Consider the following 144,179-nt stretch of genomic DNA (forward strand, 5'->3'; position numbering starts at 1 on the left):
GGGAAAACATCCTCATTGTCATCCAAACATCTAAGAGATCAGAGTGCAGAGAGAGAATAGAGCAACAACAGTCAGCAGTGATGGCATTGGTTCACAGATTCGATCGGGTTCGCCAATTTTAGAGGCCAGCAGATGCAGGAGAGCCGGTGAGTACTGCCAAACCTCCTTATACTTTGTTGCAATAAATTTTGTCATTAATGCACTTTAGGTAATGTCAAACAATGTCAAAAAATGTCAAGGTGCGTCTGGGTAGGCTAGGCACATCTATGTTTGTGTCATGTGCGTCTATGAATGAAATAACATTTATTTCATAAAGGTGCATTTGTGTCTTCTAGGCTAAATCGACAGTTCTATGATGAACATACATTGTCGATTGGATAAGCTACTAAGAGGATACACTCAAACAGGTCCTCTAGGGAAGAGTAGGATAGCAGATAGGGCTAGGATTGATAATTTTGTGATAGAACATACGTTGCCAGTTAGGAAACTACTCAAGAGGATACACTCAAGTATAGCCCTAGGATAGGATAGATTGAGGTACTTTGTGATGAATAGTGAGTACCAAGACATAGTACTATAGACATCTAAAAATGGTCAACGCTTGTGGAGTCATACTTTAACATTTGCGCATTGCCTTATTTTAGGGTTCTTGCTTCGCATTAACATTTCTTCTATGTTGCGCACTTGGTTTTTATCATTTGCAAGAATCGAGTCCTTCTTCTGCATTCTTCATTTATCTCGCTTTCAAATTTGGTCTTGTCGACAACAATCTTCAGTTATGATTTTGGTCAATCTTATCCTGTCACATTAATGTGTGTGCTAATTTGTCATCATTTTGGACATCGTCAATCCTAATTAGGGTTTTGTCCTCTTATCAATCTTGTCATTTTGTATTATCATTTTCAATCTTGTCATTTTGCATTATCATTTTCAATCTTGTCATTTTGCGATCAATTTGTCATCGATCGTCATCCTTCTCAATCTTGTCATTTTGGATCAATTTGTCATTGTTCCTCGGTGCATTTATCAATCAAATCATTTATCAATTCAAAATCATGATTGAATCAACATCAAATCAATTTTATATCAAGACCTAATTGTCATCCTTGCATTTCTAATTTATCTTCTAGGGTTTTATGATTTATTCATTTAACCTTGTTTGTCATTCTCTCTCCATTCTCCCTCTAGGTTAAATAGTTTATTTATTTATCCTAAGTCTTCTTGTCACAATTAGATGTTTATTTAATTGGCTAATTAATTCCTCCTATTTTTGTAAATTAATTAATGAATGAGAAATTATTAATTAATTTACCTAATTTGCATCAATTTTCTAATTTCATCATTTCTAATTTTCTAAATTCCTAATTTTCTAATTTTCCTAATTCCTAATTTCCACCTATTTTCTAATTTGTCAAATTTAATTTCCACCTAATTAATTTCTGTCTAGTTCTCCCTATTTTTGTGCTTTGGTGGAAGCATGAATTTCTCATGCGTCATACTATTGGCATAGCAAGATGTCATAGGCTTTTAGTTCTCTAACCTTTGCATTGGCAATATGTCATAATTCATGACATAGAAGGTGTCATAACCTTCTTCCTTCAACTCAATTTTGCCATTTTGAAATCAATTGCCTCTAATATCAATTTCATGCTAATCTTGTCTTTTCTCCAATTTATCTATAAATTGGATGAATTTCTTCAATCAAGACTAATCACATTATCAAACTAATCACTTTTTCGAATCACTTTGTCAAATCAATCACGCTTAAAATATTCTTGTGCTACTATCTTGTCTACTTGCTTTCATCTCATGTGTATGCACTTGTAGGTGAGATCCACAAACAAAGCTATTTGAAGAAGAAAGAAGGAAAATGGAGCCACATGAAGGAGATATTCAGATCTGCATTTGGTTTGCTTAGTTTTTAATCTTGAATGTTTTGCTTTCATGTCTCTATTGGATGTAATTAGGATTGATCATTGCATTTGAGCTTTTGTGATTAAGCTATGGCTAATATTGATATTTGCTTTGATGATTTCCAATTTCCTAGCTACATTAATTGGTGAACCTGACCTGAACTAACTCCCTAACCATGCTTTTGAGTGCTTTTGAGATGATTTGCAGGTCAAAAACCCAAGAAACAGGGTAGTGCAGTGTTTTCTGGGAACTTTTGTGCCTGTGTCAAGCATTCTACGCCTGTGTCAGGCATTCTATGCCTATGTCAAGGACATTCTGTGCCTGTGTCAAGCATTTTGTGCCTGTGTCAAACATTCTGCGCCTGTGTAGGGCCAGAAATAGAGGTAAAAGACAGTGTTTTTCACTAGCAAATTGTTTTCTTTTGCATTTTGTTTCTGCTTTTTTTGGTTTTATGGTACTAGTTCTTTGTGCAGCATCTTGGCATACACATGGCAAAGACAACAAATGAAACTAATAACACATTTTTGTGCAGGTTCGATAGTCAAAGACTAAACATATCAAACTTCTGACTTGGGTTTTGTAGGTTACCTTGGACTACAACTAAACTTTGTGTTTGCAATTAATGTTTAGGCACCTAGTATGATTTCTAAATAGGATGGAATGAATATATGTTCGCTTTGATTTTTGAGTTTGACATTGGAGTAGGAGAGTATGCTCTCATCCTTCTTAGGGTGAACAGAAATCCAGATCTTCGATACCATGCTCATGTTTTTTATTGTGTGTCACCTTTAGAGGGCCTGCCTTCCCGACCATTTTGCTTTTGCAAGCAAGTGATGATCGGGAGAAGGGAATGACCCAAAGTGAGTATGGCTAGAATACCTTGGCATTCTAACTCACTATAAATAAATACCTGATGGGCGAAAGCTTTGAAGGAAGGGTTACGTGGGAATTGCAGTTACTTGGGAAGTGATGACCCTTGAACTCTTTCTCATATCAACATCTAAGTAGGGCCTCATAGTCTAAATCATGCTTGCGTGACTACATTTGTTTGGTATCTTGGTGGGCTTAATGTCTCAATCACACTTGCGTGACACCAATGAGTAACGCTTAACAGAAATCCTGACTAAACACCTTGTATTTAGAGGCCAAAAATCCTTCTAGTTGCTTGAGAAGGACAACTTCGGATACTTGGAAGAGATACTAAGTTCACCATGGGGATATTTCCATGGGGACTGATGCTTAGCTACCCTGAGAAGTGAGTGCCATGGAGGGGAGCCCATGGGGTCAAGCATCTATGTATTCTCCTTGAATCTCATAACGAGTCTACCTCTCAAGTACCTCCTGTCCTTACCTACCATAAGAAATGTGTGAATGAGCATGATTGTCTTGAGTCTAAGTTAAAATATCTCCTTGAATCTCATAATGAGTCTACCTCTCAAGTACCTACTATCCTTACCTACCATAAGAAATGTGTGAATGAGCATGATTGTCTTGAGTCTAAGTTGATTTGCATCTTATTTCAAAAACAAGACAAATTGATTCAAAAAAAGATTAAACACAAGAACATTTCATCCAACAAAGTTCAAAACACCTTCAAACATGGTTGTCAAACATTTTTCAAAATCTTTTCTCAACATTCATGTCACTTAGATTTAGGTTCATCCTAGGTTGGCATTTTGCAAAGTCATTGTCAAGTACCAAGGTTAGGTTTTCACCTAAGTCATACTCCTTTCGTACATCAATAAGGGTCATCCATTTTCATGTGTCCCCTTGCATTAGAGTAATACCATTTTCATACACTCATATTTGCATACCCTAGGTCTCTTCATTAAGTTTAGGTCATTATCATATCATATTAGGGTCATTTTCATAGTAATTGTCCCTTTGCATATAGTGTCAAAACTAGGTTTTCTCATACTTGAGTAATGCAAATCTTTGATAAAACCCTAAGTTATTGTTAGGAAGTCTAGACCTTATCAAACCTTTGTCTTTTTGTCATCATTGTCATTTGGTCAAACCTAGCTTAGTATCCAAGCATATAGGGGAGACATTGTCAGTTTGTCCTTTTGTCACTTGGTCCTTTTGTCCTTTGAGGTCTAGACATCATTTTAATTTCCTAAGGGTCTCATTCTTAGATTTGCATTCCAAAAGTTTGTCCAAAATCTTGAAAAACAACAAAAACATAGATTGCATTCTTGCCATAGATTGCATTTTCACCTATTTAGGTTGCATTTAGTTGCATATCATACATCATCCTTGAAAAATTCCAAACAAAATATTACATTTTGCATAGTGACATGTCTATTGAAATAAGGTTCCAAGCACCAATGATGCAACAAAGTTTGACATATCAACCGACAATGCAATCACAATTCTATCCAACCCAACAACAAAGCAACATTGATCAAACTTTTTATGATGAAACAAGTCTCCAAATACAAAAACTAGAGGAGAAACTAGCTCAAGAAAATGAGATTTTGGAACAAAGAGTGAAAAACATTGAGAAGAATAGATCACAAATGTCCAAAATGCTTAAAAAATTTCCAGTTCGAAATCCAAAGATTGAGCCAATTGATGTAAGATCTCTTCTTGAACGATCAGACATACCAGCTCTCCTCTCCCAAATAGAGATGATGAAACAATTTCAAGAAAAGAGACAACATCAATTTCAACATTATGTGCCTCCACAACAACAAGGTGTTTACTATCAATCAAATTTTCAACCAATACAACCAATGGTTCAACCAATTGTTCAACATATACAACCAATACAACCAATGGTCCAATTTCAACAATATGTCCAACCAACTATACAATGTCCACAAATGGCTCAACCAATGGTGGAATATCAATGTCAACCAAACATTCAAAAACAAAGGTTGCAGCACACACCAACCCAAGTTTCAAACATGTTAGAACAATTGAACCAAGTCCAATATCAAAACATGACATCAAATCAGAACCAACTCCTTGCCAAACAAGTTCAAATTCTAGATACAACCATGTCAAAACCTCGAAAGAAAGGTGGCTTTATTGCAATGATCTTAAGGAAATTACCAAGTGAGTTCTTTGAGGAAGATCAAAATAATACACTTATGTCTAGCAATGCCTCATCCCCTCGCAAGCAAATTGACTCTCCAGTGGCATCTATCCCTACACCTTTAGAAGTTTCACAAGAACCTTCCATATTGTCCTCATCAAACAATACACCCAAGGATGAAATTATCCAAGAACTATCCATAATTGATTTCCAAAATAATCCAATTCATGATGCACATCCTTGTCATGTTTCAGAAATACAAGACCCAATGCCACCATGCACTTTATTGCCATTACCTGTTTTAGAGGACCCCATTCGAAGTCCCTCTTCCTCATGTTCAAGCATTGATTCCTTGCCAGAATCCATCACAAATGTTCAAAGTGCATTTCCTTTATGCCAAACCATTGATCCCTTGTCAGAATCCCCCATTCATATCCAAAGTCTAACCCCATGTCAAGAGGATAAATTAGAGCATGAAGAAATGAGTCCTAAAGAAGATCAAGATGAAGATCCTGAAACCTTATCATCCCATCCAATTGTTGACCAGGATCCCATTTCCCTAGACACTCGCAATGATTCCCCTATTCTTGTCCATCCTATCCAAAGTCCTATTGACACTCCATTCCACGAGCAAGATCAAGATATCCTAGTCCATCCAATCCCAAATGATCCCCTTCCATTCCAAGAACACAATGTCCTTTCAAATCCCATTGACATTCCACTTTCTAAGAAAGATCAAGATATCCCTTCCATCCTTTCTGATGATCCCATTGAAAGTCAAGAGCAAAGCACCTTTGAAGAGGATTCCAATGATCTTCCTCCTTGTCAAGATCAAATTATTCCTTTAAATCCTCCACAAGATCCACTTGTTCCTCCATCTCCACGTCCTAATCCAACATATCCACTCCAAGATCTCATTCCTTTTGATGATCCCATTATTTCTCCCATTCCATCTCTTGAAGAGCCTATCATTGAACCATGTCCACTACATGATCCTAATCGCCCTCATGATCCTAATCCTCCTCATGATTCTAATGTGTCAGTGCAAGATGTTCATGAACCCTCGACATGCACAATGGGTTCTTCCACTTTGGTGCAATCCGATCCACTTCAAGATCTCATTATTTCTCTCATATCATATCCACCTCATAATGGACTCGCGTCTTCTTCCCAAAGAAAAGAGTATCCTACAAGTCAAGATATTCATAAAGGAAAAGGAGTAGATCTTCATAAGCAAGAATCCCTCCATATCAAAGAAGATCTTAAGGGTCATGTCTACACAACTCACTCTCAAAATGTTGGTATCCCTCCATCAAAATCGAAACATATCCCTTCCCCTTCATACCTTCCATCCATCTTAGGTCCTTATATTCCTTCATCCTCTATGCAAGGTCAGCAAAGGCACACATCCTTGAGTAAATTTCATCAATCCAAAAGAAGTCCATTTCATTCATATCCATCCATGCATTCCTTTCCCCCTCCAAGAAATTTGGATGCCAAGTGTAAACATCATAAGTCTAGCAATCCACATGTATTCAAGGATCAACATGTCCAATATAATCGACATGTCAAAACAAAGAACAATATGATCTATAAAGAAAAGGAAAAATCCAAAAGGTCACAAAGGCCCATTTCTCAAAAACAAAAGTTAAAATCTATATGGGTTCCTAAATCCCTTGTGCAAGCAATGCACTCTAATGAACCACAAAAGCATGAAAAATCAAAAACCATGTGGATCCCAAAGCAGCTTCTTGAAGCACAAAAAGAAAAATCCAAATTGGCATCCAAAATTGCTATTCCTCCATCCAAACCTTCCAAGTCTATTCCTCCATCACTTTCTTCATCCATTTTGGGCCCTTATGTCCCAAAATCCCAAGCTATTCCTCCATCCAAAATCTCACAATCTGAGATCCATTTTTCCTCCATCAGCCCATCACCCCTGAAGGTGTGTGCCAATGTCGATCTTGCCAACATTTCTGTCCACTGAAGCCCAATTCTTCCAATACCCTATCTATTATCCAATGCATATTTTCCATCCTTCCATCCCTTTGATCCAATCTTTGCATAAATCCTTGCCTTAGTTTCATCTCATTTTCCATGTCCTTATCCTACCAACGTCTTTGAGCATACTTTTAAAGGTCATGGTCCATTTTTTTTCAAGGCTACTATCCAAACAAAAAGATGCTTGAGTCCTTCTTCCATCCCCTATCATGTGTCCATCTTCTCTTGAAAAATTCAAAATCCAAAAACTACAAAAAAAAAATTGAAAAAAAAAAAAATTGAAAAAAAAGAAAAAAAAAGTAAAGAAAAATAATTCGTCCATTGGTGAAAACCTGGCAAATAGGCGCCTTGGGAAAGTACCATAATGAAAACTTGGTAAAAAAGCATTATGTGTAATTTATGAACTTCTTGCATACTGCACTTGGGGGCTAGTTTCCTCCTTCATATCCTATTGCCCTTCATTATCCTATCATACCTCTGTCATTACCCTTCATATCCTATCATCCCTCATTTCCATTTTCCCTTTCCACCTTTGATCTTGACAAGGCTGACGATCTTCATGAGCATCATGCATCTTGTTTGTAGCTTTCATTCTTTCATAGCTTTTGGCATTTATCCATTTGCTTATTATAACCTTTCATCCATATTCCCTAGCTTATTGCAACTTTCTGCCACTATCCCTTAGCCTACCCCGACCTTTAGTCCATGTCCCTTATCCAATCTTGGTCTTGCTTATCCTATCCATATCTTATCACTATCCATACACTCTATTTCATTCCTTGATCTTGATCTGACATAAGGACGCAAAATTTAAACATGGTTTCAAAAACCTCTTGACATGTCCCTCATGCCATATCACTACTTTACATTGTCATATCTAGTCTCTTGTCCCATCACGCAATAGCCCTTGAAAATTGCATCTGTATTGTCTCCATAATAAAAGGCCTTTATCTTCCCTCTATCCACCATCATTTCAGAAAGCCTATTTATTCACCTGTCATATTCCTTGCCTTGCTAGACACTGGGGGCAAAATCATAAAAATCAAATAATGTCCTGAAATTCTTTTTTTAAAAATCAAATAATGTCCTGAAATAATTCAAAAAAAAATGAAAAATGTCCTAAAATAATTCAAAAAAATTGAAAAATGTCCTGAACTTATTCAAAAAAATTGAAAAATGTCCTGAAATAATTCAAAAAATTTGAAAAATGTCTTGAAATAATTCCAAAAAAAAATTGAAAAATGTCCTGAAATAATTCAAAAAAAATTGAAAAATGTCTTGAAAAAATCCAAAAAAATCACATGTCCTGAAAAAAAAAATCATAAAAAATCAAATAAAGTCCTAAAAAAAATGAACAAAAAAAATAAAAAAATTTCAAAACATTAAAATCCAAAAACAAGCATTTTGCAATAAATATCCCCTTTGTGCTTAGACAGATCGCTAAGCATACATCCAACGACAATCAATCCAACATTGTGCTTTAATGAAATCATGCATAAACCGATGACCTTTTTCAATCAAACCAGACATTCAAACTGATCAAAATCGTCATATCAATCAATCTCAAAATCATTTGTCCTTGTCTCTACTATCATGGGTCTTATACAGGGTGTGGTATACTCGAAACCAGACTGTGTCCTGTCTTAGACGGGGTACCGCATATCCTAAAACCAGACAACATGATCGTCCTATCAGCACTTTCAACTTTTGACAATGAAGATCAAGATGTTTGTTTGATTTGTTGGAATTTGTGCATCTTATCTTTTTACTGATTTATCTTTGGCTTCGGTCATGTTCCTATGTTGCTCGATGATGTCACTGAGTGATTTAGAGTGACCGGGATGGTTCATGGTCATTTTCTTTTTTGTTGTGATTGCTGTTTGTTTGCGATATGTCTGTCTTTTGCAAAAATGGGTTACATTTCAGCTCTGGCCTTCAATGCCATGATGCTACACATCCGTTTTGCTACATTAAAATAAAGGTTCTCACCTACAAAGTGCATTACTGAAAGCAATTTTTCCTTCGTCTCTACCTGTCCGCTATTTCATTTCTTCTTACTAACATTTCTTTTCGTCAGTTCAGATAGTCAGTTTGGTCTAGTGCTCCGATTTCCCCAGACACATATGCTGCATCTGCATTCATTGGTTAGTACATTTGCATTACATCAAGCATCACATTAAGCATTTTATCCATTTCATATTATAAATGCATCAAAAACACATAAAAAAAAAATATATCCATACATGTTCCACAATCATACATCAACAGTGCATAAGTCATCCATACATGGAAAATAACATATGTCATAACACATTGCATTCCATCATATCGATGCATATCATATCATATATCAACATAATATCGAAGTACAAAATTGGACTGTCTGTCCTAAGTATGGCCCACAGGCTGACCACATAATGTCAAACTACATATGCCTCTGTCCTCCTCATCCCTACCATGTCTCATGGATGATGTCCCTCCTGGTCCTGGCTGTGGTGCTCTCATAGGTCCACTCACCCCCATGCTGCTCACCGACCTCCGAGAGTGTGCCCTGCTCTTTGTCCTCGATCATGCCCGATATGAAGCTACTCTCTACTCTGGTGGAACTACACTCTCATATAGTGTCCTCTAATGGCGTATCTCCTCTCCGGTCTCTACCAACATCTGTGCCATCTCTTGTGCACTAGCATCCCAAATCGACCTAATATACTCAGTGACTCTCTGTTCTTCTCGCTGTGCCTGAGCTATTGCTTCATCTCGAGCCACTGTCAGTCTGGCTATCTCTGCTCTAAACTGATCCTACTCTATCCTCAAGATGGCATTCTGTCTCTCTAATGTCACAATATGATCATGCTGACTCGCTATGGTAGCCCTGCACATCTCCATCTCCTCTATCCTAGCTGTCTCTGGCTCTATGGGTATATCCTGCAATGCCTCATGCTTGCCTGAATTTGGCTCATCCTCATCCTCCCCCTCCTCATCTTTGTCCTGGTCATCCCCCTCATCCTCATCACCACCCTCATCCTCCTCGTCCTCATCATCTCCTTCCTCCTCTCCTATGAGTGGGAAGTCCTCCTGTCTCCTCGGTACTGGAATATCAGGATCTGTCAATGGCACTGGTCGTCATCGTGCAAACCATCTCTCATACTCCTCTGTCATCCCAGCGTCCTCCACATCTGATCTCCAATCCCACTGTCTCTACTGTAGCTGTGTGAAGTCAGCATATGCTACGTGTGGCTAAATCATACTCCCCCACTGACTCGTCTCTCTGTGAGATCGAGCAAAGTGTGCAGTCCTCCTAGGTACATCTTGGCTCTCTCCAAACTGTTGTTTGACTCTCTCCGGTAGGTACATCTCAATCACTCTCTGGCGATTCACTGGTCGCCCAATCAGGTACCTCTCCTGTCTACAATACGGTAGCTCATCACTATCATCTGACCATCCAGGGCAATCACGATATGGCCTCCATGTGAACTCTCTTAGTCTGTCTAGCTCATATCGCCAATACAGTATGTATCCAAATAGACCCTGTCTCAATGCTCCCCCATAGCAATACACATATGGTCGGTGTGGTACTACTTGTCTCTCTGTAATCGGTCGACATATGGCTATGTGCTCAAATGCCCATACCTGTAACAGTGTGACTCCACAGCTCAAAGTCTGCACTCCCTGATATGCTATCTGATGCAACTGAAAATACAGCATAGCTAGTACACATGGTCCCCATGCGTACACCATCCCCTCTATCGCCATCTGCTCTAGCACTCTTCCCCATCCAATAGGGAATCCATGTCCTCGTCTATCTCCTACTAGTAGGCATGCTATAACCACGGCTATCACCACATATCGCCGATCATACTCTGATGCCATGGTCTCCCAGCCAATCTCCCTCTCTATGATATCCAGATCATCTATGTCGCACTCAAATAATCTGCACAACGTGTCTCTCCCTGTCACTGGGTCATACTCTACCATTTCTCCATGAATCAGAATGTGGAGGATACGCCATACATCCTCTAGTGTCATAGTCGCCTCTCTAGTCGCCAGATGGAAAGAGGAGGTCTCTGAATGCCATCGCTCTACCAATGTGGTAAGAAGTCCTATGTTTGCCCTAATCTTGGGCATGAATGTAATATAGTATAACCCAAGTCCTGCTAATGTATCTCTACCCGTGCTCCTGAGTCTATGTCGTAACATGAAGCAGTCTGGTCGGTTCTCTCACATGATCAATGGATGCTGTCGACTCTGCATCACAATTGGGGCACATTTTGTCAGTTTTAAGGTTTGCTCCTACGGGCTGCATTTCCTTGTTTCATGTCCACATCAGGGTGTTTTTACTCTATTTTGACCTATCTTCTTTTTATCTCCCTTTTGGGACCATTCGCATGCCAATTTTGACTAGATTAGGGTTGCCAGAGCACAACTGCACCTGTGTGATGAGTCTTGCGCCTGTCTCACATAACCTGTGCCTATATCCCCCTACACAAGCACAGAAGACCCTACACAAGCGTAGGATTTTCCCTACACAAGTGCAGGAGTCCCTTTCTGCATCCCCTGTGGGCCCCGCAATGTCCCGCAAGCCAGTCAAATTCATCAAATTGAAAATATGGGTTTTTGAGATACATATCGCTTCTCCTGCATCGTTCGATCATCTGTACATGCGTACACATTCTCCGAGGTGATCTGCCCTTGGAATGTTCACCATCTCGCTACAAGTATCCTTTTCCAGAGCAACAAATCTTCCTCTTTGACTAGTGCAAATGAGCAATTTTCACTCTCTTTGTCTCATTTATAGATCTTTGTCAGTGCATAGATGGACATGCACTCTCTCCATCTCATGTTGGTCACAATCTTTTGCATCTTCAATTGCTTTTCCTTTGTGCATCTGATCCCCGATTGTCAGTCTATTTGTTCCTATCATGTTCTATCATTCTTATCGATCAATTGGCCTCTTTTCTGCATGTTTCCGACCAATTCCTTGAGGGGGAATGCTTATGTCATTGTCATTGTCTGGGGCATTTTCATTATTGTTTTTTGAAACAACGCTTAAAATCGCATTGTCTCAAAGAGGGGCAAAATGTAGACATCTAAAAATGGTCAACGCTTGCGGAGTCATACTTTAACATTTGCGCATTGCGTTATTTTAGGGTTCTTGCATCGCATTAACATTTCTTCTATGTTGCGCACTTGGTTTTTATCATTTGCAAGCATCGACTCCTTCTTTTGCATTCTTCATTTATCTCGCTTTCAAATTTGGTCTTGTCGACAATAATCTTTAGTCATGATTTTGGTCAATCTTATCCTGTCGCATTAATGTGCGTGCTAATTTGTCATCATTTTGGACATCGTCAATCCTAATTAGGGTTTTGACCTCTTATCAATCTTGTTGTTTTGCATTATCATTTTCAATCTTGTCATTTTGCATTATCATTTTCAATCTTGTCATTTTGCGATCAATTTGTCATCGATCGTCATCCTTCTCAATCTTGTCATTTTGGATCAATTTGTCATTGTTCCTCGATGCATTTATCAATCAAATCATTTATCAATTCAAAATAATGATCGAATCAACATCAAATCAATTTTATATCCAGACCTAATTTTCGTCCTTGCATTTCTAATTTATCTTCTAGGGTTTTATGATTTATTCATTTAACCTTGTTTGTCATTCTCTCTCCATTCTCCCTCTAGGTTAAATAATTTATTTATTTATCCTAAGTCTTCTTGTCACAATTAAATGTTTATTCAATTGGCTAATTAATTCCTCCTATTTTTGTAAATTAATTAATGAATGAGAAATTATTAATTAATTTACCTAATTTGCATCAATTTTCTAATTTCATCATTTCTAATTTTCTAAATTCCTAATTTTCTAATTTTCCTAATTCCTAATTTCCACCTATTTTCTAATTTGTCAAATTTAATTTCCACCTAATTAATTTCTCTCTAGTTCTCCCTATTTTTGTGCTTTGGTGGAAGCATGAATTTCTCATGCGTCATACTATTGGCATAGCAAGATGTCATAGGCTTTTAGTTCTCTAACCTTTGCATTGGCAATATGTCATAATTCATGACATAGAAGGTGTCATAACCTTCTTCCTTCAACTCAATTTTGCCATTTTGAAATCAATTGCCTCTAATATCAATTTCATGCTAATCTTGTCTTTTCTCCAATTTATCTATAAATTGGATGAATTTCTTCAATCAAGACTAATCACATTATCAAACTAATCACTTTTTCGAATCACTTTGTCAAATCAATCACGCTTAAAATATTCTTGTGCTACTATCTTGTCTACTTGCTTTCATCTCATGTGTATGCACTTGTAGGTGAGATCCACAAACAAAGCTATTTGAAGAAGAAAGAAGGAAAATGGAGCCACATGAAGGAGATATTCAGATCTGCATTTGGTTTGCTTAGTTTTTAATCTTGAATGTTTTGCTTTCATGTCTCTATTAGATGTAATTAGGATTGATCATTGCATTTGAGCTTTTGTGATTAAGCTATGGCTAATATTGATATTTGCTTTGATGATTTCCAATTTCCTAGCTACAAGTACTTTGTGATGAATAGGGAGTACCAATAGGAGCAGCACTTTGTGATGAACAAGGAGTGCAAATATGAGTAGCACGTTGTGATGAATAGGGAGTGCTAAAACATAGTACTTTGTGATGAACAGTGAGTACCACTAGGATAGATAGCAACACTTTATGATGAATAGTGCATGTCACTTTAACTGACATGTTTGATTTGCTTGACTGCAAGAGTACTTACCTATGCTAGAGTCACGAGAGAGATTTCCATCGACTCGGAGGTTACGACCAAAGTTGATATTCGAGGACAGGGCTGCCATTAAGGTTATGGGTCTGAAATATATTCTGTATAGAGTCAGCGAACATGGGTTTGTTGACTGCTTTAGCCAAGAGATGGCATTCTGAGACATGCACTTTTCATTTATCAATGGGTGAGATGACAGTCACCTTGGAGGATGTTTATAGGATATTAAGGATACAGATCGACTGGGAGCTAATACCCTATGATCGAGATGGAGATAGGGAGGCCCAGAGACGAGTGTTCCAGGATCTGAGACTCGAGATGAGGGCTAGACATGTGGCATGGGACACGATGATAGTGACACGACTAGCACTACTGGCAGTGCTAGGAGGAGTGATCAGTGGGTTCTTGTGTCCAGACAGGGTGGCACGAGGGTTGGTTGTAGGCTGGGGGAGTACCTTGGAAACATTGTTTACACAACATACTAGATATGCCTGGGGACCATGCGTGTTGACACACTTATACTATGAGCTACATCAGTTTGTTTATCATAGATCCGTAGGATTGGGCTGTAGAGTTACATTTCTATAGGTGTGGGCATATGAGCACCTGCCAGTTACCCAACCGATACATTTCAGGGGCAGGGGTCATGGACACAACTTTGTTCACTTGTACGATATGATTACATCACAACCACGGATTGGCAGGTTAGAGCATTGGTGTCGAGTTCTAGATGAGATCGACACTGTGATATGGAGGTTGTACCAAGAGTGCGAGTAGTGGGAGGATGATGCAATGGAGCTACCCTATACTTTCAGGAGTAGATATCTGATTGGGCGGACGCCCTATGTACTGGAGAAGAAGTTAGTGGATAGGGTATGCTGGCAGTTTGGCAAGATCCAATGAATGCCATGGGGTTCTGGTATGTATGCACAGACAGTGCAAGACAAGACACGCTTTGGGCCACTATTGTCATATGATCAGGTCGTGATGCAGCTGGTAGAGATGGTGCCCATGTCATGGGATATGTGGCCTGAGATTGAGGATGCAGGTATGGATGCAGAGTACACTGCATATTGGGCTAAGCATCCATTTCCATGACTGACAGACCCAGGGGAGTAGATAGATGGAGATGGTGGGGGGGATGAGGATGATGATGATGATGGAGATGGTGGGGGGAGAGGTAGACAGAGGAGGTGGGGTACAGTAGGAGATAGGAGAGTGGCTCTGCGAAGAGAGGGTGGAGAGGAGAGACAAGCTCGGGTGGTGAGGGGCCGAGATGGATTGCCACTACAGGTGCCAGCAGCATAGGGTCCTAGATAAGTGCAGGGACAGGGGCAGAGGCAGGTACAGGTACAGGTAGAGGCACAGGCACAGGAACAGGCACCATTATAGGGGTATCCATAGGCACAGGCACAAGGAGTTGAGGAGGAGGATGAGCTATTTGAGCTGAGGGAGATCTGCCAGGGACAGGCAGATGAGATCCAAGATCTGGAGAGGGAGACAGCTAGGCTTAGGAGACAGCTGAGGGATACTGAGCTAGAGCTAGATCAAGCTATCCAGCGTTATACTAAGGCTGAGACAACACTGAGGGCTGGGAGGCAAGCAGTAGAGGACACATGGGTTGGATATTCCTATGTTTTGTGGGTAGGGCAGTAGATAGGTTATTGGAGAGACCTATACTTTGGGGCAGTGCCACTAGAGCAGTGAGCAAGGAGTTTTTGCAGACCATCATAGACAGCGAGGGCTATGGGAGGGAGTCAGAGGAGATAGGTGTCTAGCGGTGGGGTTATGGGTCCTACACCACCACTAGATAGAGAGGGTAGGAGAGATGATCTTGGGGTGGGTCCTTCTAGGGCTCAGACTCCATCGAGGCTAGGCGATTCCAAGGGAGGGAGTTCATCATAGCTATAGAGGGATCCCTATGTATTAGTTTTGTACTATTTTATATGATGATGTAGACACCTTCGGGTGATTGTAGCCATATGATTTTGACATCATTGTATCATGACACTTTTGATTATATATATATGAGATGATTCATCTTTGCGGCAGCTATATGCATATGTACCTATGTGATGCTTATGATATAGATGCAAATATGTACATGATGAAATGCAATATTTTTGTTCTTTTATGTTTTTAATATGTTATGCATATGAAAATGTGAATGTATGAAATGCAGATGAATATGATAATGCAAATGACTATTTACATGATGAAAATGTAAAATGTGCTAACATGTGTTGTGTGCAGGATGTGATGCAATTGTGATATCTATATGTATGTATGAAATGCTTATATGTGGTAATGCAGGTGCAAACTACATGAAATTCAAATATTTTTAGTGTGTCATTATACTCAGTCATGTGATAGTAGGCTACATGGACTCAAGAAGGATGATGGAGGTCAATCAAGAAATGGGGATGGAAGATAGAAGATATGAAAGTGAAAGAGCTTCTTGTGTGTTATCATCATTGAGCTTTATTATGGCAAGTAGCTTATGACAATCAAGGCATATGTTTGACCCAGAAAGTCATTGTACTTGTTTGCATGGAGATAAGACAGTTGCAAACAAGGAATGCCCTAGTTCATACTAGACTCTCATTGTCCTCATATCCTTGGACAAGTCATAGCATTACTAAGAGACAATCCACAGATAGCAAAGAAAAATAGGTGACAATACCCCATCCTCGCCTTTCTAGTCAAAGAAATCCTGGAGATAGAATCTCTAGTCAGAGACATCCTAGAAAAGCTAAAAGACATGTCACCAATAGATAAAATCAAAATAACACCAAGACTCAACACCAACATCCACTGTAGTCCTCAAGTTTAGTGTCTCTTGTCACTTGTATAAGTCTTATTTGATTGTGGTCACAATGTTTACTTTCACAAAAATGATAGATAGCACTAAACCATAATCTGAGTCTGTTGAAAGATTTGATTTGTTGAAAGTCCATTGTTGCTGCTGTGTCTCATCTGAAACTGACTGAATCCATGCAACTGATATTTTATTGCAGAGAAGACAAAACTTTATTGCGGATCTATGATGCAAGTGTTTTTTTATTGTGGATTGTGTGCGGATAGACTGAAGAAAATTTGGAAGAAACTATACTCCTTAGAATGTGTGATGTTCTTAGTTCCACACCCATCACTAGATGTAGGATTTGCCTTAGCCACAGATAGGAGCTGATTTATTATGGATGGAAAAGGGTGAAAAGGGAGGTTTATTATGAATGGATAACCAATCTTAGGTAGACCCATAACAAGCCATGATGGGAATGGGTAAGTTTGTTATGAATGAATAGGTCGTAAGTGTGTGCAAAGTGAAGTGATGAAAGAGAATCCTGAAGGAGGGAGGAGCAATGTCTCTACACATGGTGTTGGTGACCCAGTTTTCACCATGGTACTTGCCCAGGGCACCACCAAAGTCGTTTTCACCGTTGGACGAAAAAAAAAAAAATTTCAATTTTTTTTGTTGTCACAAGGCACCTGTTTGCCAGTTTTCACCAAGTAACGAGTTTGTATTTTTATGATTTTTTTTGTATTTTGAATTTTTTGATTTTTTTTGTATTTTTGAATTAGGATATTCTGAAAAACGATGTGTAAAACTTGCGAAGGTGCATGTTGTTGATAGGATCCTCCAAAGGTTTGCCCTCTGGAGTTGAGAGCTGAAGTGCACTGGATCCATAGGTTGTTGTAATGATGTAAGGACCAAGACAATTTGGTTCAAACTTTCCCTTCTTATCTCTATCTTGCTGATTTTAGGATTTTCTCTGAGAACCAAGGCACCCACCTCAAATGTGTGAGGCTTTATCTTATGGTTGTAGCTGCATTGTTCCTTAACTGAATGATGTGTATCTCGAGTGATTGTCTTCCTTGATGAAGAAACTGGGATAGAATTACTAGTGTGTGGACTACACAGGCCTGTATGCATTTCACCTGAAGAAGTTTGGGCATCCTTGATAACAAAGTCCTTCAAGGAAGCTCCATTAAAGGTCCATGATGTATTGCCAAAAGGGGATGGATGTGTGGAACAAGTGGATGAGTTATGAAGGCTTATGACTGTGAAAAGAAGTGAAAGTAGGATAGCATGATGGAGACTTAGGATCAACAAGAATTCTTTTTGACTTGAAATTTTAGAACTTTTGCCCCCAGTTATTTTGATATTAGGGAAGATCAACTCTTGTTCTTTTTCCTTCATAGGATTTTTATCCTTGACTTTGATTTTTGCAGAGTCCAATAGCTTTTGATTTTGATTTGGACTAAAGGAATTTTCTTTATTATTGACTTTTAGATTTTTCTTTTCAAAGCTTGATTTGTGATCCCCAATGAGTAAGGGCTTTTGTAATTCTTGTTGATCCAAGTCTGGGAGAGGAGTGAAAATAGAATGAGTGGATGATATGATAAATATATGTAAGTTCTCAAGAGGGCTGGCAATATACTCAATAGATTCTTTGCTGGAACCACTCTTAAGACTATTGATATCAAGAGTTGCTTGCACCAATAAAGGAGATTGGCATTCAAACTTAGTAGCCACAACACTAGGTGGTTCACACCCAATTCCTTGCAAATTGTTTATAGATTGTTCATGTTGACTGAATACCTTAGGAGATAGTGGGAGTTGATAACCATGAAAGATATACTCACCGCATCCTGGGTCTTTAATCTTGAACTTTTCTTTGATCTCTGCTTGTTTTGGTGTAGAAGCTTTCAATGATTCTGGATCCACATATGCTGATGAAGGAATAGCTTCTTGATTGATTGGGATTGTTATTTCTGATCTATGGCATAGGTTATTACAATATATAAACGGATTTGGGTTAGTTATGATCGTCACTTCAACTCCATTGTGTGGAAACTTGATACACCGATGATATGTAGATGGGACTGCGCTCATCTCATGAATCCATGGATGTCCCAAAAGTATGTTGTACATGAGATCGAGGTCTAAGACTTGACAAACCACATCTTTTGTAATCGGCCCAACTCTAAGAGGTAAGGTGACTATGCCTTTGGATGAATGCTCTTCATCATCATATGCTTTGATGGTAATTTTGTTTGTAGAATACACAACTTTGTCAGAATATCCCAATTGTTTAATAGTGCTCAATGTACAAATGTTCAGACTTGCTCCTCCATCTATCAAAACTCATTTTATTCGATGTTTGTATAGGAAGGCTTTAATGTGTAAAGGTGCATTATGTGGCTGACTTACGGAGACGTCGTCAACTTCTGTGAATGTAAGGGAGTGTGGAACGGAAAGGTATCCCACCATGGCTTGAAACTGGTCCACATTCAGATCAGTAGGGACAGAAGTGTCTCTCAATATTTTGTCAAAAATGGCTTTATGTGCAGGAGATATGCGTAAGAGCTCAAGGATGCAGATAAGCGTGGGTGTCTTCCCTAACTATTCTACAAGGTCATACTCAACTTTGGTTGATGAAGAAGCAGTGTTTTTAGCTGGAGCACCTTGCAAAGTGAATTTACCTCGACGAGTTGTAACATTACATTCAGGGGTAGTTCGGAAGAAGATCCAATGCCTTTTAGGATAATCTTGGGTCTTTGGGTAGAATTCTCAGGCATTTTGTCCTTGATGATAATGGTAGAGACATAATTGTCCATTGAAATGTGATTGGTAGTTGAATCATAGTTATAAGATGCTCTAGTATAGTTGGTCTGATCATCTGTGGCTTTAGCTTTTCCCTTGTAATGTTTTGGGAATGGTTCCTTAAACATCTCATGTTCTTGATTGGATGAGTGTCCTTCAATCTCAATGTCACCTCTATCAATGAGATCTTGTATGATGTTCTTCAGTTGATGGCAATTTCTTGTCTTATGACCCTTGCTCTTATGAAATTCACAATATTCATCATCATTCCACCAATTTTGTTTGACCTTTGGCTCATATGGAGGAAAATCTGGAATAGTGATTACTTTGTTTGCCACTAGCTTCTTGAAAATTGACTCAAGTGGTTCTCCCAATGGAGTGTACTTTCTTCATGACTTTGAAGTTGTTTGAGTATTCACTTGATTATTTGTAGAGCTTGATCCCGAAAAAATGATTTTGGGTCGCACTATATTGGCATCAACAACACCATCATTGACTGTGTTCTTGTTTTTGTTCCAAAATCTTGGCTTATCTTTTCCTTTAAAGTCATCTTTGTTTTCCTTGAATATCTTAATGACTCCTTGCTCAATTAGGACCTTCTCTGTTGGTAAGCCCTTTTCAATGATGTCTTTGAAAGTGGACAAACAATATTTTCTCAGGTCATAACCAATGTCTTTGTTAACATTCTGGGTGAACATTTCGACCATTTGTTTTTGTGGAATTTTCACAAGAGCATCTACTGGCTAGATTCCTCCATCTTTGTAAAAATGGTGAAAAAAACTCTCCATCTTTTTGCTTGGTGTTGTAAAAAGTATTGACTAATATGTATGTCTCTATGTTGTAGGAGAAATGTTGGATAAATGCCTATGCTAAGTCACCCCATGACTTAATTCCAAGTGGGAGTTGAGAGAACCATTCCATAGCTTGATCACCTAAGCTTTGTGAGAATAATCTTATCAAATATGTCTCTTCTACTGCTACCTCAATGCAAGCTATGAAAAACTATCTTATGTGTGCCTTAGGATTCCCTTTTCCTCTATACTTATCAAACTTAGGTGTCACAAAGTGTGTAGGAAAAGGAGGCATTGGAATGCTCTTGTCAAATGGATAAGGACATATGTCTCTCATTGTGTATGTTGGCTTGAGTGTATTTATGTCCTCCATTTTCTTTCATAAGTCCCTGATTTGTTGCTCCAAATTGCTCTTAGGTGGAGATCAACTTCTTGGACCATACCCCATGCTTGAGGCACCAATTGGAGGAGGAGCATGTTGCATATATGGATGATATTGATCATACACATGTTCATATGGAGGATATCTATAATGATGCTACATATATGGACCACTTGGTATAGAGTCATGTTGAGGAATGGAATATCTGCTTTGTCCATGTATACCATACTCTATAGGAATGCCATGAGTTTGTTCTAGTGTGTTACCCCCAAATTTGATGTGGGGTTTCCTTGTGTCCAAATTTTGAGCATGCCTTTGAATATCCAATTGCTTTGGTGGTTGATCCTTAGCATTGGTATGTGATTGAGCATATTTTTCTATATAAGACTTCCATAATGGTCTGTGAAGGTGAGTATCATAAGCTTGACCATGTGTGTATGGGACCTCAGGTTTTTGAGACAAAGATGATGGTTATTCAGGAACAAGATGTGGTCCTCTATTGCCTCCACTATTAGGCCTCCTTTGATCCATGTTGGAGTGAGTTTGTTGCAAAGGTCAATTTTCCATTATTTGAGACATGTCAAAATCATGAGGTATCTTGGCTCCACTTTGTGCCATCATTTGTAAGAATTATTGTCTTTCCCTCATTATTTCCTCAACCAATCGATTGAAATGGGGATCCATAATGGAGTCTTCCACCTCTGTTGAATGTATTGAAATGTTGTCCATATTGTTATTGTGTGTATCATTGTTGTTTGTAGTGTCCATGTTCTCAATATTTGGAATGTTTCTATAGGCATCCATGTCAGGTAATGTAGTATGATCAGAATTGAAAAAGACATCATTGTCATACTCATAGGCACTCATGTTTATGGACTCTTGAGCCTCTTTAGCTTCTCTCCTAGATTTTTGGAAATGAGTTTCAACCATGAACTAGGTATTGACCAAGATGTGTGAGACTAGATGAAAATGGAAAAAGTATAGAAGACCAAGAGTTGGATGGAATGTAAATGAATCTGAAGTGTACTTGCAATGTCCAAAGTGTAAGACCAAGTATGTATGTAGTAGAGTAGGTGTGGCTTCCAAAGAGATGATAGTTTCTCTTGATGAGGTAAGTTGACCTTGACTCTAAGTAAGACCAAATGAGACCCAAAGGTGATAGACCTTGATGAGGGACAACTTAGCAAAATGTTGTTGTATGTAGTGTGTTGACAAAGTAAGATGAGGATGAGCAAGTGACCTTTTGACTCAAGTTTAGACAAATATGAATGTAATGTAAGGTGTAAAGCAATGATGGACTTTGTGAGACCCAAAAATAGGCTGGATGCTAGATGAAAACCTGAAGAAATAACTTAGGAAGCTCAAGAATTTTGAAACTGATTGCTCTTGTTTGTTGGACTGTAATTTTTTCCAATTTGTGAAGTTGTTGTGACCAAATCTGAATGTTTGACTATTTTTCATGACAAGAGGAGACAATGTTGATGAGGACTCAATGTTTGCAGGTGTTTAGACTCAAAATGACTCAAAGAAAAGTGTGTTGTTTGATGTAAAATTGTTTGGCATACACTTGAAGACACAAAAGACACAATGTTTTGATGTTTGGTCTTGAAAGTTTGAATGTTTAAAATAAGTCAAGCACAATTCTTATGGCTGGCCAGGACAATATTTGTTGATTCCCACATGAGGCTACGCAATTCAGAGTAGATACTTAGATGCTTGACCCCACTCACTCCACCCTCGAGACTCGCTTCTTGGGATAGCCAAGCATCAGTCCCCATGAAAACTCCCTTGTGGCGAACTTTGTATCTCTACTAAGAATCGTATGTGTGTGGGCCGCTCCAGAGGTCCGACCTCCTACCCCAACAAGTAGAAGGATTTTGGCTTCTAAAACAAAAAGGTGCTAGTAAGGGCATCTGCTCGTGTGGCCATACATGTGGTACTTTCAGCTCTATAAATATGGAAGGCTCCCAGTCGGTAGGGGTTACGCCCTACAACTGATCAAATAAATTTGATCAAACGGGTTTATGGGGAGACATAGTGTCAGTATAAACTAATCAACACACGTTATCCATGGTTTTCACCATGAATATAGTTTTTTATAGTGGTTTGGAAGAGGTGAGTTTTCCTTGCTACCACTTTGGTCGTTCTCTCCTCACTATTATTCCTAATGACCACACAGGGAGACAGGCCCTCTAAAGATGAAACAAAAAGAGCCTATTGCCCAAGACACAAAGGACACTGGTTCAATTTTAGTGCACCAATTAAATTGTTTGCTAATCTATGAAAACAAGGCACACAATAAAGATCAAAAGAAAATCCTTGTCAAGGTCCTGCAACAAAGATTTGTTAGTAGTTTGGATTGTTTCAAATGATCACCCCTTCCTGCAAGCACACAAGTTAGGTAAATTTTAGATCCAAAAGACTTTGTGAAATAGGGGCCTTCAACAATGCATTTTGTTGACCAATTCAAATATCTGATTCATCATTAAAAAAAGACCACCTGTAAAATTTCAAGAGATTTCCATAAATGTAAGAAAATCAAAAAAATTTACTAATTTGCTCCAAAAATTAGTTTTTTATGAAAAATCATAAAAAATTCATATAAAATGAAAAATCGATCCAAAAAATTGAAATTTTTTACTGGAGTGTCCTAATGGTCTTCCAAACCTACATAAAAAAATTTCTTCAACAAATCCAAGCAGTTTGTGAGATATGAGTAAAATAATGCAAAACCCTAATTTTCAAAGATCCATTTTTTGAGGAATGATTTTGCATACCATTTAAAATAAAAAAGAATAGATCCTATGTATCATTCTAAGAAATTTCCAAAAATGTAAGAAAATCCAAAAAATTCGCTAATTTGCTCTCAAAATTAAGTTTCTATAAAAAATCATAAAAAATTCATATAAAATGAAACCTTGATCCAAAAAATCTGAAATTTTTACTGAACACTTCTGATAATTTTCCTGACTTGCAACACAATTTTGATACCAAAATACGAAGCCATTTGTGAGAACTGATCAAAATAAGGAAAAACCCTAATTTTTAAAGATCCAATTTTTAGGGAAACATTTTGCATCAAAATTAAAATTACAAAGAACAACTCATGTGTATAAATCAGTGATATTTTAAAAAATATAAGAAAATCTAAAAAAATTGCTAATTTTCTCTCAAAATTATTTTTTTATGAAAAATCATAAAAAAATCATGGAAAATGCAAATGTGCTCCAAATATTTTGAATTTTGGATTGAGAGTTGTTAAGACTGTCCTCAACCTGCAAACAAAATTTAGTTGAAAAATTCTTAGCCATTTGTGAGATCAGATTAAATCTCTCAAAGATCTTGATTTTGTGTCCAAAACCCTAGCTACACAAGGTTATTCTCCAAATGATTTTACAAAACAGCAATATAGGGTTAGAAAAACCTGCAAAAAACACAGATCTAACAAAAATCCATGTCCCACGGGGCATGCCAAAATGTATACGGTGAAAATGGATAACAACAATGATGAAAATACTGCTGGTAGTGCTAATCTTGTCTATCTCATGGTGTCCCACCGGGCATGCCAAAATGTTTATGGTGAAAATGGATAAGAACAATATTGAAAGACTAAATGAATTCAACCACAAAACCCTAGCCTAGCAACAACAAAGATCCACCATAACATATGAAGATTACCTAAGACCATGCAAATCAAATGAAATCACAAAGATTATACCATCACATGTCCAATAGGGTTTGGATCTCCCTTCTTCCTATCTCCATTGATCTTGCTTGATATATTTGCTCTCAGATTTTAGGTGCACAAGAGCTCAACAAAGAATGGAAATGTGGTTGCAAATAGGATCGCATATGAAAGTGCAAAAGGCGTAGTGTAGTCAAGTGCCCAATTGAGTTAGTTAGGGTTTAATAATGAAGGAAGTATCCTCTTATATAAAAGACACTATATGAAATGGAGGGACAAGATTGAAAGGTGTAAGAGATAAATGGTTGGCTATGATTAAAGGGTAGGTAGAGAAAATAAGAAAATAATGAGAGGGTAGGTAGTGTATGAATTAAAAGATGAATGACATGTGTCATAGCTAGAAAGGCTAATGAATTAATTAAATAAATAAAGATTCATTTAATTAATAGAAGAATAAGGATCAATTAAATAAATAAAAGTATCTATTTAATTTAGGAAAAGGATAATTTAAATAAATAAATGTATTTATTTAAATGAGAAATAAGGCTAGAAGAGGATAAATGAATTAATTAAATAAATAAACATTTATTTAATTAATAGAAGAATTAGGCAAAAATAATTAAATAAATAAAATATTTATTTAATTAGACATGACAATTTTAGGTGTCTACAGTTACAAGTGAGAAATTGACAAGGAAGATGTTTTTGATAGTTCTTATACTAAATGTAAGTACAGATTGTTAAATTCTGTGAGAAACAAGAATTGAGCCAGGATCTGATGTCGGTCATAGATCACATGCAACTCCAAGCAACGGATGATCGAAGATCAAAATAGCTGAATGAAGATAAATCTGATATGAGAGAAAAATAGAGATAAAGAAGAGAATTTAGAGAAGACTCTCACCGAGCTATCACTTCACTTGTGAAGGTGAGAGCATATTGCTTATTATATAGAAAAATAATAGCATATACAACCAAGAGGTGCATTAACTCCCACCTCCATAAAAAGTGGGAGGTTTTACCTACTACCCCATAAAAGGTGGGAGGTTTCTACCTACTTGGTAAATGTCAAAACATGTGGCATAACCTCCTTACATGAAAACAAAAAAGGAGTTATAAGAGGTGGCACATAAGGCCAAAAGAGGGTGAGAAACCCAACTACCCCATAACCCACTTAGGAAATGACAAAATAGTGGTTATGAGAGGTGACAAGCCAAAAGAGGGTGTGTAACTCAACTACCCATGTGAGGTGGAGAGTTACACATGTAGCTAATGTATTCCGCCACGTGTCCTCATATTAACCACACCTAATAACCTAAGCAAGCTTAATAATATATGTGTAGGAAAAATAAATACCCCCTAACATAAGGAAAATAAAAAAACCTACACTAACACCCCCCCTTAAGCGTAGTTTAGGTGGGTGAAAAGATGGGTCCCGGCAAATGAGGCCATGTTAGGTACCCATGTACATAAATATCCCCCCCAAAAGAAGAAGACCCCCCATAAGAGGAATAGGCCCCCCTAAATAGAGAGAGAAAGAATGAAGAACTAAGAAGCCCCTCCTAAAGTAGACACCTTTTGCATCCCAAGCAAAGATCGCAAATGAAGGAACTTGCTTTCAGTGAAAGGTTTGGTGAAGATGTCCGCAGCTTGCTCCGATGTAGAACAATACTTAAGATCAATGATGCCTTCCTGAATGAGCTCCCAAATATAGTGCATATGTATCTCAATGTGTTTCGTCCTCTGATGATGAACTGGATTTCTTGAGATCTATATAGCGCTCTGATTATCACAAAAGATGATGGTAGGCTTTCTAACTAGAATACCAAACTCAGTAAGAATATTTTGAAGCCAAATAGCCTCAGTGGTGGCATTGACTACCCCTCGATACTCGACCTCTGTCGATGAAAGAGAAATTGCAGACTCTTCTTGCTCGACCAACAAATTGGACTAGAACCAAGTGAGAAGCAATACCCAGAAGTAGACTTGCGATCCTGAGAATCAGCTGCCCAATCTGAATCCGTATATCCTACCAAGTCAATATCCACACCTACTACATACTGAATTCCATAATTGTGAGTACCCTGAATGTAGTGGAGGATCCGCTTAGCTACTTTCCAATGCAACTCATGTGGCTCCTGCATGAATCTAGAGACCATGCCCACAGCATAAGAAATGTCGGGTCTCGTATGAGTCAAATAAATGAGGCTTCCAACAAGCTATCGATATAAAGTGCCATCAACCAAGGGTGAAGAGCACTTAGCCTCAAGTTTGACCCCTGAAAAAAATGGAGTAGGTGCAGGCTTACAATCAGCCATGTGAAATCTGGAGAGCATATCAAGTGCATACTTGGGTTGTCCAAGGAAGATTCCTGAAGATGATTGAGTGATCTCAATTCCCAAGAAGTAATGCAGAAGACCCAAGTCTAACATCAAAAATCTATCATGTAGAGCAATTTTCACTGCTTTGATGGTGGATGAGTGACTCCATATGAGTAACAAGTCATCAACATAGAGAACTAGAAATGTGAGAGTTTCATCCTGTTGTAGAATGTATATGTTCAGATCAGAATGGCACCGAGTGAAACCAACTGTCAGAAGAAATGAGTCCATCTTGGCATACCAAGCTCGAGGAGCCTGTTTGAGGCCATAGAGAGACTTTCGAAGTTGACACACAAGTGAAGGATCCTGAACAAACCCCTGTGGTTGCTCCATGTAGATTTCCTCCTGAAGGTCACCATGAAGAAATGCACTCTTCACATCCATCTGATGAACTTCCCAATGATGGGCTACAGCTATAGCAAGAACAAGTCAGATGGAATTCATCTTAGCAACTGTAGCAAAAGTCTCAGAGTAATCAACCCCTGGAACTTGGGAAAAACCTTTTGCTACCAAGCGAGCCTTATACTTATCAATCGACCCATCCGCTACAAATTTTGTTCGATAGATCCACTTGCATCGAACAAGTTTCCTTCCCTTAGGAAGAGGAACTAAATCCCATGTGTGATTCCTTTCCAAGGAATTGAACTCTTCTTGCATTGCAGCATCCCACTCAGGAACACCTGAAGCTTCTCGAAAGGACTGTGGATCAGAAGCTGAAGCAATGAAGAGATGTGGAGCTTGCTGAAATTGTGACCTTGTTCTTCTAGTATCTAATGGATCACCAAGCCAATCTCCTGCTGACTCAAAATTTTGTCGAGCCCAAAGAGGCACTAAGGCTGGAGAGTCTGGGGGAGAATCATCAGCCTCTGAATGATGACTATGAGAGGAATGTGAATCCTCATCATCACTGTCACCATCCGAAGTAGAGGAAGAAGACTCCTCATCAAGATTAGGAGGATTAAGATCCTCTGAAGAACTGTCATCATAATGCAATTTCTCCAATGTGATAGTGGATGGAGAGGTGGTATGAGAAGAACTAGAAGAACTCTCCTAAAAAAGAACACTCCTCTCAATGAACAACTCATGAGTAGTGGGATGGAGAAGCCTATACCCTTTGACATCATCTGGATATCCAACAAATATGCAAGGCTTACTTTACGGATCCATAGCCTTGTGTTTTTCAGTTGGAATGTGGGCCCATGCAAGAGAACCAAACACTCTAAAGTGTTTAACTGTGGGTTTTCGACCAGTCCAAGCTTGAAAGGGAGTTACCCCCTTCACAGCTTTATGAGGAACTCGGTTCTGGATGTAACACGCATAGTTGATGGCCTCTGCCCAATACTGAGGTGCCAAAGACTTGGAGTGAATCATACAATTAGCCATCTCCTTCAAGGAACTATTCTTTCGTTCTGCTACACCATTTTGTTGAGGACTGTATGGAACTGTGTGCTGCATGTTGATACCTTCTAAAGCACAAAACTGTTCAAACTGATTATTAACATATTCACCCCCATTATCTGTACGCAGAATCTTGATGAATTTCCCAGATTGTTTCTCTGGAAAAGCTTTGAAATCTAGAAAATTTTCAAAGACTTCAGACTTTTGTTTGAGAAAGTAAACCCATGTATATCTGAAAAATTTGTCAATAAATGTCAAGACATATCTAGCCTTGCTGAAGGATGGTTGTGAAAATGGTCCTGCCAAGTCACTATGTACCAGCTCCAATAGTTGTGTAGCTCTCCAAGCTTTACCTTTATCATACTTCTCCTCTGGATGCTTACCAAGAATGCACCCCTGGCAAACTCCATCAGAAAATCGAATAGAAGGCAACCCTAAAACCATTTCTTGTTGACTGAGTTGTTGCAAGTAACAGTAGTTCAAGTGGCCAAACCGTTGATGCCACAAACAACTCACCTCATCTGCATGAGTGAGTAAAACTGTCGAAGGAGAGTCAGGAACAAAGTGAGAAAACTGATATAATCTAGAATGATGATTTGCTTTTCCTACAGCAACAGTAGACCCATTATGCATTTCGCTGATTACCACTGCATCTAGTGTGAACTCAACTCGCTTGCCAGAACCAGTGTGAGTGATCTGATAAACAGATAGGAGATTAGTTGATAAAGATGGAACACAAAGGACATCTTGAAATGTTCCTTCACCCACATCAATAGACCCTCTCCCATGCACTTCAACAGGAGTGTCATCACCCATTAGGATGGAAGGCATAGAACATGGCTCTAAAGATATGAAATCATCTTCTGGAGAAGCCATGTGGTGTGAAGCACCTGAGCCAATTATCCAAGAATTTGGTTGTGAAGCAATAGCAACTAGGGCCTTACCCTTTCCTTTCCCCTTACTCTTATCTATGTCCTTAGAAGATCCTTCTGATGAACTCTGTTTGACTGAATCAGGAACCTTGATATTATTCTTTTCAAGAAGATTTGAAAGGTGATCAATTTGTTTCTTTAAACACTTATGTTCATCATGACCAGGCCTCTTACAATAAGAACACTTGACCTTCTCCTTCTTAGGTTGTTCACCTTTTGATGAAGAGGTCTCATTGTCTGCTTTTGAAGTAGCAGATTTTTGATCTTTCTTCTTCTCTCCTTGGTTCTTTTGTTTCTTATCTTGCTTACTAGACCCTTTCTGTTCTTTTGTGCCTTGATTTACAACTAAGGCATGTGACTTAGAGGGCTTTATTGTACCCATTTGAACCAGTTTGTCCTGCTCCCTAGTGAGTTCTGCAGCAAAATCATCTAAAGAAGACATTTTGAATGTGGTACCTAGGGCACATTTGGTAGCATAGAATGTAGAAACAAACACTGAATAGTTAGGACCAAGCTTAGAAAGAATACTCAAGATCAGTTGCTTATCATCTTTCTTAGTTCCACACTGTTTCAACTGCAATTTTATAGACTTAAGTTTAGTGAAGAAGTCTTGTATAGTATCAAAATTGGTTGGATTCAACCCTATGAGTTCATTCTCCAATTGATGACCTCTTAGTTCATCCTGCTTACCAAAGAGGTTTCCCAAAGTAGTCCATACTACATTTGGTGTAGTAGCAGATTCAATGTGAAAAAGAAGGTCAAGAGAGACTGACATGCACAATGTACCAAAAGCTTCATCACATTTATTAAACCATTTAATCTTTTCTGCAACATCTTGAGGTTCAGTTTCAAGTCCCATAGTAACACGATGATATCCATGTCTTTTCAGATATATTATCATCTTAGATTTCCATTCAAAGTAATTATATGGTGTTAAAAGTGGAACTGTAGATGCATCCATGATAGAAGAAAAGAAGATTGCAAAGAGTCAAGAAGAGTGCAAGAAAGAAGACACAAGAGACACCCCCCCTTTTCACTAGTCTTTAAAATCACCCCCCCCCAAATATTACAAGGTTGGCACTTTATAATTAGTGCATTTACAAGGCTTTTATTAGATTACAATGCTTTCTAAGGCTTTAATGGCCAAAATAGAAAGTTTAAATACATATAAATTTAACACAAAATCTGAAAAAATTAGCCTTATAGCTGCTCAATGTATCTGAATACCTTTCCAACAACTATTCATTTTTGTAAAATAGAGTTGTGAGAAGAAAGATATGATCTATAGAAAGGAAAAAAAAAACATGCTGCTGATTCAACCTGCAATATCTAACAAAGAAGGGTAGAATATTTCAATAAGACTTGCAATTATGAAGAGTGCTCATTTCCAGCGTTCCATCAAGTACTCTGATTTTTTTTTACTGTGTTCTCCAAACTCTGAATTTGGTGAAATAAAAGTCACTTATGATTTTCACAAGCCTTCTGGACACTCTGGAAATGCTAAAGAAGCCTCCAATATTACCAAAAATGCTGCAATCACCCAGATCTCAAAGAACACATCTATAAAACCAGATTTAACTAGAAGCTTATTTTCCTTTAAACTGTTTTGATTCTCCAGATCACACGAAAATGCAGGAGAAGAGCATACTTGGTTTTTAAGAAAAATATTAGCTATCTGACAATCTCAAATCTCTCAAATAAATCAGAAAAGCAATGAGCTATACTAGACCACACGGCTCTGATACCATGTTAAATTCTGTGAGAAACAAGAATTGAGCATGGATCTGATGTCGGTCATAGATCACATGCAACTCCAAGCAACGGATGATCAAAGATCAAAATAGCTGAATGAAGATAAATCTGATATGAGAGAAAAAGAGAGATAAAGAAGAGAATTTAGAGAAGACTCTCACCGAGCTATCACTTCACTTGTGAAGGTGAGAGTATATTGATTATTATATAGAAAAATAATAGCATATACAACCAAGAGGTGCATTAACTCCCACCTCCATAAAAAGTGGGAGGTTTTACCTACTACCCCATAAAAGGTGGGAGGTTTTTATCTACTTGGTAAATGTCAAAACATGTTGCATAACCTCCTTACATGAAAACAAAAAAGGAGTTATAAGAGGTGGCACATAAGGCCAAAAGAGGGTGAGAAACCCAACTACCCCATAACCCACTTAGGAAATGACAAAATAGTGGTTATGAGAGGTGGCACAACAAGCCAAAAGAGGGTGTGTAACTCAACTACCCATGTGAGGTGGAGAGTTACACATGTAGCTAATGTATTCCGCCACGTGTCCTCATATTAACCACACCTAATAACCTAAGCAACCTTAATAATATATGTGTAGGAAAAATAAATACCCCCTAACATAAGGAAAATAAAAAAACCTACACTAACACAGATCCAATAGCCAACAAGATGAGAGGGGGGGGGTGAATCATACAAACTTAATCTTCCATAAAAACATCAGATTCAACCTCGGTAACATATACTTTAGTAATATAACCACAACTGTTAAACATGCAAACTCAAAAGAATATAAACATCATAAACCTCATAACACCAAATTTAATGTGGAAACCCAAATAGGGAAAAACCACTGTGGAATTTTGGACCCACTAAGAAATATACTCTTCTAGAGTATGCTCGGTTAGAAGCAAATCCTTTTAAAGATTACAAACACATTGCTAGATGACCGGTTAAGGGATTTCTCTCAGATCTGTTAGGATCTTCACCTTATTAGAAGTGACCTTGTTAAAGGATTTCAAACACTCAATTAGAATGTCACCTTGCTAGAGGGTTTTACAAATAAGACTGTTAAGTCCACTCGGTTAAGAGATTTTCTACCACTTTCACAAAATAACAGTAATAAAAATCTATATGCAACTTCACATCTAAAATGCTAAAGCAGATTCTTATTTGCTCAGTACAATCTAGACATAGAACTAATCTTGTCCATCTGCTGGGTTTCTATACTCTGTTATTCAAACAGGTCTTCAAGCTTCTGTGCTCGGTAATCACTATGTAGCTTCCCTATGCATACACTTGCCTACATATATTGTTTATCAACAGTTCCCTATTTATAAACAATTAGCTAACCGCTTAATCTCCTTGATCACATTTCCAATGATCAATCATAGCCATCAGATCTTCAATCTTGTCTAGGTTCAATGCATCTTTCAATCTGAAAATGTTTTACCCCACCTAGGAACTTGCACATATTTCTTGGAACATGTGTCAAGGTATTGCGTTTCAATCTGCATTGTAGATCTTCATGCCGACTTTCTTTTGCCATAGATTCATTAACAAACTATATTTTTGACATACCAATCATTTAATTAGTTCCATCTCATCAGCTTCCTTCATTAAATAACGCATGTAACCATTTAATGCATTTTGTTATAGCTTGGTTACAACTCGGTAAATACTAAAATTCATTCAGTAGACATTCCACCTTCATTAACCGATAGCGATAACCTTAGGGTTTACCAAGTAGGTTCCTTAGGGTTTACCTACTAGGTTCTTTGCTTGATAACATAGTATAGTATTTAACCTTACAATTTACTATATATGTATGATGTCAAAACAATATAAATATCATGATCTCATCATTGTCTGACTTGGTAATAGTTGCCCATTGAATACCTTATTCATCCCCTTATTCATCATATTCTTTCTTGTGTCTTTTACCGACATCTTTATATTCTTCAAATCATACTGAGTTAGAAAATCAATTTCTTGACATCAATGACAAAATAATAATATCAAGATAGTAAACATCCTTAATCAGTTATATCCATAATCATCAACAACCTTCTCAATATCCTTATTGAAATGTCAACAATCTCCCATTGTCTGTTATAATGCTATATTGCCAACAATCTCCCCCTTTGGCATTGATGGCAAAACCAATTGTTTTGACCTTAAAAGATTTGGATTTGTGTGATTCTGAAATGCTAAAATGCTCTCTTGTTATCAACAAACTTTCTCCCGCATACATTAGACTTCTCCTATTTTTTCAGTCTTCTTTCCAATCATCAGTCTTCTCCCCTTTCTCAGTTTTCTCCCCCTTTGACAACAATGCCAAAAAGTAAAGAACTAAAACATAATTTCTGCCTGTATGAAGGGATTTCCTGCTATAATGTGTCAATGCAGTCTTGGTCAGAGTATTTTGTCTTCAATTCTTGTTCCCTGTATTGTTTCTTGTAATATTTCGTGTACACCTTTAGAAAACATCCTAAAGTGTGTAATGCAGCATCAACTCCTAAAAGATATTCGATAGAGTCATCGGATTGATGCTTTCACCGAACTCGATTAGTGAGTAGAAGATATGGGTAGGACCCCTAACTTACTTCTGAGATATTCAAAGGTGTCCCTTGGTAGTGGCTTGGTGAAGATATCTGATATTTGTTCCTTTGTGCTAACATACTCCAACACCACTTTCTTCTCTTGAGCTTCTTCTCTAAGATAATTATATTTGATAGAGATGTGCTTTGTCTTAGAGTGCAGAACAGGATTTTTTGAAGTATTAATGGCACTAGAATTGTCATAGAATATAGTTACTGGCTCGGTAACTTTCTCATTTATACCTTCCAATAGTTGTTTGATCCATGCAATGTTGGTACAATTCAATGCTGCAACAACGTATTTAGCTTCTGCTGTTGACTGTGAAACACATCCTTGTTTCTTGCTAAGCCAACTCACTAGTCTTTCTCCTAAAAAGAAAGTTCCTCCACTTGTGCTTTTTCTATCATCAATGTTGCCTGCCCAATCAGCATCAGTATAAACTTTTAAATCAAAATCATTTCCATTTTTATATATTAAGCCATAATCCTCAGTGCCTTTCAAGTATCTAAAAATTCTTTTGATTGCTATCATGTGTGTTTCCTTAGCATCTGCAGAGACTCTTGCAATTATACCTACTGCATGTGCTATGCCTGGTCTACTGTGAACAACATATTGTAGCTTTCCAATCATGGATCGGTAAAGTGTCTCATCAACAGATGCAGATTCATCATTCTTTGATGGTTTACAGTTGGTAGTCATAGGAGTACTTACTAGTTTTGAATCCTCCATTGCAAATTTCTTCAAGATTTCCTTTATGTACTTGGATTGAGTAATAAAAATCTCATTTTTCATTTGTAGTATCTGTAAACCTATAAAATACTTTATCTCACTGATTAATGACATCTCAAATTCTTTGCTCATTTCATTTCCAAAGTTCTTGCATAAAGAGTCATTTCCACAAAATATAATATCATCAACAAATATGGCTGAGATCAGTATTCCATTTTCATCATTCTTCATGTACATATTGTTGTTCTCACTTGTCCTTATAAAACCAATCTTAATCAAATAAGAGTGCAATCTTTCATACCATGCTCTAGGTGCTTGTTTCAAACCATATAAATCTTTGTTCAATTTACATACCTGATCTTTATTCTTGTCTTCAACAAATCCTTCAAGTTGTTCAATAAAAAATTCTTCTTCTAATATTCCATTCAGAAATGCAGATTTGACATCCATTTGATATACCTTGAAAATTTTGAAAGCAGCATATGCCAACAATGTTCTTACTCCTTCAAGTCTAGCAACAGGTGCAAAAGTTTCACCATAATCAATTCCTTCTTCTTGAGCATAACCTTTGTAAACTAGTCTTGCTTTGTTTCGAATGACCTCTCCTTTTTCATTTAGCTTGTTTTTGAAAATCCACTTTGTACCAATTACATTTTTGTCCTTTGGTCTTGGGATTAGTGTCCATGTGTCATTCTTCTTGATTTGATCAATCTCTTCTGTCATAGCATTTATCCAATCTTCACTATTAAATGCCTCTTTCACTATTCTCGATTCAAATTCAGATATCAAACATGTGTTCTGTCTCAGTTTGTTCCTTGTCATCACTGGATCATCCTTATCTCCTATAATCTGACTTGTTGCATGATGTCTTCTAACATACTTGGCTAATACAGGCTCGGTAGGCTCTGTATGATGTTCTTCATCACTCGGCAACTAGATATTCTCTTCATTTTCTTCAATAGTCTTCTTCGTAAGACTTCTCGGTTGAACATAGACAAATTTATCATAGTCTTCTGGTTCCTTGGAATTTCCTTCATCATTTCTTTCTGCAAATTCATCAATTTTAACATTTGCACTTTCTACTATTTTGTTAGATGATTTGACCAGACATTTAAATGATTTGATTCTAGAAGAATAACCTAGAAATGTTCCTTCTTCACTCTTCTGATCAAACTTGCCATTTCTACCATCTTTGTGTACATAGCATCTACTTCCAAAGATTTTAAAATAACTTACATTAGGTTTCTTATCATACCAGATTTCATATGGTGTGTTCAAAGTACCTTTCTTCAATTGTACTCAGTTCAGGGTGTAAACTGCTGTACTTATTGCTTCTCTCCAAAATGTTTGTGGCACCTTCTTTTCAATCATCAGTGTTGTAGCACAATCCACAATAGATCTATTTCTTCTCTCAGCTATTCCATTTTGCTGTGGAGTTCTCAGTGTAGAGACTTGTCTTTTAATACCATGATCATTGCAGAATAAGTTGAATTCATCAGATATGAACTCTCCTCCTCTATTTGATCTAAGACATTTCAGTTGTCTTCATGTTTCATTTTGAACTCTTGCCTTGTACCATTTAAACATTTGAAAAACTTCTGATTTATCTTTTAAAAACATTACTGACATCATCCTTGAATAGTCATCCACAAATAATATGAAATATTTATCACCATAATAACTTTGAACTTTCATAGGACCACAAAGATTAGTGTGCACAAGATCTAAAATTCCCTTAAAAGTGTAAGACTTACTTGTAAAGCTTGATCTTGTCATCTTACCCATCAAGCATCCTCAGCACATAGCATTCTCAGGTTTTTCAAGACTCGGTAGACCTCTTACTCGGTGCTTCTTACTTATTTTGATCAGATTATCAAAATTTACATACAAAACCTTTTATGCCATAACCAGGTATCATCTATCTTTGCATACAAACACTTTTTATGAGTTGAGTCAAGGTGAAATGTGTTACCTTTTGTTTGTGTCCCGGTAGCAGCTAACTTTCCATTCTTGTCATGAACTTTGACAGTTCCTTTCTGAAATTCTATTCGGTAACCTGTGTTGTTTAGCTGTGCTACACTCAACAAATTGTATTTAAAACCTTCAACCCACTAAACATCATTACATTTAGCATTGTCAAGAAGTGTTATAGATCTTTTACCTTTCACCAGACATGGTGCATCATTACCAAATCTAACATAGCCTCCATCATAATCTTCTAATATAACAAACTTGTGTTTATCTCCTATCATATGATGTGAGCATCCACTATCTATGATCCAAGAATCATTAGTGTTTATGTGAGATATTAGGGCTTTTTCTTCATACCTTTCTTCATCTGATCCATCTTTGATAGCCACATAAACTACTTCCTCTGTATCAGTTTCATCTGATTTATCATCATTGGATTCCTCATCGGCTATTAAGCATGTCTTTCTATCTCTTCTTTTGAAGTCTTGTTGTCCTTTGTAATGATTATCTTTCTGTCTCTCATCTCGGTAATCTCCCTTTTCAGTAGAATCTTTGTCAGGATAGTTAGAAGCCATATGTCCTATCTTATTACAATTGAAACATTTCAAAGGTAGTTTTCCTTTGTACTTGCCTTTGCCTCTTGGTAACCTATAGAACTGTGATCTCCTTCAGAGTACTTATACTTTCTTTCATTGTAATCATTAGATTCATCAAGATGAAAAGAAATAAATGTAGATTCAACTTTATTTACCAAAGATCCACTGTTATCAAAGTTACTTAACTCAAATGCATGTAGCTTACTAGTAGTAGCATCTAAGGAAACTAGCATATTAGGTACAGACCTCAATTCATTGATTGTAGAGACTCGGATTACATAAGCCGGTAGAAGGGCTCTCAACAACTTACTTGTTATATCCTTTTCTTCAATAGTTCCACCTGCTCCTTTGATTTGATTGACAATCTCATTTAGTCTTGTACTATACTGAGTTATGTCCTCACCTTCATTCATCTTCATAGATTCAAGTTGTCCTCTTAAACTATCTACTTTTTCTCTTTGAACATGTTCATCTCCTCCATACACAGATATGAGCTTATCCCACATTACCTTTGCATCATTGCAGCCTTCTAGATCATTAAACTCTGAGTCGGTCAATGCAGATGTTATTTCAATCATTGCTTGAATATGCTCTTTCTTTGCCTTTATCTATTCCATAGTCAATGGATAGGTTCTTGGTGTAACAAAATCATTCTCTAGATAGTATACAACATATTCTCCAACTCCTGATAGATAAAGCTTCATCCTTTTCTACCATGTAGAGAAACTTGACTTGTTCAGCTTCAGTGCATCCCTCTTATACATCTTTGGATCTTTAACTCAAGTGCCTTTAAACTTTTCTTCTAGAGTTCAAGGCTCTAATACCAATTCGTAGTTCTAATCCTAAATGTAAGTACAGATCTAATAGCCAACAAGATGGGGGGGGGGGGTGAATCATACAAACTTAATCTTCCATAAAAACATCAGATTCAACCTCGGTAACATATACTTTAGTAATATAACCACAATTGTTAAACATGCAAACTCAAAAGCATATAAACATCCTAAACCTCATAACACCAGATTTAACATGGAAACCCAAATAGGGAAAAACCACTATGGGATTTTGGACCCACTAAGAAATATACTCTTCTAAAGTATGCTTAGTTAAAAGAAAATCCTATTAAAGATTACAAACACATTTCTAGATGTCACCCGGTTAAGGGATTTCCCTCAGATCTATAAGGATCTTCACCTTGTTAGAAGTGACCTTGTTAAAGGATTTCAAACACTCAATCAAAATGTCACCTTGCTAGAGGGCTTTACAAATAAGACTGTTAAGTCCACTCGGTTAAGAGATTTTCTATCACTTTCACAAAATAACAGTAATAAAAATCTATTTGCAACTTCACATCTAAAATGCTAAAGCAGATTCTTATTTGCTCAATACAATCTAGACATAGAACTAATCTTTTCCATCTATTGGGCTTCTATACTCTATTATTCAAATAGGTCTTCAAGCTTCTGTGCTCGGTAATCACAATGTAGCATCCCTATGTATACACTTGCCCGCATATATTGTTTATGAACAGTTCCCTATTTATAAACAATTAGCTAACTGCTTAATCTCCTTGATCACATTTCCCATGATCAATCATAGCCATCAAATCTTCAATCTTGTCCTAGTTCAATGCATCTTTTGATCTGAAAATGTTTTACCCTGCCTAGGAACTTGCACATATTTCTTGGAACTTGTGCTAGGGTATTGTGGTTCAATCTGCACTGTAGATCTTCATACCGACTTTCCTTTGCCATAGATTCATTAACAAACTATATTTTCGGCATACCAATCATTTAATCAGTTCCATCTCATTAGCTTCCTTCATTAAATAATGCATGTAACCATTTAATGCTTTCTGTTATAGCTCAGTTACAACTCGGTAAATACTAAACTTCACTCAGTAGACATTCCGCTTTCATTAACCGATAGCAATAACCTTAGGGTTTACCGACTAGGTTCTTTGCTTGATAACATAGTATAGTATTTAACCTTACAATTTACTACATATGTATGATGTCAAAACAATCTAAACATCATGATCTCATCATTGTCTAACTTGGTAATAGTTGCCCATTGAATACCTTATTCATCCCCTTATTCATCATATTCTTTCCTGTGTCTTTTACCGACACCTTTATATTCTTGAAATCATACTTCTCAAGATAAGAAACATCATATCGAGTTAGAAAATCAATTTCTTGACAACAATGACAAAATAATAATATCAAGACAGTAAACATCCTTAATCAGTTATATCCATAATCATCAACAACCTTCTCAATATCCTTATTGAAATGTCAACAATCTCTCATTGTTTGTTATAATGCTATATTGCCAACAGGTTTTGCACCGATAAATCCTACAAGATACAAATCTATGATTTGAGGTCTACTTTATTTGACTCAGACTAGGCTTGACATTATGAATTTTGTTTGTAATGTTTCAAGATTTCAAAGTGATCCTAGAGAAAATCATGAGATGGCAGTGAAAAGGATTTTTAGATACATGCAAGGTACATCAGAATATGGTTTGTGGTATCCTAAGGATGATAACTTTACTTTATGTGCATATACAGATGTTGATTAGGCTAGAGATGTTGATGATCGGAAAAGTACTTCCAGTGGATCTTTCTTTCTTGGAAAGAAGTTGGTTTCATGGATCAACAAGAAATAATCATGTACTTCTTTATCTACTACTGAAGCTAAGTATGTTGCTGCTGCTACTAATTGTACACAAGTTTAATGGATGAAGCAAATGTTGAAGGGTATAAAGGTGGATTGTGATGCATCGTTAGTTATTCACTGTGATAACTCTGCTACTATTGATATATCAAAGAATCTAGTATTTCACTCTAAGAAAAAGTACATATCTATCAAGTATAACTTTTTGAAGGAGAAGGTGGAAGCAAATGAAGTTAAACTGGTTTATGTGAACACTAAAGAGCAGATTGTAGATATTCTTACTAAACCTCTATGCAAGGAATCACTTGAGTACCTGAGAGACAGATTGGGGGTTTCTGCCCCTCCAACAGAGACTTGATTGATGTGATTTAGCATTAGTTTGGTATGCATTATCAGAGACACTTATGTGTGATGATACTGCTTAGGGGGAGTATTCAGCTTTGAGATTCAGAGGCTTATGTTTTTGCTTTGATATTTCTATCAGATTTCTAGCATTGATGTCAAAGGGGGAAAGATAGTGATGTGAAAAAGAAATTCATAACTTTATAGAGATATTATTTAAAGGGGGAGAGGCATTTATATTTAGAGCTATATGCAGGAGATTGTTGTCTATCTTCCACATGGGGAGACTTATTTGGCATTTATTAGTACTTAGATGTTTTTCACATCTAGTGTTGCCATCAATGCCAAAGGAGGAGATTGTTGGCCATTTGGTGGAATTGATTATGTGTTGCATTGATGTTTTGTCATTGATGTGAACACTAGTTGTTTGGATGCTTTAGCAACACCCTTATGGTCCTGGTAGGTTCAGTAGTTTTTAGTTAACTTGGATCTGGCATGATCTGGTTGACTCTAGTATAATCGGGTGATGGAATTGTCTTGTTAATGATACTCATACTCATATTTGGTCAATTGGTTTTGGTATGGTGATTGGATGCTATTCTACTTACTTAGAAGATTGGTTTCTAGTTCTGGCGAGGGTTTTTGAATGGCAGAGCTTTTGGTGGAGATATTTGATGCATTGCATAATTGGTCTTGGTGTAGCTTCTGATGGACTTTTAGAATTCTGTTCAGGATCATGTTCGAGACTTGGCATTTGGAGATTATTGATGAAGTGTGTGGAGCTATACTTGGTCTTGGTTGATCTAGGTTATGGACCGATATTTATGTAACATGTGGATAGGACCTATTGTCATATTTCTAGGATGTCTTATGTGTTGGATATTATTTGTTTTGGTCTAAGGCCGACATGATTTGTAATTATGTAATTGGTTTATTATCTAGTATCTGACCTGATTTTTTACTGTTGAGGGTTTATATAAATAAGATGTAAGATCTCATTATAGATCATCATGGTTATTGTAAGAGGTCATGATCAAGGAATGCAATGTGCGAATAATGTAATATCATTAAGAAAGAGGAGTTGGTCAATCATTGGAGATCAAATTGGGTCTAGAAGAGGATTTAGTCCTTCGGTATTGAGCTTAACCGAAACTATACTCAGGCATAGGAGATGCTATCTTTTGCAGTTCAACACTTCTCTGGATTGTAGTCTGGATTTGTATGTAGTCAGTGAGACTCCTTTTATGATGAGCAGTGTGTTGTAGGCTACTGGCCTTCCTGCAAGTACATGCCCCTTCATTGTAAATTCACATACTTACTACAAAAGTATTATATGACTATGGGTAGGCTTCCCATCATGGTTTTTCCCTTATAGGGTTTTGCACATACAGATCTTGGTGTTGTGTGGATGGCTTTTATTCTGTGATTAATGTTTATGATTAATTAGATTAACTGCTATTTTGATGATGTTGTTTTAAATTGCTAATGCTTCTGGTAATTTGTGACAATTGATTCACCCCCCTCCTCTCAGTTGTCTTCCGGTTATCTGAACTGTCTAACACCTACTCCTTTGATCTGATACCACTTTTATGCACAACATCCACCAAAATCAACCAATTAAGGAGATCTTTCTCCCAACTCACCTATCCAAATAGACGATAATGCCCCTCTAGTCTACAAGGTACTCACAAGGCCACTAGTTTCTCAATCTGCCCCAATACCCCAAAGACACACTGTTACTTCTCAACCTCCATCCAATTATGGAAACATGCCCAAATAGGACTCACCAATATGTTTAGATGTTTTACCAAGTATTTCAGCACCCAAACACAATAGATCTCCTTAATAGCCAACAATACTAGGTCTTTTTCACTTAGGAATCCCAAACTCCATTATTACCTAAACCTCAACATGTAATGGTTTTCCACAAAATTCATATCTTCCTTGAAACACCGTCAAATACTTCCAATATTCCTAGATAAGTATCACTCTCTACCCTCCCAACCACCCTACAAGGTCATTACCAATTCACTGTTTCGGGACAATAAAAACATGCTTTAGGAAAGTCATCATTGAATGGACCATTCTTTTCTCACAACCCTTCAAATGAAATAAATTATGATTGGAATCCACCCTACTACTCTAACATCCAAGCCAACCCCAAATCCACTCCTAAACATGTACAGTGTAGTGATTCAAGGCATTGTCAAAACTGGGATAGTCAATGTGATTTTGTGGACAGTCAAACATTTATTTGTTTGCTGTGATTCTTTAGGTTATTAGACACTTGTAATATGTTGGTAACACTCTTACACACCCCTCACATCCTCCACAAGAACACTGAAGTCCATCAAAACAAGTACACCTCCCAAAACTCCAAGAGATCACTGTATTTTTTAGACTGTGGCAATGTCAATCAACAATTTGATATCAATTTGCACGTGCAAAATTGAGCATAGGACCCCTACAAGAAAAAAAAGTGTATATGATATGGCCCTACATTCCACCCATTATTGGCCTAAGTTCATCATGGAATGGAGGTTTATTTCATTTTAATATGTCCCTCTTTACCCTAGTAGGGTTTTGACAGTGTTTTACAAAAAATAAGACAACTTTCTCAAAACATAATCAAATTGAGTGAGACAAAGACCAAATTATAGAGGATTCAATCCTCTTTCATATACAATGAGTCTCCAATATGAATGAATCATTTTTCATAAATAAAATTGATAGGGATCAGACTGTCACGTGGAAAAATACTCAAAAAATGTAGCAAACTCAAAACTTTTATTGATTTTCTTCCTTGGTACATGCCTTCTAAACTTGTAGTGAACGAAGATAGGTCTTTATAAAGGTTTATAAGCCTTCTTAACATCTATAACTACCTTTTGAACCAACATGACTAAAAAAACCCTAATTACTTTCTCAAACACAAAAAGTTGCTTTTGACAATATGAGCAACTTTTGTCTAGAACTTGATCCTAGACCAAACCATGACTCAAACTCACTTAGTTAAGTCCAAATAGATCCAAAAATCCCTTACATTCCATTAAAAATCAACTTTGACCCATCAAAACCTATTTCTCACAAAATGACAACTTTTGACAATTTGACAATTTTTTAACAATATTAACAATATGGCCCTAATAGGACTTGACCTAACATCCAATGGTCTCAATGACCTTATTATATCATATATGGTCTTTAAAGACCTTATTTACAACTTTTATCCTTCAAAACATAAAAACTTTATAATTTACGTCATAGAGGCTTGATGGTGCCTTGGGTGCTCTTGCACCATTAGGAGTTGCAAAAGTGATTTTCGTATAAGTATTCACCACATTCTATTAAGTTTAGGCTTTTAATTTATATTATCATTATGGCCATCGACGTGAAAAATAATATTATATGGGTTTTAAGTGATGTTTTCCATGATTACATGTTAAATAATGTAAATATCATTAATGGGGTTCCAAGTTATGTTATTCATGACTGTTCATGTTGTCCTGATTACATGTTAAATAACGTAAATATCATTAATGGGGTTCCAAGTTATATTATTCATGATTGTTCGCTTAGTAATGTAAATATCATTTATGGGGTTCTAATTTATGTTGTCCATGTATACCCATTTTATAATCTAAATTATATCATTCAAGTGCTCTAACCAGGCTCTATCCATATCAACATCTAGCTACTCTATCATGTAGGCAAACTAGGTGCATACGTAGATATTCCTTTCCATCCTTTCTCTATGCATGGTTTAACATTTGTGTGTCCACATCAGCATAAATTTACTCTATCAAGTAGGTAAACATAAATGTTGTATGAAGATTTAAGGTTTTGTTTAAATCATTTCCATTTCATGTCTGTATGTTGTAACATTCTTTTGAGTGGTATGAGTGTTGTTATTCTTAATTTCTTATGTAAATTATAATTACATTTGTAGCTGTAGACACCCAAAATTGTCCAGTCTAATTAAATAAATATTTTATTTATTTAATTATCTAAACTTAATTCTTCTATTAATTAAATAAATCTTTATTTATTTAATTAATTCATTTATCCTCTTCTAGCCTTATTTCTCATTTAAATAAATACATTTATTTATTTAAATTATCCTTTTCCTAAATTAAATAAATATCTTATTTATTTAATTGATCTCACTCCTTCTATTAATTAAATAAATCTTTATTTATTTAATTAATTCATTAACCTTTTCTACTCATGACACATGTCATTCATCTCTTAATTCATACACTACCTACCCCTTTCATTATTTTATTATTTCTTTTACCTACCCTCTAATCATAGCCGACCTCCTTTTACACCTCTCAATCTTATCCATCCATTTTATATTGTATCTTCTATATAAGGAGATGCTTCCTTCATTATGAAACCCTAACTACCTAACTACTTGATCAATTTGACTACTTGGCATATGCGATCCTACTTGCAACCACATTCCGTTCTTTTTTGAGCTCTTGTGCACATAAAATTTGAGAGCAAATATATCAAGCAAGATCAATGGAGATAGGAAGAATGGAGATCCAAACCCTATTGGACATGTGATGGTATAATCTTTGTGATTTCATTTGATTTGCATTGTCTTAGGTAATCTTCATATGTTATGGTGGATCTTTGTTGTTGTTAGGCTAGGGTTTTTGTGGCTGAATTCATTTAGCCTTTCAATATCATTATTATTGTTATCCATTTTCACCATATACATTTTGGAACGCCCGGTGGGACTCTTGTCCCTTTTGTATTTAACATTTTGTTGTAGATTTTGTATTTTGAAGTTGCAGATCTGATATTTTCGACAACATTTTGGTACTTTCGCGCCTGTGCACTTTCGGATCGCGTTTTTGGTTTTCTGTCATGTCTGTGACATCTAGAATCACATCTATGTCCTTGATAGTATTTTATTTTACAGATTCTAAAAACCGCATTTGTGTTCCTTAGTCGCATCTACAGTATTTTTAGACGCGTCTATGTCCAAAAGTCATGTCTGGGTTCTGGAGCCGCATTTGTGTCTCGCAGAAGTGCGTCTACATTAGAGAGTCACGTCTATGTGCATTGATTTCATTTTTGGGGTTTTATTGATTCAGTTTTTGGTCATTTAATGTTTCAAATCTTGTTTATTTTGAGCTAACATTTTCAGATCTAGCTAACGAAATTGGTGCAGCTTGTCTTGAAAGCAAAATCGTTTGGTTGAAGGCCCCTATTTTCACAAAGTCTTTTGGATTTAAAATTTACCTAACTTGTGTTCTTGCAGGAAGGGGTGATTATTTCAAACAATCCAAACTACTAATAAATCTTTGTTGCAAGTCCTTGGCAAGGGTTTTGGGATTTTTATTGTGTGCCTTGTTTTCATAGACTAGCAAACACTTCAATTGGTGCACTAAAATTGAATCATTGTCTTTTGTTTCTTGAGCAATAGGCTCTTTTTGTTTAATCTTTAGAGGGCTTGTCTTCCCGTGTGGTCATTAGGACTACTAGTGAGATGAGAATGACCCAAGTGGTAGCGAGGAAAACCTACCTCTTCCAAACCACTATAAACAACTATATTCATGGTGAAAACTATGGATAATGTGTGCTGATTAGTTCATACCGACACTATGTCTCCCCATAAAACCGTTTGATCAAATTTATTTGATCAATTGTAGGGTGTAACCCCTACCAGCTGGGAGCCTTATGTATTTACAGAGCTGAAAGTGTTGCATGTATGGCCACACAAGCAGATGCCCTTACTAGCACCTTTTTGTTTTATAAGCCCAAATCCTTCTAGTTGTTGAGGCAAGAGGTTGGACCTCTGGTAGCGTCCCACACACATATGGTTCTTAGTAGAGATACAAATTTCACCATGGGGTGTTTTCATGAGGACTGATGCTTGGCTGACCCAAGAAGTGAGTGCCGAGGGTGGAGCTAGTGAGGTCAAGCATCTAAGTATCCACTCTGAATAGCATAGCCTTGGGGGTAAAACCCCATGTGGGATCAACAACTATTGTCTTGGCCAGCCATAAGAATTGTGCTTGACTTATTTCAAAACCTTCAAAACATTAAAGACCAAACAGCAAAACATTGTGTCTTTTGTGTCTTCAAGTGTATGCAAAACATTTATACATCAAACAACACACTTTTCTTGGAGTCATTTTGAGTCTAGACACTTGCAAACATTGGGTTTTCATCAACACTATGTCCTCTTGTCATGAAAAACAGTCAAACAATCAGATTTGGTCACAACAAAAATGACTTCACAGATTGGAAAAAATTGCACAAATTTTGCAGAAACGCATATGTGTTGGACATAATAGTGTCTGTGTTGTATAACCGTGTCTGTGAAGGGAAGAAACATGTCTGTGTTTCCAAAATCAACATTGCAATTTACAAAAAATCTCTGAAACGCGTCTATGTTAAACAGAACCATGTCTGTGTTAGGAAATCACGTCTGTGAAGTATACAAGCACGTCTGTGTTCAGAATTGAAAAAATTTTACAGTCCAGCAAACAAACATAGTCAATTTCAGAATTCTTGAGCTTCCTAGGTTATTTCTCCAGGTTTTCATCAAACATTCAACCTATCTTTGGGTCTCACATAGTCCATCATTGCTTTACACCTTGCATTAAATTTACATTTGTCTAAATTTGAGTCAAAAGGTCACTTGCTTGTCCTCATCATACTTTGTCAACACACTACATACAACAACACTTTGCTAAGTGGTCCCTCATCAAGGTCTATCACCTTTTGGTCTCATTTGGTCTTACTTAGAGTCAAGGTCAACTTACCTCATCAAGAGAAACTATCCTCTCTTTGGAAGTCACACCTACTCTACTACATACATACTTGGTCTTACACTTTGGACATTGCAAGTACACCTCAGATTCATTTACATTCCATCGAACTCTTGGTCTTCCATACTTTTTTCATTTTCATCTAGTCTCACACATCTCGGTCAATACCTAGTTGATGGTTGAAACCCGTCTCCAAAAATCTAGGAGAGAAACTAAAGAGGCTCAAGAGTCCACAAACATGAGTTCTTATGAGTATGACAATGATATCTTTTCAATTCTGATCATACTACATTACTTGACATGGATGCCTATAGAAACATTCCAAATGTTGAGAACATGGACACTACAAACAACAATGATACACACAATGACAATATGGACAACTTTTTAGTACATTCAGCAGATGTGGAAGAATCCATTATGGATCCCCGTTTCAATCGATTTGTTGAAGAAATAATGAGGAGGGATAGACAATACTTCTTACAAATGATGGCACAAAGTGGAGCCAAGATAGCTCATGATTTTGACATGTCTCAAATAATGGAACATAGACCTTTGCAACAAACTCACTCCAACATGGATCAAAGGAGGCCTAATAGTGGAGGCAATAGAAGACCACATCTTGTGCCCAAATCACCATCATCTTTGTTTCAAAAACTAGAGGTCCCACATACACATGGTCAAGCATATGATACTCACCTTCGCAGACTATTAGGGAAGTCTTATGCAGAGAAATATGCTCAATCACATATCAATGCTACGGATCAACCACCAAAGTAATTGGATATTCAAAGGCATGCTCAAAATTTGGACACAAGGAGACCCTGTGTCAAATTTGGGGGCAACACATTAGAACATGACATGCCTGTAGAGTATGGTATACATGGACAAAACAGATATTTCATTCCTCAACATGAATCTATACCAAGTGGTCCATATATGTAGCATCACTATAGACCTCCTCCATATGAACATGTGTATGATCAATATCATCCATATATGCAACATGCTTCTCCTCCAATTGGTGCCTCAAGCATGGGGTATGTTCCAAGAATTCGATCTCCACCTAAGAACAATTTGGAGAAACAAATCAGGGACTTACAAAAGAAAATGGAGGACATAAATACACCAAAGCCAACATACACAATGAGAGACATATGTCCCTATCCATTTGACAAGAGCATTCCAATGCCTCCATTTCCTACACACTTTGTGACACCTATGTTTGATAAGTACAGAGGAAAAGGGGATCCTAAGGCACACATAAGATAGTTTTTCATAGCTTGCATTGAGATAGCAGTAGAAGAGACATATTTGATGAGATTATTCCCACAGAGCCTAGGCAATCAAGCTATGGAATGGTTCTCCCAACTTCCACCTGGAATTAAGTCATGGGGTGACTTAACAAAGGCATTTATTCAAAATTTCTCCTACAACATAGAGATAGACATATCACTCACTACTTTGTGCAACACCAAGCAAAAAGATGGAGAGTGTTTTTCATCATTTTTACAAAGATGGAGGAATCTAGCTAGTAGATGTTCTTGTGAAATTCCACAAAAATAAATGGTAGAAATGTTCACCCAAAATCTTAACAAAGACATTGGCTATGATCTAAGGAAATCTTGTTTGTCCACCTTCAAGGACGTCATTGAAAAAGGCTTAAAGACAAAAAAGGTCCTAATTGAACAAGGAGTCATTAAGATATTCAAGGAAAACAAAGATGACTTTAAAGGAAAAGACAAGCCAAGATTTTGGAATAAAAACAATAACACAGTCAATGATGGTGTTGTTGATGCCAATATAGTGCGACCCAAAATCATTTTTTTGGGATCAAGCTCTACAAACAATCAAGTGAATACTCAAACAACTTCCAAATCATGAAGGAAGTACACTCCATTGGGAGAACCACTTGAGTTAGTTTTCAAGAAGCTAGTGGCAAACAAAGTAATCACAATTCCAGATTTTCCTCCATATGAACCAAAGGTTAAACCAAATTAGTGGAATGATGATGAATATTGTGATTTCATAAGAGCAAGGGTCATAAGATAGGAAATTGCCATTGACTGAAGAACATCATACAAGATCTTATTGATAGAGGTGACATTGAGATTGAAGGACACTCATCCAATCAAGAACATGAGATGTTTAAGGAACCATTCCCAAAACATGACAAGGGAAAAGATAAAGCCACAGATGACCAAACCAACTATACCAGAGCAACCTATAACTATGATTCAACTATCAATCACATTTCGATGGACAATTATGTCTCTACCATTATCATCAAGGACAAAAACCCTGAGAATTCTACCCGGAGACCCAAGATTGTCCTAAAAGGTGTTGGATCTTCTTCCGAACCTACCTCTGAATGTAATGTTAAAACTCATTGAGGTAAATTCACTTTGCAAGGTGCTCCTGCCAAAAACACCACTTCTTCATCAACCAAGCCTGAGTACGACCTTGTAGAATAGTTAGGGAAGACACTCGCGCTCATCTCCATCCTTGAGCTCTTACGCATATCCCCTGCACATAAAGCTATTCTTGACAAAATCTTGAGAGACACTGTCATTCCTACTGATCTGAATGTGGACTAGTTTCAAGCCATGGTGGGGTACCTTTCCATTCCACATTCCCTTACATTCACAGAAGTCGACGACACATCCGTGAGCCAACCACATAATGCACCATTACACATTGAAGCCTTCATACACAAACATCGAATAAAATGAGTCCTAATAGATGGAGGAGCTGGTCTAAACATTTGTACATTAGGCACAATTAAACAATTGGGATATTCTAATAAAGCTATGAATTCTACAAACAAAATCACCATCAAGGCATATGACGATGAAGAGCATTCATCCAAGGGCACAGTCACCTTACCTCTCAGAGTTTGGCCAATTACAAAGGATGTGGTTTGTCAAGTCCTAGATCTAGATCTCACTTACAACATATTGCTAGGGCATCCTTGGATTCATGAAATGAGGGCAGTCCCATCTACATATCACCAATGCATTAAGTTTCCTCACAATGGAGTGGAGGTAATAGTTAACGGTGATCCTAATCCGTTCATATACTGCAATAACCTGAGATCAAAAACTGAGACAATCATTCCCAGTAATCACGAAGCTATTCCTTCTTCGACATACATTGATCCTGAGTCATTAAAACCTTCGACATCAAAACAAGGTGAGCTTAAAGGCAAATTTCAGGACAAGGGCATGGGGGAATACACTTTAAATCAGACCATGTACTTACAACAAGTCATGAGTTCGCCAAAAGAATATGGAAGACCACATCCTAACAAGCAGGTATCCATCATTGTACTCAAATGGGACCCTACTACCTTTCAAAGATGGGGTGAACTGGAAGAGGAAGACTTATACAAAATGCTTTACAAAGACCTTGAAGATGATAAACAAGATCATATTAGTCTACCATGTGAGAAATATGGCAAAGGTTTCAAGATTCTACAAAAATTCGGGTATGATGGAAAAAGCCCTCTTGGGTTACAAAAGGAAGGCATCATTGAACCTTTACAACCTGAATTGACATTCAAAAGGGAACGCTCAAAGGGACTTGGTTTCCTGACTTCCAAGGTCCACACTCAAAGGATAGAAGAAGCCTTACAAATCAAAGCTGCCAAAATTCAACAAGAGGATCACTATTCCATAGACTCCAATGAATGGGAATGGGGTTCAAATAAATCCTCCAATGACTACGAGCTCACCAAGACATTCAGAGAGCCAAATGAACCCACAGAAGAAGAGGAATTTTATAAAAGATTCAAAGTTGGTCAAGAAACAACCCATGAGGATTCCACACAGTCCTTGTCTCAAGGTCCTAGGTTGAAATCACATAGGATGAGAACACCTGTTCCAGAATGCGCTACTAGTGATGATAATTTCGATTCATTTGTGATCAAAACTGATGAGGAGAGTGCCATCGATGACCTCGATAATTACCTTGACATACCCGAATATAACTGCATCTTCACTCTTAGCCCCGCTAACTTCAAAGACATTACAGGCCTTCCCCTTGTTCACCACCAACTCATTGACTGGGATCATGAAGGACCTGCACAGTTTGACACATTCCAAAATGATGAAGCTTTTATTGACTATCTTGGCATATGAGATGATCTTTTCCCTGGGGACCATAAAGCGGGATACACTATAGAACTCAATAGCATGGCATATTTTGGTGAGGGCATCGGACCTTCCAATCGCAAAAATGTGAAAATAAGAACAAACCAAGGGTCTTATGGCGAAAACCACATTGTGGCGCTGTCTAACCCCAAAAAAGTAAAAAGAAAGGACGTATCTAAGGGAAAAAACCTCTCTGAGGCACCCGAAGATGGAAGGCTCGACATTCTCCCAGTATCATATGAGGAAAAGTCATCCATGTTGGTAGAGGAGACTATCAAAATAAACATTGGTACCGAAGAAGTTCCACACAACATATTCCTAGCCCAATCTTTGATGGACTCAGAAAGATCAAAATTCATAAGTTTCTTCAAAGAACGACAAATCAACTTTGCATGGTCATACGCTGATATGCCTGGATTGGATCCGGATTTGGTAATGCAACATTTGACAGTTAAACTAGGGGCAAAACCAGTGAAACAAAAATTAAGAAAGATGCATCCACAAGTGGCATTACTAGTCAAAGTAGAACTCGAGAAATTATTGGATGTTGGATTTATACGACCAATTGATTATCCTAAATGGATCTCCAATTTAGTGCCGGTCAATAAACCAAATCGGAGCATCAGAATATGTACAAATTTCAGAGACATCAACAAAGCTTGTCCTAAGGATGACTTCCCATTACCAAATATTGACTTGATTGTAGATCTCACAGCAGGTCATGAAATGTTATTGTTGATGGATGGATTCTCTGGTTATAATCAAATAAAGATCGCGTCTGAGGATCAACACAAAACATCATTCACTTGTCCTTGGGGAACTATTTGTTGGAATGTCATGCCCTTTGGGCTAAAAAATGCAGGCGCTACATATCAAAGGGCCATGACTACTATCTTTCACGATCTCATGCATGTAACTGTGGAAGATTATATTGATGACCTCTTGGGCAAGTCAATAGATAGAAATACACATTTGGACATACTTTCAGTCGTCTTTGATTGGTTGGAAAAATACAAAGTAAGATTAAACCCCAAGAAATGTGTCTTTGGAGTAACCTCTGGGAAGCTCCTAGGATTCATTGTATCAAAAAGAGGAATTGAAGCTGATCCAGCAAAAGTCAAGGCCATCCTAGAGATGCAACCACCAAGAAATATCAGTCAACTTTGGTCTTTACAAGGGAGACTCTAGTCCATATGAAGATTCATAACGCAACTTGCAGATAAGTGTAATCCTTTTCAGCACTTGCTGCATACAAACATCAAATTCAAATGGGATGATAACTGTCAACAGGCTTTCCAAACACTAAAATATTATCTTTTGAATCCACTAGTTTTGATGCCACCAATTCCAGATCAGCCTCTATTACTATACATATCAGCTACTCCAACAACACTGGGGGCACTCTTGGCACAACAAATTGCTGAGGGCAAAGAAAAAGCAGTATACTATATCAGTTGCACATTGGTGGGATATGAGCTAAACTACACACCAATTGAGCATGCATATCTCGCTGTGGTCTTTGCTTCATAGAAATTACGACATTACATGCTCACTCATAAGACTAAGTTGGTTGCAAGAATCAATTCATTGAAATACCTTCTCAATAAAGCAACACTTACTGGGCGACTAGCCAAATGGGTAATGATCCTGAGTGAATTCGACATCGAGTATGTAGATAGAAAAGCAATAAAAGGACAATCCATCGCAGATCAATTAGTAGATGCTTCCATGATAGATGATGTTCCTCTAAGTTTAGAATTTCTAGATGAATCCATTTTAACAATGTCACATGCAAAGCCATGGCAACTGTACCTCGATGGCTCATACACACAGCATGGGGCAGGAGCTGGCATCCTCTTTATAACTCCTCAAGGGGATTCTATAACAAAATCATACCGCTTATCATTTCATTGCACTAATAATATAGCGGAATATGAGGCATTCACAACTGGATTACGGATTGCAGTTCAGTGGAAGATCCGGGAACTTCATGTTTTTGGGGACTCTCAACTTGTAATCCGTCAAGCAACTAATGATTACCAAACAAAGGATGAAAAATTAATGCCTTACAAAAAAATGGTGGATGACCTAAAACAACATTTCACAAAGATAGACTTTGAGCAGATACCAAGAGAGCAGAATCGGGCCATAGATGCCACGGCTACAATTGCTTCACTGATCGATCTACCTCCGAATGAGACCCGCTATGAGTTTTTGGTGGATAACTTGTTGGTTCCTTCATATGAAATTACTCCTACTGAGATGATATGTGTTGTTGGTCTTGAGTCCTAGTTATATGGTTCCATTTTCACATACCTTCATGACAATACCCTACCTCCTGATCTATCCAATAACCAATGTCGCACTTTCATTCACCAATCTTCTCGATCCATCATTTTAGCTGATATCCTATACCAACGAGGTCTAGATGGCACTCTTCTTAGATTTTTAGAAAGCGATGAAGCTCAGATTGCGTTACATGAAGTACATGAAGGGATATGTGGTCCACATTCTAGTGGTCCTATCTTAGCAAAGAAACTCATCAGGACTGGATATTATTGGTCCAATATGGAAAAAGACTCATATCAGTTTGTCAAGAAATGTAAGTAATGTCAAATTCATGGAGACCTCATCCATGCGCCAGCGCAAGAACTTCAACCAATTGCGTCTCGTTGGCCCTTTTGTCAGTGGGGACTCAATCTCATAGGCAAGATTCACCCTCCTTCTTCTAATGGTCATAAATTCATTATCACTGCCACAAAGTATTTCACAAAATGGATTGAAGCCATGCCTCTCACACAAGTCACTAGAAAACAGATTGCTACGTTCATCCTCAACTATATCATTTGCCGATACGGTATTCCTATTTCCATTATCACTGATAACGGGAATCCCTTCAAAAATCAGGATATTCATGAACTCTGTGACTGCTTCCATATTTCCCATCATTTCTCCACGCCATATTACCCCCAAGGTAATGGTCAAGCTGAGGAGTCTAATAAGACAATCCTTAAAATCCTAAAAAAGACAGTCGACGATGCTGGCCGTAATTGGCATATCTAGCTTAATCCTGCACTTTGGGCATACCGCACAAGTATCCGCACACCTACAGGAGCTACACCCTATTCACTTGTCTACAGCACTGAAGCCATCTTGCCTATTGAGGTTGATCTACCCTCTTTACGAGTCTCTTTGCAAAACATTATTAGTGATGAAGACTATAGGGTCTCTCGCTTACAAGAACTTGAACTACTGGATGAACAAAGACAAACTGCTTTTAATCATCTCAAGGCTTACCAACAATGAATAAGTTGCAGCTACAATCACAAGGTCAAGCCTTGTACATTTGAGGTAGGTGACTTAGTTTTCAGAGAAAATCCTAAAAATCAGCAAGACAGAGAAAAGAAGGGCAAGTTTGAACCAAATTGGCTTGGTCCTTACATCATTACAGCAGCATATGGATCTGGGGCATATCAACTCTCAACTATAGAAGGTGAACCTTTGGAGGATCCTATCCATAGCATGCACCTTCGCAGGTTCTACACATAGCTCTTTGGAATATCCTAATTCAAAAAATACAAAAAAATCAAAAATTTCAAAAATACAAAAAAATTCAAAAATTTCAAAATACAAAAAAAAAAAAAAAAAAAAAATTTTGAAAATCGAAAAATGTTTCGTCCAATGGTGAAAACCACTTCGGTGGCACCCTAGGCAAGTACCATGGTGAAAACTAGGTCACCAGCGCCATGCATAGAGACATTGCTCCTCCCTCCTTCAGGATTCACTTTCATCCTTTCACTTTGCACACACTCACAACCTATTCGTCCATAATAAACTTACCCATTCCCATCATGGCTTGTTATTGATCTACCTAAGATTGGTTAGCCATTCATAATAATCCCTTTTCACCTCCCTTTCCATCCATAATAAATCAGATCCTATCTATGGCTAAGGCAAATCCTACGTCTAGTGATGGGTGTGGAACTGAGAACATCACATGTTTCGAGGAGTACAGTTTCTTCCAGCTTCCTTCAGTCTATCTACGCACAATCCACAATAAAGAAACATTTGTATCACAGATCCGCAATAAAGTTTCATCTTCTCTGCAATAAAGTATCAGTTTCATGGATTCAGTCAGGTTTAGATGAGACATAGTAGCAACAATGGGCTTCAACAAATCAAATCTTTCAACAGACTCAGACAACATATGGTTCAGTGCTATCTACCCTTTCTGTGAAAGTAAACATTGTGACCACAATCAAATAAGACTTATACAAGTGACGAGAGACACTAAATTTGAGGACTATAGTGGATGTTGGTGTTGAGTCTTGGTTTTCTTTTGATTTTATCTTTTGGTGACATGTCTTTTAGCTTTTCAAGGATGTCTCTGACTAGAGATTCTATCTCCAGGATGTCTTTGACTAGAAAGGCGAGGATGGGGTATCATCACCTATTTGTATTTGTTGTCTGTGGATTGTCTTTTAGTAATGCTATGACTTTTCCAAGGATATGAGGACATTGTGAGTCTAGTGTGAACCGAGGCATTCCTTGTTTGTGACTATCTTATCTCCATGCAAACAGGTACAATGACTTTTTGGGTCGAACATATGCCTCAATTGTCATAACCTACTTGCCATAATAAAGCTCAATGATGATAACACACAAGAAGTTGTTTCACTTTCATATCTTCTATCTTTCATTCTCCTTTCTTGATTGACTTCCATCGTCCTTCTCAAGTCTGCGTATCCTGCTATCACATGACTGAGTGTAATGACAAACCAAAAATATTTGCATTTCATGTAGTTGCACCTGCATTACCACATATAAGCATTTCATACATACATATAGATATCACAATTGCATCACATCCTACACACAACACCTGTTAGCACAATTTACATTTGCATTATCATATTCATCTGCATTACATACATTCACATTCGCATCATGCATACACATATATAACATAAAAGAACAAAAATATGACATTTCATCATGTACATATTTGCATCCATATCATAAGCATCACATAAGAACATCTCATCACATAGGTACACATGCATATAGCTGCCGCAAAAAATGAATCATCTCATATAAATCAAAAGTGTCATGATACAATGATGTCAAAATCATATGGCTACAATCACCCGCAGGTGTCTACATCATCATACAAAAATGGTACAATACTGATACATAGGGAGCCCTCTACGGCTATGATGAACTCCCTCCCTTGGAGCCACCTGGCCTTGACAGAGTCTGAGCCCTAGAAGGACCCGCCCCAGGATCATCCCTCCTTTCCCCTCTATCTGGTGGTGGTGGAGGACCCATAACCCCACCACTAGACACTTGTCTCCTCCAGCTCCCTCCCGTAGCTATCGCTATCCACGATGGTCTATGGAAGCTCCTCACCCGCTTATCAGTTGGCACTGCACCATAATAGAGATCCCGCCAGTAGGTAATCTCCTCCCTTGCCTGCAGGACATAGGCATATCCAGCCCCTGTGTCCTCTGTCGCCTGCCTCCCAGCCCTCAGTGCTGTCTCAGCCTTTGTGTAGCGCTAAATAGCCTGGTCCCGCTCCCGCTCAGTATCTCAGAGCCACCTCCTGAGTCTATCCCTCTCCCTCTCCAGGTCCTGAATCTCATCTGCTGTCCCTAGCAGATCTCTCTCAGCTCAACCAGCTCATCCTCCTCTGCCTCGGCCCCCTGTACCTCTTCTTGTGGCTCCCCCTGTATGGGTGCCTGTCCCTATACCTGTGCTTGTACTGGTGGTTATACCTATACCTGTACCTACCTTTGTCCCTGTCCTTGTGTTGCTGGCACCTGTAGCAGTAATCCACCATGACCTCTCACAATCCGCACCTGTCTATCCTCTCCACCCTCCCTCCATGGCACCACCTTCCTCTCTCCAACTGCACCCCACCTCCTCCATTGGCCTCTCCCCCCATCATCTCCATCATCATCACCATCACCACCACCATCTCCGTCTAGTGGCTCTCCTAGATCTGTCTGGCGTGGGAATGGATGCTCGGCCCAATACACTATGTACTCTGCATCCATGTCGGCATCCTCAATATCTAGCCATATATCCCAGGGTAGGGGCATCATCTCCACTAGCTATGTAATAGCCTGATCATATGATAAGAATAGCCCAAACTGTGCCTGATCCCTGACTGTCTATGCATACATGCCTGAACTCCGTGGCATCTGCTGGATCCTGCCAAACTGCCTGCCCACCTTGTCCACTAGCTGCCTCTCCAGTACATAGGGCGTCCGCCCAATCAGATACCTGCTCCAGAAGGTGTAGGGTAGCTCTACTGCATCATCCTCCCACTACTCGCATCCCAGGTATGGCCTCCATATAACTATATCAATCTCATCTATGGCCTGCTGCCAGTACTCCAACCTGCCAATCCATGGCTGCGAGGTGATCATGTCATACAAATGCACGAAACTGCATCCGTGACCTCTTCCCCTAAAATGTATTGGTCGTGTCACTAGTAGATGCTCATAGGCCCACACCTGTAACAATGTGACCCCACAGCCCAATCCTACTGACCCATGGTACACAAACTGATGAAGCTCATAATATAGGTGTGCCAGCACATACGGTCCCCAGGCATTTCTGGTGTGCTGTGTCACTAGTGTCTCCAAGGTACTCCCCCAGCCCATAGCCGTTACCCTCGTGTCGCTCTATCCAGACACAAGAACCCACTGATCACACCTCCTATCACTATCGGTAGTGCCAATCCTATCTATGTCATGGTATCCCATGCCACATGCCCTTCCCTCATCTCCAGTCCTGGGTCTCAAAACACTCGTCTCAAGGCCTCCCTGTCTCCATCTCGATCGTAGGGAATCAGCTCCCCATTGATTGGTATCCTTAGAATCCGGTATACATCCTCCAGGGTGACTGTCATCTCACCCATCGGCAAATGAAAAGTGTAAGTCTCAGAGTGCCGCCTCTTCACCAGTGTAGTCAGCAATACCATGTTCGCTTGAAACTCAGGCACATACAGAATATGTCTCAATCCCATAGCCTCAATAACAGCTTTGTCCTCGAAGGTCAGCTCAGGTCGCAACCTCTGAGTCGATGGGAATCTCTCTCGTGACTCCAGCATAGGCAAATACTCCTGCAGTCAAGCAAATCAATCATGTCAGTCATAGTGGCATTCAATGTTCATCGCAAAATGCTACTTTTTATCTAAGTGCATATGGTACTCTATCCTAGTGACACTCACTATTCATCACAAAGTATTGCTTCTATCCTGGTGGTACTCCCTATTCATCACAAAGCACTACATGTTTGGCACTCCCTATTCGTCACAAAGTGTTGCTCACATTTGCACTCCCTCTTCATCACAAAGTGCTACTCACATTTGCACTCACTGTTCATCATAAAGTGCTGCTCATATTTGTACTCCTTATTCATCACAAATTACTCTCTATGTCTTGGTACTCACTGTTCATCACAAAGTGTCTCAACCTATCCTAGTCTTCCCTAGAGGACCTTCTTGAGTGTATCCTCTCAGTAGCTTATCCAATCAACAGCGTCTGTTCATCACAGAACTGCCGATTTGACCTTGAAGACATAAACGTGCCTTCATGACATAAACGTGCTTAGAGACTCCATAAACGCGCCTGTTTTACACAGACGCGCCTGAAACACACAGACGTGCCTATGCTCTGCATAGACGCACTTGGAAGACATAAACATGCCTGCCTAGCATAGACGTGCCTGCACAGTGCAAACATGATAGCATTATGCACAGACGCCTTTTCCCGCATAGACACGCCTGGCTCAAACACAGACGTGCCTGGACGTTTTTGACATTTTTTGGACCCTAACCTAGAGTGCATTTATTATCCTATCTACCATACATTAATGACAACAATAAATGCAACAACGTACAAGGAGGTTTTGTGGTACTTACCGGCTCTCCTGCCTCTGTTGGCCTCTGATATCGGTGAATGTGGTCGAATCTGTGAATCAAAGCCATCGTTGCTGACTGCTGCTGCTCTGTTCTCTCTCTGCACTCTAATCTTGTGGATGTGTGGATGACAATGAGGATGTATTTTCCCTCGTGGTCTATCTTATAGACTACCCTAGCCCTAGCCCTCATCTCCCGAGTCAATCTTCGTTATCCCGTGACTTTGTCACTTTATCTGGTCAGTCCAGTCTAGCCTTTCTTTCTTATCGAGAGATTGTTTGTGATCTTTTCAGATATTTTTTCATCCAATCTCTCGAGGGGGCATATCATTCCCATCTTGGGGCAACTTTGTATCAGTTCATATTATCTTCTTTGAAACAACGCGACAAGTTGCATTGTCTCAAAGAGGGGCAAAATGTAGACACCCAAAATTGTCCAGTCTAATTAAATAAATATTTTATTTATTTAATTATCTAAGCTTAATTCTTCTATTAATTAAATAAATCTTTATTTATTTAATTAATTCATTTATCCTCTTCTAGCCTTATTTCTCATTTAAATAAATACATTTATTTATTTAAATTATCCTTTTCCTAAATTAAATAAATATCTTATTTATTTAATTGATCTCACTCCTTCTATTAATTAAATAAATCTTTATTTATTTAATTAATTCATTAACCTTTTCTACCCATGACACATGTCATTCATCTCTTAATTCATACACTACCTACCCCTTCCATTATTTTATTATTTCTTTTACCTACCCTCTAATCATAGTCGACCTCCTTTTACACCTCTCAATCTTATCCATCCATTTCATATTGTGTCTTCTATATAAGGAGATGCTTCCTTCATTATCAAACCCTAACTACCTAACTACTTGATCAATTTGACTACTTGGCATATGCGATCCTACTTGCAACCACATTCTGTTCTTTGTTGAGCTCTTGTGCACATAAAATCTAAGAGCAAATATATCAATCAAGATCAATGTAGATAGGAAGAATGGAGATTCAAACCCTATTGGACATGTGATGGTATAATCTTTGTGATTTCATTTGATTTGCATTGTCTTAGGTAATCTTCATATGTTATGGTGGATCTTTGTTGTTGTTAGGCTAGGGTTTTTGTGGTTGAATTCATTTAGCCTTTCAATATCGTTATTATTGTTATCCATTTTCACCATATACAGTAATAAATAATTAATATTCTACAATGTTTGTTGTAAGTGTCATTCAAGTCCAACAAGTTTTGTTTAATTATTGTATTTGTCATTTTCTATTTGCTATTAGTTTCTTTTATAGTTTAGACTTCTCTATGCATTTCAATGTAGTTCTAGGTTATAGTGTTTATGGTGTTGAGTTATACTATTTATGCCTCCATGCATTGCTATTTCTAAGTTATATTGTGCATTCCTCCATGCATTGATATTTCTAAGTTATACAATTGATGCCTCTAGACATGGCTATTTCTAAGTTATATTTTCTATGCATCAATGCATTATTATGATGGTTTGGGTTAAATATAGTTTATGTCATTTAATGTTTTAGGTTGTATGAATGCATGTTTATGTTGTTTACAAATATAATGTTTACATAACTCTCAAACACATATATTACACTGAAAATATATTACACATTACTAAAATAATGATTTAAACATTAGGGAATATGTTTTCAAATTTTATGTTCAATCATCAATGTTAAATTATCTACGGATGACAAAACCACCTGGAACTAGATCCCCATTTGTGAAAATGAGAGAAACTACAAGGTTTCCTATGAAAAAGAGAGGAGTTAGATTCCCACTAAATGAGGAATCTCTGCATCTTTTTGTGAGCATTCGAAAACCTGATGAAGTTGTGGAGCAAGTTTTTACAACTTTAACTTGGAGAAAAGAAACTCTCATAGGACATTTTTGGTCACCATCAAACATGGCAAGGGAAATTCATAATGTAGAAGATAATGATATGTCAACAAGGGTGGATACAAGAAAATAGAGTATCCCACATACCATGCTCACCAATTGGTTAGGTGGGATTGCATCTACCATCGAGAAAGAACCACCAACTATGTTGACAAAAGAAGGTGAGGCACTTACCATGAAGTGGTGCAAATAGATGGCTATAATTGGCCATGGACTTGAAATAGTTAATCTAAAAAAATATTTACCTATATTTGTCAAACTAGACCCAACCCTTTCAAAGATAGGCTACTCGAGAAATCATGGTTGAGTGGTTTCAAGAAGTGGAATCCAAAACTTAGCTTGCATACAACTAAAGGCCTTGACAAAGACAAAGTAGTAAACCTTAGACCTACCATTGTATTTGTATTCTACAAGATATTTTCAAAAGCGTATGATGCAAATTGATGCAATGCTCATCGCATATGGAAGTGTGATGAGATTGGAATTAAATTAAGTAGAAATTGTGTGATAAGATTGCTTTCTAGAAAAGGTAGAAAGAGTGTGCCATTTATAATTCCTAAGAGTTAATAATGGATAATAATTCTTTGTTGTGTTAACATTACTGGGAAAAACATACTAGGATTATACTTGTTCAAAGGTAAGAAGAAGCTAAAAGTTTTTTTTGCACACTAAAAACTAGGTTCTTGCATGTAAGCCCAACCACATGCTTGGAAGAAAAAAGAATTACTCATGAACTAATTGAACCACTTCGTCCCCTTATTTTCAGGAGGAGTCTATCCCACTAATAGTAAATTGCTAGTTTTTAATGGCCATGGCAACCATATATCATTCACAACCATCCAAAAAGAAATGATGTTGACTATTGACTTGTTGAAGTTGTGACCACAAACTTCGCACAAATTGCAGCCTCTAGGCCAACCGAATAGTAGGGGCCTCCAACAATCACCCCTTTTGTCATCCCCCTCACCCTGGGGGTCTCGCCACTTAACATAGAGTTTCTAAATTCTATACGTAACATGCCCACGACTAATATCTTCTCACTATATCTCCTCTACATAAGTGTGTTTTCACCTTTCAGAATATAATTCAAAATTGAGTGAGCATCATGATTATCTAATTTTCCAAACATAGAATTAAAGAGGGTTGAATTAGTATAACTAGGAAACAAGTTGCTACTAAATGCATTGATGACATCTAATATCACTACAGGGTTCAAAAGGGTAATATGGCCACTCAATGTAGATGCATTGGAAGAAGACATGCATCATAGTGATTCTTTGTATAGCAATGTATAAGATTATGCTTCTATAGTTTAAAACATCCTTAGTCTTTCTAGTGTTGATGTTTCATCAAATGAAGAGGCAAAAACACTCTTGTCCACTCTTCTATATGGTAATTTGCAAGATACAAAACAAATAGATGTATAGGGTTCTATAGGAGTTACAACTCAAAGTGATCCATATGTATCCCTCTTAAAAGTAGTACAAGAGGGGGATCATCTTGATGTGATACATATTCAGCAAGAGGATTTATAGGATAATCCTAGCCTTCCCTTATAGAAAAGCCAACCATTATGGTTGGTGAAGGGAGCTATGAAAATTTGTATTTATTTAAATGGCCAAGAAGAATAGGAAACTGTTACAAGCTAGGGTTGTCATTGCACCAAAAGATCGACCTGTCAATGCTCGATTCAACCACTAGACTTATAGAATCAATAGGAGGCTATTAAACCATGTCACGAATCCCCTCAAGGGACACTAGCCCACTACCAACAATCCCCCTCCCAGTGTCACTCATCATGGCCTGCATGATTTGAACCTATGACCAAGATCTGATACCACTTGTTACAAGCTAGGGTTGTCGTTACACCAAAAGATTGACTTGTCCAAGCTCGATACAACCACTAGACTTAGAGAATCCACAAGAGGCTATTAAACCATGTTGCGAATCCCCACAAGGAACGCTGGCCCACTGCCAACAGAAAATTTTTTTTCCATCTCCACCAATGACAACTATTGTGCATGGGGTTGTACATTACTGTGCTAATATTAGAGATGGCAATGTAGGTTTCAATTAAAAGATGAAAGAAGTTGTTGATGAAGTGAGCAACATGGATGAATCACAGTTGAATGAGACAAGACATTCTCAAATATTACCAACCATTACAAGATTTTTAAAGTTGCATGTGTACATTGTGAATGGAAGACCAAATAATCATGGAGATAATAGAATGTGTTTGATCAGACCATTCCAACTTTTAACTTTAGATGACTACATGAATTTGTTGGAGGAGAATGAGAAAAGGAAGAAATAAATGAGAGATGTTCGAAAAAGGTAGCACATGTTGTGGCACAATAATTGAAGGAGCAAAAGTAAATAAACAAGGAGATAGCATGTAAGGAAAAGTAGAAGTTGAAGATTACAAAATAGAAGGAAAAGGAGCACAAAAAGTAGTGCAAGAGAAGATCCAGTAGACACAAGGTAATAAGGAAAATGATTTGGAGATGGCACAACGATTACTATAGTGAGAGAGATGCTTAACGTCTCTAGTGAACACTTTACCTAAAACTAATGCCTTGTTTTGAGAACTTGTCAATGTAAATATTTTAGGTTTTTTTCTTGTATCTAAATCTTCACCAATCACGCCTAGTTATAAGTGCCTTGTAGTCAATTTTCAAATCAAAGTCCATTTACAATTCCAACTCCTACTCAAAAGGAGCATGTATGTCTCATTGTTTCCCTATGCACCGCTACAACATCATCTATGAACTCAATGATATAATCCTTTCTAATTTGGATGGATTGACCTTGGTTATCACAATTGCATACATTTTGTTGATGGTTATATAGGTCATATAAATTTATTTCATAGTTAGAAGATGTAGATGAATACAATGAAAATAAATGCTTAACTAAATTTTTAAAATAAAATTTAAATCTAAACACAAGAATTATACCTCATCACTCCTTGGATTCAGCCAAAGTAGAGGCAACCAACTCCACTTTATTTTCTCTTTGATAGGATTGTTGTTGGGAGGAATTTGGTTACTCAAACTAGCAATAGGGTGTTAGGGTGATGATAGATTGGATAGAAAACTAGACAACATAAGGATATGAAGAAGGTAGATGATAAAAATGAAACCAAGGGCCTCAATTTATATATTTTCCATGAAGAAAATCAATGGCCAAGATTCAATGATTAATGAATGGCTAGGATTTATTACGAGATATGGAATGAATTGAGGGATTAGACTTGTGACAAGTGTCACAAGGATGATGGAGGTGTAAGAGATAGATGTTCTCACATATGTATGAGAAAAAACTGGGAAAAACATGAAAAGGACATGTCTATGACATGTGTAAGAGATAGGTTGACTTGAAAAGTGACATGTCTATGAGATGTGTAAGACATGGGGTGGCTATGAGATGACTTGTCATGCTAACAAATGTGTGAGAAAGAGGAGAGTAGAGACACTTGTCACATGATAAAGTGTTTTGATAGTGATCCATGTAAATGGATTCAAGGGCAAGGATAGAGTGGTCAAGGATTGAGATTATTTGGAGTTATATAATAGAGAAAATGGTAATAGAGATTAATTAGTCTAAATCAATTAATTAAATGGGTATTAATTCAATGATTTATTCAGAGGATTTGTAGGATAAGGTTAAGCCTAATTAAATAAATTTATATTTATTTAGGTAATGGTGAAGGTTAAACATAATTAAATAAATATATTTATTTATTTAAGGGTGAGGGTTAAAGGTGAAATTTCAATTATTATTTTTTGGATCGATAAGGGTCGAAGCAGATAAAGCGTATATACCCTACCCCCTTTGGAGATTTGAACTTGTGACCTCTCTTTCAAGAGCACAAGTTCTCAACCACTAGGCCAACTCAGGTTGTACAAAGGTGGAAGTTTAATTAAATAAATAATTATTTTTTTTTTAATTTGCTAGAACTATATAAGGCCAAGAGTGGCTAGGTATGGATAAATTTATGTGTCTAGTAATATCTCAAATGATTATGAAGTTTGCTAGATATGTATGATAGAATATTTTGGGCTGCAAAGATGACTGCACTAAATGTATTTGTCAGATGTTTATTTTTTAATAGTTCACATTGGGCATACTATTGTAATTTCATTGTTGCTTGCTCTGGAGAAGTGATCTTCAGATTGTAAGCATTTTTTTTTTTTCTAGGGTAGTGCACCTTAGCTTGAACATCCTTTTAAGGAATAGTGAGATTCCTTGGTAGTGAGACTAAAACAAACATTGTAAAAATATGTTTGATATATTGTGAGTTGATCTTCACCAATTTTTTTTCCCTTCTTGGGTTTTATACATAAAAATCCTAGTGTTCTTGTGTTGTGGATGTTGTGATTCATTTCTACTTTTACTAATCTGAATTCATATTTTTAATAGTTAATCAATGAGTAAAAACTAATGTATACTAGCTCAACCCACCCCCTCTCAGCATCTAAGTGTGCTCAACAATTGGTATCAAAGAACGATTCATAAGGCAACAATCTAATACTTGAGTTAGATCTTGTATTTGAACACAAATTTTCATAATTATGTTATATGATAAGATTATTTTGGAGGTAGATCTTAAGGAATTGAAACCTGTTGGATCGGTTATTGATCCTGCTAATTGTGAAATAGATTTACAGGGTGAACTTCATACTTCTCTTGATGATTTGGAAAATATTAGAGTAGAAAGTGAAAAAATACAAAAAAAAATTTAGTAAGGTTGAAAGGATAATCATCAAGCTAAAGGCTTAAATTTCATAAAATAAGGAATGCAAGGACAAACTCAAGATTATAGAAAAATTACCAAGATGAAGGATGAAGTAATCAGATTCTATAATGATAATCTTAGAAAGGCATAAAATGAGATAGTAAATATGAAGATTTAGGTTGAAGAAGGAAGATATAAAATTGTCTAGAAATCAAATTGAATGATAAGACAACAAAGTGAAGAAAGCATGAAGAGGAAATTAGTAATCTAAAAAAGGAATGTAAGGATGCAAAAGAACAAGCAGAGAAAAGTTTGAAACTCAAATGAGGTAGTGTCATTCTTGATGTGATTCTTAGATGTCAAAAACCATACAAGAGTATCGATGACCTTCAGTTTAAAAAAGGAGATTGTTCAAAGGAAAAGAAAATTTTCAATACACATTGAAGGAGACAAAGGAAAAATAAAATAACTTTAATTATGTCTAGAACAAGATGAACAAGTTAAATAGATAAACTCCTAATAAATATGCTCAAAACATGTATCCTCAATCTTTTAATGATAATTATTTTTCTTGTAACATGATTGGACATAGGGTTATAGAATGTAGAATTAGGATGAATATAGACTCATTTAGGTCTTCTTGGCCTCAACCTTGTAGTGGTTAGTATTAAATGAATGCAACAAATATGGATATAAGGCAAGTGAATGTGGAAATAGAAATATGTGGAATCATTTCAGGAATATGAAGATTGTTTAATATACTCAATCATTCAATGACTACTACTATACATGCAATAAGTTTGTTTAGAAAGCAACTAGTTGTAGATCTAATGTAAAGTGTGGAAATTCTCTACAATAGGGTATTATATGTTATAACTATTGGCATTCTAAACTCTTATGAGAATAGTTGATGTTATCATTGATGGCAACCAACTGGCAACTCATCGGCAATTGGTTTCTACATGCTCGACATGACAAACTTCATACACCGGTAGACACTAGCACTGACGTGCACTTACACCGGCATTCATATTACATTGACAACAAAGCATACTAGCACTCTAGCTGACATGGGATAAAGTTTTATTTATATGAATTGTTTTGTAAATGTAATTATCTTTTGTAAGCCGACATGGTATAGTGTAAAAGACATATCTGTATCAGATCTTATAAGTCATTTTGGTGTGTAGTAGAAGACATGTATGGTTGATAATAACTGTATAGTTGACAATGAAGGTTTTGGATATAGACTGAGCTTAAACCGGTACCGAACCTGGCATTAGAGATGTTGTTTTGAGTAGTACATTGTATTGGATTTCATAATCCATTTTGTAGTCAGTGTGACTCTTCATTGAGTAGTGAGCTCTAGGTTGTTGGCCTCCCTGCATGTGCAGGCCCCTTATTGTAAGTAGTATTTATTCATTGGCCAATGAGTAAATATTATGGGTCACAAATCCCACCGAGGTTTTTCCCACACCGGGTTTCCTTGTTAAATATCTTGTGTTATGGTGTGTTTCTATGTTGTCTCTATTATTTTTGTTTACTGCAATAATTCTTATTTACCAGTACACTATTTTGGGTTGCAAAGTTATAAATAAGTTTAAATATTCTGCTAACCGATTAGACACTGATTCAGCCCCCCTCTCAGTGTCTTTGGGACTGTCATTGAATCTAACAATTGGTATTAGAGCTTGGTCCTCTATTTGCAAAAGCCTAACAACTTTAGGAAGATTCTCACACCGGTACAGATGGAGAACTTAAGAAAACAGTTGGAAGGAGCTGTTGAAGATTTTGATGTAGAAAAATTGAAGAATATCAAAATTGAAGATGATCTGAGTACTGCTAAGGAATTCATTAAAGGACTTCAATAAAATTTGGTTATAGCACAAAATATGAGAAAGGAACTTCATGAGAAGATGTAGAATGATGATGATGAAAAAGAGACTCTTAGAGACATTGCAAATAAGTTGAGATAAGAAAACAGTAATATGAGGAATGAAATGCAAGATATGACTATGATGTTATGCAAGGATATTGAAGACATGAAGAAGAATGAAGAAGACTTGACTAGGAGACTTAATGATGCGGGAAATGAAAATATGAGACTTGGTCATGAAAATGATATGCTAAAGACATATTTAATTCACATGCAACATGATAAAGCTGATCTTGTTAGACAAGTTGGAATTCTGGAAAATGAGTTGGCTACTGCAAATAAACACAAAGACAAATTCAAGAAAAGTTCAGAAGAACTTGATGACATGCTTAAAAGATAGAAACCTGATGGAGATATAAATGGAATTGGATTTGAACATCGAGAAAGTTTCGATACTACAAATAATTGAGATCAGAATAAACCGGTAAGACAACCTAATGCTTATAAATTTAATGGGAAATTTTTTAATTGCAACAAATATGGTCATAGAGAAAATTAGTGTAGACTTAGAAATAATCAGAATACAAACTTACCCACCGATCAATGTTCCAAATGCAACAAAGTTGGTCATAATTCAGAAAATTGCAGAATGAATGTGAAATGCTATGTCTGTGGAAGGTTTGGGCATTTATCTAATCAATGCAGATCACAAACCAATCAAGGATATGGAAAGTTTATTCAAAGGAATAATGTAACTTGTTATGCATGCAAGAAGATTGGACATATTGCAAAATTTTGTAGAAGTAAGAATGTACCGATGAACAATAAAGGATCTAGTTTGAAGGGCAAAGAAAAAGTAGATGAAGTAAAGAAAGAATTTTCAAAATAATGGATTAAGAAGAGTGATCAAAAAACTAATGAAACTATCTTTGCACTGGTAGAACAGAGTAATCCTCCACCGGTAAGATATTCTTCATCTAACTAAGGAATAATACTTAGGGGGTATTGTAGCAAGTTGAAAATTATGCATTCTACCCTTAGGTGATGGTGATAAGATACATTTCTTCTTCACCAATAGATGTGTTCAATTTTCACTTAACCAATGAGCATTTAATGCAGTTTTAAAGAATCTATTTGGCTATTAAAAATCAAGAAACCCTTATTTCAAACTCACCGACCATTCAAACAAATAAAGAGCGCAAAACTAAGCAAGGGCATCCTAAGGCAAAGCTATGAAGTATTTTTCAAGCATTTAGAATTTCGATTAAGAGGTATTTATCTTTGAAATGGCATCCTCATATTTTATTTTGGAGTTTATTGCAAAACATGTTATTGTGGAAAATGTCAAATGCCCCAGACCTGTATTTAAGATTATCCCCGAGATTGCAAAATAGAATGTTGGAGCTTTTTAAAAAATTGTGAAGGGTGTAGCATTTGCACAAGACCCTAGAATTTACATACATTGCAACATAGAAAACCTAGGTACTAAGGATCTAAAGATAATATTCTATGAGGTTATTACCGATGGAAATGGTGTGATCAAACCTGAACATAAAATTATGGAAGAATTAGGTTTTGTAGAGATTCTGAACATTCTCAAATTTTGAAAGGAAGTTGTTAGACTTGTATTGAGCAGAGTCCATGGAGAATTCATGTGGTTAGAGTCAGTTTTCAAGATAACCAAGGAAGCAATTAAGGCAATTATTGGTTTACCTTCACCTGGTAGTGGACCTGATAAAACCAAGAAAATACCTAATAAGGGAGTTATGGATTCAACCAGAGCCACATCTCATAGTAGGCCACTTAGAGTGAATGATGTTAAGGATATAAATGTGACATATGTGAGTATGGTACTAGGATACAAAGAAACTCATAAAAATAGACTAAATTTTGTTTATAGCCTATGTATTCACAGTGCATATGAAATGGTGAACAATAATGCTAAGATTGATGTGTGTGAATGGCTTAAAGATGAATTAATTGACAATCTAAAGAAGATTAAGGGAGACAAGAAAGGTACTTTCTATTTTGGAAATCTATTAGTATGTGTGATGCTATACTTTACTAAAGAGATACCCTACATAGGTCACAAGGATTCTGGTTATGACATCCTGGTAGGAAGACAGGTACAAGAATCTTTCACTAGTATGGGCACTGACAGTGTTAAGAACATCATAGAGTACTTCAAAACATTCCAAACTAAGATGAGAGCAAGAGAGAGACTACCACAGAGCATAATTGACAACTATGACAAGGAAATTTGTTTTGTGATTAAGAGAGATAAGACTTGGATGGAAGCAGTATGACCTAGAACTATTTGAGTTACTGAGATGGGTTATGAGGTTGACCTATCTATTCTAGAAATATATGTTGAAGCTCTACTTGATGCACCAAGAGAGCCTTCTCAAAAATTCTTTGGAAATGCAGAACTATTGAGAGCAATATATCTATGCAAAAAAGGACAAAAAGAAGAGAATAATTTATTAGAGATGTCCCCAAGAAGGTCAAGGAAATCAAAGAAAATGTCATGAATATTAGTGGTATATCAGCAAGTGAACTTGAAGGACTGCAAGCTGAAGCACATATTTCACCGGTTTTAACATCCTCTGATGCTGACAATGGTAAGGCTATTGAGTTTAAAAGAGTAGAAAGGAAGAGAAAACCCTCACCGGTACCCTCTCCTTCACCTAAGAAAACTAGAACACTAAGGAAGAAACAACAGGCAGATAGGGAATCGAAGAAGAAACTTACACCTAAGAAGAAATAAACACCAGTTACCCCCACACTGAATGATCTATTGAATGAGATTACAGAGGAAGGAAATCTATCTAATGTAAATAAATGGTATAATTCTTCCAATGATTCTCACAAAAGTACAATTGAAGAAAGCATTATTTTACACTTAGATATTTATAATAAAGTATTGATAGAAGTGATTGATGAGATACCAAACAATTTAGACATGAGATTGGAAGCCAAAAGGCTATCTGTAATGGAACTTGTTGTCTTCAAAATTTGATTCCTTTTAACATCCTTAAAATAATATGATTGAACTCGATGCAGAAGAGACATCAAAGATAAGGAAATTCTCAAGACAACATATGACAAGGTTTGATTAAACCTTCTACACTTCGGACTTACTCAGAGCCCAGGTGGGTATACCTTTGTGAATTGAATTCACACTTTCAAACATAAACCCACAGCAAACCAGTCCAGAAAACCAATGGATCTATTCACCTTGAAATTAACTAAAAACAAAAGAATGGAAATTATACTTAAATTCAGCATTTCGATCAACAAAATATGCAATAAACAACTTCAATCAATACCAGTGCCTTATCCAAGGTCACAGAGTCATCTAAACTCAGATAATACTCCTCAAACAAAATATCTTTCCGCATCTCGTTGGCTTGGTTTCTATTCATCCTTGTATATGCCTGACACCTATAAGAATTTATGCATTCCAAATTAAGCTATGATCATCAATATTCAAAGTCTCTTCCAAAGAGTTTACTGGTATGAGTGATCCCCACATCTTTAATTTCCCTCCTAGAGAGAAAAGCTAGTGAACACTTCTACTGAAAATTGCCTTGCAATCCCATTCAAATAAAATAATCCTGGATTATTTAGAATGTAAATAGTAAACAAATTGTAAACACACTTGAAGACGACACAAAGCTTCACTCAAAATTGATGGTCTGTATATTGATATTAAGTTCAAAAAATATTACAAGAAGTTTTTGAATATTCTCCATTAGACTTAGAAAAGCTCAGATAAATTTCTGCAACGTTTTCTTACAATTCTTTGCGATCTCCTTTCCTCTAGTCTTGGTATCCATTTATAACAACATGGATGCACAAAGCTTTAGAATTTTTGAGGAGAGTTTGTTACAATCATTTCTTTCAAAAAACAAAGAAGTTACAAAGCTTTTCACAAAAATAGTTACAAGTTCTTTTCGGCCTCTATAGCTTCTTCAACAAGCTGTTCAGTTGTAACTTCTTCTACCTTTTCAGGGGCACTCTCCAACTATTCCAGATCATGAGTGGCATATTTTGTTTTCCACTCATTGTACACATCATCGGTCGGCCATGAAAAATTAATCACTTTAGCCTTGGCTTTGGTCAACCTTTTCCAGGAGTTTCTCAATTTGTTGACTTCTGAATTGAGAAAACTATAATGTGCCTTAATTTTCTCTATCTCCTGTATTGTTATAACAAAGAAAGAAGCATCATCTAGATCAATCATTCCTTTAATTCTTGCTAACAATTTGGATTCTATCTCCTTAAGCCACATTTGTTTGTCCTTTAATTGATCCAGGCTAGCAAAAACTCCTGGGAGCAACTCAAAAACATGATCAGTATACTCCTTTTTGCACAAATTAACTTTCCTATCAACATTATCCACCCCTGCTGCTAATTGTACTAAATCTTTAGTGATGTCAGAAGTGGATCTAATGATAGGATTGGCCTTTGCTTCATCACAAGATACACACATAAACTCCAAATCTTTCTCCCTGGGCCTCCACTTGTCAAAAATAGGTGTCAGTATGGCCTTGTCTCCCCTGAGCTCATTCCATATAACCAAAATTTTACTTACATTATTGTATAGCAAGGAGGCATTCACGGTGTCTGCAAAACTAGTAATAGTGGCCTTCACTCTATCCTCATATTTCTTTGCATACATGGCTTGGGCCTATTTTAGATTCTCTAACTCTTGAGGAGTAATCTCAATCATTTGAGAGCTAGAAGGTGCTGGAGATGGTGGGAACTCAATGATAGTGCTAGTAGGTGGAGGTCTGGCAGGAGAAGAGGAGATCATCAGTGTTGAAGACTCACCTTGATGGTATTGTCCAGTCAACTAGCTTTGCAGCTTAGCAATGATGCTATCTCTGTTCCTTACCTCTTCTTGAGCATTAGTGTAGGCTTTCAAAATTGTCTCCAATTTAGCCTGAAGATTTGCCTTTTCCTTAGCTTCCTTTTCTACCACTGCAACACTAAATTTTGTAGTTTCTAATACAGTACTGGCAGCTTCCACTATCCCAGTAGTCTGCACCCTCTTCACCATCATCCCCCCAAGGTAACTTGACATTGAGGTGTCCCTTTTCTTCTTGTTTTCATCTTGTTTTAGAGACCACATAACTAATTCAACATTGTCTTTATTGAAAGTGACTCCCTCCATAGGTTTAGTCTCCTTTCTTACTACTTCCAAGACTAGAGCATCTGCTATATCCCATTTGGGGAGGATAAGTACCCCAGCCTTTGCCACCATGTCTCTTCCTTGTTGAGGAGTGATGGTCTTAAATTCTTCAACCATTTATTGCTTTATTTCTTCCTCAACTATAGCTGGGTCTTTATGAGGCTGCTCATCCTTCCTTTTCTCACACCTTTCATTATATCTATGAATGCTTTGCTTCCACACAAATTGCATGAATGCTTATGATGTGATGAACTTGTCATCAACCAAGAAATCTTCACTGGCTCGCTTGATCTCAGGGTCCCATTCTTGGCCTTTGAATTCATTAGTGGTGATATTCATTTCAGCAGCTAAGGGCTCTTTTGGTGTTCCTTCATCTACTTCATCATAGGTGTAGGCAATCTCCCCTAGACTACCTAATTGCAATAATTGCTCAGCTGCTGCCTGTTCATCTCCTATATGGATAGGTGATTGTGATGGGGAATACACAGGTTCTTCAAGTTGTATCTCTTTTCCCACTCTTTGTCTCTTTGGGCTACTAGGGATATCAATGACATCGTGTATCTTCCTTTTACCTTTAGAGGCAAAGGGATCGCCTGAAGTAGACATAAGTACACTATAATTAGACTTCTTATGCAGCATATAATTACCTGGAGGGATCGGCCTAGCAAATACAGACCTATTCAAGATCAACCTCCCTTTTTTCTTTTAGTGTTTGCATCACCTCCTCAAAACTAAGAATTAAAAACTTCATCTTCTCTACAAAGGGGTGAAAGCTTGACAAAGGGTCATAACTTATGTCAAGTTGATGCACCAAGTCTAAGGCCTTCTTATAGGCTATCCACTTTTCCTTTCTTAACTCTTGTTCATCCAAATCAAATTCATTCCTGATAAGGTCCTCAGGGAACTGAAATTGATGGGGTTTGGCCTTGCATACAGCCCTCTTCCTAAACATACCATTGAAGAAATCCTCGGGGTCAGCACATTAAGAGACTACAGTTGATAAATGATATGGCTAGAGGGAATCTCCAAAACATTTCCAACCTCCTTTGGTTATTACAAATTGGTGTGCCATGGTGATTGTAGGGAAAATTGTCCCTTTGCCTCTACCTGTCAACTCTACCTCTTGTATAGCACCAATCTGCCTGAGTATCTCTGCAATTCCCACTTTAAGAGGGACCTAATAAGGTAACAAAAATGGGGTACCTATGAAACCATATATTCTAAAAACTGTTGAAACAGGGTATAGATAGATATCACCCCAATTGTGGACAATTTTTATGTCCTCTACAAACTCTTGTGGCCTAATGAATTCCAAAAGTATCTTAGGGACTCTTGGGTTTTCCAAACAGATAAGGGTCCTGATGTTTGATGCAAAATATTTATCAAACCTTAGGAAGCTTGCATCCTCTCTGTCGCATGATAGAACAGTGCTCCATAGTTGCACTGGCATCTTTTCCCCATCCTTTTCTTTTATAAGGTCCATCCCACCTGCAAAATAGTCACCACCCTTGAATAAAAACAAATGCATAAGAAGGGAGTACCACCCGAAGGGCCTATCTACTTTCCTATTCCTGATCCCTATCAATCCATTATGGATAGCATCAGTTATAAAAGAAACGTAATCAAAAGTTATTGCCACAGAAGGATTCAAAATCTGAGCAACCATCAACATGTAGTGAGTGGGCATACTCACTTCAGCATCTTCCCCTAGGATTTGGTAGAGTGACTAGTATAATCATTTAGCCCTAAGGGTAAACAAATTTAGAGAGAAGGGCTCTTCAGTATTAGGTCTTACAACAGTTAACCCGCCTATCTTCAAAAGGAATTCTTTGAGAGGCCCATTTCTTAGGTGATTTCTTTGCACATTATACACCTGAGCTAATGATTTAAAATCAATAGGCTCCAGAAGATTAGTGTATTCACTCAACCCAAAGGCATTCCTAAATTCTTCATTGTTAATTTCAATGAGGGTCTTCCCGCTGATATCCTTTACACTTCTTGAAATTGGGTCGTAGCTATGTGCAATCTGAGTCAGAAGGTCTGCGTCAAAGAAAACCCTCGGAACCACCAACTTTCCAACATCTAATTCCCATATACTATTTTGAGGGGCTGGAGAATTTCTCATACTAAACCCAACCTTGAATAATCTAACCCAGACATCCCTACTTGAGGGTCTCTTAACCAATTCCCTTTATCATATAAACCCTCTCCTATTTTCAAGCGAGAAGCTTTTGGCACCAACTCTTTCATTTTGGAAGCCACATTAGTTGACAACGTTAATTGTTCAAGGAAATCATCACAAATTGCCCTCTCATGATAATTGACTTTTCCTGAGAATTCCCTTTTAGGTGCCATCTCTTTTAGAAACTTAAGCAAGTGATTCAATAATTTCTTTCAATTGTTCTATGACAAATTAGAATCTTAGTAAGACATACATAATTAAAAGAAAGATGGCTGAACAAGAGTATAGAGAAACCTCCTTGTACTCGAAGGAATTAGCTTTGCAATTGAAGAAGTCTGCTCTGCAACTGTTTCTTTGCAAGTGCTCTTTAGAATGATATCTTATTTCAATTGATATGAGATCATGTATGGCGGCTGGGCTCTTAATTCTGACATTGATTCCACATGCTTGGCCGTCCTTTCAGAATTGAATTCATGAAAGAATTCAAAGTTTTTGCTCCAACGGGTCACAATGCCCATGCATTTTTTCCTTTTCGCTATTTCACAGAAATTAATTTCTTGGCAACTCTACTTCGCGAAACAACACGGGTCGTCCAATCAGATGAGAATTTATCGTTCTTTACACTAGCTTAATACTTCCACCCTTTTCACTGAGCCTTATTTTGTTTTGCCATTTTGCGAGTGTTATTAAGTGAGCACTTTACTTTCACGAAACTACGCCGAGTGTTGGATGGGACCTGAACTACACGACCTTTAACCTATACCTGGACAATTGACCTTTTCACTAACTGCACCTTCACCTAACAACTAGCGGGTTTTCGCTATTTCTCACAGCTTAAATTGCATTCAACTTTAGGCTGCGAAACAACGCTAACCATTGGATCAAATCATACTTGATTGTCCCTTAAGTGAAGACTCTTATGGTGACTTGCTTACTCTGCTCCTCCTCCGGTTACCAGATACCACCTGGCACCCAACCATTGGCCCCGAGGAACTTACTAACTTTAAAATCTAAGTCAGCCTCATATTGTACCCCCCTTAAAAACTGCTGGTTCCACCTGGCACCTTCAATATCTATGGAAGACATGTGCTCATGTATATGTCACCGTTTAGCCCGGCATCGAAATAAATCTCCTTTACTTTTGCCATTTCGCTGAGCATATCCTTCAGGCATCTTACAAGCGCGAAATAGCACCAGCCATTAGATCAAACCATACTTGATCGCCCTTTATACTTCATGCTCACTTTGCCTTTAAGAATGAAAAACCTTTTCGCCATTTCACGAGGGTTAACATGTGAGCACTTCACCTTCACGAAACAACGTAGGCCATCCAATCAAATGAGAATTGATCGATTTTTATACTGTAAACATTCACCTACAAATGTGAGCCCTCTGACTCAACTTTGTACACCCGACATCCAGTCATCCTTCAAACTGATATGTCAATCTTTGATTTCCCGAGAGGAAATATCGAGTTCCTCTCTATTTTCGCCACCTGTATCTGTCAGGATGTCTTTATCTCGCGGTATCTATCTTCTATGGGACCCACGTTCTTTGAAACTATCAAACCAACTTCACTGACTATTGCACTTTTTGCCACATGCCATCAGCTTACTCGCCCTTAGGACTAGCCAGACCATCCGATTGGAATGCCACATCATTTCGTCGTTTCGCTGGTTTTAAACCACGAACCATTTTGTCTTGCGAAATAGCGCAAACCGTTTGATCAAATCAGAATTGATCGGCTGTTACACTAACAGCCTTGGCTCCGCACTGGGTCCAGCCTCTTTGTTGACTACGTGCTACCACATGGCACCCGACCACTGGTTTTGCAAGGCTTTTTGCATTTAACTCAATGGCGGCCGTGTGTCTTTCTTTTATGCCACTGGTTCCACCTTGGCGGGCCCACAGCTTCCTTTTAAGACCATGTGTTCATGAACATGTTACCATCTATCATGACACATGGACGGTCCTTGTTTACTTTTGCTATTTCATAGGGTATAAAGCACGAGCATCTTGTCCTTGCAAAAAATCACAAGCCATCAGATCATTTTCTAGTTGCTCAGTACTTAACCATCTGAGTAGACTCCATGAGGGGTGGGCCCTCTGACTCAACTTCGAACACCTGGCGTCCAATCACCTCTAGAGCTGACATGTTGTTTTTTCATTTGCCAAGAGAAATCACTAGGCTCCGATCAATTCATGACACCTGTATTTGCCAGATCACATACCCTTTTGCGATCTAACTCACCTCTACGACCCGCGTTTTAACCTTTAATCCTGACTTGCTGACTTGTTGTAAGTAGCACCGCGTGCCGCCATTTTACTTGCTCTCATCAACTAGGTAGACTGCCTAGGTGGCATGCCATGTCATTTTCGCAACTTCACTGGTTTTAAACTACACGCAACTTCGCCTAGCGAAATAGCGAAAGTCATAGATCCATCTGCGAGATGAACACTAGTTACTGGGCCCGACAACTTTAGGAGGAATACACATAAGGCATAAATTTTTTGCGATTAATTAACATGACCGCCTAGGCAAAAACAAGGGGGGACACTTCCTACGATCCCATGACCCATTACTTAAGTGGATAAAGTAACGAAAGAATAGAAACCAAAGGGTTTTAAACAAACATTAGGTGATCTAAAATCAAAAAACCCTAAACCCTTAAGGCCTAAAACAGAGCTGAAGCATTTGAAAAAGTGCCTCACTCAAAATTTCAACAAACCATAGCCAATTATGGGAAAAGAAAAGCCCATTTTTAATCAGTGATAATAGAACTGGACAAGAAGTTGCAAGTTGAAGCACTCTTAGCTGTACATCTGGTAAATTCTAGGAAAGAGATAGATGAGCTTATTTCTAAAGCTAACCGGTCAGTATTTGTTAGTGGACACCAGCAAGTGAGCCTGATGGCTGGAAGGGTTAAAGAAATATCAGGTGAGACTGTAGATGAATGGGACATATTCTTTGTAGAGAAGGAAAATAAAATGGAAAGAAGCAGACCTAAAAAGGAAAAGACATTCAAGGTATATCAAAAGGACAAAGGAAAAGGTAAAGTAGGTGGTGTACCTTCCATAAAAATAATAGATAACATTCCTTCACCAACCCAAGACACCCCTCCATTAGCACCTTCATCACCGGTTCATATAGCTAATTCACCGGATATAGCTACTGAAGATTTAACACATGATGACACTAATCTAGAGTCGGAGATACTCTTTACCATGAATGCAGATACTTAGGAGCTAAACATTGTTGTGGACACAGAAACTTCAAAGGTTAAGGCAAACAGTGTTGAGGACTGCAAGATTTTAGAGAAACCAACACAAACTATTGACTCTTAGGAAACTGAGATACCAGATCAAATAGAGCGACCAACGACTGAGAAAAAAATAGAGGATAAGATAGCTAGCACAGAGCCACCAGAATATGAGTAACCGACAATGGTATTAACAGAGAAACAATCTGAGGTAGAAGTTCATGTTGAGTCTGTGACACCGGTAGTTCCAGAGAAGCCTAATCAGAATGAGAAACCATTAAAGGTAGAAGTACAGACACATGCAGATCCACCAAATGAAAATACAAGGAAAGTGGATGCATCTATTGGAAACAAAGAGGACATAGTTAAGGTGATTGGTCAGACATCTGTTGAGAAGAAACCTATAGCAGAACCAAGCACATCTACAACTGAATTAAGACCCACTAATATTACAGAGGTACTTTTGGATTCAATTAAAAGGATTAGTGATTGCAATGCCTTAGCATTTAAGGAAATTGGTAACACATTACCCATTCTAAAGATGATTGCACCCAATTGTAAGATAGATCACATAAATGATTCTTTAGGAAAATTGAACACATTGTCCAAATTCATTGTTGATAATGTAATAACTATAGATAAGGTAAATGAGGATAGCATAAAGAAGAGAGTTGACAAAGAGAAAAACACATTCTTTGAAAACACCATAAAGAAATGTATCGATCATTTGGATACACTTTTATTGGTACTCAACTCTATAATTTTGGAATATAAGGAGTTATATAGGGAAGCATTTAAACCTCACCGTTTAACAGAGGAAAGTGATGAGGAGATAAAAAAGACACAAAAATAAATTGATGACATTGCAAACAATATAATAGGTTCATCTAGACTTGTATCAGTTTTTTACTAGGAAATGGAAGTTTTTGAGAAGTTGGAAAAACTTGGAAAAGAGAAGGCAAGAATAAGGTCTAATGCCCGGGAATTAAAGGATAAACTTTGTCCAAGGTTAGATAGTCTTATTACTCAAAGAGGTGAAATATCTAAGGAAATAGTTCAAGGAGAGTGATCACAAGAGCAGCTAATGCACTATCTCACCGGTATGATCCAACAGACAGAGGCAAATTTAACTGACAATAACAAGTTTATGCAGAGTTTGAATATGGTTTTGGCAAACATCTTTCAGATTGTAACCAGCTAGTTACAGACTCTGAGGTAGCATTTTTGTACTCTTTTGATTATTTATGACATCCTTTGTCATTGATGTCAAAGGGGGAGTAGTGGTTAGAAAAATGCATGTAGAGAGGAGATCACTTGCTCAGGGGGAGCACATCTTTTTGGATTTCAGTTTTGGATAACAATTTTGATTTTTCTCATGAGTTTTTCCATCAATGCCAAAGGGGGAGAATGTTGGCATTCTACACTCTTATGAGAATAGTTGATGTTGTCATTGATGGAAACCAACTGGCAACTCACTGACAATTGGTTTCTACATTCCCGACATCACAAACTTCATACATCAGCAAACACAAGCACCACCACGTACTTACACTGGCATTCAAATTACATCGGCAACAAAGCATACCGGCACTCCAACCGACGTGGGACAAATTTTTATTTATATGAATTGTTTTGTAAATGTAATTATCTTTTGTAAGCCGACATGGTATATTGTAAAATACTCATATATGCATGAGATCTTATAAGTCATTTTGGTGTGTAGTAGAAGACTTGTATGGTAGATAATAATTGTATAGTTGACAACGAAGGTTTTGAATATAGACTGAGCTTAAACCGGTTCTGAACCTGGCATTAGAGATGTTGTTTTGAGCAGTACATTGTATTGGATTTGATAATCCATTTTGTAGTCAGTGTGACTTTCCATTGAGCAGTGAGCTCGAGGTTGTTGGCCTCCCTGCATGTGCAGGCCCCTTATTGTAAGTAGTATTTATTCATTGGCCAGTGAGTAAATATTGTGGGTCACAAATCCCACTGAGGTTTTTCCCACACCGAGTTTCCTCGTTAAATATCTTGTGTTATGGTGTGTTTCTATGTTGTCTCTATTATTTCTGGTTACTGCAATAATTCTTATTTACCGGTCCACTGTTTTGGGTTGCAAAGTTATAAATAAGTTTAAATATTCTACTAACCAATTAGACACTGATTCACCCCCCCTCTCAGTGTCTTTGGGACTATCATTGAATCTAACAATAACTGCAACAAACAAGGATATGTTGCTAAATTTTTTAGAGGAATGAATGTCAGGACATCTAGTTCATAGAAGAAGGGTGATTAGATAAATTAGAAATAAATAGAAGAGATGTCCCATAAAGAAGATACAAGACAAGGAAGATGACAAGGTGAAGAATGTATTTTTACCTTAGGATGGTGTAGATGGTTCTTTCGAAAACTAAATTGAAAAGATATTAATTTAGGGGAGTTATAAATTTAAAACTTTAGAACTCATAAGAAGAAAAGATGATGAAATATTTAGCATAATGATCCAAGATGTAATGAAAATGATGTGATGATAGTAACAAGTCAAATGAGTCATTTTATAGAGCACATTTGACAAAAGGGAACTAAGAATTGATGGAATTATTTATCTAGGAGTCAAATATGTCATTATGGGCAATGAATATAAAGTTTACTTCACCAATAAAGTGGGATCTACATCTACAACAACCATATGTATAGAACATGAGATGGTGAAATAAGGAAATTATGTTGATCTCTACGAGCTCTTAAGACAACAACTAATGGAGAGTCTTAACAAAACCAAGTAAACAAAGTACCCATTCTAGCATGGTTCACTAATTATTTTCTTAATGCTTTACTCTCTAAGAGAACTTCCCTGTAAAAGGAATAAGTTGTATGGAGAATAGATGTTTCTATTGATTATGAGATTAGGGAACATATGCATAGTTTATCAAATACAAATGATAGTGATGTAGCCTATCTTGGCTATTTTAAATATTTACAAAATGAGGTGAATAGTACATACATAATACCAATAGAGGTTGTGGATATACACAAAGAAGTGATCACATTTATGTTGGATAAAGATAAGTAGTATATGGAGGTTTTTGAGCCTAGAATCTCTTGGATCTATAAGTTATCTTATGAGTTCTCTAAACTTGAGTTGATAGCATATGCAAATATATTGATCAAAACCCCAAAAGATCCAAATGCAAAAAGGATCAACACCTATGATGAAATAACCAACAATTGGATGAAAAAGAGAATAGATGAGAAAGTTGAGAAGATGAAGAGTGATCTACAAAATAATTTTGGCATTGATGAGGAATTTGAGGCTATTTTTGATGACACACAATCTTTGCCTATACCAAGAAGAAGTAGAAGGTCTTTCATTTCCTCTACAATATTAGCAACACCATCCACAACCATATAGACATCTACCAATAGAAAAGGGCCAACCACCACTATTATAGAGAAACATATGAATCCTAATGAAAATAAGAAATTAAGAAAGAAGCAACCATCCAAGAGGGAGAAGATAAAGGTGATTGATGTGGATGGAGAACAAGAAGAAGAAGTAGAAGAATTAATAAGAAAAGAGAAGAAGACCAAACTCTCTAAGCCAGAAGAAAAATCAAAGAGAAGGGATATGTTGGAAATAATGCAACAAAATGAGAGTGGGTGGGGGGGTAAATTAGTTTTCTCAAAAAATTTAACTAAACTCAACCACAAATTCTGATCTAATATTAAATAGTAAAACCATAAATCAACACCACATCAATAACACACACAACAACAATATTTTTTATGTAGAAAACTTGGTTAAGGGAAAAACCATGGTGGGAACCTACCCATAATGAGATAATGCCTTGTTAGGAGTAAATGAAATATTATAATTGGGAATGCACAAGCCTTTAGGTACACTGCCTAGAGCTCACTACTCAAAACAAGAAGGGCTACAACCATAGGGAAGGCTCACTACCTTATAGGAAGACTCATTGCCTTACAAAAACATTCACATTACATCTAGGGAATCATGAGCTAATAAAATAGCATCTCCTCATGCCTGAGTACTGTTTTGGTTAAGCACACAATCTAATCTTTCACACTTCTTCCCTGCTACTGAATGATCATAATATTATTTCGACATAGCATCACATCTCTCAATGATTATTACATTCATTTATAGAATTCATCAACCTATATTTCAAGGTCATCTCAACAAACAATACAAAATACAAAGATAAAACCACACACACTACAACAATGCATGCAAACCAAAACAATGTTAGCTAAGACATAGCCTGGACCTAAACAACCACCACGAATATGAAACACCTCCAAGAATTATGCCTTGATTATCCACAACATGCTACAATCATCATGTCGGCCAAGAACATTGGGTTCTTCATGTTCATAAAAAAATATTCAATAATACGCACAAAGATCAACGCAAAGCACCAATACGCATAGCACATGATCTAGAAACATCCACAAGTAGAGTGAATCATACCGCAACACCTCACATTACTATAATCACAACTATCTCTCTACTGGAGCTCAGGAACATCAGCGAAACTTACTGTGAAATTGAAAGATTTACTTGGGAACCTCCAAATCATGAACCACTTGAACTGAGGACACACATACACATCCAAAACTCATTCCACACATATGCAACCAAAGATATTAAAATTCTAGAGTAATACATATCAATTTACCAAACACTGTCAACACTGAACAATAAAAAAACCAACTACAATACCAGATCTCATAAGTCAATCAATACTTCATGCGGACCTCTAAAACTTCTACTGAATCAACTAGAGATAATTATCTCGAAACCCATTAATCCACATTATCTCATCTGTAACATACTGGTCAAACCAACTTACTTAATCTGGCTATAACACTAAATGAACAGAGGAATATGTTGACATCAATGACAACACATCACTCTATCAAACAGGATAAAGGAAAGGGAAAGTTGAAAAGTGAGCCAAATAAATCTAGGAAGACTCCTTTGGGGTCTCCTGAGGAAGAGAACTATGTAAAGGTAGTTCCAATTATGAATGTTATAGAATACCATGAGACACTATAATAAACTACTTTTTTACATTTAGATATGCCAATGTACAATCAAGAAATTATTGAGCAAGCATTTATAATGTATTTGATGAAATGAAATATAACCTTGAGTGAAATTATTGACAAATATTTGGAGACCATAGCTAATGCATTAATGGAAAAGACAAATGATGTAGCCAAGTTAGATGCCAAAATAAGAAAAGAAGCCATCAAACAGGTTGCCCGTACCTTGACCAAAGAAGAAATCACAACTATTACATGGAGGTGGGCATAGGAATTGAAAAAAAAAAAAGATAATAAATTATCTAATGAGAATAAGTGAGGAATATAAATAGAGAATCTAGAAGGAAACATGAAAATTTATTGCCAAGATCTTGAAATAAATGAAGGAAAGAGAAACACTTGTAGAAAAATTAATCTCGTCATAACGAAAATGACTTGGAGGAAATTCCAGACATACAAGATATATGTATTATATTTTTATCTTCCCATGGAAAAGATCAAAGATAATGATAGGTAGACCAAGGGGATTCATCCTCCAAAGATGTCCAATATTGATTCTCTTGTTGTGTAGAAAAGAAATGAGGAATGTGTCATCAAAATATAAAGAAAACTTCTCCAAAGACCACGAAAAATATAGAACAAACTAGTGTTGAAGAGAATCTTAGTGCTAAGGGGAACATGGGTGTTAGAGGAGAAGAGGAAATGAAGAAGGTTGATGTGTAAAATATTGGTGAAAAAAGGAAGAAAGTAATGTTGGAATCAATGAACACTGAGAGGGGGGGGGTGAATTAGTGTTATACAAATTTTAAACTCGTTATGCTGATTCTTTAACCACTAGATGCATAAGAAAGAAAGTAAAGTGCAGCAACACAAAACAAATAAACATGCAACCATAACACCAATATTTTACATGGAAACCCAAAAGGGAAAAACCACGATGAGATTAGAACCCATAATATTATTCCACTATGGCCAGTAGAAAAATAATATTACATAAGGGTAATGCACTTGCATTCAGGCACATTGCCTACAACTCGCCACTCAATTTAAAAAACAAGGCAACAACCTCGGATGAAGGCTCACTACCTTACAAAAGATTACAAACTGAATACAATAAGTAGTTAACTTGAAAGTAGCATTTGATTATGCCAAAAATTAGTTTTAGTTAAGTGCAAAATGATCCGATGTAACTGATCTTCTTATCTAATATGTTCTACTCTATAATTGCTTACCGGATCAACCAAGATCAAGATGTTCGTGTGAAACTGCACTTAATCACATCAAGTTAAAATTGACTGATAAGAACTCTGTGAATAAGATTGAATATCGGTCTAGTATGCAGGATTGTGTTGTATCAACCGATAAATATGACCAAAAATAAGCAAGCAAGGGACATGCATGAAGTAGGTGTTGCATCAATTGGTAACCATGCAATAGGTAATCTAGAAAGATTCCCACTAGATAAAGATGCTTTCACTGAATGAAGAGAAGGCATGATGGGCTGCTGAGATAGAAAAGGAAGGGTAAGAAGTGATGATTTTTCCTTTATGGAAAACTAGTTGAGATGAAGTCCAGGCTGATAGTTATCCTACTAACAAATTAGAGGAGAGCATGACTTGAAAAGTAATAGGTTAACAGATAACTGGTAGGGAAAGAAGATTGGTAGTATAAGGTGTATACCGATAGGGTGTTTTTGGTCGGTGAATGATTCTAAACCAACATAGCCAACTGAGGTGGATGCTGACAAAGATGACACGCAGGATCAAGGTGGCTAATATGCAGTAGTGAAGATTACATCGGTGAGGTGGTTTCTGACTAAGTTTTCATTAATTGTCAACTATGGAAATCATGGAGGAGTTGCAGAGGATTGCAGCTCAAAGAAGTTCAAAGGACAAAAATTTTATTCTTTGACATTTTGATCAAAGGAACACATTTGATCATCTTGTCCACCTGGAGAAGGAAACTACTAGACCATTTAATGTGATTGACAAAAGCAGGGTCGATGTTTTCTAAATATAGTAAACGTGTATTGGAAGAAACAACTATAGTAGTGTGCTTTTGTTTTGTTACAGGTGATCAATCTCATAGAAGAGATCTAATTTGATTTGATATGGATTGGGTTGGTGAAGAAAACCCTAGGACACAAGGTTTGATTTTCTGTTTTGGCAGGAAAGCCCAAGTATAAATATGCACATTGAAGATATGAGTTGATGATACCAGTAGCTGGAGAAGAGTGTGTTTGAGCGATCAGAGAAGTGAATAGATTGACTATGATAAAAATGATTCAAGTGAATAAGTATTTGAATCGAAATCAACAGGAGAGGTAGAACCGGTAAGAGGGGTTTAACTGGTGATATGTCACAGAGTTGACAGTCAAGTAAACCGACAATGGTTAAACTGGCAGGAAGGCATCAAAGAGTGAGTGAGTGTAGAGTGAGGATCAGAGAATGGCAAGAAAGGAAGAGGTTGATTGGTAAAGGATCAAAGAGAGTGAATAGACAACTAGTAGTAACAAAATAGGTGAGGTAGAGAAGAGATAAAATGGACAGAAGATATTGATTAAAGGAGTTACGAAATCCTTTGGTAACAAGGTGATTTCATTGTTTTTAAACTTCTCATTGTATTTCACTAAATAGGTGCTCAGTGCAGGGGTTGGTGCTCCTTGAGTTGGTGCTCAAAATAGTATTAGGGGTTGGTGCCCATAAATCATTAGGGGTTGGTTCTCCTTGGGTTGGTGCCCAAAACTTTGTAAAACTATTTTTTCATTGTGAGGCTGGATTGGAGCAGTAGACTCCAGTAGCATTTCTCACTGAGGTTTTTCCCACATTTGGTTTTCCTTGTATATTCGGTGTTGTGTGGTGCATTCTTTATGTGTGTTTGATTACTAGTGTTTTCATTACTTTACCGATTGCACACAAATAGTTTAATTTTTTTTTAAATCACTAATTCGCCCCCCGTCTCAGTGATATCTTGTGTTCTACATAATATTCTTCATATACTCAACCAACAAATAACTAATCATCAAAATTAAAATCTTCTTCACTGGAAAGGATAAATGCCCACAAAATTGTACACTGACCTACACTAATAGTCCTTAATCCAGAAATACTTTGTCCAATATATCTGGTTAGCCAAAACGTCATAGCTAATTAGATCAGAAGGCTGAGTTGCCATCAATGAAAACTCCTAAAAATCTACAAGCATTAGGAACCACCAATCTTCACCAGAGCATCATCGGATCATAAAATGTCAATAATTTATCACTTTGGCATTGATGGCAACATAGGTGAACAATGATAAGTATCCCAAAATCTACTAATCACAAAAAAAAAACTGAATTCTATACACTCAATCTGACTAACTCCCCCTGAACTTATTTCTCCATTTTTCACTTCTCTTACTCTCCCCCCTTTAACATCAATGGCGAATAGTGGGAATCTACAAAAATTTATGTACAAAAGAATGAATGAATACAATTGTTTACATGAACTTAAAGATGTCAGAGTAAGTCACCTTCAGGGATTTTAAATATTTGTTCCATCCTCTCTGGAAACACTCTGAAACACATATTAGGGCACTACACATGAATGCATGAACCTCAACACTCTGAAGATCAGATGGCATCCATTTACCTAAGGAACTTATTGTATCCTGTTGTTCTCCCAATAAGGTATCCATCTGGGGAGTTATCAAACTTCTCAATTCTCCTACTTTTCTCAACATTTTATCCTTGTCTTGGTTCGAGCCCTTTACTTTATTAGAGAGTTCCAAAAACATTTCTTCAAGGGTACTCAGGAAGACCGATCGAGGTGCAAAAGAGTGACTGATACTACCTGACTTACCCTCAAGATCTCTTATTTGCCGATCAATGTCTACCGTAAATTTGGACAAAAACATACATGATTTGAAAATTTTCCCACCTTCATCCAATCCCTCTTCTACACTCTTCTTAGTAGTCTTTAGGCTCACTCTATCTCTCTCAACTTCTATCAATTTATTCTGTAATCTCATCTCATTAAATATTTTCTATACAAATTCATCTGCAATCTTCTCTAATGATACAAAATTATAGTTAACAAAATTTAACAAGTTCTTAAGCTTTCTGGAGGGAGAAGCACCAAAATCCAGACTGAAACTAGGTAAAATATTGTCCAAAACCTTAGTTGTAAGAGAGATGATATATTTATCTTCAAGCTAAGATTTCAACAAGTCTTCACTTGCCTTGAACTAAACTTGGGTAGAAAGTTTCAATGATTGAAGAGGGGAAAGAGTTCTTAAATCCACAGACCATGAGAAAAATCATCATTTGTATCAATCTCCTTACCTTTGTTAGAGACATTGGCCGCAGTCATGGTTACCAGAGGTTTCTGTCTTTTCTCATCATCCTTCTCCTCTACACTCACACTCTTTTTAACTTTTTCAATCTCCTCAACTATCATTTCTGCAATTACTTCTATCTTAGGAGGGTCCTGAGTCACTTCCCTAGAGATATCTGGTGTTAGATTCTTAGTAGATGCATCTTGTGCTACTTCTTTCTCAATCAGATCAATAGATGCTTGATCTTCCTGACCACCAGATACTTCTGCATGTACTTCCGAAATGGAAGTATCTTCAAGATTTTTTGCTTCTGAATGGGTAGCATCCTAAGGTTTATTTACCTCATATCTCTTCTCTAGCAAAATACCTTTCATTATTTGTTCAGTCTCATTTGCAACTTCATCAATTTTACCAAGCATAATTATGTTAATTATCCTATTTCTTTTGAATTTCTCTTTGGCCAACTTCAATAATCTTTCAACTTCATCTGTGGATATAATTCATCAAGTATTAACCAATACATATTCCTACATTTTCTTCATCTTTCCATCAAGTAGTTTTTCTTCGAATATCAAGAATATCATACAACTCTATAGGTAACTCAGATGATAATTCAATCAGAGCCCTATTGAAGTTGTTCATATATTGAACAACTTCTTCTTCAATTTCTCTCCGCTCCTTATCATCCATATTCTCATAATACAGAGCAAGATTATTCAAATTTCCATCCTTAATGATTTCATTCTTTATATCTTCTAAGGACTTAGGAGGAATAATCTTAACCTTACTGGACTCCAAGGCTTCATCTACCTCAGATTTCTACTTCTTGGTTCCTCTAGATCTTTCAAAAGGCTCACCTTGAGTCTTTCTCTTATTGGAGGCTGGAGCATCATCGGATGGCTTTTTGACTACCCTAGCATAAGTAGCAGGCTTCATAACTTTCCATAATTCCTCATCCAACTTTGTCTCCTCCTCAGCTACAACATAATGTTTTGAAGGCTTCTCCTTTTTCCTTTTCTCAGCTCCATGAGTAGATACTATTGGTTTGGGCTTAGGTGGAGGTACTAGTTTCTTCACACCGGAGAGGGGGGTAGATCTGTTAGGATTTTCCTTGGATTTGTTAGGAGGTTCTATCTATCTAGGCTAATGCTTGATTACATCCTCTTCTCTTAATATATTCTAAGCCCTTGCCCTCTGTACAACCTTCGATTCCTTTTTGATCTTTCTCTTCCTACCGACATCAGTGAATTTTTTGTGCAAGGAGAGGTCCTTTTCCTTGAATGTACTAAATATTTCTTCCTTTTATCCACTGGCTGGCTCAAAATGTGTTGAGCATATACATCAAGGGTAACTACATCAACTTCATAGCCCATGGGAAGGATCCACATAGTCCTTAGCTCAACAACTTCCATTAAACATTGATCTTTGTTAACTAGGAACAAATTGTCTTCTCATACTTCTCTACAATCTCTTTCATGATTCTTTCTCGGGATTTCATAGAGGCCTGAAAGGTCTTGAAATAGCCCCATAATGTGGATATTCTCAGTTTAGTGTCACCAATTCCTATTAGCCCTTCCTCTATTTACATGGCTACCGGTTTGTCATAAGATCATTACACTTTGCCAACATCGGGAATCTCATTCATGAAGTATAAGGCCAAACACACAATAAGAGTACCAAACTTGAAGGTGTGATTTTTATCTTGGTTGATCTTGTTCAATTTACTTAGCAATTCATTCAAGAGAACTTCACATAGATCATACCTCTTATCTTCTTTCAGAATTTGATATGATGAATAAATTGCAGTCCTAGAGACCGAATTTTGTCTGCTTGATTGATAGAATTTATAACCAACCACCATTGATCAAAATCTAACATCATGCTCCAGGACATCACTGATAGTCATTTCTCTATTCTCAAATTTTGAACCTGTAGTGGCTATCATAGTGATATTTGATACCTTTCTCAGACCAGGTACTTCATCGGTCGCACTTAGGCATGTCACAACTTGAATTGCTTGCTTAGTGATCTTATAGGGCCTATCTAGCCACATTAACTCATCATAGAGTCAACTAAGGACATATCAGATCCATTCCACTTCATCAAATAATGGGAAATGGATGAACTATGCAAAACCCTTACTCTATAGATTTTGATATTCTAGTTTAAGGTTCCCCAAGCTATCCACAAAATGTATGTTATATAGGGACAACATATCAACATTTCCAATCTTCTCAAGCTCACAATGGATGTATGCCCTGATATCCTTATTGTGAAGAATGCCATAGGGTACCGAAGAAAATGCTCCTTCTTGATCATTTTCGACAGACTTGAAGGGGTGTTTCTTAAAAACAGGTCTAACCCTATCCTTAATCTCAACAACCAATGAGGTAGCAATTCTGGATGTTGATCCCATTTTGAATTTAGGGTTTTAAAATGGATAGCTTCGCGAAACAGATAAATACCTTTTGATTCAACCGGGCGCAAAAAATTGCTTTCGAATCACTACAAGCTCAATTTAGATCACCAAATCTCCTTTCTTTGCTACACTATTGTTTTCTCTTGATCAATTGTAAAAAATAAACCTTTGAAATTCTTTTTTAACCTCTAAAAAACCTAATTTTGTGTTGTAATAAATGCTTCAATAGGTTACCTTGATTTTCATGAAACTTCTTACTGAAGCCTCAAATCTCCATTATATCTTCTAGATAAAATTTTCATATATGATTTAAACCTTCTGCAACCTAATGGAATCGATTACAGATCATCAAAGAGAGGGTTCTATGAATCTGCATGTAAAACTCCCCCTAAGGACAAAAAGCCCATGCCAGATGAGGTTCCATCATTGGATTCATGTGTGGAGTCATTCTACACATTAGAATAATCCTTCTTGACCCACATCTTCTTATGTTGATCTTTGATTTCCTCAACCTTCACTTTTCCTTTCTCATTTTATTTGTTCTTCTTTATCAGACCATTATTCTTTCTTCTACAATATTTTACAATGTGACCTTGTTTATTGCATTCATGGCAAACAATATTTCTCTGCATAGACCTGAAATTCATCTAACTTGGTCTCATTCTACATTGGTTGGAAATATGTCCAAAAATCCCACAAGCATAACATCTCTTGTTCTAAAAATTATTCATTACTACTTTGCACATGTTTGACTCATGACCAAAATTATTTCATATGAAACGGTGATGGGTAAAGCTAGGACCTTTGTTCACATTATTCATCATTTTATTATTCATCATACTTCTTCGTTGATTTGCCATATGACCAAATTTATTGTAAGTAAAACATCTACCATTGAATTTATAAGCATTAGGATGTCTTGTCGGAGGATTCTTGTTGTCCTGATGATTAGGTTTTGCATTTCTCTGGACCCAGAACTAGAGGATTCTCCTTCCTCATATCCAAGTCCTCTTATGTCCTTTCCATGTCTCTAATTTTCTAGCATCTCATCAAGCCTTGCTGAGATAGCATTGATTTTTTCTTTGTATTCATTTGCAATAGAAAGTTCATCCCTTAAGGTAACAATATGTCTTTCAAGTTCTTGTCCATCATTCTTTGATTGTATCAACTAAAGATTCAACTGATCATTCTCATAGGTAAGTCTGTAGCATTCATCTGATCTTTCTTTCAATGATTGAGTCAAACTTTCTTCATTCTTCTTCTGGTCTTTAATCTCCTTAGTTAGCTTCATCACAATGTATTGCATCTCATTCTTCAATATAGCATTCTCTCGAGTAGGATTTTCACATTCATCAGTTTTTATTTGGTCTTCAATGATTTTCTCTTGTTTCTCTTATAGCTTGTCCATCCGCTCTTTCCTCTTGTCTCTTGAAGTGTTGACTTGTTCTTTCAAATCCTTAATGAAGCCTTTAGCTGCATTCAAGTTTCTCTTTAAAGAACGTATTTCATTTCTTGCTGCATCAAGATCCTCAAGTGCCACAAAAAGATGTCTTTGCAATCTGGAATCCATTGATTCAATCTTTTGGACCTTCCTCAAATGGTTAGGCTTCCTTGGAGGAACTAGGCTTTGATACCAATTGTTGGAAGCAATAAACACTAAGAGATGAGGGGTGAATCAGTGTTCTGCAAATTTTAAACTTGTTATGTTGATTCTTTAACCACCAAATACATAAGAAAGAAAGTAAAGTGCAACAACTGTATTTTGATAGAGGAGCATTGGAGTTATGCGGGAGCTGGAGAAGGGAGGAAATTTGAATTTGAACTCAGGATAGGGTAGGAAACCTTGCAATGGATAGGCAAACTAGGGATAGGGCAGAAAGGAGGAATCTCGGTACTGCCCTGATTCTTCTGAATCAAATGAAAAAGACCCAATGGATGGGGACCCACAAGGTGGTGACAAGCCTCTCGATTCTATTGGGAGGAAGGGAGAATAATGTGCTAGAGTCAGTTCAAGGTAGGGACCTATTAGAAGGGACATCATTTGGTCGTGGACATCTCTATTCAGTTTCAAACCAAGTGGAAAGTCCTCGCTCCCTCTAGTTAGTAATATCTTAGAACCAGAAAAGAGTAGATTTTATATTGAAGTTCCACATCCAGTGATTGAGCATAACATTAACCTTATGGCATTGACTCTGGTTGGAAAACATTTGGGCCCGAGGCTAAATATTGATGTTGTCAAGGCATTTGTTAAATGTAAATGGGTGCTTCAAGGTCAAGTGGAGATCACTACCATGTCCAAAGGTGCATTGTCGATGTCCTTTTCATGTGAGTAAGACATGTCGAGGGTTCTTTGTGATGGTCCTTGGTTGATTGGAAAATCTACGCTTTCTCTCCAAAATTGGTCGCCTACAATGGACCTAAATGAATCTTTTTTTGTACAAGCTCCTATTTGGGTCAAATTGTCAAGCCTTCCTCTGGAGTTCTGGGTTGAAGATGTTATTAAAGGAATCACTAGTTCCTTTGGGGAACTCTTATCTATGGATCCTATCATAGCAGCTAGAAGAAGACTCACCTTTGCAAGGATTTGTGTGGGAGTTATGCAAGGTACGAAAATGCCATAATCTATTGAGATTAACTCTAGATTGGGGAAGTGGGTCCAGCCTATGGAATATGAAAGTGTCCCTTTTGTATGTTTTCACTACAAAAAATTGGGACATACTCCTAGAAAATACCCACTACAAGTTGTCAAAGAGAAAGAGAAGAAAGACAAGACAATGCAATGGAGAGCCAAAAATCCTACTAAGAAACTGGTGATTACTGAAAAAGAAAAATGGTAGAAGAAGCCCAGAGTGTTATCATCCCTAATACTTTTGAGTAATAGGGGAACATTATTCTGGAAAACCCATAAAACTAGATGTTTGAAGAAGAGAAAGAGGATCAAATAGGCAAAGATGAGAGAGAATGACAAAACACCAATCAGGAGGAACAATGAAGTGATAACCTGGAAGATGGAGAAATACAGGCGGTTTTACAATCCAAGGAGGAAGCAGATTCAAATTGCATTATGGAAAACACTAACAAAGATGACCCTAGATCTGACTATGAGGAGGCCCAGAGGTGTTTGATCCTTGGAGGGATCTCATCATCAAAATCACAACAATCGGTGGATATGGTGAGATCTACGTTCTAGCAGTCCCCAATGATCTCACTACTTAATATAAGTGCTAAGTGGGATGAGGATGATGATGTCAAGCAGAAGAAAATCACCTAGAACATCCAAGAGGAAGATATCCAGAATAATGAAGTTGGAAAAAAGGGGCTGAAATCCATGCCTCTGGCTACTCCAATCAAGACAAGAAATAAGACTAAAGTTGATATGGATTTTATCCCCTCTCCCCCTGGAAGAAGATCAGCAAGCCATTTCAGAGATCAAGAGGCAAGAAAGAATATAGTGGATGGTACTCAGATGATCATCCTTGAGGTATGCTCCCTAAAAAGAAAAAGAAAATTGTTTCATGGAATATACATGGATTGAATAGTCCACATAAACAAGATGTTCTTAGAAATTTAGTTAGAGAGCATAAATCGTATATTGTTCTTATCCAAGAAACTAAAATGAATAACGAAAAATTTGAGAAGACTAAGCTTTTTAAGGATGGGGGAATTTTAGGAGGTAGCTCGGATGGTGCTTCTAGTGGCATTGCCATTTTCTGGATTCTTAGGCATGTTACTAGGGTCCCTATTAAATAGGATAGCAATTTGTCCTTTGTTAGGTTTCATCATTTAGGGGATGTTACCTCTTGTCTCTTGACTAATATTTATGCCCCTAATAATAGAGTCGGTAAATGTAAATTTTGGAAGAAGTTGGAGGCCATCTGATCTCTTTTCAAGGATGAAACATGGATGGTCATGGGGGACTTCAACACCCCTCTCCATGACAAAGAGAAGTTTGGGGGTGTCCCTTCTCAGTTAGAAAGTAGAATGGATCTGCTGAACTTTATTAATAACTAGGGTTTACATGATAATGATCTCCAAGGTGCCAGTTTTACTTGGACCAACCGAAGGGTGGGAGGAGATCTTATTCAAGTCAGACTAGATAGGGCCCTTATCTCTAATTATTGGTTTGAAATTATCTGTGCTCCTTGTCGGCTATTTATCGGATTGGTTCTGACCACTTCTTGTGGTTTTTGTGGTAGAGAATATAATTGTTAAAAGAAACTTCCCATTTAGATTTGAAAGGATGTGGTTGGACCATCCTAACCTTGAGAAGGCCTTTGAGAAGTGGTGGTCAATTGATGTCAAGGTACTGTGATGTATAGAATGGCAAAAAATTAAGGCATGTGAAAGATAATATAAAGAAATGGAAAAAGGAAGTTTTTGGAGATCTTTTTGTTTCCAAGTCCAAAACCCTGCTTGAGCTAAAGGAAATACATGATAAAATCCAAACCAATGGATATAATGAAGTGTTTGTTAAGTATCATAAGATCATCAAAAGAGAAGAATAATTTTGGAAACAACGGTCCATATCTCTTTGGATTAAAGCTGGGGAAAAAAATACTAGGTTTTTCCATATGACTGCTATGAAACTTAAGGCTGCTAATAGGATCTCTAAGTTGAGAATTGGTGGAATTGAAACAAGGAAGGATGTTGAGATTAGGAATGAAGCTAGGAATTATTTCAAATCTCTTCTCTCAATAGATAGTGGTCTGGATGATCTTTCTTAGAGGGCCCTCTTAGAGACCATTTCTTCCATCATTAATGATGTTCAAAACAAGACTTTGGTGGCTATTCCCTTTAAGGAGGAAGTTAAGAAAGCGGTTTTCTCCTTTGATGGCAATAAAACCCTAGGTTCAAATGGGTTCTTTCTATTCTTCTTTCAATCCTTTAGGAACAATCTCAAAGTTGATATGGTTAAAGGAGTGCAAGAATTTTTTGGGGATAGAATTATCTTAAAGGAAATCAATGCTACTTTTCTGGTTTTGATTCCCAAAAGTCGTGGGGCTGATTCGATGGATCAGTTCTGACCGACAAGTTTATGCAATTCTTTCTATAAAATTATCTCGAAGGTGGTTGACAACTCAATGATGAATGGATAGTACCAAACTGGTACTGAGAGGGGGGGGTGAATCAGTATAGACAAAAACACAACCTTAAACTGGTTTGTCACTAGACACTATGATTTGACAGACAAATAGTAACACCGGTCTTAAACATAGTACAACTGGCAAAACCTAGAATAACTGAGAGAAGCATAAACTAGTTGACACTTATCTTCTCATTCAATCTAATACTTCATTTACATTTCATCCTAGTGCATGAACAGGCAATCTATCATCAAAAGAAATATAAATAGCTAGATCAACATGATTTACCTTCAGACACACATTACTCAAACCATCAAAAGAATATCACCACATGACACACAGATTTTTCACGTGGAAACCCAACTAGGAAAAACCACGGTGGGGATGAATACCCACAAGCATGTTTTGAACTCTTTAGAAGTCCGCTCTGTTAGGAGCCTTGTCCAGTTAAAGACTGATACAATAGGTTCTGTTAGGAACCAATCCTGTTAAGGATCACCTGGTTAAGGGATGGCTAGAATACTCAGTTAAGGGTTAAACCCTGTTAAAGGTTACCTTGTTAGAGGATTTCAAGAACTCAATGGTTTTGAGTGACCCTGTTAAAGGATTTATAGCAAGCCGGTTAAAGCTACCCTATTAAGGGATTTTCCAACTGTTGAGGTGGTTAGAGATCATCAGGCATTACAATGATCTAGTAATAGCACCCAATGCCGATGCAGACCCACTTTAGCTCCTCTCCACCTTCTGCACTTAGACTCTACAGGTATCACTTCTCTCCTCTGGTCTAGAAAGAATCATGTATCTCTTCTCTTGGATACACACACACAATGTTTGCCAACAAAGTTAGAAAGAAACACAACATCGACTTTATAGGAAACAGATAGGTCAGTAGCATAAACCCTAAACCCTAAACCTGTTAGGTTAAGGAATTCAAATGGTTCAATCTTGACCGTTGAGAATACTGCATTAAATGCAACAGTCTTGATCCAATCTCAAGATGTTCTTCATCATTCATTTTCCACCGATTTCATGGCGGTTGATAACCCATCATGCGCTATAACCATTTACAAACTTTGCATATCCCTGAGGTAGATAGGAATAATCTCCTTCATGCAAGATCCTTCATGCACACAAGGCTTACGTGGCACCATGATCTGTTCTTTGTTACCATGCTAACTCATCACACAAAGTCACCGATTGAGCCACGTAGGCTTGAAGCACTTTAACTTGAAACCCTGAAGTTGAGACTACCAACCGGTAGTCATACAAAGCTTCCATGTGCCGGTTCCCATAACCATATGCCGGTTCACCTTGAAAAAACACACCACTTCACTTTGGCACATATACCAGTTCACGATGTTATACCGGTTCTCACATATACTAGTTCTTGGTAACATACCGATTCTCTCCTCTTCAACATATTGACATCAATGACAACATGCAATGTCATCATGTCCACATGTCAGTTCACATAATGCCAACAATCTCCCCCTTTGGCATTGATGGCAATATACAAAGATATCTCTCTGCTTCACATCTTCTCCCCCAATTTTTGTAGATATCTTCTCCACTTCACATCTTCTCCCCCTTTGACAATAATGCCAAAGTGGAGGCACAAGCTTCCCTTTATGTTGCTCCCCCTGAGGAGTAGCATCCTTCAACACATCAATCCAAAAGAAAAATTTGACTATGCAATATCGGATTGATGTGGAGCATATGCCTTTAGTTTACCTCCTGAAGGGGCAACACCCCTAATTCACCTCTTAAGTACATAAATGTAGCCTTTGGGAGAGGCTTGGTGAATATGTCTGCTAACTGCTCCTTATTGGAAACATGTTCCAGTGTAATCTCTTTGTTCTGAACCTTTTCCCTCAAGAAATGATACTTAAGCTCAAAGTGCTTGGTTCTAGAATGCAAAACCGGATTCTTGGAGATGTTAATTGCACTAGTATTGTCACAAAATATACTTACCGGTTTAGATATAGGAAATTTGAAGCCATTTAATACATGCTTCATCCTAATTGTCTGAGTGCAGTTCATGAAAGCTGTAACATACTTTGCTTTCACTGTAGACTGAGAGATACAACTCTACTTTTTACTCATCCATTAGACCAGTCTACCACGGAGAAAGATTGCACCACTGGTTGTTCGCTTCCGGTCATCTACATTACCAACCCAATCAACATCTGTGAACACTTTCAGGTTAAAATCATTATTGTATGGATACCATAATCCATAGTCAATAGTTCCTTTCAGATACCTAAGAATCCGCTTAACTGCAACCAAGTGGGATTCTCTTGGACTTTTCTGGAACCTTGCAGTAGTGCCAACTGCATGTGCAATATCTGGTCTGCTATGCACTACATAATGCAATTTACCAATCATTGATCGGTATTCCTTCTCATCAACCAATGTTGAGTCATCCTCTGTGGATAGTTTACAATTGGTTACCATCAGTGTACCAACCAGTTTTCTATCTTCCATGCCAAAGGTATTCAACACCTCTTTGACATACTTGGACTGAGTGATAAAGATTCCATCTTTCATCTACTGGATCTGCAGTCCAATGAAGAACTTAATCTCCCCTATGAGTGACATCTCAAACTCTTTCTTCATCTCATCTGCAAACTCATGACTCATCTTGTCATCTCCACCAAAGATAATGTCATCAACAAATACCTCATAGTTCAGGATCTAATCTCCTTCAGACTTCAAGTAGATATTGATATCTTTGCTTGTTCTCTCAAATACAATCTTCACAAGATGGGAATGCAGACGTTCATACCAAGCTCTACGTGCCTACTTTAGACCATATAAGGCTTTATGTAGCCTGCACACCATGTCATTGTCTTCAGATAGGGAAAACCCATCTGGTTTCTCTATATACACTTCCTCTTCAAGTACACCATTTAGGAATGCCGATTTTACATTAATTTGATATACTTTGAATCCTTTAAAAGCTGCATATGCAAGAAGCATACAAAATCCTTCCAATCTTGCTACAGGAGCAAAGGTTTCTCCATAGTCTTCTCCTTCTTCTTGTGCATATCCTTTGCACACCAGTCTAGCTTTGTTTCTAATCACTATGCCATCCTCATTCAGCTTATTTCTAAAAACCCATTTGGCACCAATTACATTTTTATGCTCTGGTCTGGGTACCAAAGACCATGTACCATTTTTCTCTATCTAGTCAAGTTCCTCTTCCATTGCCTTGATCCAGTCTTCATCTTTATGTGCCTCTTTGAATGATTTAGGCTCAAATTCAAAGATCATACATGAGTTTTCTCTGACCTTTCTTCTTGTAAGGATTCTTGCATCCTTATCTCCTATGATCTACTTAGGATCATGATTCAACTTGACATACCGAGGAATGGTCTTGATAGATTCCTCTTGCTTTTCTTCTTCATCTTCATCTCAATCAGTATCAGCATCTACATCTACCAGTGTAGGAACACTATTACTGGTACTTGGTTGACTGACAACTGGTTCCCAGAAGGTTACAACTAATTTATTTACAGCTTGCTCATTGTCGGTCTCCTTAGTTTTCTCAGAGGTTTCATCAACTCTTACATTGATGCTTTCCATAATTCTCTAAGTTCTATTATTGAAACACTTGAGAGCTTTTATCTTGGTGGAATACCCTAGGAATATTCCCTCATCACATTTCGCATCAAATTTTCTTTGGTGTTCGCTCCTCTTGATGTAACATTTGCTACCAAACACTCTAAAGTAGCTAACCACAGGTGTCTTACCGGTCTAATACTCATAAGGAGTTTAATCCTTACCTTTCTTCATGAGTACCCGGTTCATTGTGTAGACTGTAGTGCTCACCATTTCTTTCCAAATGGTGTGAACTACCTTTCCTTGAATCAACATGGTTCTAGCTGCTTCAACCACAGTCTAGTTATTCCTCTCTGCTAGGCCATTCTGCTGTGGAGTCCGGGGGGCAGACAGTTGCCTCTTGATGCCATGTTCTTCACAGTATTTGTTGAGTTCACCGAAAGTGAATTCCCCTCCTTGATCAGTTCTTAGGCACTTGATCGTTTTACTTCTTTCCTTCTCCACTAATGCTCTGAAAGATTTGAACTTTACAAAAGCTTTAGACTTATCTTTCAAGAATGTGACCCACATCATTCTTGAGTAGTCATCAGTGAGAATCATGAAGTACCTATCACCCTGCACACTCCTAGTTTTTATAGGACCAAACAAATCAGTATGCACAAGATCAAGCAAATTGTCAGCAGTGAAAGGTTTACCTTTAAAGGTTGAGGAAGACATTTTCCCCAATTGACACTCTCTGCACAAGGTATTATCCATTTTTCTTAGCACCGACAACCCTCTAACTGCTTTGATCTTACTAGACTTCACAATGTTATCAAAGTTTACATGGTACAATCTCCTATGCCATATCCAACTATCATCAAATTTAGCCATAAGACATGTACTTATATTTTCATTCAGCTAAAATAGGTTACCTTTGGTTTGCATGTCAGTGGCCACCAATTCATCATTCTTCCCTTTGATTCTGCATGCTCCATTCTTCAATTCTAGAGTGAGACCACTGTCGTTCAGCTAGGCAACACTCAGAAGGTTGTGTCTGAGACCATCAACCCAATACACATTGTCAGCACTACTCTTTCCATTTAGAGAGATGGACCCTCTACCTTTGACCTTACATGGTGCATCATTACCAAAGCGAACCACACCACCATCATACTCTTCCAAGGATAAAAACTTGCTCCGGTCACCAGTTATATGCTAAGAACAGACACTGTCAATGATCCACTCATTGTAATTATCAAACTGGGAGACAAGAGCCTTCTTGTCTGACACATCTTCCTTGATAGAAACAAACACAATATCTTCATTTTCTTCATCCTCTGATTCCTCATCTGTGACAACTTCATCAACCACCACAAAACAGTTTCTCCGATTACCTCCTTTGAATTTATTGAACCTTTTTGGTTTGTATTTGTTATCGCCATTACGATAGTTTACAACAATATGTCCTCTCCAATTAGATGAAAAGCATTTCAAAGGGAGCTTACCTCTATATTTGCAGGTCCCTTTAGGAAGTTTCCTGGCAAGAAGAGCTTCAAAAGCCATCAGAATCTCCTCATTATCCATTTCTCTACTCTGTCTTGGTTCACCACTAGTGCTACCTTCTTTTCCTTTTCTGGATGGTACAACAGAAGCTTTAAAAGTTGATTCAGTCTTTTGAACACTGACATCAAAACTATTTAGCTCATAGGCTGTCAACTTTGCAATGATGGAGTCTAGGGATACCTTAGTATTGTCTATTGATCTACGCTCCTGAATAGCAGCAACCCTTATTGCATAGACCAGTAATAAGGATCTCAGGACTTTGCTTACCACAATGGAATCTTCCATTTTACCACTTGCACTCTTGATATCTCCAATAACGGTTTTGATTCTTATTCCATACTGTTGAATGGTCTCACCTTCAACCATCCACATGTCTTCAAACTTCCCTCTAAGGCTTTCTTCCTTAGCTTATTTTACATGCTCATCACCACCATAGATATTTTCAAGAGTATCCCATACCTCTTTGGGATTTACCTTATCTTGGACATCAATAAACTCAATGCTAGATAAACTACTAATTAGGGATTCCATGACTTGCCCATTCTCCTGCATTTCTCTCTTTCGGTCATTGGTGAGAGTATCGGTAGGAGCAACATAGGCATTCTCAACATAACTCCAATGTTGGGCACCCATGCTTCTGATGTACATCTTCATTCTGTCTTTCCATATACTGAAATTTTCTCTGTTGAACTTTGGACCTTCCCTCTTCATCATTAGACTGGGATCTTTACCTCAAATGGTTAAGCTTATAACACAAAGGACCTGGAGGGTGCTCTGATACCAATTGATAACTCAATGATGAATGCATAGTACCAAACCAGTACTGAGAGGGTGGGGGATGAATCAGTATAGACAAAAACACAACCTTAAACTAGTTTGTTAGCAGACACTATGCTTTCACAGACAAACAGTAACACCGATCTTAAATAGAGTACAATCGGCAAAACCTAGAATAACTGAGACAAGTATAAACCGGTTGACACTCATCTTCTCATTCAATCTAATACTTCATTTCCATTTCATCCTAGTGCATGAACAGGTAATCTATCATCAAAAGATATATAAACAGCTAGATCAACATGATTTACCTTCAGACACACATTACTCAAACCATCACAAGGATATCACCACACATGACACACAGATTTTTCACATGGAAACCCAACTAGGAAAAACTATAGTGGAGATAAATACCCACAAGCTTGTTTTGAACTCTTTAGAAGTCCGCTCTGTTAGGAGCCTTGTTCGGTTAAAGACTGATAAAATAGGTTCTGTTAGGAACCGATCTTTTTGAGGATCACTCGGTTAAGGGATGGCTAGAATACCTAGTTAAGGGTTAAACCCTATTAAAGGTTACCTTGTTAGAGGATTTCAAGAACTCAATGGTTTTGACTCACTCTATTAAAGGATTTACAGCGAACCGGTTAAAGCTACCCTGTTAAGGGATTTTCCAACTATTGAGGTGGTTAGAGATCAACAGGTATTACAATGATCTGATAACAACACTCAATGCCAATGCAGATCCACTTTAGCTCCTCTTCACCTTCTACACTTACACTCTACAGGTATCACTTCTCTCCTCTGTTTTGGCAAGAATCATGTATCTCTTCTCTTGGATACACACACACAAATTTTGCCAACAAACTCAGAAAGAAACACAACATCGACCTTATAGGAAACAGATAGGTTGGTAGCATAAACCCTAAACCCTAAACCTGTTAGGTTAATGAACTCAAACGGTTCATTCTTGACCATTGAGCATACTGCATTAAATGCAACAATCTTGATCCAATCTCAAGACGTTCTCCATCATTTTTTTTCCACCGATTTCATGGCAAGTGATAACCCATCATGCGTTATCACCATTTACAGACTTTGCATATTCCCGAGGTAGATAGGAACAATCTCTTTCATCCAAGATCCTTCACGCACACAAGGCTTATGTGGAACCATGATCTGTTCTTTGTTACCATGCTAACTCATCACACAAAGTCACCGGTTGAGCCACATGGAGTTGAAGCACTTCAACTGGAAACCCTAAAGTTGAGACTACCAACCGGTAGTCATACAAAGCTTCCATGTGCCGGTTCCCATAACCATATTCCAGTTCACCTTGAATAAACACACCGCTTCACTTTGGCACATATACTGGTTCACGATGTTATACCGGTTCTCACATATAGCGGTTCTTGGTAGCATACCAGTTCTCTCCTCTTTAGCATATTGACATCAATGACAACATACAATGTCATCATGTCCACATGCCATTTCACATAATGCTAATAGTGGTTATTGGCAGACTACTTATAATTCTCCCTTCTATAGTATCGCCCCAACAGAGTGGCTTTGAACCTAGAAGACAAATTGTTGACTCTATCATTACTATTCATGAAAACATACACTCACTAGTGGAATTGAAGGAACAAGGTTCCTGATGAAGTTGGACTTATCTAAAGCCTATGATCATCTGGACTGGGGCTTCTTGGATAAGGTGCTTGGTGCTTTTGGTTTCTATGATAAGTTTTTTCAGTTGATTGACCAACTTTTCTCGACTCTTTTCTCTGTCATTGTGAATGATGTGTCTTCCCCCTTCTTTAAAACTTCTAGGGGCATCAGGTAGGGCGATCCCATCTCCCCTATTCTCTTCATTATTCTGGATGAATGTCTGGGTAGATTTATTAGCAAATTTGTTTCTTGGGGTCTTCTGTTGGGAGTCTCTCCCTCTTCTAGTTTCAAAGCCTATTCCCACCAGCAATTTATTGATGACGCCATCTTAATGGGCACTTATCAACCAAAGAAGCTTCTACTATGAAGAACCTTCTCAATAAATATATTTCTTCTTCGAGTCAAGTGATTAATTGGGAGAAAAGCTCTTCTTTTTTATTCAACACCCTAGAGGAAAGACATAATAAGATGGCCCAGATCCTTGGTTGCCAAATTTGAAAGCACCCATCTATTTACCTAGGTCTTCCTTTGGGCATGAAACCTACGAATTTTTTTTGGAACTGTCTTGTTGATAGATTTAGTAGGAAGCTGGCTGGTTGGAAATGGGCCCTTCTTAGTCAAGCTAGTAAAATCTAGATTTTAAAATCATCTCTCTATTGTCTTCCAATTTATGCTTTAAGCCTATTAAAAATTCCAAGAAAATTTGCACATGCTATTGAGAAAACTCAGAAAGCTTTCCTTTCATCCGGGGTTGAGGAAAAGAAGAGAGTTGCCCTCATTTCCTGGGAGAATATCTGCAAACCTAAAAAGGTGGGGGGTCTAGGATTGAGAAATATTAGAACCTTGAACATGACCCTTCTGGACAAACAAATTTGGAGAATCTATCAGGGAACTCGTGTTAGGAACCGAAAGGCAACTGAGAGGGTGGGGGGTTGAATCAGTTGTCTATGAATTACAACCCAATTATAACTTAATTAAACTTGATACTTAATATCGATTAATAGATTAACAACTATTATCAATATCAGTGAAACTTAATGTATGAAACAGAAAGAGAAACAACATCCACAACACATGACACAAATATTTTAATGTGGAAACCCTATAAGGGGAAAAACCATGGTGGGAAACCTTACCCACAATAAGATGATACTACTGCAGATAGTATGTGTATACAAATGGGGTATGCACATGTAGAAAGGTCAATTTCCTAGAGCACACTGCTCAAATGGGAATCGCAATGACTTTACAATAGGATGGTTAAATCCTAGAATAATGTACTAGTCAAAATAGCATCTCCAATGCTGGATTCAGTACCAATTAAGCTCTGATAATCACCTGCAAAAATTCCTTTAACCTTCTCTACGATTTGGTCATGTGATCTTCAATATTTGCACATACCATGTTACAATACCATACCATAACCTTACATACCCTATCCCATATATCATCTCACAAATGAGATCTTACATATATACAAAACCTAAGACCAAATGTATAGGTCGGCTCACTAAGAATATTACAATAAAATCAATTACAAACAAGTCTATATGCGATACATCATGTTGGCTCAATACATTTAAAACAATATCTAATCAATAAATCATCTCCATAACGTGTCGTGCTGATCTAGAATAGATAATTCATACCAATTCATAACCTTGACCAATTTGCCGATAACAACAAATATGTCAACCCAATTAGACCAATAACCAAAACACCAAAACCAAGTATCCAAACCATGTCTTCGACATAATCAAGTGATCTCCAGATGATAACAAGTCATCATCAATGTCAGTGAACCATATAATCTATCAGTGAATAATATATTGGTGACTATGCATAAGTCACTAACCTTGTCGGTGAACACAATGTGTCGGTCCAATAGTAAACCAATATAACCGTAGTGCCAAATCAACAATGTAGATCTCCAGAAGGATAAGTGTTGACATCAATAATAAAACTAATGCAACACATCCATAATACCAACAATCTCCCCCTTTGGCATTGATGGCAACACTAGATGGAAAAACATCTAAGTGCCAAAATAGAATGCCAATAACCAAAAACCAACAATATCCAAAATAGATCAATACCAGAAATCAAAATCAAAATGCAGAGAGTATATATGTCTCCCTTAATGAATAGTGTCTCTAAAGAATAATCTCTCCCCCTAGGATAATGTTTTTCCATATATCTCTCTCCCCCTTTGACATCAAATGCCAAAGCAAATAAATACCAGGAATATAACCAACTAATATGACCAATTAGTATAACTAACTACTCCCCCTATGAAGTATCTTTCCTCCATCAAAGCTGGAAAAAGGTTTCTCTGTTAGTCTCTGTCAGTTTGATGCCAATCATCAATTATCTAAGTCTCTACCAGTGGGGGTATTATCCCAAGCTACTCTCTAAGATATTCAAAAGTTTCCTTAGATAAAGGCTTAGTAAAGATATCTACAATCTTCTCTTTAGTATTCATATAAACCAATCTTACTTCTTTTGCTTTAACATTCTCTTTTAGAAAGTTATATTTGATAGAAACATGCTTAGTCTTAGAGTGAAATACTAGATTCTTTGATATATCAATTGCTATTGAATTATCAAAATAAATGATTATAGGTTCTTTGCATTTTGCCTTTATGTCCTTCAACATTTGATTAATCCATAATACCTGAGTATAATTAGTTGCTGCTACAACATATTCTGATTCTGCTGTTGATAATGATGTACAACTCTACTTCTTTCTCAACCATGAAATTGATCTGCTACAAAGAAATAATGCACTGCCAGTGGTACTCTTTCTGTCATCTACATCTCCTACCCAATTTGCATCGATGTATGCACATAAATCAAAATTTTCATCTTTAGGATGCCATAAACCAAGATTTGTAGTGCCTTGTAGATATCAGAAAATCCTTTTTACTGTTGATTCATGATTTTCTTTAGGATTACTCTAAAATCTTGAAACAACACATACTCCATTCATTATATTAGGTCTTGTTTGTGTTAAATATAGTAAACCTGTAATCATAGATTTGTATCTTGTCGAATTAACAAGAGCTGAATCATCCTTCAATGTCAATTTATCAGTTGTAGTCATAGGACTACTTACCGATTTAGAGTTTTCCATACCAAATTTCTTCAATAGTTCCTTCAAGTATTTTGTTTAACATATGAATATACCTCTATCAGTCTATAAAATTTGTAATCCTAAAAATAATTTTATCTCCCTAATCATAGACATTTCAAATTCTTCCTGCATCTTGTTAGCAACGTCTTTACACAATCCATCTTCTCCTCCAAAAATGATGTCATCAACAAAAACTTCAATAACCAAGATGTCATCATTAGTAAATTTGAAATATAAGTTGTTGTTAGCATTACCTTTAGTGTAACCAAGCTTCAAAATATATTTGTCCAATCTACCATACCAAGCTCTAGGAGCTTGCTTCAATCCATACAAAGCTTTCCTTAATCTACAAACCATATCGTTAACCTTTGTCAATGAAAATCCATCAGGTCGTTCAATGTAAACTTCCTCTTCAATATCACCATTCCAAAATGCACATTTTACATCTATCTGATATACTTTATAGCCTTATGAGCTGCAAATGCACGAAATAATCTGACTGCCTCAGTTATAGATACCGGTGCAAAGGTTTCATTGTAATGAATTCCCTCTTTTTGTGAATATCCTTTACACACTAATCATGCTTTGTTCCCAATTACCTTACCATCTTCATTAAGTTTATTTCTGAATACCCATTTAGTTCCAATTACATTTTTGTCTTTAGGTCAGGGAACTAATATCCATGTATTGTTCTTTTCAATTTGTTCTAGTTCATCTTCCATTGCTTTAATCTAATGTTCATTTTGACAAGCTTCAATAATAGATGCTAGTTCAATTTGAGAAATTAAGCACACCTCTTCATTTGCATGTCTTCCTCTTGTCATAACACCTTGATACTTATTCCCAATTAACTGATTTTCTGAGTGATTCAGTCTTACATACCTAGGTTTATTCACATGTTGTTTTTCTTCAGTCACTGTGGAATTTTATGATGATGCCAGTGTGATTGGATCCACATTCTGTACTGGTGCACTCTATATAGGTTCATTTATGATCATCTCAACTGTCGGTTCAGAATCTACAGACCTTGAATTTCTTCTAAAGTGTTCATCTATCTTCACATTAGCACTCTCAATGATTTTTTGCAATGTTTTATTAAAATATCTATATGCCTTTCTCTTGGATGAATAATCAAGAAATATTCCTTCATCACTTCTAGGATCAAATTTACCAATATACTCATCTCTCCTAATATAGCATTTGCTTCCAAAAATTTTGAAGTATTTAAGAGTAGAAGTATTACCAAACCATAGTTCATAAGGGGTCTTACCAGTTTCACCTTTGATGTGAACTTTGTAGAAAGTGTAAACCATTGTATTCACTACTTCTCTCCAATACATATGAGGTAGATTTGCTTCCAATATCATTCTTCTAGCTACTTCAAGAATAGTTCTGTTCTTCCTTTCCACAATTCCATTTTGCTGAGGTGTCGAGGGTGTTGATAGTTGTCTTCTAATTCCATTTACTTCACAAAATGTATTAAATTCCCTATATGTAAATTCACCTCCTTGATCAGATCTTAAACATTTGATTCTCTTACCAGTTTCATTCTCTACCATTTCCTTGAATAGTTTGAATTTGCCAAAAGCTTTTGATTTCTCCCTGAGAAAAGTAACCCAACACATTCTAGAATAATCATCAATAATTAGCATAAAGTATATATCTCCCTGTAGACTTCTTGTTCTTTCCAGACCACACAAGTCAGTATGGATTAAATCAAGAACATTATTGGATTTCTCAAAAATACTCTTAAAAGTTGTTCTAACTTGCTTTCCCATTTGACATTCCTTACATACCGGATTATGAGGTTTCACAATCTTAGGTAAATCCCTTACTGCCTTAGTTGAACTGATCTTTACAATGTAATCAAAATTTACATGACAAAGTCGTTTATGCCATATGACCAAATTTATTGCAATTAAAACATTTAAACAATTCTTTACCTTCAAACTTACTTCCAACTGGACCTTAAGGCATTTTCCTTGCAAATAGTGCTTCAAGTTCATCCAGTTCTTCATTTTCCCTTCTCATATCTTCAAGTTCTCTTGCATATAGTGCTTTCTAATCAGATTTGTCAGCTAATGATGATGATGATGATGCAGATGATGATGCTCTAAAGGCTAAATTTGTCTTGATTGTAGCAACAGGACAAAATTCCTCAAGCTCAAATGCTGAAAGTTTTCCAACCAAGGTATCCCTAGATACTGATGTATTAGGCATTGTTCTCAACTCATTAATAGCAGTTACATTCATTTTGTATGCTAGTGGCAATACTCTTAAAAACTTTAGAAACAATTTCATCTTCACTTAAGGATCCTCCACAACATTGTATTCCTAAAACAATTTCATTAACTCTTTCCATAAAAGCATAAATTCTTTCATCTTCTTCCATTTTCAAATTTTCATACCTGACTCAGAAACATTCTAGTTTTGCAATTTTGATAGTGGTATCTCCTTCATTCAATGTCTCCAATTTATCCCAAATAGCTTTAACAGTAGATCGGTCTGATAATCCCTGATTTGTTGATCTGATAATGCGCTCAAAAGTGCTTCTCTTGGTTTGCAATCATTTTCTTGATCTTTACCCAATGTTGGTGGGTTAGGTTGATTCGGTGTAGGACCAACATAGCCATTCTTTGTAACTTCCCATGTGTCTCTTCCAATGCAATTTAGATGTGTCTCCATTCTAATCTTTCATATAGCATAGTTAGTTCCATCAAGTTTCAAATTGTCCTTCCTGAAAATGTTTGTTGCCATAGGATCTCCTCAAGCTATTAGGCTTCTGCAAAAAGAAGACTAATCTCTGATACCAATTGTTAGGAACTGGAAGGAAATTGAGAGGGTGGGGGTGAATCAGTTGTCTATAAATTACAACACAATTATAACTTAATCAAACTTGATACTTAATACCGGTAAACTAGACTTAATGCCGATTAAACAAATTAACAGTTAATATCAATACCGGTGAAACTTAATGTATGAAACATAAAGATAAACAACATCCACAAGACATAACACAAATATTTTAAGGTGGAAACCCTATGAGGGGAAAAACTATGGTGGGAAATGTTACCCACAATCAGATGATACTACTGTAGATAGTATGTCTATACAAATGGGGTCTGCACATACAGAAAGGCCAACTGCCTAGAGCACACTGCTCAAATGGGAGTTGCAATGACTAAGTAGGATGGTTAAATCCTAGAATAATGAACTGCTCAAAATAGCATCTCCAATGATAGATTCAGTACCGGTTAAGGTCTGATAATCAACTTCAAACCTTCCTTGAACCTTCTCTATGGTATGCTCATATGATCTTCAATATTCACACATACCATGTTACAATACTATACCATAACCTGACATACCCTATCCCATCTATCATCTCACAAATGAGATCTTACATATATACAAAACTTAAGACTAAATGTATAGGTCAGCTCACTAAGAATATTACAATAAAATCAATTACAAACAAGTCTAGATGCGATGCATCATGTCGGCTCAATACATTTACAACAATATCCAATCAATAAATCATCTCCATAACGTGTCATGCTGATCTGGAATAGATAATGCATACCAGTCCATAACCTTGACCAATCTATCGATAACAACAAATCTGTCAACTTGATTAGACCAATAACTAAAACACCAAAACCAAGTATCCAAACCATGTCTTCGACATAATCAAGTGATCTCTAGATGATAACAAGTTATCATCAGTTCTGGTGAACCATATAACCTGCCGATGGACAAGATACCGATGACTGTGCATAAGTCACTGACCTTGCCGATGAACACAATGTGTCAGTCCAAAAGTAAACCAATATAACCATAGTGCCAAATCAACAATGTAGATCTCTAGAAGGATAAGTGTTGACATCAATGACAAAACTAATTCAACATATTCATAATACCAACAACTAGTGAGTGGAATGAAATTTGGAAGGCTAAAAATCTTACGTGTGGTCCCTACCATGGAAGATTTCCTTGCCTCTGATCAGATACCGAGTGGCTCTACTATTTGGAACAATGTTATCCATGCTAAAGGTATTGTCAGTTTCCACAAAGTTTGGGCCATTGGTAATGGCAGGAAGGTGGATTTTTGGGATGATGCCTGGATTGGAGGAGCTCCTCTCAATGATAATTATGTTTCTCAGATGATCATCCAGACCTGTAAGGATAAGTTTGGTGTTAAAGTTGCTGACTACTAGAGAGATAAAAAATGGGTGGACCTCAGCTCTATTGATCCTAACCTAAAGTAGGTTAACTTAGTGATCAACCATGAAATTATTAATCCTAGAAGGGAGGACCAACTGGTGTGGAGTAGTACTTCTTCAGGGATTTATTCTATGGCACCTGTTATCCTTATGCTGGATTAGTCTCAAAACCCTATCCCCTACTAGGCTAAGGCCTGGTGTTCAGGTTTGACTCCTAAAATTAATATTTTTTTTATGGAGTCTTTTTTAAAATAAAATACTAACCACAGATAAGTTGAGAAAGAGGGGATTTCGCATCCCCAATAGATGCTATCTTTGTCTCAATGATGAGGAATTTGTGAACCATATTTTTATACACTGTCCTTTTGTCCAACCTATCTAGGCTATATTTTTCTAGTATTGGGGTTTGAATTAGGTGTTCCTAGAGGAGATTCAAGATTGTTTCAGGAGTTGGTATTGCAATACAAACAATCCAACCATAAGAAATTTATGGAATTTTTCCTTTCCACATATCCTTTGGGGTATCTGGAAAGAAAGGAATAACAAAATATTCAAGAATGAAATTAACCGCTCTGAGTTGGTTTGGGCTAAAATAAAATACAATTTTGTTGAGAATGTGATGGCTAGGGGAGATCATTACTACAATAGTAAGGAGGATTTTGATGTTCTAAAAATATGGAACATACTAGCCTACATGGACATCAATGCCAACCAACTGAAAAGAAGGATGTGCAGCTAGTCTTTTCCTCCCAATGACTGGTTTAAGGCTAGCTTTGATGGGGCTGCTAAAGGAAACCCAGGGTCAGCTAGTTGTGGTGGAGTTATTCAGAATTGTGCTGGATTTTGCATTGGGGTGGTGGCCTTCCCCTTGGGGAACTGGACTAATGATCTAGCTAAAGCTATGGGTGCCCTCCAAGCTATCAAATTAGTACACAATCTGGAAGTCAAACTGTTATGTCTGGAGGGGGATTCTAAAAACATTATCAATTCCCTCCTTGGTAAGAACCAACCCTCATGGATGATTAAAAATATCATTGACTTGACCAGGGAGATGCTTGAGGGTTTCGATCAGTGCTACATTTCTCATGATTATAGAGAGGCCAATAGTAGTGCTAAATGAGCTACCAATGAGGTAGTGTGGAGCGGGCAAATCAAGATTTTGAATAGCGAGGGGGAGTTCCCTCGAGTGGCGTGTGACATTTTAAATTATGAAAGATATCATGGTAAACAAGGCATGATTTGATATCATTTCCCGAGATGATAGGGGTCATCATGGCATCATTAAATAGTTTCATATGCAACCAAGAAGGAGGTACATTAGTAATTGCTAGATCATCTCAAATTCTTTGTGGGTGCTTTTTCCCTTTCAGAGTGGAAGCTTAAGAAATACCCATTGGCATCTAGTGGCTTCTTCCCTGCTAATTTAAAAGCCCATAGTGAAGAGTGGTATTTCTATGAAATTATAGTTGAAAGAAATCAATAAAAGAATGGGAGAAAATCACAAGTGAAAGGAGGCAACTAAAATTGATAAATGGTGGGACCATCCCCAGGTTTGGGTTGTGCTGCAAGCAGCAAAAAAGACTGATTATATAGAGAGAATGCAAGAAAGATAGCCAAAAATCACAAGGTTTTTTAAAAAGGGGTGGAATAAGGGAATCTTGACCATTGGCAGTAGGAAGGTAAAGGTGAATGAGACCATAATCACTAAGGCTACAGGTCTACCAATGGACATTATCAAACTCTACAGGGATAGGAAGTTGTCAGATGCTGCAGTGAAGAAATTCCATAAGGATGAGGAGGAGAAAGCTAGGCTGGTGAAGGGAAGTCACACTTACTACTCCCCTAAGGAAATTAAGATGATCTGGCGACAGGTTTTGTTTGCAATTATGGAATTTATTACTTTATATGGTAGATTTACAAGGGTCTACAACTATCATTTTTTTATTCTCAACCATTTCCAATACAAGGAGAAAATTTCCATCCCCTATTACTTGTTATGTGCCCTAAATGCTAGGATACAAGATGTTATCTCCAATCCCAAAACCAATCCTACTATGCATGAGGGCCTTATGGTGGTTTTTTACAACTACATCAAGAATACCATGGTTCAATTAAATATTGTAGAGAATTCTAAGTTGAATGAGGAATTGGATGGTTCAGATGATGATGATGGTGAAGGTTACGATACTGAGGTTGATGTTGAGGACAACCCCCATATTACTGGGTCAAGCAAGCGAAGAAGAAAAATAGGGCAAGAGGATCAAGGCAAAGGGTTGGCCATAAGGAAGCAAAAGGGGGAGGATGATGAAAGTTGGTATGAGGAAGAAAATAAGACTGAAGATGATATGGAGACTGACAGCGAGGAGGTCCAAATCCTCTCTAGCAAGAAGCATAAGGGGAAAAGTCTGAGAAGTGAGGATGTGGGAACTAAGAGCCATTCGCCCTTCCCTACTGGTTCTAAGGATAAGGGCATGGTTGGGAAGAAAACCCCCGTGAAGGAAGATAAGAGTGCAAAATTGAAGGAGGTGGGTCTGGAGGTGAACTTGGATCCTACGGGAGACAAGGCCCAGGATGGCTCCCATCTAAATATTGGCCTATGTTTCAAAAATGATACAGACTGCTTGAACAAGGTTTTCCTTTGGGTATAGAAGGAAATAACAAGTATAAAAAAAAAATAACCCAGGAAGCTAGCAAAATTAAAACTTTAGAAGCTATTGGCACTAGTAAATTCAGTTCCCTCCCTGATTGTTTAAGTGAGCTTACCAAGGCAATCAGTAAAGATGAGAAAATCATTAATGCCCAATGTAATAGCTTCCAAATCTTGGAAAATAGAGCTAGGGCTACTGAAAAAAGGCTAGAAGGGGTGAGAATATTCTCAAAAAGATTGGGGAGCAGAGTCATAAGATCTTAAAGGCCACCTCTGAAAGCATTAAGGTTCTTATCAATAAGCTTGAAAGTGATAAAGGGGAAAAGGCCTTTGGGGACATCACTGAGGTGAAGGAAGAAACCCCTAAAGATAAGGAGACCGATCATGGTAGAAGAATTCATGCAAGCACCAAAAAAAAGAAAAGCCAAAGTAGGGAGATTGAGGAAATTAAGCAGACTTTTGAGAAAATGGAGCAACTGGAGCTGGAAGTTGCCGAGTTGCTAAATAACTTTACCTAGCCTTGTCTTTTTATCTGTAGGTCATGTTTGTTGTGTCTTTTTGCTGTTGGATTTTTGTTTGCTGGTCAACTGTCTTTTCTATGTTTGTTGTCTCTTTCTTTTTTGTTGTGCTTTAATGGCTATCTTTTTATCTAATGTTGTAAAGCATTTCAAAGGCCCTTCAAAACCCGTTTTCCCTTAATCAAAAACACAAAACAAGTAACCACAGAACCATGACACCAATATTTTACATGGAAACCCAAAAGGGAAAAACCACAGTGGGATTAGAACCCATAATATTATTCCACTATGGCCAATACCAAAAGAATGTTACAGAAGGGGAATGCACTTGCATTCAGGCACACTGTTTAGATCTCAATGCTCAATTACAAAAATAGGGTAACAACCCAAGAGGAAGGCTCACTTCCTTAGACGAGATTACAAACTGAGGAAAATAGCATATGATTATGTCAAAAATCAGTTTCGGTTAAGTTGAAAATAATCTATTGTAACTAATCTACTTATTTGCTTTGTTGTGCTCTACAATTGCTTACCAAATCAACCAAGATCGAGATGCGCATATGAAATTGCACTTAATCGCTCCAAAACAATCTAGCACATCACATATCACCCAAAATGCATAATCCAAAATCAATCTTATATATCCACACATACAAAAATTACTCTTCCACAAGTCGACTTCACCAATTATCAAAATGTGAAACATGTAGTTGCAAGTAGGCTTAGATCTATTACCGAACCATATTCCAGACCCAAAATATAAGATCACATGCTTCCTATAGGTCTCACATATCTCTCCAAACACATTTCCAATCACCGAAATCAACTTAAAGAATCCGGACACACGATACACAACCAAACATAAAGAATACTCTTCTTTACTGCTCTACCGTATACTAGATCTTCAAACAGGCATAAAAATTAACATCAAAGGGTGGATTGTCATGATAATTTGCTTCATATACCCAACCAACTAATCATTGATCATTGAAACCAAAATTAACTTCACTAAAAATGATAAATGCCTACAAAACTATCCACTGAGTTGTATTGCTAGTCATTAATCTAGGAACACTTTGTCCAAGACATCCAGTTAGCTAGAACTTCATACCGGATCAGATGAGAAGGCTGAGTTGCCATCAATGACAACTCCTAAGAATTTACAAGCATCAAGAACAACCATTATCTAATGGTAGATCACCGAATCATCAAATGCCAACAAGTAATTTTGAGAATGCAATAATAGAGAATATTTAAAGTGCGATTGCTAAGAAAAATAAAAGAAATATACTTGGGTATGTGCATGATAATGGTGGTCAAAACAGGTCCTTAAGTGGCAATGAAAATTTAAAAAAAACAAAGTTAGACAACTTGACATTAAAATTTGAATAAGTTACCAACATTATTTAAAAAACATGTAAGAATAGAATATGTCACAAATTGAATGTATTTTCTAAGCAACTAGTTGTTTAAAAATAAAAAAATCTATTTGACAAAAAATATAAATTTCAATGTTGTCGTACTAAAATTTCAGGAAAAAGATAAGGATGTATTTGTCTGACCACCCTAACCACAACCAAATCGTAATATTTTTATAAGATTTTAGATATAAGTAGAAGAATCATGTCCAAATGTGACACATATTTTTTTGTATTTGTTTTGGAAATAAATAATTAATTGTGATTTTCTTATTACAACTTTTAAAAATATAAAAACTTGTATGTTTGACCACCATAACTTGGTAAACAGTTTATGAAATTCATTTTTTTTGTTAATCCTATAGTATAATAAGTATTGTATGTGACACATGTTTTGGATTGAATAAATGTGATACTATTTGAAATTTATAGATATATTTCAATCGTCCTTTCAATTAGGACTTTAGTCAAAATATCACCACTTTCTGCCCCCCATGATCCTGCATATACCCACTTCATTTTTTGGAGTAAATGATGGAAAGGGATTATTAGATTCCTTTAAAGACTTGTTGGATATCCAGATGTAGTTTGAGCCTATGGTAACCCCACAATTGTTACAAAAGATAACTCACAAGGGGCAAATTGATTTGTTAAACATTTCCCCTCACTATAAGTTTCAATTAGGAGATATACTACATGTATATGTTGTTGGCAAGAGACACTATACCGATAGAGATAAGTGCTTGAAAAATATTTGGGAGTTGTCATTGATGGAAACTCAGATTAGATTCCTTATCTGGATTATTTAGAAATATTCTACCAGAAGTTTGATATCCATTTTTCTTTAGTCTAGAAGGTGGAATACAAAGTATGAGGACATTGAGTTGAACTCATTTAAGAGTACATAGTTCTTGTTGGCATTCTACACTCTTATGAGAATAGATGATGTTTTCATTGATGGCAACCAACTGGAAACCCACCGGCAGTTACAAGCACCGGCAATAGACTTCTAAATACATTGGCAGGCACTTCATCAACAACGACAATAATGCATACTGACACTCAAGCCAACATGGAATAAACTTTGTTTATTGTTTTATATTGTAATTATCTTTTGTAAAAGCCGACATGGCATATTATAAAAGACTCATATATATGTGTGAGATCTTATAAGTCATTTTGATAGATAAAAGGATATGATATAGATGAGATTTTTGTATAAGGTGATATAGTTGACAGTGAAGGTTTTGGTAATAGACTGAGGTTAAACCAGTACTGAACCTGGCATAGTTAATGCTGATCTGAAGAAGTACATTGTATTGGATTTTGATAATCCATTTTGTAAGTCAGTGACACTTATGTTTGGTAATTGAGCAGTGAGCTCTAGGCTGCTAGCCTTCCTGCATGTGCAGGCCCCCTGTAATATTTATTCATTGACTAGTGAGTGAATATTGTGGGTCACAAATATCATCAAGGTTTTTACCACATTGGGTTTCCTCATTAAATATCTTGTGTTATGGTGTGTTCTCTATGTTGTCTCTGTTATTCTTATTTACTGCATTAATTCGCATTTACTGGTACACTATTTTGGGATACAAAGTTCTTAATAAGTTTAAATATTTTGCTAACCGGTTAGACACTAATTCACCCCCCCTCTTAGTGTCTTTGGGACTATTATTGATTCTAACAATTGGTATCAGAGCTTGGTCCTCTATTTTCAAAAGCATAACAACTTGAAGAAGATTCTGACACTGATACAAATCGAGAACTTAAGAGAACAATTGGAAGGAGCTCTTGTAGATTATGATGTAGAGAAACTGAAGAATATCAAACTTGAAGATGATCTAAGGACTGCACAAGAATTTATTAAACGACTTCACGAAAACCTTGCTATAGCACAAAATAAAAGAAAAGAACTTCATGAGACGATGTAGAAAGATGATGGGGAAAAAAAACTCTTAATGAACTTGCAAACAAGTTGAGACAGGAAAATAGTAATATGAAGAATGAAATGGAAGATATGACTATGAGGTTATGTAAAGACATTGAAGCAAACAAAGAAAAGCGAAAAATTTATTAGAGATGCTTCTAAGCAAATGAAGGAAATCAAGGAACATGTAATGAACATTAGTGGCATATCGGCTAGTGAACTTGAAGGATTGTAACTGGAGGCACACATTTCACCAGTTGGCACATCTTCTGGAACTTACAGTGACAAGGTAGCTGAGTTTAAAAGAGTTGAAAGGAGGAAGAAAAAACCTTCACCGGTACCCTCTCCTTCACCTAAGAGAACAAGGACTTTGAGGTAAAATTTTTGCACTCATTTGATGATATTTGACAACCTTTGTCATTGATGTCAAAGGGGGAGTAGTGGAGAGAAAAATGCTTATTCAAAGGAGATCACTTGCTCAAGGGGAGCACATCTTTTTGGAAACTTTTTGGACTTCAGTTTTTGGAACAGTTTTTGGATTTTTCTCATGAGTGTTGCCGTCAATGCCAAAGGGGGAGATTGTTGGCATTATACACTCTTATGAGAATAGTTGATGTTGTCATTGATGGCAACCAACTAGCAACCCACCAGTAGTTACCAACACCAACAATAGACTTCTAAATACATAGGCTGGCAGTTCACCGCCAGCGGCAATAATGCATACCGACACTCAAGCCGACATAGAATAAGCTTTGTTTAATGTTTTATATTTTAATTATCTTTTGTAAAAGCTGACATGGCATATTATAAAAGACTCATATATATGTGTGAGATCTTATAAGTCATTTTGATAGATAAAAGGATATGATATAGATGAGATTTTTGTATATGGTGATATAGTTGACAGTGAAGGTTTTGGTAATAGACTGAGCTTAAACCGATACTGAACCTGGCATAGTTGATGCTGATCTGAAGAAGTACATTGTATTGGATTTTGATAATCCATTTTGTAAGTCACCCCCCCCCTCTTAATGTCTTTGGGACTATTATTGATTCTAACAATTGGTATCAGAGCTTGGTCCTCTATTTTCAAAAGCATAACAACTTGAAGAAGATTCTGACACCGATAGAAATGGAGAACTTAAGAGAACAATTGGAAGGAGCTCTTGTAGATTATGATGTAGAGAAACTGAAGAATATCAAACTTGAAGATGATCTAAGGACTGCACAAGAATTCACTAAACGACTTCATGAAAACCTTGCTATAGGACAAAATAAAAGAAAAGAACTTCATGAGATGATGCAGAAAGATGATGGGGAAAAAAAACTCTTAATGAACTTGCAAACAAGTTGAGATAGGAAAATAGTAATATGAAGAATGAAATGGAAGATATGACTATGAGGTTATGTAAAGACATTGAAGCAAACAAAGAAAAGCGAAAAATTTATTAGAGATGCTTCTAAGCAAATGAAGGAAATCAAGGAACATGTAATGAACATTAGTGGCATATCGGCTAGTGAACTTGAAGGATTGTAACTGGAGGCACACATTTCACCAGTTGGCACATCTTCTGGAACTTATAGTGACAAGGTAGCTGAGTTTAAAAGAGTTGAAAGGAGGAAGAAAAAACCTTCATCAGTACCCTCTCCTTCACCTAAGAGAACAAGGACTTTGAGGTAAAATTTTTGCACTCATTTGATGATATTTGACAACCTTTGTCATTGATGTCAAAGGGGGAGTAGTGGAGAGAAAAATGCTTATTCAAAGGAGATCACTTGCTCAAGGGGAGCACATCTTTTTGGAAACTTTTTGGACTTCAGTTTTTGGAACAGTTTTTGGATTTTTCTCATGAGTGTTGCCATCAATGCCAAAGGGGGAGATTGTTGGCATTATACACTCTTATGAGAATAGTTGATGTTGTCATTGATGGCAACCAACTAGCAACCCACCAGCAGTTACCAACACCAACAATAGACTTCTAAATACATAGGCTGGCAGTTCACCGCCAGCGGCAATAATGCATACCGACACTCAAGCTGACATAGAATAAGCTTTGTTTAATGTTTTATATTTTAATTATCTTTTGTAAAAGCTGACATGGCATATTGTAAAAGACTCATATATATGTGTGAGGTCTTATAAGTCATTTTGATAGATAAAAGGATATGATATAGATGAGATTTTTATATAATGTGATATAGTTGACAAGAAAGGTTTTGGTAATAGATTGATCTTAAACCCATACTGAACCTAGCATAGTTGATGCTGATCTGAAGTAGTACATTGTATTGGATTTTGATAATCCATTTTGTAAGTCAATGAGACTTTTGTTTTATAATTGAGTAGTGAGCTGTAGGCTACTAGCCTTCCGGCATGTGCAGGCCCCTCATTGTACGTAATATTTATTCATTGGCCAGTGAGTGAATATTGTGGGTCACAAATCCCACCAAGTTTTTTACCACATCGGGTTTCCTCATTAAATATCTTATGTTATGGTGTGTTCTCTATGCTTTCTCTGTTATTCTTATTTAGTGCATTAATTCTTATTTACCGGTACACTATTTTGGGATACAAAGTTCTTAATAAGTTTAAATATTCTCCTAATCGGTTAGACACCGATTCACCCCCCCCGTTAGTGTCTTTGGGACTATCATTGATTCTAATAGTTCTCTTTGTAATAGAAGAGTTAGTTGATTGGATATTTGAAATATCTTAATTAGTAATCCTAGCCTCCATTATTGATCCTCATGCAAGATTGAAAATATGGTGTCTGGTATTTCTAGAAGAATGATGTTATTTTAGTGTTTTGTGATGTAGCATGTTATGCAGAATCTTTGGGATGATTTCAGAGATTGGTTTCAAGTTCGAGGTGGTTGAGCCAACATATGTGAAGTATTTAATCAACTTTCTTAGGTTAGCATATGGATTTGTAATTGGATTGAGCAGACTTCCTGTTACACATTTCATGTTCTTTGAGCTAACATATTGGTAACTTAATCAAGAAGTGCAGATATATAAGAATGATTTATTTTATCATTTTGGTGTTCAATGTGATTGTGCAAAGAGTGTATGAGCATCGGTGCACAGTTTCACATGTGCTATCCTTGATTTTGTGCTCCGGTATATGAATGAATAGTAGAACAGAGCAGTTTGTCAGAACAAAGGAAGACAGTCACTTTCCCTTAACTGAAACTCTATTTTGGCATTTGTATATGCTATTCATCAATTCAGATATTCATGTTATCATTGTAAGAATTTGTAGGCAGTGAGTCTTCTAGGGTTGTAGCCATCTCTTTTGTAATTGATTAGTGAGCTCTAGGAAGTGTGCCTGAATGCATATGTATTCCCCTCTTGTAATATTATTATACTCCTAATCATAGTATTTTAATATTGTGGGTCTCAATCCCACTATGGTTTTTCCCTTTCCAAGTTTCCACGTAAAAATTTTGGTGTTATGGTTTTTTGGTTGTTTGCATTAGGTTTCTGCACTTTACTTTTATGCATTTGTATTCGATGGTTGAAGAATCAATTTAAGGAAGTTAATAATTGGAGAACACTAATTCACCCCCCCCTCTCAGCATTCATTGATTCCAGCATATGCAAGGAAAGAATTTTTGAATGAACATGTAAAAAAATCTAGTCTCATTGATGATGAAGTTAAGACTATCTATGAGGGTCTTCTAAAGGTTGACATTAATACATATATAGCTATAGAACAATAACTAAAGGTATTAATAGATTAATTAAAAGAACATTAAGCTCATATAGACAAGAAAGTAGAAGAAGATTCCCTGAGGAGATTCAGTTATAAAAGAATGGTTGAGGTTTTTGACCGATGAGACATTTGCACACATCACACTATAGAAGAGCCTAAAAATATTTAAGAATAATATTGATGATGCTACTACAATATAATTTTTTTTGTCTAAGGTGGCGAGGCCACACAAAAATTATATAGAGAAAAATTGACTCAATTTAGTCATAGATTTTTCAACTAGCATGACCATAGGATTTGAAAATATAAGATAAAGATGGCTCTATAAGAGAAAAATTAGATGAGTCTCATGTGCAACAATATTTGGTGTAGAAACAAAGGGACCAAACTTAAAAAAAAATGAATGCTAAAGGAAGTTGTAGAGCCAAGGATGGGTTCTTTGGTCAGCACTTTCTAGATGATACATAGATGATTGAATAAAAGATGAAGACTTTAGACAATGCAAATTTTGTTGATGATCTACACTTAAAGTTTGTATGTCTAACCCAAATCCTCTCATCCGCAACATCTAGATGGATACCACCCTCATAGACCTTCAGGTAAAATATAAGAGAATTCTACCTTTAAATAAGGCTTATATTAGATAAGTATGGGTTTTTGTAGTTGTGGATGTACAATTTTTACACTTAGTATTAGTTTTCATGAGGGATTTCCATCTACGGGTATAATTTTGAGTTGTTGCAATTTGATAGGGGGAATATGTACAATATTATTTTTAAAGTAGTCTTTAATTTTTTTGTTTGTCCTAGGTGTAAAAAGGGGAGAGAATGTATAATTTGGAGATGTGATAAAGATACTAGTGAAAGCGGGAGAGTTTGTATATACAAACATGGTGTTGAGCCATCAATGAAAAAGTGGTAGATTACTGACAATATGTGTTGTGATTGATGTCTACTTTATGTTTGATCTTATTATTATCACAAAGGAGTTAACTAGACTATGTGTGAAGGTCATTGATGTTTTTGATGATGCATATATGTGTTAAAGGTATTGGAGAGCTATTGTGCCAATGAATAAAGATGTAGAAGATCGTCTAGAGAATCACCTAATGACAATATAGTGATCCCTGTTGCATTTGCATGAAGATTGAATTAATGATATGTTATATTGTCAATGATGTCAATTGAACTAGTAATGATATTGCTGGTATTGTTGTAATATTGTTACTATAACCGGTAGGAAAAATTTATGAGAATCGGTAACCAGTGTAACGGTATAAACATTATCTATTGATGTAACCGATAAACACTACCTATTGTTTTTGATAAACCTTAACTGATCAAGATTATTGGTTATATTGGTTTATGATCCGATGATGAGTGTTAATGATTATGACACGCATGATTATTGTATGAAGACAATTCCAAGAGATTTTGGTGAGTTGTTGTAACAATTTTTGTCTAGGGAATGAGCTAATGTATTGCATCTAATGCAAACCACGTGATGATTTTAAAAGTTCAATGAAATGGTGGTCAAGGAGCGATCAAGGTTTTATTGATTGATGTCCATAGATTGCTATGTAATCCAATGGTCATACTTGAACCGAATTTGTTTGTAATATTGATGAGAATTAGGTTTTTGTTATGTTACCGACCTGATTAATTTGTATTTAAGGTCGATGAAGTTGTTGAGTTTTAAAAAAAGATAAGATTTCGCAAAGAGATAGACACACTTTAGTTGAGTGTGTGGTTGCCTAACTAGATGATGTATCTGCAGTTTGAGTAAAGGAAGATAGGAGCATGAAATGGATCTGATCAAGAAAGTGTAGTGTTATTCAGACAGATAAAAAAACTCTTGTTGTTTTCTAACAATTACAACATAATTCAAATCCCCTAACTGGGTAAGCTCTAACCATCTTGGTGCTATTCAAATCCTCTAACAAGGTAGTCCATTAGATTGGATTTTCAAATCCTCTACCAAGGTTACTCCTTAAAGGGTATTTGGTGCAGGAGCACCTAGCTGAGTAAAACTCTCCTTTTTGAGTATTTTATGATTTCATGTTTATAATGTCTTGTGTTAGGTTTATAATGTTGTTTTAGGTTGTTATGTGTCTTGTTTAGTGGTTTTGATCTCATTTGGGCTCAAGAGGTCAATTTTTGCCTTTCAGGCTTTGAGTTGACAAGTTTTGGCAAAAACGTGCAAAATTGCCTTAGAGGTCTCCAAATGCTTTCCAAAGAATTGAAACATGTTTAGATGAGTTCATGAGGTTGGGTTGTCAAAAATGTCTTTTGGAGCAAGAAATGTTGTCATTTGGGCTTGTAAAAGTTGTCATTTTTTTTACTTTTCTTGCAAAATGAAGTTGTAGAAGCCTCATGTTCATACAGGGGCTTGATAACCAGCTAGAAAAACTATAAAAGGCCTCCCTTTTCATTGAGAAAGGTTGGTGATTGTATGAACAAGAGAATCCTAATAGAAATCATGAAATTTTGGCTTTTCTCACTATTTTTTCCTTCCTTGGAGTAACAGTCCGTACTGTAGCACTCATTGTCTATATTGTACCTTTTGGGAAGTGTACATATTGGGTTCCTAATGCTATTCAATTTATTATTGCACTGGTTTTCTTTTTGCAAGTTGGAGAAATAAAAATATCTTTCATTCTGTGTGCTCACTGCCTTGTCAAGGGTTTGAGGTTTCAAAATGCCACCACTTGACTAATCCAGGTCTGGGATCCCACAAAATGGATTGGGTCAAGTTTTTTTATGCATTTACATTGTGTATATATTTATTTTTGAGTCAAAGCTATGGTTGGAGGACAAATTTGAGTGAAGATTAGACAAGTTTTGGAACTTGACTAATATCCTTCTTGAAAACTCAAATTCTTGTAATCAAATGCATTGGAGTGTTAAAGATGCCAAGAAAGGAGTCTGAGAAGTGTTACAAGTTATCTTGGTTCAACTTTAATAGTTTACAAGTTTGTAATTTGCAAAGTTTATTAATTTTTGTAACTAGCAGCAAGTTCACTGTTTTGTGATTTACATTGTCAAATACCTCAAGGAATGCTTCAAGAGCATTAACCAAGCCTTGTAACTGTGAAGGAAATGTAATAGGAAAATTTATTAATGTTTTGTAGACCTCATTGAGGTGTATTTCCAGTTCAAAATCCTTTTTATGTAGGTCCAAAGGTGTGGCAGTAGTTGACTGGTAAAGGGCAGCGTTTTGACAATGACAGTGGCATTTTTCACTTCTTTTCTCAAATGTTTGCCAAGTGTTTGGCATAATGTTTGTATGGCAGAGGCAGTGGACACATGTTGAAGACATGAAAGAGGTCCTATGAATATCTAGGCACTTGTAGTGGTGAATAAGGATACAAACACAATGGTTACACTCTAAACCCTACCAAACCCTACAAAAGTGCCACAAATAGTGGACAGTCCTCATTTTGCATTAGTAGTGGCCTACACCAAGAAAGTACATTAGGATATACCTCCAAAATACCATCCAAATCAAGTTTGTTGGAAGAATTTCCCATCATTGGGTTGGGTGAGCAAAAAGGTGCCAATTAGGCCTCCACGGGCTACAAGCCTTTTGACTACATAACACACACTTTTCAAGAGCTCGATTGGTTTGGGGTTGGTAGAACTTGAAGAAACTAAGGATAGAAATCTAGGAAATTTGAAGGACAACCATCCACCTTCTTAAAAGTATGACAAAGACATTTTTGGTTTGAAGTCTAGCAAAGGGCTTGAGTAAGAAGACTAAAAATGCTTCATTACCCCAAATTACACAAGGTCAAAGACAATACTTTTGCTTAGGTTCCTAAACCATTTGGAGGAGTTTGTAATGACAAAGAAAAATCAAAATAATCCCCAAAGGACAGAGGAATGTGTAGGAAAGTTGTAATGGTTGGATATAGCCAAAAGTGGATGAGCAAGGGGATGAGTTCGCTCAAGAAGGGAGTTTGTTTGGAAAGTGATGCATGAGTTGCTTGGAATTGAAACCATGAGAATGATTTTTCAAACATACACAATAGCCTCAAACAAGTCTTTGGGAAACAAATTGAGCCACTAGTCTTAAAACATCCTTGTTGAGCACTTACCTAGCAATCTCCCTATCAATATTGCTTCTAACAAGGCATTTGTAGTCAATCCCTTAACTGGGTGATTCATAATAGGATCAGTTCTTAATAGGACTTTTCGTAAAGCTATAAAAGGCTAGGCTCCTAACAGGGTGAACTTCAGAAGAGTTCAGATATTATCTTTTGATTCTCATCTCACCGTGGTTTTTACCTATTTGGGTTTCCATGTCCAAAATATTTGTGTCAAGTGGTGAATGTTTTTGTGGTTATGTTTTCATGGTTTATTTACTTAACTACTTAACTATTCTCGATAAGTCATGACAACCGGAAGCATTGAGAAATGAAGAAGTTGTTTACTTTTAAATTGTTGTAATAGACAACCGTTTTATCTTATGAGCTTTTATCTTGACAAAGATTATTTCATTGTTAGTTCTAAGTTTACTTTGAGAGATTGATTGGTGAAGTTATTATCAGTTTTTCTATCTACTGATTCACCCCCCCCTCTTAGTAGTTGATCGGATACTTATTCTTTCATCATACCATCAATTGGTATCAAAGCATTATAGGTCCTCTAAGTTCTAAGCCTAATAGCTTGAGGTAAAGATCTGTAGATCATGATGAAGAAGGAAGGTCCGAAGTTTAATAGAGAGAAGTAAAGGATATGGAGTGACATAATGAAAATTTATATAGAGTTTGGGAAGCCAGTATTGGGATCATGTAGATAGTAAGTATATTGCACCTAATGGGATGTTGACTGATGATCAAAAGAAAGAGAAACAAGAAAATCATCAAGCATTGGAGGCTATTATCAGTTCTTTGTCTAATGTAGAATATGTAGATGTTCAAGTTCTTGAAACTTCATATGAGGTATGGAAAAAACTTGAAGAGATTTATAGTAGTTTTGAACATGTTAAGATTGCTAAAGAGGAGATTCTACAAGGAAAATTTGATGACATGTAGATGGTTGAAGGTGAGAATATCCAGCAGTATGGTCAAAGGATAAAAGAGATGGTGAAATTAAGAGTGCAAGAGGTAAAGTGAAATATTTTATAGTGATCAGTAAGGCGCTAAGAACCCTACTACCGATCTATGATATTCAAGTTGCATCTATTCAGGAGGTGAAGTCCATTGACAAAACTAAGGTAACTCTTGACTCCATCATTGGCAAGTTTACTACTTTTGAATTAAGTAGTTATGATGGTAGTGTACAAAAATCTGATTCTACATTTAGAGCTTCTATTTCTAACCCATTTGTGAGAAAAAGTAGAGATGCCAGTCACAGTTATGAATCTAGATCTAGTAGAGAAGTTGATGAAAATAGTTTAGTTGAGCTTGAAGCATTGTTGGCCAAGCGGTTGCCTAGAGGTACCCATTGGAATTTTAAAAGTGTATGTGCAAAATCTATGACAACAAAGGTGAACTAATTACAACTGGAAATCAAACTAGAGGTAACTTATTTCATCTCAATCCTAAACTCAACAACTATTTAATTGCAAAGATAGATGATAGTTGGCTTTGACATAGGAGATCTTGTCATATAACCTTTGATAAGATTGTTAAAGTGAGTAAGTCCAAGACAATGAGAGGTTTACCTCAGTTAGACAAACCGGTTAATGCTTTGTGCAAAGAATGTCAGTTGGGAAAGATGACATCCTCAACTTTCAAGAGAAAATACTTTTCAGTGGAACATTTGTTAGATTTATAGATCTGTGTGGACCAATACGAACAAAAAGTATTCAAGGTGACATATATTTTATGATCTTCACTGATGATTGTTCAAGGGTGATGTGGGTCACATTCTTGAAGGATAAGACTGAAGCTTTTGGTAAGTTCAAGGAATTCAAGGCCTTAGCTAAGAAAGAGAGTGGTTAGAAGATAAAGTGTCTGATGATAGATGAAAGCGGTGAATTTACTTCTAAGGAATTCACTAGGTATTGTGAAGAAAATGGTATCAAGCTACATCTTTCTACACCGAGGACACCATAGCGGAATGGCATTGTAGAGAGAAACAACTGGTCAGTTGTTGAAGTTGCTAGGATGATGTTGATCCAAGGAGGTGTAGCAAAAACTATCTATAGAGAAGATGTCAGCACAACTGTCTACACTATGAACCGGATTTTGGTAAAGAGAGGTAAGGACAAGACTCCTTATGAATATTGGTATGGTAGATCATCTGATGTTGGTTATTTCATAATATTTGGAAGCAAATGTTTTATTAAGAGAGGTGATTATATTATAAAATTTGAGGCTAACAGTGATGAAGGTATATTTCTTAGCTATTCCACCAAGAGTAAGGCCCACAAGTGTTTTAACAACCGGACACAGAGAATTGTTGATAGTGCTGATGTTAGAGTGGATTAATTTATTGAATTCTCAGAAGGAACCAGTTCAGAGAAAAAGGATGAAGATCCTTGCATTTTGATTTTGGAACTAGAAAGTGTTAAATCTGAAACCGGCAAAGAAAATACTAATGTACCAATCCAACCAAAACAAATAAATTTAGAAGAAGATGATGATAATGAAGAAGATGAACCTAAAGATAATGATCGTATTATTCCAAGATATGTGAGATTGAATTATCGTGAACAGATTATTGGGGACAAGGATGTTGGAGTACTAACCAAAAGAAGAATCAGAGAATTATTGCATGATCTCCACTATTGAACCAAGAATTGCTAAGGAGGCATTTGGTGATGATCATTGGGTTAAAGATATGGAGGAGGAATTAGATCAAATTGAGAAGAACAACACATTGACCCTAGTACCCCAACCAGTAAATAAAAATGTGATAGGGACTAAGTGGTTTTTCAGGAACAAGTTGAATGAAGATGGTGTTGTGGTTCACAACAAAGCTAGGTTGGTATGAGGAGGTTATGCACAAGAGGAAGGAGAAGACTATGGTGAAACTTTTGCACTAGTGGCAAGATTGGAAGGTGTCATAACTTTACTTGCATTTGCTGCACACAAGAAATTTAAGGTATACCAGATGGATGTTAAGTCAACGTTTTTGAATGGGATACTTGAAGAAGAAGTATACATTGAGCAACGAAATGGTTATGCTTTGACTGGTAAGAAAGATATGGTATGCAAATTGCATAAAGATTTATATTGATTAAATTAGGCACCGAGAGAATGGTATGAAAGGCTTCATACACATCTGATGAAGATAGGCTTTTTGAGAACCAGTGATGATAGTAACATTTATCTCAAATCTGAAGGAGATCAAATACTAGTCAGTGAAGTATTTGTTGATGATATCATATTTGGAGGTAATTATGACACGAGCAATAATTTTGCAGATGAAATGAAAAATGAGTTTGAAATGTCTTTAGTGGGGGAAATAAAAAATTTCATATGCTTGCAAATATACAAAATGAAGAATGGTATTTTCATCACACAGTCTAAGTATGTGAAAGAAGTCTTGAAGGCATTTGGAATGAGTGACTGTAAACCAGTTGGTACACCTATGGTTATAGGTTGTAAGCTGTCTAAGGAAGATGAGTCCAAATCTGTTGATGAGAAGGAATACAGGTCAATGATTGGAAAATTGCACTATGTTGTTCATAGTAGATTGGACATAGCTCATGTAGTTGGCATAGTTGCTAGATTCTAGAAGAATCCTAAGGAAACACATCTGATAGCAACCAAGAGAAGTTTTAGATACTTGAAAGGTAATGTTGATTATGGGTTACAGTATCCATATGGAGGAAGTTTTGACTTGAAGGTGTACACAGATGCAGATTGGGCAGGAAATGTTGATGACCGAAAAAGCACAACCAGTGGAGCATTTTTTCTTGGAGGAAGACTTGTTTCATGGAGTATTAAGAAGTAGAGTTGTACTTCACAATCTACTATTGAAGCTAAGTATGTTGCAACTTACATGAATTGCACATAGGCTATTTGGATGAGGCACATTTTGGAAAGGTTTTAAGATGAAGATTTCAGAACCTATAAAGATTTTATGTGGTAATACAAGTGCCATAAATATTTCCAAGAACCCTGTTTTGCATGCACAAACCAACCATATTGAATTGTAAGTATCATTTCTTGAGGGAAAAAGTTCAAAGTAAAGATGTGATCTTAGAGCATGTTTCTACCAAGGAGTAGCTTGCAGTTATTTTTACTAAAACTTTGACTAAGTCTACTTTTGAGTATCTTAGAAGTCAGTTAGGGGTTGTCCCTCTTCATGAATCTAGTTAATTATGATATAGATTACATCAGTCCTGAAGCTACTTGCAAAATTTTATAGAAGGATGGGTGTAGAAGGGGATGTATTCCACAAGGGGAGCATCAAGTTGTAGTATGTTGATGATGCACAATGAAAATTTTACATTACATGTTTTACTTTCAATTTGGCATTGTTGTCAAAGGGGGAGAAGAATTATGTGATTATAGGAAGGAGAACTAGTGACAGGCTAAAGAGAGAGAGAGAGAGCATGTGAATACTTGGTAATGTAAACTAGGATTCCTATTCACAATCACACAACAATCAATGGTATTGATACTTATATTGCCATCAATGCCAAAGGGGGAGATTGTTGGCATTTGCATGAAGATTGAGTTAATTATATGTTATGTTGTCATTGATGTCAATTGAACCGGTAATGATATTGTTGGTATTGTTGTAATATTGTTACTGTAACCGGTAGGAAGAATTTGTGAGGAGAACTGGTAACTGGTGTAACAATATAAACCTTATCTATTGATGTAACTAGTAAACCCTACCTATTATTGTTGATAAACCCTAACCGATCAAGATTATTGGTTATATTGGTTTATGATCTGATGATGAGTGGTGATGATTATGAGACACATGATTATTGTATGAAGACAATTACAAAAGATTTTGGTGAGTTGTTGTAAATTTTTTTGTCTAGGGAATGAGAAAATATATTTCATGTAATGCAAAGCACAAGATGAGTTTCAAAGATCGATGAAGCGATGGTCAAGGAGCGATCAAGGTTTTCTTGATTGATGTGCAGAGATTGCTATGTAATCCAACGATCATACTTGGACTAAATTAGTTTGTAATCTTGATGAGAATTATGTTTTTGTTGAGTTACCGACCTGATTGATATGTATTTAAGATTGATGAAGTTGTTTAGTAAGAAAAGAAAGACAAGAGTTGGCAAAGAGATAAACACAGTTCAGTTGAGTGTGTGGTTGCCTAACTAGATGATGTATCTGCAGTTTGAGTAAAGGCGGATAGGAGCATGAAATGGATCTGATCAAGCAAGTGTATTTCTATTTAGATAGATCAACAAACTCCTATTGTTTTCTAACAGTTACAACATAATTAAAATCCCCTAACCGGGTAAGCTCTAACAAGCTTGATGCTATTCAAATCCTCTAATAAGGTAGTCCATTAGATTGGATTTTCAAATCCTCTATTGAGGTTACTCCTTATAGGGTATTTCTTCTAACAAACATTTGTAGTCAATCCCTTAACTGGGTGGTTCCTAATGGGATCAGTTCTTAACATGACTTTTTGTAAAGCTTTAACAGGCTAGGCTCCTAACAGGGAGAACTTCAAAAGAGTTCAGATATTATCTTATGAGTCTCATCTCACCGTGGGTTTTACCTATTTGGGTTTCCACATCAACAATATTTGTGTCAAGTGGTGAATGTTTTTGTGGTTATGTTTTCATGGTTGATTTACTTAACTACTTAACTACTTAACTATTCCTGATAAGTCATGATAACCAGAAGCATTGATAAATGAAGAAGTTGTTTACTGTTAAATTGTTGTAACAGACAACCAGTTTATCTTATGAATTTTTATCTTGACAGAGATTATTTCATTGTTAGTTATAAGTTTACATAGAGAGATTGATTGGTGAAGTTATTATTAGTTTTTCTATCTACTGGTTCACCACCCCTCTCAGTAGTTGTCCAGATACTTATTCTTTCATCATACCATCAGTCCCAAGAAAATGATACAGAGTCGATGGTAGGCATTTGCTTATTTGATTTTCTTATATGTTGTAATTTTTATAGTCATTTTCCATGTGCTTTGGGTGACAATACTATGATGTTTATGTTCAATACATTGATTGGGTGCCTAAGGGAGCTCGTCCAAACATAAAACTATCTAGTTCCCTATATATGTAATTTAGTTTTTTATGCTACATTCTTGTACCTTACATGATTTTGATGTGTTATTTAAGAGTCATTCTCTAAAGTATACATAAAATACCATTATGTGATTTTCTAGGTTGAAATTATATGTATATATAAAAATTTATAAGTGTTGGATATCTAGTCCTCACTTGTTAGTGTAAGATGTTTTAGTTGGGTCACTATAATACTTTACATTATAATGTAGCAATTGATATGATCTTGTAATTTTGGGAGGATATTGAGGGTAGTGTATTTTATTAGTGACAAGTATTTCAAGGTTTTTGGGTACTTTTGTGCTTGGTATTCTTGACAATGAAATCATGAGGATGATCTTCTCTATAGAGTGTTTACAATTTTAGTGTTGATGTTTGTTTGCACTAACCTGCAATGATTGGTCTCTTTAGGAGATGTAAGAATGTTGTTAATGATCTTCAATGTCTTATTATTTTTTGACATGATTTTTTTGTTTTCTCTCCAATGGTAAAAAAAGTTAACAATAAGAAATATTTGAAGTGGTGTTGAAAATCGGTTGACATGATGTGCTCCTTCATTTCTAGTTGATCTAGACCTATTTTAGTGGTGTTAAATGATGTGATGATATTTTTAGGGTTTATTTATCTTTTTGGTTGACCCACAACTAAATTTTATGGTTAAACATTTTTGGAGCTAACCTATTCTGGATCACATGTTACATTTGATTAGTCTTGTTTAGGCTGACCTAATTGATGTTTTTGGATGGTGCTAAGGATATATAAGGAAGAATAAATCACTAATCTAGAAAAGTCAGAGTTGATGTGAAGTATTGTGATGTGCAAAATATATTAGTAATATCTAAAATGAGTATGAAGTATGTTGAATCTATATGATAGAATAGTTCGGGCAAAAAAGAGGACCACACTATAGGCATTTGTAAGATGGTTCTTCTTTAATAGTTCACATTGTGCATACTATTATTATTTCATTGTTCCTTTCTTTAAAAAAGTGATCTTGATATTGCAAGCATTGTATCTTTCCCTAGGGAAATGCACCTTTGCTTGTGATTCCATTTGGGGAGTAGTGATCTTCCTTGGAAATGAGCTTAAAAAAACTTTGTAAAAACATGTTTCATATATTGTGAGTTAATCCTAACCATGATTTTTTTCTTCTTGGGTTTTCCATGTAAAAATCTTAGCATTTTTACTTTTGGTGGTATGAAATAATGTTAGGGTTCCCATAGATACTGAGAGGGGGGGGGGGTGAATCAGTATCTAACCGGTATTCAAATTTTCTTAAGATAAAACATGCAGAACATAAAGTAGCAGTGTACCGGTATGCAAGAATTAATGTAATAAATAGAATAAAAAACATCCACATGAAACGAAAACCATAACACAAGATGTTTAACAAGGAAACCCGGTGTGGGAAAAACCTCAGTGGGATTTGTGACCCACAATATTCACTTACTGGCCAATAAGAGAATATTACTTACAATAGGGGCTTGCACATGCAGGAAGGCCAATTGCTTAGAGCTCACTACTCAATGAGAAGTCACATTGACTTACAATAAGGATTATACTAATCCAATGACTTGTAGTGCTTTACAATAGCATCTCCAATGCCAGATTCAGTACCAGTTCTTGCTCTGTTCTTTACATATACCCTTAACCTATATTTCGCACATCAGGTTTGCTTAATAATTTTCCTTTTGTTCACTTACTTACCTTTTCAAATGTCTACAATGATCTCTTTTATATACAAGAGTCATTTTACAAATTTCCAAGTCGGCTTGCAATAATAATCAAAATATTACATATCAAAAATCTTGTCGGCCTTTGTGCCGGTATACATCTTTTCTTCTGTGTCGGTGCCAGTGCTGGTGTAGAGTGATCTTGTTGATGCTGGTGCACTGTCTTGCTTGAATAATGCTTTGTCGGTATGATGTCTTGCCGATGCCATAGGATTGCAAGGTTGCCATCAATGACAAAACCTTCAATCACAAACAATGTCTCATTGGAGTGTCCATATGCCAACAAATAATAGTTCTAAAAGTTAATGAATCAATAAAAATTGATGTATGTTGATTCACCCCCTCCCCCTCTTAGCATCTAAGTATGTTCAATAATGGATCTATTTCCTTTATTATTCATACCCTCCATAGTTATAGTGATGGAATCAATAAAATCTCAAACTACATGCTTCAATTTATGGCACTTGTCAGTACCGTTGTCAATGTAGAAATGGTATTGACAAAAGTATTTAGCATCAAAGAAAACTAGAAAAGGTTTGCGGGTACCTATGGTTTTGATGGCATGAAGATTCATCACATTAGAATTAATTAATCTAAGCATGATATTATGCAATGATTTAGAAAGAAGAATAAAATTACATGTAAATATTGATGATAAAGAGGTCACACTTGATGTTCTTGCCACTTGTGTACCAATATGATTCAAACAAATGTTATTTATCTTGATGAAATTCTTGTTTATTTTTAAAACTTTTAAAATTATTGACGTTGAACCATTTCATTCTTATCAACTAGAGCCATTGAAGAAGAGGATTCAAATTTACTTACTTGATGTTGATAATTATGAGGCATTGTGCATAAATGTGTAAAAGAAGCATAATTAGAAAACAAAATTATATCTCTAATATCCTTTTGCAAATTGTTGATTAAAATTATTTGAAAATTACCATAAAAAATTAAATTATTTAAAGTAAGTTGAGGACCAATATTATTTTGAAAATGTTGCACAAATGCATTAAAAAATTTATGAAAAGAACCAATTGATTGAGGTAGCAAGGAACAAAACTATTGCAAAGTTCTATCTTTTCATGTATGGGTGACTAGTTTTTATATAAGTCTATGATCATGATAAAAGTCACTACACAGTGCCTAAAATATTTTCACATGAGTTTTGGGGTCACCTTTTATATCATATAACTCCAAATGGGGAACCTCCTTTTATTGTGGGACAAGAGTACGAACAATGTCATGAAAAAGTGGGCTAGTGGTATCTATTGTAGGGAGATTAAATTTGGATTGGTTTAAAGAATCGAATTATTGTTGTAAGGATGACATAGTTTGAGCTAAATTGCTTATAATGGATTCGGTGAATTAGTTGGAATTGGGCAATGTTGCATTCTGATTGAGGTGTAACATTATGATAGGTAGGTGGAGCTTGAAAATAAGAAGATTGAACGTTATGATATGTGGGTATAGGAGATGGTTGGGAAAAAAATGGAAGGCTAATAGAAGGAGGTGTATAGGAGTATTGATTGATCAAATTTCCCCCATGACTAACATGTGTAGTATTAACATATTGAGTGTAAGTAGTCATGATGGAAGATGTATATGTAGGCACATTACATGATGATACAAGAATATAATGCTCATCATGATTTGTAGGTTGAAAAACAAAGAGCTTTACCAAAAAATTCATTGCCATAATAATATTGTTTACAATAAGAGAAACAACATATTCATACCATGTTCATCAGTTTGAATCATTATTTTCAAACCCTCAATTAGGGGGAGTGCCTCACTATTCTTGTTTTTTTGACGCATCCATTGTTGAAGCTTATCCAAGTCCCAATTGATCTTTCTCAATTGGTTAATAGTTACTAAAATTGAAGAGTCATCCTTGTCATGAGAATTGTGAATAGTTCTTTATAATTGTTGGCATATGGACACTCCAATGAGACATTGTGTGTGATTGAAGGTTTTGTCATTGATGGCAACCTTACAATCCTATGGCACCGGCAAGACATTATACTGGCAAAGCATTACACAGGCAACCTTGCAATCCTTTGGCACTGGCAAGACACCCTACCGGCAAAGCATTACTCAAACAGAACAATGCTCTGGCATCAACAAAATCAATCTACACTGGCACCGACACAGAAGATGTACACCGACACAGAAGATGTACACTGGCATAGAAGGAAATATGTATATCGACACAGAGGCCGACAGGATTTTTGATATGTAATATTTTGTTTATCATTGTAAGCCGACTTGGCAAATTGTAAAATGACTCTTGTATATAAAAGAGATCATTGTAGGCATTTGTAGGATATGGATAGAATGTAATAAAAAATTATAAGGCAGACCTAATGTGCGAATTGTAGGTCAAGGGTATATGTAAAGAATAGAGCAAGAACCGGTACTGAATCTGGCATTGAAGATGCTATTGTAAAGCAGTACAGAATATTGGATTTGTGTAAATCCTCATTGTAAGTTAGTGTGACTTCTTATTAAGCAGTGAGCTCTAGGTAGTTGGCCTTCCTGCATGTGCAGGCCCCTATTGTAAGTAATATTCTCTTATTGGCCAGTAAGTGAATATTGTGGGTCACAAATCCCACCGAGGTTTTTCCCACACTGGGTTTCCTCATTAAACATCTTGTGTTATGGTGTTCTTTTCATGTGGATGCTTTTGATTCTGTTATTTGCATTAATTCTTGCATACCGGTATACTGTTACTTTATATTATGTATATTTAGTTTTAAGAAAATTTCATTACCGGTCAGATACTGATTCACCCCCCCCTCTTAGTATCTGTGGGAACCCTAACAATAATGTCATGTATGAATTATGTAGGAGTAGATGTGTAGTGTCCTAAAATTGGACCCTTTTAAATTTTGACCATATATGGGGCCTGTACTTTAGTTTTCTCATCCTTATGCTTGACGTGGACCTATTTATGCTTCCCCCATGCAATAAATATCATATTATCATATTTTATCCTACTGGGACCCTTTAACCCTAGCTCAATTTGGGGTAGCACTAGGGCATGGCGCCTTGGTCCTCACTAGGACCATGGCACCACAACATAGTCCCTAATTGAGGCCTAATTTGATCCCTAGGCCCTATCTCAAATTTAAGTAGGAATTGCCTCTCCATGTCATTCTATGTCGGAAAATTAATAAGTCTGATGATGTTAGGTCTCGGAGACAACTGAGAGGGGGGGCAGTGAATCAGTTGTCTAATAAATTCAAACCAAAAACTAATTAAACCAACTTAATGCTTAATACCGGTAAACCAATTAAGTATGTCAGTAGACAGTGTTAACAGTAAATTGCTATACCGGTAAGGATTAATGCATGAAACATAAACATAAAGTCATCCACAACACATAACTCCAATATTTGTATATGGAAACCCTGTAAGGGGAAAAACCACGATGGGAAACCTTACCCACAATCAGATGATACTACTGCAGATAGTAAGTGTACACAAATGGGGTCTGCACATGCAGAAAGACCAATATCCTAGAGCTCACTGCTCAATCACAAAATGGGAGTCACACTAACTACAATTGGATGGTTAAATCTAGTAAGAATGTACTGCACAAAATAGCATCTTCATATGCCAGATTCAGTACTGGTGTAATGCTGATATGCTTCTACAAAACCTAACTTCACCTTCAAATGATGTCTTCATGTATATCCCTACTTGATCTTGCATATACCTTCACTCAATTCTTTTTCGCATTCCACATTTGATCTTATAAATAAGATCTTACATTTATACCATACCCTAAGACCAATTTTAGTAGGTCGGCTCTACAAGATATTACAATAAAACATTTTTCATACAATATAATATCCGATGCAATAACCAATTAAACATGTTGACTAAATGCATTTACAACAATAATAAATCATCTCTATAGTGTGCCATGCTGATCTGGAAAAGATAAACCTGTTGGTGTAACCCTAGATAACCTGGACCTATTTGCCAGTAAAAGCAAATATGCAAATATGAATATACCAATGATTAATTCTTCAAAACAAAGTGTCCACGTGATGTCTTCGACATTACCAAGTGTCTTCCATATCATTCTAGGTACCGATGAACAATATATCCTGCCGGTGAACCATATACCAGTAAGTGTTGCCCAGTTTACTTGCTTGTCGGTGAATGTTGCTAAATCTTCAAAGTGCTTGTATTTAGTAGGTGTTGACATCAATGACAAAACCATGCCAAAATACCAACAATCTCCCCCTTTGGCATTGATGGCAACACAAGATGGAAAAATCATCAAAGTTGTAAAACAGAAATGCCAAATACCAAAAACAAACAATCTCCATTTCTCCCCGTGGGAGCAACATGTTGTTGCCATCAATGCCAAAGGGGGAGATTGTTGGCATTATGTGAATCGACATGAAGACATAATGATATTGTATGTTGTCATTGATGTCAATATGAGATATGGTGTGAACCAGCACATGTGATAGGTGAAGAGAGAGGAACTGGCATATGTATGAACCGGTTTATATGCCAAAGTGAAGCGGCATATTTGTTCAAGGTGAACCGGCATGTAGCTATGGGAACTGGCATGTAGTTATGGGAATCGGCACATGGAAGCATTGTATTACTACCAGTTGGTAGGTAGCTTCCACTTCGGGGTTTCCGGTTGGAGTACCTCAAGTCTGTGTGACTCAATCGGTGATCTTTGTGTGATGAGTTAGCAGTATGATGGATGACAGATCATGTTGCCACATAAGCTCTGTGCACGTGAAGGATCTTGCATGAAGAAGACTATTCCTATCTACCTCAGGAAGGTGTGAAGTCTGTCAAATGGTAATAACATGTGATGGGTTATTAGCCGCCAAGAAATCAGTGGATAATGGATGATGGAGAATGTCTTGAGATCGATTCAAGATTGTTGCATTTAATGCAGTATGATTCAGCGGTCAGGATCGAACTGTTTGAATTGCTTAACCTAATAGGTTTAGGGTTTAGGGTTTTTGCTATCGACCTATATGTTTCCTATAAGGTCAATGTTGTGTTTCTTTCTGGGGTAGTTGGAAAAAGTTGTGAGTGTATCCAAGGGAAGTGATACGTGATTCTTGCTAGACCAAAGGAGAGAAGAGATACATGCAAAGTAAATGTGCAGAAGGAAAAGAGGAGCCTAAATGGATCTGCATTAACATTGAGTGTTGTTAATAGATCATTGTAATACCTGTTGATCTCTAACCACTTCAACAATTGTAAAATCCTCTAACAAGGTAGCCTTAACTGGCTTGATTCAAAATCCCTTAAATCGGGTGGTCTTAACCGGCTTGATTCAAATCCCTTAATCGGGTAACTCGAGGCTAATGAGTTCTAAGAAGCTAGAGAGCTTAGGAGGTCCTTTCAGCTATTGAGTTCTTGAAATACTCTAACAAGGTGACCCTATCAAGTTTAACCGTTAACCAGCTATCCCTTAACCGGGTGATCCCTAATAGGATCGGTTCCTACCAGAACCTATTGTAATGTCCTTAACCGGACAAGGCTCCTAGCAGAGCGGACTTCTAAAGAGTTCAAAAAGTAGCTTGTGGGTATTCATCCCCACCATGGTTTTTCCTAGTTGGGTTTCCACGTGAAAAATATGTGTGTCATGTGAAATGCTTTTGTCTTGTGATGCTTTGTTTGACCTATTAAGCACATGAAGGTTCTATGTTTTATGCCTGTCTATAAAACATATTGAACTCATTGTTGTGAAGATCTGATGGTTAAGTTTACTTGTTTATGCATGAGAATATAATGATACTGCAGTATTGAGCTAAGAGGAAAGCTTATTGAGTGACCGGTTCATGATTGAGTGAGCTGTACTGGATGTTACCGGTTGCACTTTATTTTACCGGTATCCTTGTTTGTCAGTCATTTGGAGTATTTGTTGTCAAACCGGTTTTAGACTAGTTTTGTGTTTGTACTAATTCACCCCCCCTCTCAGTACCGGTTTGGTACTAGTGGTTCATCATTGAGTTATCAATTGGTATCAGAGCACTCTAGGTCCTCTATGTTATAGGCTTAACCACTTGAGGAAAAGATCTTAGTCAAATGATGAAGAGGGAAGGTCCAAAGTTTAACAGGGAAAATTTTGGTATATGGAAAGACAGGATGAAGATATTCATCAAGAGCATGGGTGTTAAACACTAGAGTTATGTTGAAAATGTATATGTTGTTCCTACCGGTACTCTCACCGATGACCAAAAGAGAGAGATACAAGAAAATGGGCAAGTCATGGAAGCCCTCATCAGTAGTCTATTTGGCATTGAGTTTATTGATGTTTAGGACAAGGCAAATCCCAAAGAGGTATGGGATTCTCTTGAAAACATCTATGGTGGTGATGAGCATGTAAAAAAGACTAAGAGAGCCTGAGAGGGAAGTTTGAAGACATGCGGATAGTTGAAGGAGAGACCATTCAGCAGTATGGAATAAGAATCAAAATAGTTGTTGGAGAAATAAAGAGTGCAGGTGGCAAAATAGAAGATTCCATTGTGGTAAGCAAAGTCCAGAGATCCCTGTTGTCGGTCTATGCAATAAGGGTTGCTGCTATTTAGGAGTTGAGATCAATAGACAAGTCTAAGGTGTCCTTGGACTCCATCATAGCCAAGTTGACAGCCTATGAGCTGAATAGTTTTGATGGTAGTGTTGAAAAGATAGAATCAGCTTTTAGAGCCTCTGCTATACCTTCCAGAAAAGGAAATGAGGCTAGCACTAGTGGAAAACCTAATCAGAGCAGAGAAATGAAGGATGAAGAGTTTCTGATGGAATTTGAAGCATGTCTTGCTAGGAAATTCTCAAAAGGAACTAGTAAATACAAAGGTAAGCTACCTTTGAAATGTTTCTCTTGTAACTGGATAGGACATATTACTATGAACTATCCTAATAGTGACAACAAAGATAAACCGGAAAGGTTCAAGAAATTCAAAGGAGGAAACCAAAGAAATTGTTTTATGGCAGTTGTTGAAGATGAGGATTCAGAAGATGAAGAGAATGAAGACATTATGTTTGTTGCTGTAAAGGAAGATGTGGTCGACAAGAAGGCTCTTGTCTCCCGGTTTGATGATTCCAATGAGTGGATCATTGACAGTGGCTATTCTCACCATATGACTGGTGACCAGAGCAAGTTTCTATCCTTAGAGGAGTATGATGGTGGTGTGGTTCGCTTTGGCAATGATGCACCATGCATGGTCAAAGGCAGAGGGTCCATCTCTTTGAATGGAAAGAGTAGTGTTGACAATGTGTACTGGGTTGATGGTCTCAGACACAACCTTCTATGTGTTTCCCAGCTAAATGACAGTGGCCTCACTCTGCAATTCAAGAATGGAGTTTGCAGAATAAAAGGTAAAGATGGTAAATTGGTAGCCACCGGCATGCAGACTAAAGGTAACCTATTTCATCTGAATGCAAATATAAGTACATGTCTTATGGCTAAGCTTGATGATAGCTGGATATGGCATAGGAGATTCTGCCATGTGAACTTTGATAACATTGCGAAGGCTAGTAAGATCAAGGTAGTTAGAGGGTTGCCGGTGGTGAGCAAACCAGATAATACCTTGTGTAGAGAATGTCAATTCGGGAAAATGTCTTCCTCAACCTTTAAAGGCAAATCTTTCACTACTGACAACTTGCTTGATCTTGTGCATACTGATTTATGTGGTCCTATGAAAACTAGAAGTGTGCAGGGTGATAGGTACTTCATGATTCTCACTGATGACTGCTCAAGAATGATGTGGGTCACATTCTTGAAAGACAAGTCCGAAGCTTTTGGGAAATTCAAAGCTTTCATAGCATTAGTGTAGAAGGATTTAGTAAAAGGTTCAAATGTCTTAGAACTGATCAAGGAGGGGAATTCACTTCCAGTGAATTCAACAAGTATTATGAAGAATTTGGCATTAAGAGATAGTTGTCTGCCCCCCGGACTCCATAGCAGAATGGTCTAGCAGAGAGGAATAACCAGATGGTGGTTGAAGCAGCTAGAACCATGTTGATTCAAGGAAAGGTTGCTCACACCTTTTGGAGAGAAGCGGTGAGCATTGCAGTCTACACTATGAATCGGGTACTCATCAAGAAGGGTAAGGACAAAACTCCTTATGAGTATTGGACTGGTAAGACACCTATGGTTAACTACTTTAAGGTATTTGGTAGCAACTGTTACATCAAGAGGAGTGAACATTAGGGCAAATTTGAAGCTAAATGTGATGAGGGAATATTTCTAAGATATTCCACCAAGAGTAAAGCTTTCAAGTGCTACAACAATAGGACTCAGAGAATTATGGAAAGCATCAATGTAAGAGTTGATGAATCCTCTGAGAAAACTAAGGAAACCGGCAGTGAGCAAGCTGTAAATGAACCAGTTGCAACCTTCTGGGAATTGGTTTTCAGTCAACCGAGTACCAGTAACAGTGTTCTTGAACTGGTGAATGCTGATACTAATGAAGATAAGGATGAAGAAGAGAAGCAAGAATAACTAGTTAAGACCATTCCTCGATATGTCAAGTTGAATCATGATCCCAAGCAGATCATAGGTGATAAGGATGCAGGAATCCTTACCAGAAGAAAGATCAGAGAAAACTCATGTATGATCTCTGAATTTGAGCCTAAGTCATTCAAAGAGGCTCATAAAGATGAAGATTGGATCAAGGAAATGGAAGAAGAACTTGACCAAATAGAGAAAAATGGTACATGGCCCCTGGTACCTAGACTAGAGCATAAAAATGTCATTGGCACCAAATGGGTGTTTAGAAATAAGTTGAATGAGGATGGCACAATGATTAGGAATAAAGCCAGACTAGTATGCAAAGGATATGCTCAAGAAGAAGGTGAAGACTATGGGGAAACTTTTTCTCCTATAGCCAGATTGGAAGGAGTTCGTATGCTTCTTGCATATGCAGCTTTTAAGAGGTTCAAAGTGTTGTTCACCAAAAGTGATAACCCAAGACACCTATAAATCTATCTATGAGATAGCCAATCTCAATCAATGAAACACCTCAGGGCTGGGACAACATAACATAGGATCCTAATGATCCTCCTGCACTTCAGGTTCTGCTAGACCTAGGGGGGGACACCCTTTTGATGCATTGAATGCAATAATCACAAACATAAGACTGCATCAACAATGAGTAGACAAACCATTCCACATGCTCACCAAATTAGGTAACAGGTATAGATGGGTTGGATCTTATACAAATAATAGGTGAAATAGAGCTTTGGAAGGATAGAACATTAACCCCTAAACATAAAGGGAAATAGATTTATCTTTTAAAATGTATATCTAAGACCATTCCCAAATCTGTCATAGACTAGTGCCTTGTTCATTGGGCAGCAGAGTCACTCACAGAACTACAAATACAAATCATAGATGCAAGTTTGTTTTCCTTAAACAAGATATTCATGCATCAATACCTTATATTATTGCACTATTTGATTCAATCACAAATTCATCAGATCTGGATACATATTTCATTATTTATGACTGACTATAGAATTTAAACTCTTCATTGAAGAATGCCTACAAACAATCATACAATTTCCTTGAGATGACAAATTTCATCCTCCTTGAGGATTGAATTCATAATAATAAAAAAAAAACATATCACAGAGACAATCTTGTGGGAAATTACTCATGCCTGAAACCAAACAGAAGCATTTACAAACTTGGGTCAAGATCTTTAGAAAATGGAAGCCATCAAATCTAGAGCATTTTCCAAATTTCTGGAACCCTTACAACTGAGAAGAATTCAGAATAAAAAGAGGAGGGAAGAAAATCAAATCTGCAACTGAATTGCCAAGTGTTTCCTCTCTAACTGAATTTTGTTCCCGTGGAAACTACCTCCAAAATATCCCACATTTGTCAAAATTAACCTCATAATTAGATTCCTCACTCTGAGAGATTTCCGGCGATATATAATACTTTATATTTGGCCAAAATTTAGACCCTAGGCGAATTAATTCCCATTTGTGCTCAGTCATTTAAATATTTTGAATTTTAATATAGTCAGAACTATATCATTTATTCATTTTAATTTTGATTTTTGCCTCCATTTGGTCCTGACGCTTTTGCCACGTGGCGGTCTCTGATTGGTCGATGGGGTTGACCGGATGCCACCTGGGATGACACCTCATCACTACCACATCATCTGCTTTGTTACTACCACTTGGCTGCCATGTCATCGCCACTGGACTGCCACCTGTGCGCCAACTATGTGCCACCTCACCGAGACCTGCCTGTTGGACTGCCACCTATCACGACACGTGGATGGCTCTTGTTCACTTTCACTATTTCGTAGGGTGTAACTCGCGTGCATCTTCCCTTCACGAAATAGCGTGCACTGTCGATCCATCTCGAACTTGCTCACTCGTTAACCCGACCTTTCTCAGCAAAATTTTGCCTATTTGCCTCGAGAAGCATGCCTATGTGGGGTCCACCTGGTCGCCATCCAGTCAACTCTTCCATCGCCTCGAGATTTGTGCTCACGCATGGGCCCACCTTGGGCGCCCATAGGCACCATCTGTCAAAAGCCTTTATGACTTAGACATTACATTACTGTGCGTTCTTGCTTATAAACATCAAAATAGTGCACTTCCCAGCCAATGTGGGATAATGCATTATGCCTGGGACTGCGATTTTGAAGCAATTTCTGAGTGTTTTCATGGCAATTTATTTGCATTTGTTTGGAATTCGATGGCCTTTGCTTCATACCAAACACAAAGAGACTGCTACCAGGGTCGAATTTGTATTTTCCATATACATTAATTTGCATTAAAATTCTTTTCCCATCCACCATGTCATGGAGAAGGTTGCCCTGTGCATTTGTTTAAAAGTTTTTCATGCTGCTGTAGCTGCTACCTAAAGGAGACTACACGAGGAGCTGCATTCAGTTTAGAGTTATCTAAAGCTTCCTTCAATAACCACATTGCTTACTGTTCCTTATTCACCACGCAGGGGAAGACTTGGGATGAACATGGATTTGACTTACACCTACCAATGTGTATTTTCTGTTTCAAATTCTACTTTGCTGCTTCAAACTTTCCAACACACCATGTGAGCACTGGAGATGTGCCTTCAACCTGCCAATGTGCATTGATTGGAGTTTGTTGTTGCTGCTGTAGATGCTACCTCCCAACCAGCACTCTTCTACACTCCACGTTGTTTGTTTCATTTCATTTTTTGCTCAAATGGTAACCCACAGGGAGGGCTGCCATTATATTTGCTTTTAAAGGCACAAAATTGCATAGTTTAAACTCTTATTCTCTTTCAATTATCACTCCATCTGCCACTAGGAGGAATGGTGCAATACACATATCAATTGGCATTTGCATGAGGGTTTCTAAATGCATTATTAACAACTTTACATTGTGCACTTTGCTGAAAGTTTTCTTTAAACCATCGCCCTCCATTTCATGGCTGGGAACTGGCAAAGGTTGTGGAATTAAATTTACACCAATGAGATTTTTTGTTAGAGTTCCATTTGACATATATTAGTATACCAATATTTGTTCTCGCTACTCGGTACAAAAAACCACTGAGCCTTGCTAAGCTCTTTTGGTAGCTACCATTTCATCTTCTGGTAACATTGCATTTTTTTTTTACAATGTCGCTGAACACTTATCCCAAACTCCACAAATCGTTTCTTTTCAATGATATAAATGTCATTCCTTCATAGTTAAATCATATAAACATATGATTGCAAAAAATAACAATTAAACTTTGCCTGAAAAAATGCACGAAGTGGCAAGCCAGGTCGGGCCCCAAAGTGGGTCCGACTAAATTTTTTTTTGTTTTCATGCAACTGACCCCTGGAATGCTTCACGGACCTCAAACATACCTCTGGAAATAATCGACATCATTTTCGGATCATTAATCCGCATTTTACATCCTTCAGGCAATTACGCCACAATTTTTGCATTTAATCGTGAAGACGTAATTTTCAAACCTGTCAAAACACCTTTCTGGAGCTCACCATCTGACAGCCATGTACTTTGATATACAAGGATGACATATACCAAATAGTTTCTCAAGATGAGTCCCGAGCGAAGAGATATTAATTTCCGAAAGTGGCCAACTGGCTTTGTCGACACTGCGCACCTGATGAAGTCAATGTTCTGGCAACACATGATGCCTTTCTTAAAAATACCAAACGACCTCCGTGGGTCCTCAAATTTGAAACATAGGTACCTTAAAGTACATATTAAATCTTTAAATTCTCAGTTCGATCACCAGACTGACAGGATGCAAATGGTCCGCTCACCAAAATGGCTACATTAACTGATATAACACTAGAGTGCAGATAACTGAATTTTATGGCAAAATGAGCTCTTTTGAAAACCGATCAAATGGATTGGTAGAGCCTTGAAATTTGAAACGTAGCTCACCATTTATACCAACATTAGCCCGGAACAAACATGCTGACATGACGCTCACCAGGACATTTTTACACTTGTGCAAACATCACAAACTACAAACGGATTGAGCTTTGAAAACTGAGCAAACGGATTCATAAGGACTTGAAATTTTGCATGTTGACTCACATTTATGCATAAAATTCAATCCATTTTGAAATTATTC

Source organism: Cryptomeria japonica, chromosome 5 (genome assembly GCF_030272615.1).
Source record: "Cryptomeria japonica chromosome 5, Sugi_1.0, whole genome shotgun sequence".
Lineage (NCBI taxonomy): Eukaryota > Viridiplantae > Streptophyta > Pinopsida > Cupressales > Cupressaceae > Cryptomeria > Cryptomeria japonica.